At 58.1% G+C, this 139858-nt stretch overlaps 2 protein-coding genes across 3 annotated transcripts; one reads left to right on the top strand and one right to left on the bottom strand.

Annotated features, from left to right (window-relative positions):
- Nucleotides 1–14010: 14010 nt before the first annotated feature.
- On the bottom strand, nt 14011–16224 carry LOC126963663 (translation initiation factor IF-2-like). Its single transcript, XM_050806141.1, has 2 exons — nt 15903–16224; nt 14011–15484 (listed from the first exon to the last, which is right to left on the bottom strand). The coding sequence occupies exons 1-2, from the start codon at nt 16059–16061 to the stop codon at nt 15176–15178; spliced, it is 468 nt and encodes a 155-aa protein (XP_050662098.1). The 5' UTR covers nt 16062–16224; the 3' UTR covers nt 14011–15175.
- Nucleotides 16225–47839: 31615 nt separating this feature from the next.
- On the top strand, nt 47840–104711 carry WNT7B (Wnt family member 7B). 2 transcript variants are annotated; one of them, XM_050806002.1, is made up of 4 exons: nt 47840–48272; nt 74983–75209; nt 93954–94225; nt 101765–104711. In XM_050806002.1, exons 1-4 carry the CDS (start codon nt 48202–48204, stop codon nt 102242–102244), a joined length of 1050 nt encoding a protein of 349 aa, XP_050661959.1. In that variant the 5' UTR covers nt 47840–48201; the 3' UTR covers nt 102245–104711. The 2 variants fall into 2 exon arrangements, with proteins under 2 accessions (XP_050661959.1, XP_050661958.1); XM_050806001.1 differs by lacking the exon at nt 47840–48272 and adding an exon at nt 52903–53106.
- Nucleotides 104712–139858: the final 35147 nt, after the last annotated feature.

Raw genomic sequence — 139858 nt, forward strand, 5'->3', positions numbered from 1 at the left:
GAAGTCAGGGTTGCTTGGGCCCAGGAGGTTGAGGCTGCAGTGATCCATGAGTGCTGGAGCTGCAGACTGCCCCAGGGGCCTCCCCGTGGTGGGCACTCGTCACATTGGCCAGCTCGATACTCATCTGAGGTGACCTCTGAGAACCGCCAGGTTAGAGGGCCTGAGCGCAGCCAGGGGACCAGCCAGGAAACCCACCTGGTCTAGGGGGGTTCAGGAAACCTGTGGTCTGGGGCAGGAAGGGATGCCGAGAGGAGGCCCCACCCATATGGAGGCCCAGCCCTGATCACAGTTCCAACTGTTAGGCCGGATACCACCGCTAGCTGTTTTCCAACCATCAGATGTGAGGACCATGTGTCAAGTTTTCCAAAGGCTCTGTTTATCCAGCACAAAGGAAGGGCCTTTGTCCTGAGATTGTCTTCTTACCTTTTTTTTTTTTTTTTTTTGGTTTAAAGATATTCTCTCAAAAAGGGAAATTGTAATTATTTTTCTAAAGGCCCCAACATAGGAAAAATAGAAAGTTGGCAATCTTCCGTAGGTCTGCAATACTCCTTTGAAATTTGACCAGCCTGTGAATTCCGGATGTCTGAGCACCCCTGTCTGCATGCTGCCTGCAGAGGCCACCACAGAGAGTCGCTGGGTCACTGCTCCCTGTTTAGAGCCTGCAGTGGCTCCCTACTGCCCTAGGATCTGCAGCCAAATTCCTTATCATGGCATCAAAAACCTAGGCAGGTGGGAAAAGGAGGAGGAAAGGATCAGGGGCAGCTTCCTGGAGGAGGTGGTATCTGAACCAAGCCTTGCAGGATGAGCTCATTGGCAAGCAGCAGGCTGAGAGGGCGTTCCGTGGGCAGGAGAGTACCATGTACAGGACAAAGCTGGGGTGGCTGGAAAACAGCTGGGAGTGGTATCCAGCCAGCTAAGCAGGGACGGGGTTAGGGACGCATATGAAACTGATGCTAGCAACACAGTGCTAGGGAGGGTAACATCCAGGCTTCTAAGTGATTCTTTATTTTGAGACAGGGTCTTGTTCAGGCTGAGTGCAGTGGTGTGATCATGGCTCACGGCAGCCTTGACCTCTTGGGCCCAAGCAATCCTCCGTCCTCAGCCTCCTCAGTAGCTGGGACTATAGGCATGCACCACCACACCAGGCTAATTTTGTGTTTTTAGTAGAGATGGGATTTCACCATGTTGGCCAGGCTGGTCTCAAAATCCTGACCTCAAGTGATCTGCCCGCCTTGGCCTCCCAAAGTTCTGGGATTACAGGCATAAGTCACTGCACCCGGCCTTATTATTATTATTATTTTGTGGAGACAAGGTATCACACTAATGTTGCCCAGGCTGGTCTGGAAGTCCTGAGCTCAAGTGATCCGCCTACCGTAGTCTCCCAAAGTGCTGGGATTACGGACATGATCTACTGCATCTGGCCCTGAGTGATTCTTAGAGCAGCGAGGTACGTGTAATTATGTCTACTTCATATTTAAGGTTTGGAGGGAAATGGGAGAGGGCTGGGGAAAGGCTTCGAACCCCCAGGCTAGATTTTCTGCTGTCTGAGGGTCTGTCTGAGGTTGGCTTCCCTCCTCTGGTGCCCATTTCACCACCTCACCTTGTCCCTCTTTCTTGGGCCTGAGACTTGGCTGGGGCTGCTTGTCTACAGGGCCCAGGTTCTTGTGCTCTGGGGAAATGCATCCTGGAGCACGATGCCCCCAACACTGGGGGCTGTCTCTGGTATCCAGTGGGGCCGCTGGCTTCAAACGTGCCAGGAGGACAGATGCTACATGAAGCTGTGGGTCCTTGGCAGCCTCATGCCGGAGGCCCCAGGTCTGCAGCTCCAGTTTCTGGACCTCGTGATGGGCATCCTGGCCAGGCACTGTGTGTGCCTGCACACAGCTTTCTGCAGAAGGACAACTTCCTTGCTTCCCCAGAGGCTTGCAGGTGGGGACGTTCCTGTTGGACAATGGAGCCCAAACACCCAGTGGGGATCTCCCAGGAGAAGCTTGCTCCCGCCTCCCAAGAAAGGCTCTGAGCCTCTTTCCAAGTACTGGAAATGCCAAATGCGGTGGCCTGTCCCCATCCACCATTGCACAGAGTGACCCACACTGGGGGGCATTCACCTATCCAACTGTGAGGTCATTCAGTGCGTCCCGGGTGCCACTGTGCTGTGGGAATACAGAAGTTCCTGCCCACTCGAGGCTCCCAGTCTAGTGGGTGAATCATAATCTTGCCTGAGCAGGGCTACCTTGTGGGAAGATGATAAGGGCAGCACGCTCTGAGGGCCGTCCCAACGTGGAACGCTCAGCTCTGTTAGTCCTCAAGACGTCTCTGGAGACGGTGACCCAGACTCAGGGCTCAGGGTGACTGTCCACAGGCCAGCAGACTGGATAATGGCAGAGCAGGCGGGAGCTGGGGGCATGCCATCTTTACCACTACCTTACCTGCATCTGCTGGGAGACCCCAGCTCTGGACGTGCCTCTGGAGATCATGAAGGGCAACCTGCCTCATTGTTCAGGGGAAATTGAGGCTGAGAGAAGATGACCGCAGGCCCCACAGAGAGTCGTGTCAGAGTCCCAGAAGGGTCGTAGGCCCCAGGCTCCCCATCAGCCATTCCTGCAAGGTGCACCCGCGCTTCTGGCCGGGCAGAGGGCACTCAGGGCAGCTGGAGAGGGGGCCTTCTGGCGGGGGGGTGGAGGTGGAATCGGGTGGAGGCACCTGACAGCTAGGGTCGTGGGGAGCCCCTGGCAGAGTAAGTGGGGTCTCCTGGCAGCAGGGGAAGCTAGGGGAGGGGGCCTGGCAGGAGGGGACTCCCGGCAGGGAACGTGAGGGGCTCCCAGGCCGGACCGGGCCGCCCGCCCAGACGCGCTGCCAGGCTGATTAGCATGGGCGAGGGGCGCTGGCGCGGGGGCGCCGCCGGCCGAGCTGGCACGTCCCTCGCGGGCCCAGCTGGCCGGGCCGAGACACAAAGCGCCTCAGACGGTGGCGGTGCTCGGCCATTCACGCGCAGGGGCGTCCCGGGCGCGGGCGGCAAGGAATTCCCGCCGCCAGGGCGAAGAATAGCTCCTGGGCCGGGCGGGGCTGGGCCGCCCGGCGCTCCTGACCTTGAACCTTTGTGACTGGAGCGCATGCAAATCGCGGCGGGGCCGCGCCAAGCCCCGAGGGCGCTGCACCGCCCGGCGTGTCCGGGGAACAATGCGCCACTGTCCCCGCGCGGCGCCGCGGGCTGGGAACGGCGCGGAATGCCAATGCGGGCCCCGGCGCGGCGGGGCGCGGCCCACGGGCACGTGCGTGTGCGGGTGTGTGCGGGTGTGTCCGGGTGTGTGCATGTGTCTGCATGTTGGCCAGGGCTTAGCTGGATCCCGGGCCTAGCCCCGGACCCTGCGGCCCTGGCGACCCTCCTGGAGAGCGTCTCTTTGTGACCAGGTCCAAAAGATTTTAGACTCTTGTAGGTGACTGCCTCTTCCTCCTTCCTGCCCGTCTTATTTTTATTTTATTAGGTTGACTTTTAAAGATGCTATAAATGATCAGTAAGGAAATAAAGGCCGCCCCCAATAACCGTCCAAACCTAGGGACAGCCCTGCTACATGGAGAGGGGCTCTCTCGCCTCCTCTCTCCGCTTGGGGCAAATTCTTCCCCACAGCCCAGGGTGAACTTTCAATTCATCGTCTTGACTTTTTCCTGGAAAATAACATCTGTCATCAACCTTTTACCAATGTCCCTTGTAAAAACTGCATGGTCCTGTTTTCCTGGGCTGTGCCGCAGTCCCTGCCACTGGGGTTCCCTGTCACAGGGACAACAGCTTGTCTACAGGGTCTTCTGGGGCCGCAAGTGGATGTGCATAGAGAAAGGACAGGGACCTCACCAAGAGCTGCTAAACTACAATGTGCCTAAGTGAGCCCAGAAAGGCGCCAGGCCCACATGCGGGTCCTGTGGCACCTGTCCCCAACTGCTTAGACATGGTCTAAACAGACAAGACAGAAAAAGCACATGTGCCAGGTAGGCACCTGAAGCTGATTTTTATGCACCTGTGCTTGCCCAGGCGATTCCTGCACCTTCTGTAAATTTGGATTGGGCACATTTGTGATAGGCGACAGAACCAGAACCCAGAGTCTGATGTCCCAGCCCCGCAGCTGACTGTCGACCCGTCACTTGTCCTCCAGAGATTCGGTATTCTCACCTGATTAGGGGTCTGTGAGCGCTGCCTGCCTATGTTGCGGAGGCAGTGGCTGTGAGGGTCCCTGCGCATGTGCACACGCACACCAGTGTGGGGGGGGCACGCACACAGGTTCATTTCTGCTAAGGTGCTGGGGAGCTCAGCTCTGCCATGGCAAGGGCTCAGGACAGGAGGAAGAGGTTCAGAGAAGGTGATCTTGGGCAAGATGCTCCCTGTCTGGGCCTCGGTTTCCCCAGAGCTAAAAGAGGAGGTTGTAGAGACCTCTAAGCATGCTTCCGGGTTCCCCAGATATGCATGAATAAGATCAGTCTTTCAAGGATGGGGATGGCGTACAGGGCTGGATCCTTCCCAGCCAAGGTGCCTGGGATTATTGGCTTTCAGCAGCTGACTCACGGAGGCCTCCTTTGGGCTAAGCACTGGGACAGACCCCTGCCTCCCCAAAGGCTTGAGACACTGGTCTGCCATTTGGGGGCTGAGAGCCTGGCTAGAGGCAGGAGAGGTGGGGAGGGAAGATAAGGACACAGATGGTGAATGTGGTGAGAACGGAAGCATGAGGGGGTGGGCATGGTGCATGGGACAACAGAGGAGGCAATGGAGGAGTCCAGGAAGCCTTCCTGGGAGGTGGCCGCCTGAGTTGAGCCTCAAGGAAGATGAGCAGCTTCTCATCAGGAGAAGAATGTGGAGAGCGCTTTGGGCAGAAAGTTGCAGGCAGAGGGAGCACTACAGGGAGAAGATGCACTCAGGGAGCAGGAGCACTCAGAGAGAGAACACTCCAGGGAGAGGGAGCAAGAGGGTGCAGGGTGCACTGCAGGGAGAGGGAGCACTCAAGGGAGAGGGAGCACCCAAAGGAGAGGGAGCACCCAAAGGAGAGGGAGCACTGCAGGGAGAGGGTGCACTCAGGGAGAGGGAGTACTCAGGGAGAGAGAACACTCCAGGGAGAGGGAGCAAGAGGGTGCAGGGTGCACTGCAAGGAGAGGGAGCACTCAGGGAGAGGGAGCACTCAAAGGAGAGGGAGCACTGCAGGGAGAGGGTGCACTCAGGGAGCGGGAGTACTCAGGGAGAGAGAACACTACAGGGAGAGGGTTCAGGGTGCACTGCAGGGAGAGGACACCCTCAGGGAGAGGGAGCAGTGCAGAGAGAGGGAGCACTACAGGAAAAGGGAGCACTCCAGGAAGAGGGAGCACTCCAGAGAAAGGGAACACTCCAGGGAGAGGGAGCATTCCAGAGGAGGGAGCCCTTAGGGAGAAGGAACATTCCAAAAGAGGAAAGACACTCAGAATTCACTTTAAAGAAATCCCTTCCTCGGGCAAACTGTCCTATTTCTTTGCATTTATAGACATTCTGCCTCGTGGGTAGCCAGCAGGACTAGAAACACCAACATTCAAATAAAATATAGAAGAAGTCAGTCCAGCTAAAGGAAAAGTCAGGGTGGAAAAATGAGATTGTGGGAAGTGGGTGAGTTGAGGGAAAACAAAAACCAAAAAACAAAACAAACAAACAAAAAACAAACAGCCTGCCTTGAACTCTTGAAGAGTTGTAGGTTGGGAGGCCACAAATTTCTCAGTCCCAAGATTTGATCACCTTTAAGGAGCAGCTGGTTGCACAAGGAGTGGGCAGTTTGATTCTGGCCCCAAAAGTTGGAGGCCTGTGAGCTTCATGGCATCAGGTCCTTGCCATGGTCCCCTAACATCAGGGCAGGAGGCATATGGGGTGCACCTATCAGGGGCTGACTGAGTGGCAGCTGGGCCTACACGCCAGGGCTGCTGCTCTCAGAGTAGACAAAACCAGGAGGGGAGAGGAAGCCTCGATGTGGCAGGACATGCTGGATAGTGCACTTCAGGGTCTGGAGGACACCTGGGAAGGGGCTTGGCTCATACTTGGGAGTAAGGGATGGCTTCCTAGAGGAAGTAATGGTGAAGAGTTGGTCTAATGCTGGCAGGAAGGTAGAATCGCTGTAAAATGGGAATAAAAACAGTACCAACCTCCCAGGGTGGGTGGAGAGGAAGCAAGCCTGATATAGTCAGTTCTGGCGGCCACGGCACAGCTTCCAAGTCCTCATTTTGCGGGAAGTCTGGCTGCTCCAGGGGCAAGGCTGGGACATCCTGAGGGTGGCTGGGGAGGGAAATCCAGTTCTGAATTCTTGAGTCCTTTGTACTCCTACTAGTAAAATATAACTTCTGAAATGAAATTTATGTCACGATGGATGGATCTTCACTCCCAAAGACATGTTTGCAAAACAAACAAAAGCTTTAAAGGCTGCAGTCCCAGGGTGACTGCGGTGCTGTCAACCTCACTGACACATGGGCACCTTGGAGAGTCGGAGCTGGACAGGGCCCTGGTTTCTGGTGGACAGAAGGGGAGACTGAGGCTCTGGGGTTCTGGTCTAAAGTCAGGATGGGCCAGAGTGAGAACCAGTCTCCTGCCTTCTCGATCTTTCCACTACTTCACCGGATTCCTCGGATATTAGCAATGGAAAAGCCATCCCACGTTTGGGAAGGATCGAGTCATACTTTCCATCCTGGCTTCTTGCGAACACCTGGGTCTCGGTGAGTCCCCCACCCATCCCACCCAGAAAAGCTGGGCTGTGTCACCCAGGGGGCAGTTAATGAGGATGCTTTGGTGGTACTGACATCACGGACAGGGCTCCTGCATGGATCGGCCGCCTGGGCTCCAGCTGGCAGCACTGTGACCTGCCCCCTTGGCTGCCACCGCCCTAGGGTGGGGCCTTGGGCAGAGGGGCTGGCTCAGTGGGCAGCTGCCAGAGCTGGTGGGGGCTGGCCGGAGGGTATTGAAAAAGTCTTAGAGGTTTCTGGGCCCAGGAGAGAAGGAAGGGAGTGTGGACACTGGGCTCCTGTTTCACAGCATCCTCCCACCTTTGACCTCAGTGGTATGAGGGGAAGGAACCAACCCTGGAGCCGCCTGCCTGGCTTGACCCTGGCTCGCTACTCCTGGTCCTGTGTGCCTAGACAAGCTGATTCACCTCTCCGGCCTCAGTTTCCTTCTCTGTGAAATCAGATAACAACCGTAGGGTGTAAAGTGGAAACTGCAGGGAATTAGGAATTAGGATGGTGCCGGGCACATAGTAAGTGCTTAGTAAACACAAGGATCCTGGACTCTCCCTCCCTCCACACCCAGGCTGTTTTGACCTGTACTCTGTACTTCTGTTTGTCAGGCCTGAGGTCCCAAACTGCAAACTGCTCCGTGTGGATGGGCTGGGAGCTTCCTTTCTCCCTTATTCCCTCCCTCCTCCTTTTCTTCCTTTCTTTCCTTCCTTCCTTCCTTCCTTCCTTCCTTCCTCCCTCCCTCCCTCCCTCCCTCTTTCCCTTCCTTCCCTTCCCTTCCTCTCCCTCCTTCCTTCCCTTCCTCCTTTCTTCTCCTCCTTCTTCATCTCTCTTGTCTCTCTCTTCCTCTCTCTCTTCCTTCCTGCCTTCTTTCTGTAAACTTGATTACTGTCTGCTTCTGTGCTGGTCTCTATGCTACTTTCTAGAGACAGAAAGTAAAATTAGACAGATATCGACTCTATTATTCTGTGCTTACATTCTAGTACAAGGCAGCGGGCATTGGCCAAATCAGAGCAGCACTGTCCAACAGACCTTTCTGTGATGCTTGAAATGTTCCGCAACTGGACTTTCCAGTGAGGCAGCTGCCAGACACGTGGGACTGTTGAACACTTGAAAGGTGGCTCGTGTGACCCAGGAGCTGAATTTGGAATTTCATTTAATTTTAATTAATTTGCATTTATATTTATTTATTTTTGAGACAGGGTCTCACTCTGTTGCCCAGACTGGAGTGCAATGGCATGATCTTGGCTCACTGCAACCTCCGCCTCCCAGGCTCAAGTGATTCTCCTGCCTCAACTTCCCAACTGGCTGGGATTACAGGTGTGCACCACTACCGCTCAGCTAATTTTTGTATTTTTAGTAGAGATGAGGTTTCACCATGTTGGCCAGGCTGGTCTTGAACTCCTGACCTCAAATGATTCACCTACCTTGGCCTCCCAAAGTGTTGGGATTGCAGGTGTGAGCCACCGCCTCACTCGCAGCCTGCATTTATATTTAAATAGTAACACGTGGCTAGTGGCTACCATATTAGATGGCACAGATCCAGAGTTACACTCCCACCACATCACCCTGTATTATTTCTCCATAACACTTATTATACTTATAATAAGTGCTTGTTTGGGTACACATTTTTTTTTTTTTTAAATAAGGGATGGATGGAGCAACAGGCAACCATTGAGAAAGATGAAATGAAATTAGATCCATGTCTCTCTTCTTGTACCAAAATAAATTTGAGATGGGTTAAGAATCTTAAGGTAATAAAAAAAATTAAAAAAAAAAAATCTTAAGGTTAAAAAAAATGAAACCATAAATACACTAGGATGAAGTATACATACATATTTACCTAATTTTGAGGTTGAGCAATATCTTCCTAAGCAGGGAGACTCAGATCAGGGCCACAAAGAAAAGAATGGAGAACATATATACGGTTTTGTTTCCATGTTGGTAGGAAACAGTATAAGCAGAGTGCAAAGGCAAACAACAAACTGAGAAAAACTATGTGCTGGACAAAATACTTCTGACATAACTGTATTCGTCCGTTTCCACACTGCTATAAAGAAATACCCAAAACTATGTAATATATTCTTTATCTATTTATTTGTTTGAGATGGAGTCTCACTTTTTGCCCAGGCGGGAGTGCAGTGGTGTGATCTCGGCTCACTGCAAACTCCGCCTCCCAGGTTCAAGTGATTCTCCTGCCTCAGTCTCCCGAGTAGCTGGGATTACAGGCACATGCCACCACGCCCAGCTAATTTTTGCATTTTTTAAGTAGAGACAGGGTTTTGCCATGTTGGCCACGCTGGTCTCAAACTCTTGAACTCAACTGATCCACCCGCCTCGGCCTCCCAAAGTGCTGGGATTATAGGCGTGAGCCACTGAGACCGCCCAAGACTAGGTAATTTATAAAGGAAAGAGGTTTAATTGACTCAAGTTCCACATGACTGGGGAGGCCTCGGGAAACTTACAATCATAACTGAAGACAAACCGGAAGCAGAGACCTCCTTCATAACGCAGCGGGAGAGAGAAGTGCAGAGTGAAGGGAAAAGAGCCCTTTATAAAACCATCAGATCTCGTGAGAACTCACTCAGTATCATGAGAACAGCACAGGGGAACCACCCCCATGATCCAATCACCTCCCACCAGATTCCTCCCCCCACCACATGGGGATTATACTTCGGATTACAATTCAAGATGAGATCTGGGTGGGGACACAGCACCAGACCTTATCAGTAACATATGAAAGTCTCTTTGTAAGTAAATAGGACAAAATATTTGCAAAGGATATGGGAAGGAGATTTACAGAAGAGAAACTTCAAATTGCCAATATAACTGTGAAAAATGTTCAATTTCAAAGGATCCAAATTAGACTAAGATAAAATTTTCAGCTATTAGATTGGAAAAACTTATAAAAAGATCATTAAAAATACTTATAAAAAATTATAAGTACCAGTAAGTGTTCAGGGAATGAACATACTTATGTGTTGCTGGTGAGACAGCAAATTCTGAAAATGTAACATTCTTACATTTGCTGGTGAGACAGCAAATTCTGAAAATGTCCTCAAGGCAAAGTGGGCAACATTAATTCATTAAACAAATATTTATTGAGCTCCTCTGTGCCTCAGGCATGTGGTAACAACATACAGCCTGTCCTAGCTCTCATTTCCTTTCCAGTGTAGTGCAGGAGATAGACATTAAAGAAGAAACTATACAAACAAGTTCATAATTGATGCAGTTGTAGAAAGTACTTATAAATGTGTTTGATAAGGGGTCCTAACCTGGTCAGGGTCATTGGAAAGACTTCCCTAAGGGGGTGATTCTTAAGCCAAGTCTAGCACAATGAGACAAATTTGGGGAGGAGAATAGTGAGGGAAACTGTCTGGACAGGGAAAGTGGCAGGGTGAAAGCTCTGATGAACTCTGGGATGGTTCAGTTGTCTACCCTGCCATACCTGTCATTCCTGGAGTGCTCTGGCCCTGGCTGGTTTTCCCTGATTCCACTCCTGATTCCACAGCTGCTATGATATATTAGCTACAATACCCAGTTTTCAACGGAAAATTACTAGATGAAGAAACAGGAAAATGCGTTTCATAAAGAAGCTAACAGTTGTAATCTCTGGGCCCAGAATTTAGATTTAGCAGTTACAGACTTCAAAGTACCTGTTATAAATATGTTTGAAGAATTAAAGAAAAATAGGTTCATAGGAAAATATGTTCAAGGAATTAAATGAAAATATGATACCAATGAGTGAAGAGAGAATTTGCACAGACAAATGGACACATTAGTGAGAATTCTAGAGCTGAAAAGGACAATAACGAAATTTAAAAAATTCATTAGATGGGCTCCAGTTCTGGAGATGGCAGAAAAACAAAGGACCAGTAAACTTGAAGACACATCAGCAGAAAATATTTAACTCGAAGAAAAGAGGGAAATAGAATTGGAGTAAAAAGGCTGGGCATGGTGGCTCATGCCTCACTTTGGGAGGCCAAGGCGGGTGGGCCACCTGAAGTCAGGAGTTCGAGTCCAGCCTGGCCAATATGGTGAAACCCCATCTCTACTAAAAATATAAAAATTAGGCCAGGCGCGGTGGCTCAAGCCTGTAATCCCAGCACTTTGGGAGGCCGAGACGGGTGGATCACGAGGTCAGGAGATCGAGACCATCCTGGCTAACACGGTGAAACCCCGTCTTTACTAAAAAAAAATACAAAAAAATTAGCCCAGCGAGGTGGCGGGCGCCTGTAGTCCCAGCTACTCGGGAGGCTGAGGCAGGAGAATGGCGTGAACCCGGGAGGCGGAGCTTGCAGTGAGCCGAGATTGCGCCACTGCACTCCAGCCTGGGCGACAGAGCGAGACTCCGTCTCAAAAAAAAAAAAAAAAAAAAAAATATATATATATATATATATATATATATATAAATTAGCCAAGTGTGGTGGCAGGTGCCTGTAATCCCAGCTACTTGGGAGGCTGAGGCAGGAGAATTGCTTGAACTCAGGAGATGGAGGTTGCAGTGAGCCAAGATTATGCTACTGCACTTCAGTCTGGGTGACAGTGAGACTCTGTCTCGAAAAAAAAAAAAAGGAGAAAAAAGAAAAGAATGTCAGTGTCCTCTTGGACAGTACCAAGCACCACAAATACATGTAGTTGGAGTCCCAGAAGGAGAAGAGAGAGACATAGGGGCAGAATAAATTTGAGGAAATAATGGTTGAAAACTTCTCAGTATTAATGGAAAGCATTAACTTGCAGATCCAAAAAGCTCAACAAACCCCAAGCAGAGTAAACACAAGTAAAATCACTCCTAGGCCAATCACAGTCAAATTTCTTTTTTTTTTTTTTTTTTTTTTTGAGACGGAGTCTCGCTCTGTCGCCCAGGCTGGAGTGCGGTGGCCGGATCTCAGCTCACTGCAAGCTCTGCCTCCCAGGTTCACGCCATTCTCCTGCCTCAGCCTCCCGAGTAGCTGGGACTACAGGCGCCCACCACCTCGCCCGGCTATTTTTTTGTATTTTTTTAGTAGAGACGGGGTTTCACCGTGTTAGCCAGGATGGTCTCGATCTCCTGACCTCGTGATCCACCCGTCTCGGCCTCCCAAAGTGCTGGGATTACAGGCTTGAGCCACCGCGCCCGGCCCACAGTCAAATTTCTAAAAATCAAGGGCTAAGGAAAAATTTTGAAAGGTTTGGAAGATAAAAAAAAAATGACTTGTCCAATAAAGGGGAATTATGACATAACAGCAAGTAGCTTCCTAAAAAAGAGGGAGTGCAAATTCAGAGGCTGCCTCGTTTATCTAATCAGAGGCCCAAGAGTAGACATTAGTGAGAAGGAAAGATAATTAATATTTAGTGATATATTACACACGAATCCCCTAGAACTGAAGGAAGAGGTGAGTCCCTCAGATTGGAAGAGATCAGTGAATGCCAAGTAGGACAAATGAAAGAACAAAAATTAAAATCTCAACATTCCACTAGAAGGTACCTCATAATGGAATTTCAGAACATCTAGGAAAGAGAGAAAAGAAATCTAAAGCTACTAGTAAAAAAAAAAAAAATCATAAATCTACTAATAAATAAAAGCTACTGCTTCTAGAGAAAATTCATCAGATTGACATCAGATCCTCATCAGTCATAAGCAGTGTTCCTGTTTACCAGCAATTGCAAGTTAGAAGATGTAACAAAACTTAAATCTCCCATTTATGGTAATGCTAAAACATACAAGAAGCCTGACACGAAATCTCTCAAGGAATATGTTAAAAAAAAAAAAAAAAAAAAAAAAAAAGATGGGATTTCTGTGACAAGCTGATTCTGTAATTCATATGGGAATGGAAATGTCCAAGAATAGCCGGGGAAAGCAGAAGAAGAACTAGATGGTGAGAACTTGCCCTACTAGATTATAAGATGTACACAGGAATTAGGCCGGGTGCAGTGGCTCATGCCTGTAATGCCAGCACTTTAGGAGGCTGAGGCGGATCACCTGAGGTCTGGAGTTTGAGACCAGCCTTGCCAACACAGTGAAACTCTGTCTCTACTAAAAATACAAAAATTGGCCAGGTGTGGTGGCAGGCACCTGTAATCCCAGCTACTCAGGAGGCTGTGGCAGGAGAATCACTGGAACCTCGGAGGCAGAGGCTGCAGTGAGCCGAGACCATACCACTGCACTCCAGCCTAGTTGACTCCACTTCAAAACAAAACAAAACAAAACAAAACAAAAACATAAGAAAAGCAATACTTTTTTCTCTTTGTTTTTTTCCTTTTTTTTGACACGGAGTCACACTGTGTCGTCAGGCTGGAGTGCAGTGGTGCAATCTCAGCTCACTGCAACCTCTGCCTCCCGGGTTCCAGCAATTCTCCTAACTCAGCCTCCTGAGTAGTTGGGATTACAGGCGCCTACCACCATGCCTGGCTAAATTTTATATTTTTAGTAGAGACAGGGTTTCACCTTGTTGGCCAGGCTGGTCTCAAACTCCCGACTTCAGGTGATCCGCCTGCCTTAGCCTCCCAAAGTGCTGGGATTATAGGCATGAGCCACCGCACCCGTGCAAAAAGCAATACTTTAAGTCAACTTGCAAAAAATTGAGTGTGTTTCTATATGGGTTGCGAAGATGCCTTCAACAAGGTACAGAAAACACAAATCACAGATGAAACCATTGGTTAATGATAACATCACTTCATGACAAAATATAGCAAAGTGAAAAGGTAAGTGACATAGAGGAAAAAAATGTCATAGGCTTGGAAATGGGTTTACGGGGGGTGTCCTTTCAGTGGTGTGCTGAGTGGCTGAGTGGTATCTGTCTAGTGACCCCGCTGGGAATGATCTGATTCCATGGGGTCCTTCTTCAACTGCTGTGCTATGGACTAAGCTATTTTACAGCTCTGTCAGGGGAGAAGTTAACTTATAGAAAACCAATTATAAGGCCAATGATCCAGCCCATAGAATGCAAATGAATTTTGCTCCATAGAGATTGAATTGAATTCTGTCCCATGGAAAAGATAATCCCAAACAGTACACTTTATTGCCCTCTACGATATTAAGCACTTTGCACCAATAAGCAAATCTGTTTCGGCTTTCCTCGTTGCCTACACAGCTGTCTTTCCGATTCTCCTTTGAACTGGTTTTAACATCTTACTGGTTCCCTTATTAATGAGTTAAATAAAATCTTAGGTGTGTTCAATTTTTATTTTGTATGAGAACCATGATTTTGCCTCTAAACATTAATCTTTATCTACAAGAGTTTGAATTCATAATATATGTAAGAACAAAAGGAGGTCCTATACATTAACAAAAAGACAAAAATCCAATTAAACACGAATGAAGTTTTTATGCAGAGAAGAAATAACCTCATTAGTAATCAGAGAAAGTAAAATTAAAACAACAGCTTCTCATTTTTCACTCACAGCAGGTTTCAGCTGCTCTGAAGTGGTGGCCATTGTCAGGATAGGGCCTGGGAACTGGGGAGGGGCTGGCCAGGGCAGAGTTATCTGTGAGGTCTGAATATCTTTAAAAAGAAAGATCCCCTGGGCTCCTGGGGGCGGGGTGTAGGGCCGTAGGGGACATTGGCAGTCGCCCAGGTGAGAGGGTTCAGATCTGTGTACATTTTATTGTAGCAGAGATACTGCAAGGGGGAGGGGGGGTCCGGGTGGCTTGGGGCATCTGGGGCTCTGGCAGTGACATCCCTGGGGGCTGACATCTGCCTCTGCCCTGAGGCCTGCAGAAGGAGTCCAGTCTTCTCTTGCCAACCAGCGAGACAGAGGTCAGAAGTCATGAGGAGCCCCCATCCAGAAGTGGCGGGTGCCCTGGCTCAGCTCCAAGAAGCCCTCATGGGTTGGGACATTGGAGGAGGCATTCTTGATCTCAACAGGGTGACCCAGTGGAGATGTGGGGCTGCTGCAGGTGGCTGGGGGTTGGAGGTCTTTCCGCTGTGTGGACATAGAGAAGCCAGAGACCGCGGAGGTGTGTGCCTGTCTCCTGGCCCAGGCCTGCTGCTGCTGGCCCCGTCCTCTCCACCCAACCCCCCTTTGGGCAGGTGGCCTCAGAAATATTGGAGGGGATGGCCAGGCGCAGTGGCTCACGCCTGTAATCCCAGTACTTTGGGAGGCTAAGGCGGATGGTTCACTTGAGGTCAGGAGTTCGAGACCAGCCTGACCAACATGCTGAAACCCCGTAAAAAATACAAAATTAGCCAAGCGTGGTAGCACACGCCTGTAATCCCAGCTACTTGGGAGGCTGAGGCAGGAGAATCGCTTGAAGTGGGGAGACGGAGGTTGCGGTGAGCAGAGATCGCGCCACTGCACTCCAGCCTGGGCGACAAGAGCGAAACTCTCTCAAAAAAAAAAAAAAAAAAAAAAAAAAAAAAAAAAGAAAAGAAAAGAAAAGAAAGGAAAAAGAAATACTGGAGGGGACTTGGGGTCCAGGGCTGGGCAGGGCTGAAGGCGTAAACATGTGAGAGTCTGGAGCCGGGTGAGGTCACGATAAGACAGGCGGGACAGGAACAGCGCAGTGGGTACCACGCGAGACACAGGGTGGGCGGGGCCAGCCAGGCCCGGAGCTGGCTGCCACCGGCTGCGGCAGGAGGGAGCCGGCTGCCGCCATTTCAGTGCAGGGTGGCGACAACCCCAGTCTGGAGGGGGCTGAGACCCGTGCTGGGGGCCGCCCGGGGTAGATCCTGTCTTGAAGGTCCGGCGGTGGGAGGGAGGGAAGGTGGCCGCGGGTGGAGGTGGGCGTGGCGCCAAGGGCGGTGTTCGCTGAAGAGCGAGAGTCGGAGCCCGCTGGCTGCTGCAGGGAAGGGAGCGGCGGAAGATGCGGAGATAGAGGGAGGTTCCCAGGAAGGCAGAGGGAACGGGCAGGCCCGGAGGAGCAGGCGGGAATGTGGAGGGGGGTTGGAACCGCAGCACAGAGGGTTTGGGCTCACAAAGGTGAAGGATGTCCCCCGGGAAGCCAGCGGGCACGGCAGCGACTTGCCCGGGTTCCGGGCCTGACTTTCACACACCCCCACCCTGCACCTGGACGGTGACGATCTGCTGGGCCCGGTGGCGCCTGGGAAGGCAGCCGGGGGGAGGTCCGAGTTACTGGAAAGTGCAAGTTCCAACCCAGAGCTGCGCTGAGCAGGGCCGGGCTGCTGGGGCGCCCAGGGCTGCAGGTCCTGGCGGGGCCTCTGGGAACGCGGAGGGCGCTGACTCAGGCCCTGACTCACCAGGGGCTGCCCTGCGGGGGATCTGGGTCCGCCGGGTCCGCCGGGTCCGCGTAGCCACTCAGGTCTGCCCCCCAGCGACCTTTCTTGGGAATGTTCCAGAGCGGTTCTTACTCCTTTCTGGAGGGTGGCTTCCTTCCTCCTCCCAGAGTTCAAAGCCATTTTCTGCACTTCGCCCCATGGCCTCTGAGCTCAGAGTTCACCCCTCATGGAGCTGGAAGGGACGGTTTCTAGAGAGGCCTCCGTGCTTGGACCGGGATGAAAATCCTTCACCGTCTTCAATGCAACAAAGCTGTTCACGGACCCCCAGTGCCATTCTCTCATTCATGTGTTCATTCGTCCCTCATACAGTCACTCATTTATTCAGCCCATGTGTTCGCTGAGGGCCCCGTGCAGGGCTGGGGATGCTGCCATGGAGGGGGCGGAGGCACCCTTGCCCCGGAGGGAGCTCCTGTGAATTTCACTGCCAGCAGCCAGGAGGGTGGTGAAAGGCTATGGAGCCTGAGTCGGGCCAGGCTGGGGAAGGCCTCCTGGGTGATGAGGGCGGAGGTGGGTGCAGCGCGGCGGAGTCCAGGAAGCCCCGAGAGGAGGCCGCCAAGGTGTGGTGGGTCAGGACAGGTGAGGGCAAGGGAGTGGAGATGGGCACAAGGCCTGGCTGGCGCCGTGGAAGGTGCAGCCACCCAGACCCCCAGAAGGAGGCTGTGTGGGGCCGCAGGACACCTGGAGGCCATGGGACAGGAGGGAGACCCTGATGCAGTGCCTGCCTGTGGGTTCCCTGCCCCTACACACCCCCGTCTTGGAACTCCCTCCAGGGCACACAGTCCTCAGCTGTGGTCCCTTCAGGGTTGGCCCGAAGGTCCTGGCTTCCCTGGGTCAGCCCCATCGATCCTTAGCGTAAGGTCCAGCCCATTCTGCCCAACTCAGGCCAGCTCTGGTCCCTTCCAGCTGCAGAGCTTGCACAGGGTCAGGCACGCACAGGGTCCAAGTGCTGCCCCTGCCCACCCGTGTCCTTCCCCTCAGTCCCCAGTGTTGACTCCAGGGCGGCCCTGACTTCCTGCTGGTGCGAGCTTGCCTCGGAGGCAGCTTTCGGGGGCCCATGTGGCTGCCGGTCATCAGAGCATGCTGCTGCCTGCCCCTGGGCTCTGGGCTATGGGGCTGAGACCCCACGAGCTCCCCTGCGTGGTCGGGTGGTCCAGCCCCAAGTGGGGAAGTGGCACGGGGAGAGGGGCTGGGAATGCCACTGCCAGGGAGCCCACAGGGACACAGACAAGGGAGCTTCTGCAGGCCTGGGAGCTGCTCTGTAGACAGCACCCCTTGCCCTGGGCCCCATCCTTATCTCCTTTCTCCTTAAAATCAGAGCCTCTCTCCGGCAGGCCTGCCCAGTGTCCCTCAGCTCTGGGTCCTTCTAGCCTCAGTGCCCCTCGGCTTCCCACGCTGCTGAGTCACAATGATTGGGATGACAGGGTCCCGCCTCCTCTGCCTCTGAGTTCCAGGACCGCAGACGCCATTGTAACCCACGCACCCACAGAGGCCTCTCTGTGAGCTCCTGTCCTGCTCTGGGTCTCCCCAGAAGCCGGTCCTGAAGCAAAGATTCATGTGAGTGCCCCAGTCCAGGGCACTCTGCTAGTGGAGCCAGCACCGCCTGGCCCTGGGCTCTGTCTCAGGAGCCTGAGCTGGGAGGGCAGGCCTCCGAGTTGCCCCTGTGGAGGGCTTTTGTCCCCAGCTCCATTCCTCCCCCCGGGAGGGCCGCCTCCTGCACTGCACTCTGGCATTCTGGGTTTGCCTGGCTTGGGGCCAAAGACAGCATCTGCCCACAGCAGCAGCAAAAATATCCTTCACACGTGGGCCCAGGACTGGTCACTCTTTGGGGGTGCCCCTTGGGAGGGTGGAAGGCCTACGGGATATGATGCTGCTGAGCCCCAGTCACTGTGGCCGGACAGAGAAACCCTATTCCTTTATCCACTGAGATTCTGCTGTCTTCATTCTCCTGAATGGCTGGGCAAGGGAACTGCGTGCCCAGAGGGCAGAACTGGGGTAGTGCCTGCCCGGGCCCTCTCAGCCTCTCCCCTCAACTCCCTGTCCCCACCACCAGCCCCAGCTTGTTCCCCAAGACCCAAGGGACAGGCTGTGGGGCCTGGCAGCTCAGCCCTGACGGGCCTAGTCTAAACCGATGTTCCGCCAGGGAGGCCCATTTGGCCGCCCGGTTGCCTAAACAGCCCAGCCTTTGTCCGGGGCGGTCACAGGCGCTGTTTGCTCAGTGCCCGGCTTGTTTTTCCCAGGCCAGTGAGGCAGGCAGAGGCACCGGAACCATGGAAACAGCACAGACCACCTGTCCTGCCCCAGCTCCGCTCCCGCCCGGTTGCTTTCTCTGTCTCTGTGGACCTCCTGGTGCGCTGGCCCTACCCCAGCTGGGCCCTAGGCGGAGCAGGACTCGTTGCCTTGCCCCCGCCCGCCCTGGAACTTCAGCTGGGCCCAGCACAGAGAGAGCCAAGGGGTTTCTGGAGCTCTGGAGTCCCTCCACCTGCTCTCAGCACTCACCAAACACAAGCTCTGCGAACCCCGGGGACTGAAGGCTCCTTCCTCTGCCACCCCCTCACTCCTTCCCCCAGCCACTCTCCTGGGGAGGGGCCAGGGATGAGGTCAGCTCAGGGAAATACTCTCTGACCAGAGTTGCCCCAACAGGAAATAGGCTATATTGAAAGGTGGTGAGTTCCCCATCATGTGAGGCATGCAAGGGTAGACTCCTAGGGCTGCTATAAGGGAATCCTTATTGTATGGGGGGACATTAATGGATCAAGTAAGTATAGAAAGAGTTCTTTCTTTTGTTCATTCATTCACTCCATTTATTGACTGACTCATTGATTCATTCAGAAAACACCAGTGGTGTGGCATCCATCCTCCAGCCTAGAACATTCAACCGTGAGACTGTAGTCATGACTCCTGCTTTCATGGCAGGCAGAGTCATGTGGGTAAGAGGATGTGGGGGAGACACACATGAGAATGAACAAGGCCTTCAGGAAGGTGGGGTGGGAGCCGAGAGGGATCAGAGAGATTATGAGTTTTGTGCCGTATTCCATGGGTAGGGAAGCTGCGGTACAGAGGGATCCTCATGCCACACAGAACCTGGATAACTCCCCAGAGCTTCTGGGTCCACAGTCATCCAAGCTGCAAAGGCCTCTGAGAGGAGGGGAGGCTCCTTCCAGGTGCTGGGAGTGGCTCGGGAGTGCTCCAGCAACTCACATGCCCCAAGCACTGCTTATGGGCCAGGTTGGGCTGGGGAATGCAGAGAACACTGGGGAGAACCTGTTCTTGGGACTGACTTCCAGGTTAAGACAATCTTGCTTTGAGGGGTTGTGTGGCTGGCTTTAAGTACCAGGAAGTTCTGATCTTCTCACCTGTTCTAGTTAATTAGTGCTGCATAATTATCTCCTTTCTTATCCTTATCCTTAACAGACCCAAAACAGGAACTAAAACTACAGCCACTTTATTACGCTTAGGAATTCTGACCTGAAAGGGCACAGTAGGGACAACTCCACTCTACTCTGTGTGGTTCAGTGGCCCACCTGAGACAACTCAACTGGCTGGGGGCCGGGACACCTGCCGCTGGCAGATCCACTTCCAAGATGGCTTCTGCATTCGCATGGCTGGTGCCTGGGCTGGGCTGGCCAGAAGGCTGGAACTGTCAACCAGCGCACCCCCATGTGACTCCTCATGGTGCTTGGGCTTCCTCACAGCATGGGGGTCTCAGGCTTTTGAACTTCCTTCTTAGATGGCAACTTAGGACTCCAAGTTATAAGCCATATGGCCTTTTATGAGTGAGCCTTGGAAATTACCCAGCAATACTTCTGCCACATTGTCTTGGTTGAAGTAGTCACAAGCCCACCTGGATTCAAGAGGAGAGGCCATAGGGCCCACCCTTCAATGGGAGAAGGACCAAGGACTTTGCAGCCGTATTTAACACTGCCACACTAGCCTCCAATTTCCTCCTTTCCTCTATGAAAATTCTACCTTCTGCCAAGGTTGGGCTTAAGTTCCAGCCAGAAAAACTTCCTGCTAATTCCTATCCCCAGTAATACTTCCTGCCCACTGCTGCATTCTTGGTTAATGGTTGCTCTAATAAGTAATGGGGACAGTCATGAGTGTGATGCCCCACACTTGGCAACCATGCCCATGCGTTCACACATGTATGTTCTTCTTTGGTTCTTAGAGCAATCCTGTGAGGCATTTTAGATGGGAGAGTGGGCATCTCACATGGAGTTTTGCAGGGTGAGTAGGAGTTTTCCTGATGGACAGGGTTTGGGAAAGGGTATGATGAGCTTGGGCACATGTACAGTCGGGTGGGGCTGGAGGACAGTGTCACTGACTTGCGGCAAGGGGCTTCTCAGTGGAGAAGTGTTCCACACAGTCCTCTGTTTTAGGAAGACTCCTCTGGCCCAGACAATATGAAGACTGGAGGATGACCTGGGAGAGCTGGCACTGAGGCTCACTCATGGACCCCCACAAGTGCCTGTCTGCCTGTGCCTCCTATGTGGTTTCATGAGTCCTTTCAAGCATTATCTGGGGTGGGTATTATCAACCCATTTTATAGATGAGAAAGCTGGGCTGGGCGCAGTGGCTCACGCCTGTGATCCCAGCACTTTGGGAGGCTGAGGCAGGTGGATCGCTTGAGCTGAGGAATTTGAGACCAGTCTGGGCAACACAGGGAGATCCCGTCTCTACAAAAACGAACCAACAAACAAAAATTAGCCAGGCATGGTGGTGTGCACCTGTGGGCCCAGCTACTCGAGAGACTGAGCGGGGAGGATTGCTTGAGCCCAGGAGGTAGAGGTTGCAGTGAGCCATGATCTCACCACAGCACTCCAGCCTGGGTGACAGAGAAAGACCCTATCTACAAAACACACACACACACACACACACACACACACACACACACACACACACACTCTGCAGATGAGAAAACTGAGGCACCAAGAGGTGTTTCTGGAATCCAAACTGGGCAGAGCAGGGTTGGGAGCAGCCCTTGTCTCCTCCACAGGCAGGAAGCTCGTCCTCCCTCCCCAGCACCTCAGCTGCCCCTGCCGCCTCCACCCCTCTCAGCCCTGACCCTGTAATCCAGAAAGGCCTCTGGAGGCTGGCTGCAGGTGGCAGGGCCTCTGGCTTACACCAGTGGGCAGCAGGGAGTGTAGTCACCTGCTCACTCGTGTCTGGTGCTCTTTGTGGCTATAGGAGGCAGAGGACAGGTGCTGGGGCGAAGAGGGCTGGCCTGAGGGGAAACTGAGGCCTGGGACTGTGGGGTCAGGGCTTAGTCTCTGCCACTGAGTGTGCACCTGGCTCCCTTCATGCCTGGGTATTTGGTTCTGGCTCTTGAAACAGATCCTTTGCCCACCTGGTAGCTGGCCGGCCACGGGCCGTGCCACGCCACCTGCCTGCTGCAGCCTGGCCCGGTCACCCCGAAATGCTGACAAAAGCCAGCTGCTCTCCCAGCAGTCGCTCAGCAGGCAGACACCCGGAGGCGTGATGCCTGCCCTTGTCTGGCACCGAGGCTGCCAGGAGGGCGCTGACGCAGCTCTCCCCACTCCCACTCCCAGGGGCTCTGCAGCTCCTTTCTGGAATGGCTTCCCGATGAGGTAATGCAGCTCGGAGCGCAGGAGGAGGCCACTGGGAAGCGCTGCTGGCCAGGCCCCAGCTCCCCGGGAAGATGGCTGCCGCGGCCTCCCTGCCCTGCTGCCCGACGCCACCGCACAGGGGCCGGGCAGGCTGAGAGTGGGAGCCGGACTTCAGGCCGGATGCTTGGCAGCCTCACTCTGGCGTGGCTGGGGGACCCAGACATTTACTCATCTCCCGGCCAAGGGGGTGCAGGCCTCAGCCTGGGCCTGCGGCCTCGCTCTGTTCCTTAGAGGCCCCTGCCCTGAGAACACGCCGCCCCCCATGCACACGCGGAGAAACAGAGGCCGTGCCCGTGGTCATAGCAGGAATCAACGTCTGTTCTCGCCCGCGGCCCTGGGGGCAAGGGCAGGCCTCCCTCCACACGCCTCGCATCGGGTCTGGGAACAGCACCATGAGCTTGCTCCGACCTGCCAAGCAGCTTTTTCCTGGAACATGAGTCTTTTCCGGGCACAGAGCAGAGCACTCAGGCCACCGGCCCTCCTATGCTGGTACCAGGGGGAGATGCCAGGTGGCCGAGCAAGGAGGCCCCTGGGGCTGTCCACCCAGTGTCCCTCTCAGTGCCTCTCTTGGCCCCATGAAAAGGTGGCACTCCCACCCCTTGTCTCTCCTAGCGCTGCCGGGCCGCCCCTGCAGGTGTGACCTGCCTGGTAGAAGCTGCTGAGAGGCAGGAACTGAGTAGGGAAGTGTCTCAAAGGGTGAGTCACTTCCCTCACCCACGTTTCCCCCCTTCCCTGCCAGGCCCTGTGCTGGGTGGGCCCTAGGGCCACAGGAACCAGCATGGCCCGGCAGCCCTGGACCTCCCAGGTGAAAGGAAGGACCCGGAGAACTGGAAACATCCTTGCACAGCAGCCTCTGAGTCGGAGGCAGCCACTCGGCACCTGGCGCCCTGCCCAGGGGGGCCTCCTGCGGACTTACGTGGGCTCTGGGAGGTGGAGGAGGGTCACCTCCCCCAGGGGAGGGCGGAGGGGGCTGGCAGGACCCCACTGTGGGTGAGACTGGGACTGTGCTGGGGCCTGCGTTGGCCAGCAGTGTCCTGAGTGGGCCTCGGCGCCAGCAGGCCCAGCTGGGCCTATTTCTGACTCGAATTTGTTGCGAAACGTCGGCCAATCCCCTGCCCTGGCTGGGCCTCAATTTCCCCATCTGCAGACAGGAGGCGCGCAGGAGGGCCTCATGGACTCCAGGGCTGCAGCTGAATCTCCGGGTTGGAGATGGCTGGTCCGGGGCAGCACGCTCTGCGTGCACAGAGGGCCGCGCTGGCTGGCTCGAGGCATGCGGGAGGCAGCAGTGGAGCTGGGATCAGAGTCCGGACTCCTCTGCTGGCCTCGAGTGACCCCGTGGGCCTCCTTGTCCCCCCTCCTTGCAGGAAGCACAGGCTCCAGCTCCTGAGAGCGGAACGGCTCCCCTCTGCTGCCCCCTAGTGGCTGCACTGACACATGGCGGCCCAGTCCAGAGCCGAGGCAGCCCCAGGGCCACCCTCAAAGCCGTGAGCTCCCGGGGGCAATGGGTGTCGTAGGGCTGGGGCCACCCTTTCTGGGAGCCCTGGGTGAGAGTGTCACTTGTGATATTTCATTGAATCTTCACCCCTCCCACACACAAGAGAGGGATGGTCATGACTGCCACTTCATAGCTGGGTTGTCAGTTTCAGGGGGCAGGGTCTGAAGGAAGCAGGGGCTGGAGAGGTTTGAAGTCAGACTTCCAGTGGACAGTGTCCCCTCCCCTCCAGTCAACAGTCACCTGGGGCTTCAGGCTGTAGGAGGGGAGGAGTGGGTGGGGAAGGGCGAGGCGTATTATTCTTTGGGGTGTTGGGGGTGGTCACTAAAATGGGACCTGGCAGCTGGGCACGGTGGTTCACGCCTGAAATCCCACACTTTGGGAGGCCGAGGCAGGCAGATTACTTGAGGTCAGGAGTTCTAGACCAGCCTGGCCAACATGGTCAAACCCTGTCTCTACTAAATATACAAAAATTATCTGGGCGTGGTGGCACACATATGTAATCCCAGCTACTTGGGAGGCTGAGGCAGGAGAATTGCTTGAGCTCAGGGGATGGAGGTTGCAATGAGCTGAGATCGTGCCACTGCACTCCAGCCTGGCTGACAGAGCCAGACTCTGTCTCAAAAAAAAAAAAAAAAAAAAAGTTGGGACCTGGCTTCCTAACTGAGGGAAACTGAAGAGAAGGGCCCAGTTCACGGGAACGAGGTGCCAGTTTGGGATGCCCCTGCAGGGCCCTAGGTGCAGGGGACAGGGCTGAGGGGGCGGGGGGAGGCGCCAAGATGGCCAGACCCCCAGCCGTTCTCCTGGGGCAGAGGGCCAGTGCCCACGCCCACACCTTGGGTCCCCAGGGCAGCCAGGTGGAGCCATACCACCTCCTTGGGCTTCGCCTGCAGGCCTAGGCCCTGTGCTCACTGAGCCCCTATGCCCGGCAGGCCACTTCCAGAGGCCATGCATGCCCTCTGCCCGGATCTAGGAGAGGGGCTTTCACACAAGGAGGGAGAGGCTCAGAGCCCTGGCAACCTACCCAAGGCATAGCACATGGGGCTACACGGGTGGACTGGAAGCTGGGTTGGCCACCTGAACCCCTGGGGTCCTGGTATTTCCAATGTCACCATCAGAATGGAGGATGGGGGCCAGGCGTGGTGGCTCATGGCTATAATCCCAGCGTTTTGGGAGGCTGAGGTGGGTGGATCACCTGAGGTCAGGAGTTGGAGGCCAGCCTGGCCAATATGGTGAAATCCCGTCTCTCCTAAAAACACAAAAATTATCTGGGCATGGTGGCGGGCGCCTGTAATCCCAGCTACTTGGGAGAATGAGGTAGAAGAATCACTTGAACTCAGGAGGCAGAGGTTGCAGTGAGCCGAGATCATACCACTGTACTCCAACCTGGGCAACAGGGTGAGACTCTGTCTCAAAAATAAATAAATAAATAAATAAAAAGATAAAAGAATGGAGGATGGGAGGGCCGCACCATACAGGTGCTGGGGTCCTGGCATTTCATTTTCAATGTCACCATCAGAATGGAGGATGGGAGGCCACCCTGTGAATGGAGGGTGGGAGAGCCATGCCATGCCAGTGTTGCCTGCGTGGGTTCCCGTGCTGGGACTTCCTCTCTCATCTATCACCTCGCACCTCCATCGCTGTGACACCCTTCACCCGCCCGCTGGGCCTCCACAAAGCATGTTTGGGCTCTGCAGCCAGACTATCCTCCCCCACCCACTGTCCGACTCCTGGAGCCCTTTCCTGGACCCCCAGCGCAGTGCGTGCGTGACAGGACCCCGCAGAGCCACTTCCTGTTAGAATCAGAAGGGCCGTCAGCCACTAAACCCAAGTGTCAACTTTTGGTGATGGAGAAACAGATCCAGATAGAGGGAGGACTTGACCAGGCCAAGGGTGGCCAGAGACCCTTTGGACCGGGAGCGGAATCCCAGTGGCCTGTCGCCGGCCTAGCATCTGAGGTCCTGAATCCCTGGAAATCAAGGAAGGCAGGCAGGTGGGAGGCTGGAGGCCTCGCAGCCCACTGAACCCACATCCACCAACATCTCATGGAGCCTCCCCAACCTGGGAAGGGGAGTGAATGACCCCAGCACACTGGTCTGAGGGATGAGTGAGTGGCACCTGGGAGGCCGGAGGTGGGAGGCTTGGCCTGGCCAGCAGGGAGTGGGCGCCTTGGGCTGGGACCCGGTTTCCTGCTCCACTCTGTCTAGGCTTTTCCTGGGGGATTTGGCCTTGGAGGCCAGCGCCTGAGGGCCTGGCAAGGCAGTCAGTCTTGCTGTCACTCCCAATGCCATCTTGTGTCCCCTCTCCCCAGCCCCCTCTGCTGAATGACTCGAATGAACAAGAACCTGGTAAGTGAGCACCTCAGGAGGTGCATCCTGTGTGGGCAGGATTCCAACCATGGAAGGAAAGAATGCACACTCAGGCAATCTGGGTGTGACCACCTTGCTGTCCTGTGATCTAGGGGATGTGAAGAGGTGACAAGGCCCAAGGGGGTTGTGCTGCAGACATGCCCAGGCCCGGCCTGCGTGGTCAGCCGAGGGTCCGTTAGCTGCCGATCTAGTGTCCTCGGGTAGGATGCCTCGTGCCGGGAGCCCGGCCACCCAGCACCCCTCCAGCCTCTGCTGACTCCAGCTGTGTGTCGTCGGGCAGCTTACTCAACCTCTCTGTTTCTTGTCCTTCTGTGCCTAGGGTCATGACAGACCTTGCTTCCCAGCATGCATGGAAGAGGCTGCGAAGAACAGCTGGTGCCCAGGAAACTGGAAAGCACTGGTAGGTCTCAGTGCTGTGGCTGTTGGTGTTCACACCATTGGCCAAGGCGAGGGATTCACAGAGACATGGGATGGGGGCCCTGCTCCAGGGGCCTCCCAGTCTGAGGGCAGACATGTGGCTGATGTCAACTTTCCTGGGTGGCCTGGGGTGAGAGTGACTCATCCCTGGTGGTCTTGGGGACGGCAGCCCTAGGAGGGGACTCCCCTGGCCCTGAAGAGGTGCGTGGCATCCCAGGTAGAAGGGCTGGAGGGGTACAACCCACTGCCATGCTCCGAGCACGCTGACGGCTTGGTGTGGGGGTGTGGGGGCACCATGGGGGCCCAGGAGAAGGTCTGAGTTTACCCTGTGGGTGGCCTGAGGCCCGAGGACTAGGAAGGACCATTTATCTGTCCCTTGGCAGATGGCTATGGTGCCCAGGGCAACAACAGGGTGAGCTCTGCTCACATGGGTCCTGATGCAGATAGGGGGTGTCTGGGCCCCTGTCACCCCTGTGGAGTCTTCCTTGCCTTCCTCTGGGCCAGTCTTCTCAGGTCTAGTTCGGGGGCATCTGGGAGGGGAGGTGGCCTGAAAGCTCGGAGGCCCTACAAAGCTGGCTGCAGTTAGGAAAGCTACTAAGTCATTATTTTGGGGTTAAATCAGAACTAATCTACCCAAGCCAATGGCCGGGTCCCCTCAAGGGAGGACACCCATGACTCAGCTGCTTGAGCCTGGGGAAGTTGTATCCCTGAGGTCCAGGAATGTGAGGGAGGATGACACCATCCACCAGGCCTGGCCCTGCGGGAGCAGCTGGTGTGGCTGCCTCTCACTGTGCCCACCCCACCCTCAACATCCACCGCCGTCCACCTCTGGCCAAGGCCCACTCTGTTTGGGCTGCACTGTTGTCCCGAAGCCCTCCACGCCCCAGCGAGAGCCTCCCTCCCTGGCCTCTGTCCCTCCATTTCTCCATCAGCGGCCACCACGGCAGTTTTCTTTTTCTTTTCTTTTCTTTTCTTTTTTTTTTGTGAGACGGAGTCTCACTCGCCCAGGCTGGAGTGCGGTGGCACAATCTCGGCTCACTGCTACCTCCGCCTGCTGTGTTTAAGCAATTCTCCTGCCTCAGCCGCCCGAGTAGCTGGGACTACAGGCGAACGCCACCATGCCTGACTAACTTTTTGTACTTTTAGTATAGATAGGGTTTCACCATGCTGGTCAGGCTGGTCTCGAACTCCTAACCTTGTGCTCCGCCTGCCTCAGCCTCCCAAAGTGCTGGGATCATAGGCATGAGCCACTGTGCCCGACCCACCAGGGCAGTTTTCCTAAAAGGGGACCATGCCTGGTCATGGTAATGGCTCTCCTGCTGCCCCTGGGGGCGGTTCAAGCCTTCAGGGCAACTCTCAGGGCTCCCAAAGCGCACCCCCAACCCTCGTTTCTCCCCCCACTGCCCCTTCCCCTTTGACATTCCTTGCTGTGCTGGGCTGGGGATGTAGGATCTGAATGTGCCATCTGGACCTGCCAATCCCTCGCCCAGGCTGTGCACCCGAGAGGCCGCACTGTGGGACACAGGAGCCAGGGTGAGGAACGGGGTCGGGGGCTGCAGCCATCTCCACTGAGGAGTACGGCCCCACCCTTGGCCTTGAGCAGCCCCCAGTCCGGCGTGTGGGACAGCCAGGCTGCAGGGGGCCTGGACCCATGGCGGTGGCTGTTGATTCAGCTGTCTGGTTGGTGCCGGCTCCCCCGCTGGGGCCGAGTCTTTCTGGAGTTAGAGCCTGCAGCCCTGTCCCCACTGAGCCAGCGCAAGGGCAGTGACCGTCTCAGAGCAGCTCTTCTCTGTGGAAGTCTTACGCGGCCCCTTGGCCGGAGACCCACGAGTGACAGCTGGTGGCCCTCTCGGCTCCCGGGGAAGCAGACGGTGTGGCCCCTCAGTTTGGGCCACTTGAGGAGCGTTTAAAAACAGGACAAAGGCGTGGGCCCAGCTCAGGAAAAGCTAGGAGGGAAGGAGCCATTCTCCGGGGCTGGTGGCCAAACAGGGAGGGAGCTGCAGCCGCTGGTGGCAGGGACCCTTAGGCTTCCTACCAGTGCCTCGAACTGGCAGAGGCCATGGGCAAGTCCCAGCACAGGGAGCTGGCGAACGTGCCCACAGGGTCGGCCTCTGGGCCGGCTGGAGCAGGTGCAGTGAGGGTCTGGGAAGGCATAGAGAAAAGCGGCAGCGCGGCTCCGAAGATGCAAGCCTGGTGGCTGCAGCATGTTCCAGCGAGGGACAGGCAAAGTGGCCAGGGCAAAGGGCAGATTTCTTGTTACAGAAGGAGTGGAGGATGCTTCAGAAGTGCTGGCTCTCCCATCCGACGTGTCTCCTAGAGTCTCACCATGCCCCATCCAGGGCGGTGCTAATGCTTCTCCCCTGGGTCGGCTGGGCCTGGGACCACCCTGTGAGTGGGTGGTGGAGGTGCCATGTGAGCCCTGGACTGGGCTGGGAAAGCCCCTGCTTCTGCCTGGCTCTCCAGGGGTGCTGGCTGGTGGAGCCCAGCTGATACCAAGTGAGGAAATCTTGATTCTAGCCCAGCCCTGGGGCTTCCTCCAGCCGAGGCCCCCACTGGGGGGAACAGAAACCCCACTATGACACATGGAGCATAAGAAAGTGACTGTTGTCAGCGTCTATGTTTTGGGGTAACTGGAGCAAGCGCCAAGTCTTCTCTGGTCTCCCTGGATACTCTTGCACCTTCTGGCCCATGTGGCTCGGGGCTCTAGAGGCCACAGTAGGTCAAATGAATGCCACCATCTGTGCTCACTCCAGAGGACCCCGTGTCTTCGGCCTCGATCCACCTGCATCCAGGCTTGGCCTGTATGGAGCCATCATCTGCCCAGGAAGGGGCAGGGGACGTCGAGGGGTGGGGTGGGGTGGAGGAACTTTCTCTTACAGCCATGTGAGAGGCCTGGTCTGCCCAGTGGGTTCCTGAGCTATTGGTTCTCCAGGCACCTTCAGAGCCACTGGGCTGGGGGTTGACCAGACTGAAGCGACTGGATGCTCAGGACTGTGCTCCCTCCGCACCTGCCCGACCTGCAGGGAGGCAGGAGCCCCGCTGGCCAGTGGTCGGGTGAGGACAGAGGTGAGGGTGCTAGAAGCAGCCACCAGACACAAAACCAAGTCCCTCAGCACAGGCCCCTCATCCAGGAGGCACCTGGATGGGAGGACAGGTCTGGTCAAAGAGGCGCACACACGTGGGGCTGTGGAATGGGGTCCCCGCACAAAGCCAGCGTCTGCATCACAGGGGCAGACGGACCACCACATCCTCATGGAGGGCTGACTTCTTTCCTTCCACCTCCTTATTTATAGGGTTAGAAGAGTGACACCTGAGACCCCGACCTCAAGTGCCCAGCCTCTTGTGAGGAAGAAGCAGGGGCTGTCACAGGTACGGGCTGAGGGCCTGGCAAGTAGGGGCTGTTAGACCTGGAAGCCCCAGAGCCCAGGACAGTGCGATGCTCTGAATGTGTACAGGATGGGAAGGAATTCCACACGCTCTTTTCCTGTGGCATCCCCAGTCCACCATGGAAGGGAAGCGTCAGGAGTAGGATGTGGTGCCTTTAATTGTACCCATAGAATAGTAATTTGTGTAAACTGCCCCTTTCCCTTTCAGCCTCTGTTGCTGGGAAACTTGGAGCCAAAGCAGTAGGCCCATCTCTGGCTCCACTTAGACCTACCTTCTCTCTCCCTTCCCTTCATCTTTCACTTCTACTTTTAAATACATGTTCTCTGGCATCTTTGTTGCACCCCCAAATCCCTTCTGGACAAGATGACCCCTGGCTCCTTCCTTTGAGCTCCTTGGTTTCTACAACAAGATGATGCCCCCACCCCACAATGGAGAATTTCACTGTCTAGGAAGCGTGGCAGCAGGTGTCTGGGACGCGCCCACCCGAGCCTAGGCTTCGAATCCCTGCCCCCTACTCCACGCGGGGTCAATGTCGCCTGGCCGCCTGCACGTCTGTTTCCTTTGTGCTCAATGCATTTTCTAAGGCAGGTGCCAGGTGGTAGCTGTCCGTGTCGTTTCTATTTCTGCTGATGATTTGCTTGTCTGCTTCTCCGACTGCCTGGCCCCCAGGCTTCTGAGCTCAGCAGGCTGGAAGTGCATACAGAACATCCCCCGCCTCTGAGCTGTCCCCTCTCATTGGACAGTGCCCCTAGATGGCACCTCAGGCCTCTGTCCTGGGGGCTGTGGGAGTCTGGGGGCTGGTGGAGGCTGTCGGGAGAGGCTGCCCGGGGGAGACGGTGAGACCTGAAGGCTGAGTCGGGTTAGCCAAGGCAAGGAAGGCAGAGGAGAGCAGATGGAAAGGTGGCTGTGAGGAGCGGTTTGGCCAGGTGGGTGGATAGCCCCTCTGAAGCCAAAGAGTCTAGAAGGTCCTTTGAACCTGTCCCTGTGAGCCTGTGCTGATCAGGCAGAGGGGACCGCATGAGCAAAGGCACGAGGAAGGACTCCTATGTGTGCCTGAGAAAGGGGAACAGGGGAGAAATAAGACCCAGAGGCTCAAGTGTGCTGTGCTGAAGATCAAGGCCTGCAGGGAGGCGATGGGGAGCCACAGAAGGTTATGGGGGGAGGGTGCACAGCAGGCTTTCCGATGCTTACACTGAACACACAATTCCAACATGATTATTTACTTGAATCCAGTGACTCTTCTGGCAATGGGCTTGGCTGTCCTTGCCTGGTGCGGGGGATGTGACTTTCTCCCCAAGGTTGTACCTCCTCCAGCCCCAGGCAGCTGCATGGTCGAGGGCAGTACCCAGCAAGGGACGATGGAGATGCCGGCCAGGGTCTGAGGTTAAAGTATACTTTGAAAAGCGTGGCTAATGTTTGAAGGAAAACAGCAAAAGAAGATTCTAGAAACCAGATCCCTGGCCAACAGGAGTCTACGTTCCAGTGTCCCTGAGGAGACAAACAGCCAGGGCCCCTGGGTGGGTACTGCTGCCTGCCTTAGGGAAGGGACCAGGCTAAAAGGGCTCTCAGACCCTCAGGACAGGACAGGGTGGGCTCTGCGGGCTGGGCAGGGCTGGCCTGTGCCCACCACCTGGGGGAACTCAGCCCGTGGGAGCCGTGTACAGGTACACAGCTGGGCCCTGGTGAGGGGTGGGGACGAGAAGTGGCAGGTCCAGGAGTGGCCGCAGAAGCAGTGACCCAGGCATGGGTGACCCAGAGGGGCTTGGCCCATTAAAGGGCCTTGGCAGGCCTGCCAGCCTGGAACAAGAATCCCCAGAGGACACCTGCCTCGACAGATGGTGTCTAAGGTGGGCACCCGACAGGGATGCTGTGAACGTCAGTTGCCACTGAGCACTGAACTGACTCAGTTTTCACACCTGAGCAGGATCATACACATTCAGCTGTGGACAACGGAATCCGTTTCCCACCTTGAGGTTTCACCATCTTTCCTCAAAGGATGAGGGAAGTGTCTGGTGACCCTGGCCTCGTGGGTTGGGGTTGGGGAGGGGTAGGGGGTACAGGGTGGTGACTATAGAGTCAGGCTCAGGGCCCAGCCCAGGGAGGCTGCCGTGGGGACCAGGGGACACTTATGGGTTCCCAGGTCTGACCTCTGCATCCCCCCAGTCCCTGCACCTGAGGTCTGGGGTCCAGATTCCCACAGGGCTGGTGGTGGAATTCTTTTTCTTTGGGGAGGAGTAGGCAGCCAGGCATGGAGTCATTTCCCTTGTAAACTAGGCCTTGGCTTCTCTCTCCTCCCCTCCCTCTGGGCGGAGAGGTGGCCGACATCTAGTCAGGGCAACTGTGGGTCACACACTCACAAGCTGGATAACCAGATGGTCCTGCGAGTCTGCAGGGGACGGGGCTGAGTTGGGTGGGTGGAAGGACAGGGAGGGTTCTGGCCGGGGTTGGGGGACCCGTGCTGGAGGCAGGGTGGGTCTCCATGCCCAGCCTCTGCCCCCCAGGTTCCAGCGGTGGAGGGGGTGGGGCAAGTGGAGACTGGGCGAAGGGCGGGGGTTGGGGGGGCCCAGGCTTCCTCCAGCAGGCTCCGCCTGCCCCGGCAGCTGCTGCTTCCGCCGCTGGCCTGGCAGACAATGCGCTGGCGGGGAGCAGTGGCCCGGGGCCAGGGCCGTCCATCCCCCTAGCTACACAGGAAGACAGAACTCAGAAGACCAGTGTGTCCTGGAGTGAACCCGCTGCCCAGGCGCTGTGATTTAGGCCACAGATTCCCAGAGGAGGTGCCTCCAGTTTGAGTCAAACTGGTTTCTTTCAGCCTTAAAACGGCAGGGCCCTGGGACCCTGTGGCAGAGGGGTCGAGTTGGGAGGGATGGCCCTGGGAAAATCTCTGCCTCATCTCTCCCCTCTCCTGCAGCTCTTGCCTTCGGGCTGTGTGGGTGGCACCTCAGCCCTCCCACCGCAGGGCCTTTGCATGGCTGGGCCCCCGCCTGCAGTTCCATCTCTTGAGGTCCCTCAAGCCTGCTGCATCTGGGTCTCAGTCCAGGGGCCTCCCGTGTCCTGCCTGCCTCTCCATCCTTGCCTTAGAGCCTTTCCTGTCCCCTCTCCCCAGACATGGGCCCTGAACTGTGCTGTGATCTCCTGTCTGGGTCCTGAGGTCTCCTCAGTCATTCCTGCTCCTCCTCTCCTGCCTACTCCTGCTCCTGGCACTCTCCCCTGAACCCTCAGGGCTCAGCTCCTGTGGTCCCTAGGCACGCTTTCCCCCAGCCCCTGTCTGCTCACGTGGCTCATGCCCCTCCATTGCCTGCACACCACGTCGCAACGCGCCTGTGTGCTTGCCAGTCTCCCTGGCCCTGGAAACACCCTGGAGGGGCGGGGCCACTGCAGGAGCCCACCCCTCATGCCAGACCTGGGCCAAGAGAAGAGGAAGGCTCTGCAGAGAGGTCCTGGGCAGGCAGCATGGGACCCGGGCTTCCCCTTCCTCAGCACAGACCACAGTCAGCCACCAGGCCGTGGACCAGGAGCGCGGCCCCACTGAGCTCCACAAAGTGGAACTGGCCCTCTGAGTCAGTGCAGGGAGCAGAGTCCAGAGTCAAGCAGCCCTCCTTGGAGGGGGGCGGCCTGGAGCTCCCCTCCCTGGACTGGGATGGCCCGGAGGCCCCTCCCTGGGCCTGGGCACCCTGGAGGTCCTGGTGCCTGCCCTGGCCCCACTGCCACAGGCCAGGACTCAGCTCTGTCCCAGGCCTCAGGCCCAGCCCTGCCTGCTGCTGACCTCCTTTTGGCCCGAGTGTCACCCCCGGGGCCTTACATGGAACTTACCCTGTGCCTGCAGGTGGTTCCCAGGGCCCAGCTATCCCCTCCTCACCTCTCAGACTCAGCCAAGTGGCCCCGCTCCAGGAAAGCCCTCCCTGATCTGTCTTTGGCGCTCCCTGTCGCATCGGGCGCCTTCCAGCTCGGAGGAGGATGGTCTGTCTGTCTGTCTGGCCGACTGGTCTATCTCTCCTGCTAGACTCTGAGCTTGATTTAGCAATTCATGGACTGAGGGGAACTGCTACACTTTGGTGCTCATTTTGGTATCTTCAGAGCCTCTCAGCACAGGCCTGGCACATAAGGCCCGCAGGGAGCTGCTTGTTGGTTGACACTTGCAGAATGAGTGAGCTCTGGAACCTTCCTTGATGCACCAAGCTCGCCCCTGCCTGCCGACCCACCGCCCCCTCGCCCTGGCCACTCACAGTGCAGGGCTGGCTTCCAGAGCCCTCTCCTTCCTGAGCATGAGCTCCCAGTGGGGGAAGAGCACAGGGTGGGAATCAGCCATGAGAAGGATCACAGTGCAGTACCGATTCACTGTCCCTGATGCTGCAACAGCAACCGCAGTGAAGAATCATCCAACCGGAGGAAGCAGGGGAGGGCGTGGAGAGATTGGAGCCTGTGCACACGCTTGCGGGTGGGAAGGTGAAATGATGCAGCCACTGTGGACACCAGAGAGAAAGCCAGAGCTACCGTGGCATGAACAGGTTCCCTCCTGCGTGTAAGTCGGGAGAAGCAGCCACAGGGACTCACCAGACACTTGCACCTTGAGGTTCGCAGCCGCACCACTCACGGAAGCTGAGGAGAAACAGCCCCGGCGTGCTCCCAGGGGGATGGAGGAACAGAACGGGGCCTGTCCACACCTCCTCTCTTGCCACCTCAGGGCTGGGCCTGGCCCCTTTGGTGTGCTGTGTGTTCTGGGCGGCCAATGGGGTGCTTCTGGGACCTGCAGACCCCTCAGCCCCCTGGGGACTGCAGATTCAAAAACTCACCCGACTTCTCATGGGGACAGCAAGGGCCTCAGGTGTCATGTCCCCACCTGGTCTCAGTCTCCCAACATGGGATAGGGGTGCAGCCAAGTGTCCCCCGGTCCTACCGGGCCCTCCTTGAAGCCCCCCAGGCAGGCAGTACTACGGAGGGACTTGCCAGAATCATATGGCCCAGCGGCCTGGAAGCTGGATCTTTGGAAATCCAGACCCCGCACTCTCCGGCCCTGTGTCTCCCACGGGCGGGTGGGACAGCCTCCCCTTGTCCGCGGAGTCCCGGCTCCTGCGCCCAGGCCTGACGCCGACCAGGTCCTTTCCCTGCCCTTGAGTGCCCTCTGGTGGGCCTGCTGGGCATTGTCAGGAATGAGGCGGAGGAACCAGGGCCACACCAAAGTTAAGGACAGGGTGAAGGGTCAGAGGCCAGGGACTGGCTGGGGATGAAGAGCTGCATGAATCCTGGGGTCCTGGGGGAAAGACCTCCGCTTTCTCAGGAAGCGCTGGTGTCACTGCCCCATTGTGCAGATGGAGCCTGGGACCAGGAGGCCCCGCGTTCAGGCTCGATGTTCGGGGTCTGGTCAGGAGGTGGAAATGGGGTCGGTGGGGTCCCAGGAAGGAGCTTTCAGTGCCCTGAGGCGCTGGATATCACCAGTCTCACCTCAGAGCTGCCCCTGGGTCCTCGTCTTACAGGAAGCCAGGCCATCCTTTGCAGGGGACATGTGGACTCCAGCCCGGGACAGGCCACTTGCTGGCTTGCAGGCTCAGGCAGCCGTGAGAGCACAGGCTGACCTCCCCCACCTTTACTGCCCAGCTGTTGATCTGCAACCCTGGTCCTGACTCTACCCACTAAGGAGAGAATGACCTCTCCCCTCCCCCCACAGAAAAGAGAGCCTGGGACTCCAGGACTGAGAAGAGTGCCCTGAGGTCACCTAGCACCCCACTCCCCCACCCCATCACTTCCATGGAAAACTGATGGGCAAGAGGGCAGCTCATGTCCAGAGACTGTAACATGATGAGGGCACGTCCAGATTCCAAACTGGACCCAGTGGGTGGAGAAGAGATTTTCCTCTTTTTAATTCTCTAAAACAGCACCACTACCAACAAAACACCACCATTACTATCACTCTCTCCACCATCAGCCCCCCACTTCCATCACCACCTCCATCACAATCATAACCACCACCTCCACCACCACCACCACCATCACCTCCACCACCATCATTACTATCACCTCCACCATCACCTCCATCACCACCGTCATCACCATCACCACCACCATCATTACTATCACCTCCACCACCATCACCATCACCACAATCATCACCATCACCTCCACCGTCACCTCCACCACCACCATCATCACCATCACCACAATTATCACCGTCATCTCTGCCATCACCTCCACCACCATCATCACCACCACCATGACCACCACCACTACCAGTTCCTCCACCATTAACCCCCTTACCTCCATGACCACCTCCATCACAATCATAACCATCACAACCACCACCACCATCACCACCATCACCCCATCATCATAATCATTACATCACCTCTACCATCACCTCCACCACCACTACTACCACTTTCTCCACCATCAAGCCCCCTACCTCCATCACCACTTCCACCACAATCATAACCACCACTTATGCCATCTCCACCATCATCATTATCACCTCCATCACCTCCACCATCACCTCCACTACCACCACCGCCATCACCATCATCACCATCACCACCACCATTACCACTTCCTCCACCATCAACCCCCTTACCTCCATCACCACCTGCATTACAATCATAACCATCACCACCACCACCACCATCATCACCATCACAGCCACCACCATCATCACCACTACCATTATCACCTTCACCACCATCATTACCATCACCTCCACCCCTACCACTACCACTTCCTCCACCATTAACCCACTTACTACCATTATCACCACCACCATTATCACTATCACCTCCATCACCATCACCTCCACCACCACCAACATCATCACCATCACCCCCATCATTACCATCACCACCATCATTACCATCACCTCCACACCTACCACTACCACTTCCTCCATTAACCCACTTACTTTCAGCACCACCTCAATCATAACCACCACCTCCACCACCACTACCATCATCACCATCATTACCATCACCTCCACCATCACCTTCACTACCACCACCACCATCATCATTGCAACAAGAACAACATTTGCCAAAAAAGCCCTCTCAATGGTCATCACTGGGTAGCCCATGGCAGCCGTGGCCATGCTTGTGTGTCTCCCACACGTACCTCAGGCACCTCTCTGCACTCGAGGTGTTGGGGGAAGGTAGAGTGCAACAGCACTGGCCCAAGACCTTCCCGGAAGCTGTGCCTGAAGAGACAGAGACAGGCACTGTGCAGTGGGTCCAGGCTGAGATGGGAAGGCAGAGAGCATGTGGAGGCAAGGGAAGGGAGCATCTAAGGTTACCTTGAACAACCAGGAGGGCTCCTTGGAGGAGGTGTCAGCCACCTCAGTAGGCTGAAGAGGAGTCTCCTGGTGAGAAGGTTGGAGGAGGGTGCTCTAGGCACTATGCCCTAAAGAGAGCATGAGGGGTCACTAGGGACAAAGAGTGGTGGGAATCAGGGCTGGAGCTCAGTGCGGGTGGGTTTGATGAGGGTGGGTGCAGGGGCTGTGCTCCTGGGAGCCCCAGAGAAGTGCCTGTAGGGGCCCTATGGGGGCAAGGCAGGCCCTGTCACGCCATTTTAGAGCAAAAGACTGAAACTTCTGGGAGAAGGCCACTCACCCAATGCTGGTTTGAAGCCGATGCCTGTGTGGCCCCACGCGTGGCTCCGCAGGCTTTGCTCCGCTCACCTCAGTGCTATCCCTCAGCCAGGAAGATGGTTTCTTGGACTGTCTGCCTGGCTCACCCTTCAGGGCTCAGTAATGGCTGTCCTCCTCCAGGAAGCCCTCCCTGAAGACCCCTGTCTGCTGCATGTTTCCTTGGGGCTCTCATGGCACTGGGCTCTTGTTAGTGTCTATGGCATCTTCCTTCGAAGGCAGAGCCACCTCTGATTTCTCCCCAAGTCCCTGGGGCCCGGCCAGCGTGGCCTGCCCAGGGAACATAGTTGATGCCACCCCTCCCTCTCCTGCTGCCACCAGTCCTGTTGAATGAGCCCCTGGCCCAAATGAGTGAGGATTCTGCCTCGACAGGCTAGAAGCTTGCCCATGCTCTCCCCACTGGGATGGAACTGCAGGCCCCTCTGCGTGTCCCCCATCTGGCCTTTTCCATGCCTGCCTGGCCTGTGCCGCAGGTCCCGGTGGGAGTGGAGGAAATCTCAGCATCTCCTAAGTCTGCAGCTCTTTCTCTGGGCTTTTATTTTATCTTGTTTTTTAAAGACAGAGTCTCACTGTGTCACCCATGCTGGAGTGCAGTGGCATGATCTCGGCTCATGGCAACCTCTGCCTCCCGGATTCAAGCAATTCTCCTGCCTCAGCCTCTGCAGTAGTTGGGATTACAGGTGCCCGCCACCATGCCCGGCTAATTTTTGTATTTTTAGTAGAGATGGGGTTTCACCATATAGGCCAGGCTGGTCTCAAACTCCTGACCTCAGGTGATCCACATGCCTCGGCCTCCTAAAGTACTGGGGGTACAGGCATAAGCCACTGCTCCTGGCCCTGGTGGAACTTTTAAAAGCCCAGAGAAAGACTGGGTGTGGTGGCTCATGCCTGTAATCCCAGCACTTTGGGAGGCCAAGGCAGGTGGATCACCTGAAGTTAGGCGTTTGAGACCAGCTGGCCAACATGGTGAAACCCCGTCTCTACTAAAAATATAAAAATTAGCTGGGTATGATGGCATGTGCCTGTAATCCCAGCTAGTGAGGAGGCTGAGGCACTAGAATTGGTTGAACCTGGGAGGCGGAAGTTGCCATGAGCCGAGATCACGCCACTGCATTCCAGCCTAGACGACAGAGTGAGACTCAGTCTCAAAAAAAAGTTTCCATCACCAGAAACAGCCCTGCTGGATGGATCCTGTGCAGTAATATATCTGTTTTAATAACTCAGTGGTCCGTGGTGCCCTACGACTACAGCACCAACTGTAGGCAACGTCATTCAATTCAGTGCCCAGCCAGCGCCCTCTGAGCTTTCAGTTTGACTTGCACGTGTTTTAATCTCCTGGGATCTGGATCAATTTCCTCCTGGCCTGGCTCAATGAGAAGACCACATTTCAGCCACGTTAACCGGCGAGGAAATTAGTTTGATGTGTATGTTTGAGGCATGTTGATTTGTGTCAGGATTCCCACCCCTCGAAATCTTTGCCATATTGGCTCCAGTTCCTGAAAAGTGTTATAAAAGCCCCAACCCCTGCTTTTGCCAGGGACTTACATGTCCCCATTTCCCACCAGGCAGGGAGGGCAAAGGCACCTCGAGCGCTGAAGGGTGGCCCAAGATGCCGCACTCAGGGTGATGTGAAATGCAGCTCAGAGTGCGTGAAAAGTGGGGAGGGTTCGGGAGCTGCAGCTCTTTGTGGTCTCAGGGGGCCAGGAAATAGGGTGCATGGGCAGGACCCCACTGTCCCAGAGGCTAGGCCCTGTCCCTGGCCTTGGCCTGGACTTTCTTACTGCCCACTTCCACAGGGTGTCTCACCTATGCCCTCCACCCAGTGCCCCCCCAGGGACCCTGGGTGCCCACCTGAGGGGGGCGACGGCTGGGCTGCCTCCCCTATGTGCCATCTACTCCCTCCTTTGGCCACAGCAACTCTGAAGAGCAATCAGCCCCAGCCCAGGTGGGATCACTGCAAATGCGGCGTTCAAACTCCAATAACCCTGGCAATGCCCTGGTCTCTACAGTTAGTGTGACTCGCTGGTTTAGCTGAACACTCAGTGTGTGCCAGGCCCTCACTTAGGGCTTCATGTGCTCGAAGATCAAGGTGCCGGGTGCCCTTTCACAGATGGGGAAGCTGAGGCTTGGGATTACAGAGCCTGGTGCCCCACTGTCCCCGTCTCCAGACTCTGCCCCCAACACCCACTTTCTGTTCACCATGGACCCAGGATCAGCTGTCACAGCTCCCGAGGAGGACCCCAGCACCCTGCTGGGTAGATGGTGTTACCTCCTTAAACCTCCTGGTGATGTGGACATTCACACCTTTGGTTGAGGTGTCCTGGAGAGGAGTGACTTGCCCGAATCCCATGGCGTGTACACAGAGGGCCGGGGTTCGAATCGGACTCAGTCTGAGCGGTTGCCCGAAGCCTTCCGCAGCTGTATAGCCTTACAGCTATGAAGCCATTTTCTGGGCCTGGGTTGGAGCCCGCCCTCACACCCTGGCCACTGCCTGCTGATGGCCTGTGTGCATTCAGGCTGAACTGGGGACCCCTGTGGAGAGGGGCTAAGGAGTCCAGGTCTGTGTGCCAACCACCCTAGGCCCCTGCAGGGAAGGAAGATGGTGTGGTCCAGCCAGGGACCCCAGGTCATGGGTCTGCTTTTTCTAGCTGCATTGGCAGCCCATTGGATGGTATCCACCCACAGTGTGGGTGGGTCTTCCTGAGGGTGGGTGCTCCCCTCTGTCCACTGACTCAAATGTTAATCTCCTCTGGCAACACCCAGAAAGAATACTTTGCATCCTTCAATCCAATCAAGTTGACACTTAACCATCACAGCAACTGATCAGCAACCTTCATTACATCTTTTGTCACGGACCATAACAAAACCATGGGTGTGACGTCTGTTCATACTCATGGTCCTGGGACTAGGACATGACATCTTGGGATGGTTTAGGATTCTGTCCACCATACCTTGATTCCCTTCCAGGCCCCCTGCACCTGCCTTGGTCCCACTGGAGTGTGCCCAGTGACGTCATGGGCTCCTCATGGCCTCATGTCCTCTTGCCATAGGACTGGTGGTTTACCCCATAGTCCCCATTCCAGGAGGCGGGCCACGCAGTGGAAGGAGCTCAAGCTCTGAGCCTGACAAGCATGGGTTAAAATCCCAGCTCCACCAGCTGTGTGACTTCAAGCACTTCCTTCTCTACCTCAGTTTCCTCATCTGCACAATGAGTCCAGTAGCACTATTTCACAAGACTGTGCCAGGTCCAACAAACAAGCACCTGCTCTTTACCTAGAGGAACCAACATATGCCCAGTGTCACCTAAGCAGGAGTTGCTGGGGTTCAGGAAATGCCTGTCAGTCACACCAGTCATAAGATGCAAGAAGGTAGCTGGGGCAGGGCAGCAAGGATGGGGTGACACTGGTGATGCTGGGTTGGGCTCAAAGTGAAGTTCCAAAAAGTCCAGGTCAGGTCTCTGCCCTCTCCAGCTTATAACAATGCTGGTTATGTATGCCAGCTGCTTCCTAGAAAATCGTTCGTTCATTCATTCATTCATTCATTCATTCGTTCATTCATTCATTCATTGCTTCATTGAGTACTGACTATATGCCAGGTTCTGTCTTATGTCTTGGGGATAGAGCAGTAACCAAAGCAGGTGTTGCTATGCCCCCTGTGGAGCTCATGTACTGGTGGGAGACAGACAGGAAAAAATAATGACATAGTGTCCTCAGTGTCACAAAGGAAGCAGCAAGTGTTATGGTAGCAAATATCAGAGAGCGTGTTTGTAGGGAGGAGTGTGGGCCCCCTCTGACGTGGGACATTTAAGCTGAGGCCACATAAAACCAGGGGAAGAGCCCTGTGCTAGAAGGGAGAGCACATACAGAAGTCCTGGGGCAGGAACCACCCTGGACTCGTTCAAGTAACAGAAGAAACAACATGGAGAATGAGAGGAGAGAAGAAGCGGGCTCATTTACATGATGAGGCTGGGGGACAGGCGGGGGCCGGAAGATGCCAGGCTGCAGGCCAGAACAGGACTTTGATTTTATTCAGAGAGCAATGGGGAGCCATAGAAGGTTGAAGCAGGAGAAATGGCCTGATTTGGCTTGCATTTATGGAACACTCCTCCGGCTGCCGGCTGGAAGATGCGCTGCAGAAGGTCAGGAGAGGAAGCAGAGGAGCAGTTGGGGCCTATTTCATCTTCTGGGTGGACTCAGACCAGTAGGCAGCAGCGGTGGAGGTGGGAGGGTAGGAGCACGATCCGTTTTGGAATGAGGGTCAAAGGCCTTGTAAGTGGATTTGGTGTGGGTGGTGGAAAGGATGAGGAAGTGAGGGCAGCTCCTCGAATTCCATCTTGAGAAACTGGGATGAGGCTTTGGAGTGGAGGAATCAAGCTTCCAGCTCCGGTGACAGTGACACAAACGCACCCTGCAGGCAGCTCCTGGGGAGGAGGCTGGGCTACATATGCACTCACCGGTGTGAGTGTGGGCTCGGGTCCCAGGCCCTAGTGACCTCTGTGTCCTCACCTCCCCCTCCAGCCTGCCAGCCCCCAAAGGCAGGGACATGTTCTCTCCACATCCCAGGACCTCACTCCAGACTGGAACATCATGAGTGCTCAGGAATGCCTGTCCAGTGGGAGGACAAATGAACCCAGAGCACGAAGGTGTGGACGGGTCCTGCTTTGCAAGCTCACAAGGACTCAGGGGGATCCAGCAGCGGGGACAGGCCTGGCACAGCAGCTGTTCACTAAATCGGAGCTGTTATTATTATTTAAATCACTTTTAATTGTCCCGTTCCCACACAAAACACATCCCAGTGTGACCAGTCCAGAAGCCCCTTGCCAGGGCACCAGAGAAACTGTCTGTACCCAGGAAAATACTAAAGATGAAGTCATCTTTCCTTTTATAATCTTAGATCTAGGGTGCCCAACCATCCCTGTTCTCCCAGTACTGAGGGGTTCCTGAGATGCGGAACTTTCAATGCTAAAACTGTAAACATCTCAGGCAAACTACACCTAGACCTGATTCCATCATTACAGCCCACACTCGTCCACACCGAGCAGAGTGAGGGTAGGGGGGTGTGCTGTCTCCTCCCTACATCCATCCTGTATTAAACATCCATCCGTCCATCCATCCATCCATCCATCCTGTGTTATCCATCCATCCATCCATCCATCCATCCTGTATTAGATGTCCATCTGTCCATCCATCCATCCATCCTGTATTAGACGTCCATCTGTCCATCCATCCATCCATCCATCCATCCCTCCATCCATCCTGTATTAAACATCCATCCATCCATCCATCCTCCCAGTATTACACATATTCATCCATCCTTCCATCCATCTTTTTTTTTTTTTTTTTTTTTGAGACGGAGTCTCGCTTTGTGGCCCAGGCTGGAGTGCAGTGGCCGGATCTCAGCTCACTGCAAGCTCCGCCTCCTGGGTTTATGCCATTCTCCTGCCTCAGCCTCCCGAGTAGCTGGGACTACAGTTGCCCGCCACCTCGCCCGGCTAGTTTTTTGTATTTTTTAGTAGAGACGGGGTTTCACCGTGTTAGCCAAGATGGTCTCAATCTCCTGACCTCGTGATCTGCCCGTCTCGGCCTCCCAAAGTGCTGGGATTACAGGCTTGAGCCACCGCGCCCGGCCCCATCCATCTTTTACTCTCACCAAACCCTCACCTCTGTTCTAGATGCTGGGAACGTGGGGCTAAGTCAGATGTGGCACTGACCTTGAGACGTCCAGCCCGGAAAACACAGATGAGGGCCCTGGCCAAGGGCCAATGTGGTGTCATGGGCCTGACCCCGTTGCTCCCCTGTATGGAATCAGTTCATGGCTCACACCGTGCTCAAGGTCCAGCCCAGGATCCTTGGGTGGGCAATCAAGGCTCTGCCTCCACTCCAGCCACACGGAACTCGCCTCTCCCCACAGGGGCCATGCTCTTCCGGATCTCAGCTTCTTGCAAGTCACCTCCTCCAGAAACCCTCCATGTTCGGAGAAGGCAGACCCCATAGAGGCAGCTGCTTAAAAAGAGAGTCCGGAGCTGGGTGCTGTGGCTCACGCCTGTAATCCTAGCACTTTGGGAGGCTGAGACAGAAGGATCACGAGGTCAGGAGATCAAGACCATCCTGGTTAACACGGTGAAATCCCGTCTCTACTAAAAACACACAAAAAATTAGCCGGGCGTGGTGGCGGGCGCCTGTAGTCCCAGCTACTTGGGAGGCTGAGGCGGGAGAATGGCGTGAACCCGGGAGGCGGAGCTTGCAGTGAGCCGAGGTTGCACCACAGCACTCCAGCCTGGGCGACAGAGGGAGACTCTGTCAAAAAAAGAAAAAAAAAAAAAAAAAAAAGAAGAGAGAGAGAGAGAGAGAGTCCGGCTGGAGTCCTTGCTTCCCAGAGAAAAGAAAGAGGCCCCGGGGCGCCCGTGAGTCCACCATGGGCCTGGCAGAGGGAGGTGTGGTGGGCTCCTCCCCTACACTCTGTACTTCAAGGAGACCTGGGCAGGACACACAGATGCCTGCCCCAACGCCCCGTGCAATTAGGGACTGGTCCGGCTTACGGCCACCCCACAGTCGGCTCCTCTCAGCCCTCTCTGGGAACTGTGGGACTGGCGGAGGGAGGTGGTCTGGCAATGGGATCCAGCACCTGGCTTGCCCTGCTGGGCCAAACCCTACGCTCTGCCTGGCACAGGCCTGTAGGGTCAGGACATAGAACATTGATTGATTGCCCGTGTGCGCTGGGCACTGTACTCATTTTTAGGTTAATCGTTCGTTTTTTTTCTTTTTTTTTTGAGACGGAGTTTTGCTCTTGTTGCCCAGGCTGGAGCGCAGTGGTGCCATCTCAGCTCACTGCAACCTCTGCCTCCCAGGTTCAAGGGATTCTCCTGCCTCAGACTCCCAAGTAGCTGTGATTACAGGCATGTTCCACCATGCCCAGCTAATCTTGTATTTTTAGTAGAGACTGGTCTCTACTAAAGACCATGTTGGTCAGGCTGGTCTTGAACTCCCGACCTCAGGTGATCTGCCCGCCTGGGCTTCCCAAAGTGCTGGGATTACAGGCGTGAGCCACCGCACTCGGCCAGGTGAATCATTTCTGAGTTAATTCATTCCCCCATCGGAAGAACCCCATGGGGTGTGGACTCATGATTACTATGCCAGGGCTGGGGACATTGACACTTCTACCTGCGGTCACACACAAACATACATCACACACAACACACACCACACACAAACACACCCCCCACACATCACACACACGCACACACACTACACACAACACATACGCAGTACACAAACTTACAGCACACTCACACCACAAACACACCACACAAACACAACAAACAACACACAACACACACATACAACACACATATGCACACACACCCCACACACAAACATATAACACACAACACACAAACACATACACAACACACAAACACACCACACAAGCAACACACACCATGCACAACACCACACACAACACACACAACACAGAAACACACAGTACACACAGGTAAAAAGTAGCTGAGTTCCATGGAGCCCAAAGGTGACCATCCAGGGCCCCAGGCTGTCCTGACTTTGGAGACATCAGGCCTTGGTGGGTCTCGGTGCTGGCTGGGAACCAGAGAGGCTTACACTCCCAGCAGAAGCACAGGCTCCACCTCCCCTCACTCAATCACCCCCTACCCACAACAGGCGTTGGGGCCCTTGGGCCTGGATCCTGGCCACCCTCACGTTCGAGATGATCAGAGCTATGATCCCATATAGGGGGACAGTGGACCTGCCTGCCTGTGGTCACACAGACCTCAGAGGCCTGGGACCAGCCTTCAGAGCCCCAGCTGGATGGAGGCTCAGGCACAGCCGCCCTGTTGCCCTGGGGATTCCTGCTGCCTGTGTGTGGTGTGTGTGTGGTGTGGTATGGGTGCATGGTGTATGAATGTGGCATGTGTGTGTTGTGTTGTGTGTGTGGTGTTCATGTGTTGTGTATTGTGTGTGAGTTGCGTTGTGTGTGTATTTGTGTTGTGTATGTGTGGTGTGTCTGTATGGTGTGTGTGTGTTGTGTATGTGTTGTGTGTGGTGTGTTATGTGTGTTGTGTGTGTGGTGTGTGTGTGGTGTGTTTACATGTTATGTCTAATGTGTGTGTGATGTGTTATGTATGTTGTGTGAGTTGTGTGTTTTCTGTGTTTGTGATGTGTGTGGTGTGTGTGGTGTGTAGTGTGTGGTGTGTAGTGTGTGTGCATGGTGTGTTGTATGTATTGCACTGCATGTGTGTAGTGTGTGTGTGTATGGTGTATGGCGTGTTTTGTGTTGTGTGTGTGGTGTGTATTGTATTGTTTGTGTGTGCTGTGTGTGGTGTATGTGTTGTGTGGTGGCTGTGTGGTATGTGTTGTGTTGTTTGTGTGTTGTGTGTGTTGTGTGTTGGGTATGTATTGTGTTGTGTGCCTGTTGTGTGGTGGCTGTGTGGTGTGTGTTTGTGTGTGGTGTGGGGTGTGTGTGTGTGTCTAATGTGTGGTGTTTGTTGTGTGTGTGGCGTGGTATGTGTTGTGTTTTGTGTGTTGTGTGTTGTGTGCATGCGTGTGTGTGTTGTGTGTGCTGTTGTGCGTGTGCGTATGTGTGTTGTGTGTGGTGTATGTTGTGTTTGTGTGTGGTGTGTGTTTGTGTGGTGTGTGTGTGGTGTGTGTTTGTGTGTTGTGTGTGTGGTGTGGTGTATGTGTGTTGTGTGTGTGGTGTGGTGTATGTGTGCTGTGCGCACGTGGGCTGTGAGCGCCTCCCACCCCACATTTCCCCAACCTTGGAGTCATTCAAAGACCTTCGGAGACCACCCGGTGTTGGAAGCGACTCGCTGGGGTCGCGAGCCGCGGGGACCCCGCTCAGTCCCGCCCTTCTCCGCGCGCCGCCTCTCCCCGCGGCCGGCAGGGGGCAGCGCCACGCCGCGGTCCCTCTGCGCTCCAAGGCGCGGCTCCGCCTTCCGCTCTCCCGGGGAAACCGAGGCACTGAGACGCAGCCGAGGCGGCGAACGAACCCGGGCATCCCGCTCGCCCACCGTCACCCCCTCCTCTCCCGGATGAACCCCGCCCGGCCGGTCCCAGAGCCGTCCCCACCTCGGGCCGGAAGCAGATCCGGTGGGGGTCGGCGCGGCCGGGTCGGGGGTCGAGCGCCCAGACCCGCAGCGGGGAGGCCGCCGGTGCAGTTCTTGTGGTTCCAGCTCCGCCACAGCCCGACAGCTCCTGGCGATCCGCCCCATTAACGGGCGCCGAGACCGAGGCTGGCGGCAGTGGGGACAGGAGTCCCGGGCTCCGGGAGGGGATGGGGTTCCTGCCCGCCTCGTGGCCGGGGGCCCAGCGTGGCTTCGCCGCCCGCCACCTCCAGCCCCTGCGCGCCTGAGTCCGAGAGCCCTCAGTGCCGCCGCCGGGTGGCAGCATCCGCCCGCGCCCGAGCTGCGCCCGCGCCCGTCACTGCCTGCGAGAGCCAGGCCAGACTCTCCTGCTCCCCGCGTCCAGCTTCCAGGCCGTGAAATGGGGGTGGCTGCCCTACAGTGGGGCTCTGGGGAGCAGGGGTCACCCAGCGGGTGGAGCTGCTATTGCCATTTCACTTATTCCTGTGCCTCGGTTCCCCTGTCTGTGCTGATCGCCAACGTACGCCCTTTATCTGGGAACCCTCCCCATCGGCGCACGGGGCTCGGGGGCACCGGGGGCCTCAGATCCGGGGGCCCAGGAATGACCTGCAACGGGGTCGTGGCAAAGGTTCAGGGATTTGGAGGGATTAAGAAGGGATCAGAGGCAGGGGGTCTGGCGGGACTGCGGGAGGGGCAGGGGAGGCAGGCTCTGAGCTCGAGGTCCCTACCCAGGCTTGGCCAGGTGGGAGAGGGCAGCCGGATGCACACACAGACTCTCCCCTTGGTGGCCTCAGTCCCTGCTGGTCCTCGGGGACTGAGCTCTTCCCTGTCCCGTGTGCCTGCAGCACCGGGAGCCATCCAGGGTTAAGAAATCACAGAACAGGCGGGGAGCCTGGCCTGGACAGCGATCTGGTCATGGGTCTGGGTCCTGCCCCCTGAGGGAAGACCAGGCTTGGCGCAGCAGGGTCTGCGGGACTCTGGCGCTCGTTCGCCCCGGGCTAAATCAGGCTAGATGGGCTCTGGGTGTGCGAGGCACAGAGTCAATCTGACTTCGGGCTCTCCTCAGGGAATCTGAACACAACTAGGCGCTGCAGAGGAGGCCACGAAAACCGTGGCGCAGGGGCAGGGATTCTGGGGCCAGTAGCCTCCCAGTGCCCGGGAAGCCCCTCAGCCTCCTTCCACAGGCCTCCATCACGGTGCTTGGCCAATGGGTTCTGCAGGAGGTCACGCATGCCATCTCCCGGCATGTGGCCAGGCTAGCCTGTCTGTCATCGTTCAGGTCCCAAAGCTGGACTAGCGCAGGTGGCAGCAGTGCTGGGACCTGGGGTTGTGGGAATCTCCCATTGAGGTTTGCTGGAGTGGCAGCGTTGCCTGGACTAAGAGTATGGCCCCAGAGTATCCCATTGATGCGGATAATTTTTGGGGGTCTGGAAAGTGCACTCGGAGAGGCAATGGGAGTGGGTGGTCTCTCCTTCCCTCACCGGAAACTGGAAGCCAAGTGGCCACTGCGACCTGTACCGGTCGTTTCCCGCCCCCACCTGTACCCCCGCCCCTACCCCCGCGTGCGCGGAGGAGCGCAGGTGTCTCTTCCGAGCCGCACCCTCCCCACACCCCCACCACCCGTCACCCAAGCCCGCTTCCCCCGCCCAGTCCCCGGAGGGCAATCGGAAGGGAGCTGGCCTGGGGAGGGGGGGCCCAGGGGGTAGATGCGTTTGTGTGTCACGGGGGAGGGAGGAGAAAAGGGAGGGGAGAGCCAGGGAGCGAGGGAGAGAGAGCGCTGCGAGCGAGGAGGGCGGGCGGGAGGCGGATCCTCCTACCTGGGGCGCGCTCGCTCGCTCGCGGCTCGCTTGCCGGGGCCGCGAGTCACCTGGGGAGGCCGACAAGTGCGGACACATTGGCCGTCGCTGCGCTCGGCGAGGCGCGCACGGCCTCAGGCGGCTGCGCCCAGTGGAGGCTGCACCCGCCTGCCAGCCGCGCCCGGGCCCCCGGCCCGCGCTTGCAGAGGCCCACGGTCGCTCAACCGGGCTTCGAGGTCGCGGCCCCCAGCCTGGGTCATTTCCCCGGGTGCACGCGGCGGCGGCGGCATCCCGGGCTCACCATGGTGGCAGTGCGCGCCGAGTGCCCGCGCGTCGCCGGCCGCCCGAGCCGCAGCGCCGGCTGAGCGCGCTCTGCCCGCAGCCCCCTGGCCCCTGCCCGGCCCTGCCGGGCCCGCGCGTCCCCTCCGGCCGCCGCTGTCTATGGCGCAGCCCCCCTCCCTGGATCATGCACAGAAACTTTCGCAAGTGGATTTTCTACGTGTTTCTCTGCTTTGGCGTCCTGTACGTGAAGCTCGGGTGAGTATCCCGTGGGCGGGGGCGGCAGCCGGGGGCCAAGACAGCACGAAGGGGCTGCCTCCAGGGCGTCCCCACGGGGACGTGGGGACGGGAGGGGGCCACGGCAGTTCTCTGGGCTCCGGCGCTGGCCCGTGTGTCAGACCCTCGCCCCACGCCAGCAGAGACGCAGCCCAGCCCCCTGAGCTCCCGAGGGGCGCTGAGCCCAGCGCGGGAGGAGAGAGAGCGGGGCGCGCGGGCGGCCCGGCCGGGCTCGCGGGTAGCGGCGAGCGTGCCCGGCGCGTACTTTCACCTGTTTGGGCTCCAGGCCCCGGGGGTGGGACGCGCCTTCCCTCCCCCGGGCTGCGCTGGGCGCCGAGCCCGGGCCGAGCGCTCGCCGCCTGGAGGGTGCGCCGGGGCGGGGTCGGGGGGCGTCCGGCGCCTGGGGAGGCCCGGGAGGGCGGGGGGGCGCGCACCCGGCCGCGAGCGCGCAGGCCGGGGCACCCGCCGCGGCCCTTCGTCTCTATCCATCACCCAGACGTGTTGAAATTACCTTGACAACTCGTCCGGCTGGCTCGGGATGGGCCGTGGGGCCTGCCGGGCCGCCTCGGGCTCGGTCCGGGGCCTGCGCCCCGCCCGCCCGGGGCCCTGGGCCCTGGGCCCGGCCCCCTCTCGCCGCGCTCCCCCTGGCGCGGCCCGGCGGGCGGGCGCCCGGCGAGCCGCGCTAGCTGCTCTCTGCGGTAGCTGCTCCGAGTCGTATTTCCACATTCCTGAACCCAGCCGAGTCCTTACCTGTTGAGCCGCGATCTCCTTTAGACAGAATCTGTCTCGGCCTCGCTCGAAGTGGGGGTGGAGAAACGGCATGACGGAGAGGGGGTGCGGTGCACCTCGCCGGGGGCGCCCACCGCCAGTTGCCTGCCCCGCGCTTATCGCACCTGCGGGGACCCGCGCCCCGCCGCGCCCTGCACGCCTACTGTGCGCCGCCCGCTGCCCCGAGGCAAGCCCCGTCCAGGCCACGGGCAAGGCTGTGAACAGACCCGCGGGAAGTGCAGGTCCCGGTACCACTGCGGGGAGACTCGGGCTACCAGGCGGAGAGGTGGAAGAAGGCGCTGGAAATCGTCTCTCCATCACCCTCCATCCCATCTCTACTCCGCCATTTCACAGGTGGAGAAAGTGAGGCCCAAGGCCTGCAGAGACTAAAGCCAGTGGCCTCAGAGGCAGGAATGGAAGCCCCCGTCCTAGCCTGAGCCCTGCGGGTCTGGGCGGGCGTGCCTGCGGCTGCCGGTAGCCAGTAGCCCCGGTTATCATAGGTCTGTGGGTAGGCTGTGTCCCAGGGTGTTTGTTTATGGAGGTGAGGGGTGCGGGGCATTGAGCCTGCTGGGCTGGGGGTGGAGTGGGCAGGCTGCTCTTTTCCTGCATCTCCAGCAGTCCTGCAATGACTCCCGCTGGGCCCCTCAAAGTGATGGCAACCCTTAATGAGGCTTTGTCCCTGCAGCCTGATTCTCAGCGCTGAGGCCTTTCCCCTCCTGGCACCCCTAGGGTTAGGCGCTTTTACTGTCTCGGCTTCAAGGATTAGGAAACTGGGCACAGGACCTAAGTCACTGTCCTCAGGATTCAGTGACAGAGCTGGAACTGCAGTTGGTTGTGGCCCCCGCCCCTCCCCCCTCCCGCCGCAGGCCGCTTTTCCTAGTGTCCATTCTTCTGAATCAGTCATCAGAAAGCAGCCCTAACTCCCACGAGTGAGCCGGTGGGAAGAGCTCTAGGAACCCCCTTAGGCAGCAGCAGGAGCCGAGGGTCCACCCCAGCTCTGCTCCCGGGGCTGCTTCCAGGGCTTGAGGTTTGTGTGCTCTTCCCAAGCCTCCTGGTCCCTTCTGTAAACAGGGATTGCAGCTCTGGCCATCCTGAACAGGATGGTGGCCAGTGTCTGAGAGGGGTCTGAGTGAGCAAGACCCCACCAGGCCTCCCTGTAGCCCAGCCTGAGCCCCAGGCACCTGTGTCAGCCTCCCTCTGGGGGCGGGGGTAAGAGCCAGGCAGTGGCTGAGCTTCCTTCTGTGTGGCCCTGGCTCTGCCCTCAGGTCCCACCCAGGACCCCTGGAGGGGAAACTCCTCCCCCTGGTGTGCCAATCTAAAACACACGCTCCTCACCTCCAGGATTTCCACAATGTGACCTCCCAACACCCTGTGGAATGGCAAGCAGGAAAGCCAGAGATCTACCCTGGGATCTGCTAAGGGAAGGAGAGCCAATCCCTCCCTCAAGGCTCAGCCCCTGCTCCCAGGCTTGGAGAGAAGGGCCCTGCTTTCTTGGCGAGCCATCTTGGCTACATGCAGAGGTCGAAGGGGGAAGCTGGGCCCAGGTGTATCCTAAGGGGTTAAATGACCTGGAAGCCCATTACATTAAGGAGGAGGTTTGGGAGTCTGGGACCAATGGGCTGTGTGTTCTGTCCTCTTGTCACTCCTAGCCTGTGGCCTTGAGTGAGCCCTTTAACCTCAGCCTCCCTTTCTTCATCCAAAATATGGGGTCACAACACCCCCTTCACTTCATGCTGCCTGTGTTAGTCCTGGGGGCCTTTGCCCTGCGGGTGGTGGAGATATGTGTCCCAATGAACACCTGTAGACACCAGGAGAATCTTTCTTATTGTTAATGACTATGATGTCACCGGGACTGACACCCTGGGGACTTCTCCAGATGGTGTATTCCAGGGCGTCTGCATCTCAGGAGTTGGGATTTTCAGGGTCATAAAGTTCTGACCAAAGATCAGAGGTTGTATATGCATGGGGGGGATATTCCAGGATCACTCCCCTGCCTGCTGCCTGTGTTTCATTACACAGGGGGCCACCTGGGCACGTGCGGCCATCACACACATGTGCCCCTAAGCCTGGTGCAACTCACAGGTACAACCTCTGGAGGAATCCAGTACCAGCAGGAACCAGAACTCAGCCCTCACAATCCCCTTAGGGGTCACGGCCCTAAGAACAGATGCACCTGGGATTTGGAGCAATTTGAAAACCTGATGGCTTCAGGGAGTCACAGTTCCTCACCCAGGGCCCTTTTTGGACTGAGCGGCCTTCACCTCCAGCCCCGGAGGAGGCCAAAGCAGAGCTCAGAGGAGCCCGTCTGAAGTCTGGACACCCTCTGCTCACTGGAACTGGAGTCACTGCAGTTCTAGGACAAGCCCCGTTGCAAGCCTATCCCTGCCTTTGGGGCCAGAAGCAGAGGGGCCTGAGAGCCCTGGACTGGGAGGGATGAAGATGGAGGAAGTGGCTGCTTTCTCCTGGGTGATGAGCCTCCATACCAGGTCTAGAAGTTAGAAAATCCTCTTCCTGGCTGGGCGCGGTGGCTTAAGCCTGTAATCCCAGCACTTTGGGAGGCCGAGGCGGGCGGATCACAAGGTCAGGAGATCGAGACCACAGTGAAACCCCGTCTCTACTAAAAATACAAAAAATTGGCCGGGCGCCGTGGCGGGCACCTGTAGTCCCAGCTACTCAGGAGGCTGAGGCAGGAGAATGGCGGGAACCTGGGAGGCGGAGCTTGCAGTGAGCCGAGATCGCGCCACTGCACTCCAGCCTGGGCAACAGCGTGAGACTCCGTCTCAAAAAAAAAAAAAAAAAAAAAAAAAAAGAAAATCCTCTTCCTCAGGACAACGGGCCAGACCACCCAGCCCTCGCTTGTCTTGCCTTCTTCCTGCTTTGCACTGCGATTCAGATGTAGAGGGATGGTCAAGTGGAACCAGGACTGGCTAACAACAGGAGGTGGGACACTAGACCTATGTTTCCGGGCTTAAAAATAAATAAATAAAACGAACTCTAAGAGGGAGAATGTCCTTGTAGGTCTACTTCTCCCCAAACCCATCCCCGCCAACCGGGGTGGGGAAGCCAGAGTGGGGACGCCTCTGTGTGAGGAGAGCAGCACCTGCCGGCGATGCCTTCCCACTGGCGGCCTCTCCAAAGAGGTGCCCAGGCAGGGTCCTGCAGTCTCAGCATCAGCTCAAGGCTGGGCTTGGTTAACCATGGCAGTGCCTGTGTGCGACCCACAGCCAGCCTCACTAGACCCAGGGCACACGGGGGCAGAGGCTCAGGACACTCAGTGCATCTATGCACACACACCTGTCCTCACAGACCGCCCATGCTCCTGCAGGCACACGCAGGCACATGCAGGTACATGCATGCACACACGCGCATACGTTGCTGAGCACAGCCCCCAAGCACACACCTCCGCGCAGTTCCCCCGCGGAGCCGCCCCCAGGTGCACCTTCCGGAGCCAGGCCAGAGCTGTGTGGCTCCCTAAAGATGGGGGTGCGGGTGTCCCGGCCAAGGCAACTTGGGCAAGCCCTGGAGGCGGCTCCCACCGCACGCTCCGGTCAGCCTCCCCTTTAAAAAAACCCGCCGGGGGAGGAGGCGGATGTAGGGACTGCCCGTCCAATGGCAGCTGCGCGCCTCGGGAGACTTGGAGACGTGAGCCAGTGCGAGCGACAGAGCCGGTTTGCACCGACAGACGGACGGAGGTCCAGACCGCAGCCAAGGCGCGCCCGCTGCCCTCGGCCGGGTCCCCGCCCCGCACTCCAGCCCCAGCTCCCGCCGCTGCCCCAGATCCAGCGCCATGCACGGCCCTGGCGGCGGGGCACGGGCGACAACTGCGCCCGGGTCCACGAGACCCAGCCCCTAGCGCCTGGCGCCGCCGCCCTGCATCGGGGAGCTCTGCGGGGACCCCGGCCTCAGCTGGCCCAGGCGCCCTGCCCGTGGAGCCTGCCCAGCCCCGCCAGGCGCGCCGGCCCACCATGCTCCTACTGTCGCCGCGCAGCGCGCTCGTCTCCGTCTATTGCCCGCAGATCTTTCTCCTCCTGTCCAGCGGCAGCTACCTGTGAGTGCCGCGGGCGGCGTGCGGGGTGGGCGGGTGGGCTCCCCTCGGGCCTCCAGCGCTGGAACAGGGTGGGCAGGGAACGCGGCAGCGAGGCCCCTGGGCGGGGCACCGGGTGACCATCGCGCGCGGGAGCCGGGACTTTAGGTCGCCTCGCTAGCGTAAGCTGCCGAGGTGGAGCACTTGGCGGCCAGCGACGTCAGTGAGAAGTCCTGGCTCTGGGGTCAAAGAAAGGATGGCCTGAGAGCAGCTCGACTGCCGGAGTAGAGCAGGCTGTGCACGCCCAGCGCGAGGGCTCGCGGGCAGCAGGCGGTGCCGCGAATCCCTGCGCGTCCCAGCAGAGTCCTGGACCAGTGGAGGACCCCTCCCCATATTAGCCCACGCGGCGCGCAAGACCATGCCACACTTGGGATAGCCGCACGCACACACCGGCTCCCTCGTGCAAACACCGGCACGCACGTGCACGCCACGCTCCACCGGACAGCGACCGCACTGCACCCCGAAGTCGCTGCGGCTTCTTGCGCCTTCCTGCAGCACTGGGTGAGTGTCCTCACCTAGGGGCGAGGTGGACGCGCTTTGCGCGCTGGCGACCGCGTTCGCCCAGGTGTCTCGGCCGAGGGAGAGCACGGAGCGTGGGTCCTCCTGTGTGCGTCCAGCAGGGCAGAGCCCACTGGGCTCTGAGAAGCTCCGGGCAGGGCCGAGTCCAGCCCAGTGAGCCCAGGGGGGGCGCAGTGGTGGCTTCGCTCGATTCCTAATGGGACTCATATGCTCTGGCCTCTGACTCAAAAAGAAGTTTGATTTATGGAACCGCCGTTTGGGGGAATTTAAGCTGGATGCTACTGATTAAACCTCAGCGCCTGCTCTCCCTCTCCTTCTCTTCCCTTCCCCCTCCCCGTCCTTTACACGCGGGCCACGTCCGGGGTCGCCTGACGCGGCCAGAGGGGGCAGCCGCTGCCTTCCCGCTCCCTGCGCCACCCCCTCCCCCCATGCGGTCGCAGTCCTAATACAGCGCCGCGCCCCCACCCCCATTTAATAAAGACGCAGCCAATTTCTCCTCTTGCTCCTAGGAAATTACTATCCTACCAGTTTTCCTTCTATAAATAGTCGCGCATCTTGAAACAAAAGTTCGCAACCGCAGCCAGATGCTGCGAGGCCCGCGGTTTCCCGGGCTGTGGGACATAATTACAAGGTCCGGGCACAGAGAGCGCTCCAGGCCCGGCGGGCAGCCCCGGCTGCGGAGGCATCGCCTGAGGGGGGCGGGGTAGCAGGGCGCATGCGGGTGGGGACCGCCTGAGCAGTGGGGACCCAGGCTATCAAAGTGCCAGGGTCCCTGGGTCCTGCTTCTGGTGTCCTTCCCAGGAACTGCATCAACAGGGGGCCTTGGAATTTCAGCCTCTGGCGGTTGGAGGTCAGGAAGCCTCCTCCTCCCCAGAATCCTGGCATTTCAGCCTTAAGCCTTGCTAGAGAATTGGCAGCTCTGGTGCTTGGGAAATCATTTTTGGAGCTGGCTGGCTAAGGTTCGGTGTTCATGGAGAGGTGTCCGGGGTGGGAAACCAGGAGTCCTGCGGAGGTGGGGGCGAGGGAAGGGGGGATTGGAGGGTTGGCGTAAGGGTCTGAGAGAGGGAGGTGCACAGGGGCCCCAGAAGCCTGGTGGGAGTTGATGCCAAGGCAGCAGTGAGGGGCCTCTGGGGCAAGGTGGTGCCCAGTGTACCTCTGCAGACCCCAGGTTTATCTCAGGGCTGTCCTCCTCATCTGGGCCTGCAATGACTACAGCCGCCAGGCTTGTTCCTGGAGTGTGCACTGCCAGCTGTGTTGGCAGAAATTCTCCTAAGGAAACAGCTTTTCCAGACATCCCTGGGCCAGTGCTGGGGTCCGGCCTGGGTCGTGGGGGACAGGAAGGCAGGCTGCATCGCTGACTTGCCCTCAGCAGCTCCTGCGCCACAGGGAGGAAAACGCTGACGCCAGCCTTCCCCAAGCAGAGAGGAACCCAGACACGTTCCAGGAGCGAGGGGGGGCGGGTCTCAGGTTTCCCCTGCCCCGTTTGTTTGGTGGGCACAAGGCTGACCCTAGGTGGGAGTAGGGCCTGCGCAGTTCAATTTGAATGAAAGCATGCAAAGGGAGAAGACCTTGGTTTCGGTGTTTCCGACCCAATGGCTGCACTTGGGGGAGGCAGCCAGGATGCAAGTCCTTGGAGAGCTGTGAGAGGTGGGGGTCAGTGTCAGCCCACCCTCAGCACTGCAGGCACACTTGATGGCATTGGCCTTTGGATCTGAGGATGCCTGGGCTAGGAGGGTCGCTGGGTGGAGGCTTCATTCTGCTCCAGAGAACTTTCAGGAACTTTCCAGATCCCATTGGTGGGATCTCAGACACTGGCCGACAGCTGATCCTCCTCCTTTCATCTGGGCTGCTCCCCTAGCTCCCCGTCCTGGGCTGTGGTCTGTGCACACCAAATCCCAGACGCATGCCTGGGCCCCTGCCGCTGATCAGGTTGGACGGGTGTGTTGGCCTGGAAGCGCCCTGCGCCCCTGCTACAATGCTGACTTGCAGCGGTGCTAGGCGGCTCTGGCCAGCCCTCACCTTCTCTGTGCAGAGCTCTGTTGTCAGTGCAGGAGCTCCCAGGGCCAGCGGGGATCAGTCAGGGCCCAAGGGAGGGCAGGTGGGGGACCGCAGGCCAAGAGGAAGGCTTGTGGTGTTGGGTCAGCTGGAACGGGGGCCTGGCTGAGGCCTTGACCAGGACCAGGCTCAGCTTCTGTCCCAGGCAGGTCTCTTCCGGTCTCAGCCTTCCTCTCCCAGATGTGGGGGTTGGCTCTGACGACCCCCCCAGGTCTTCCGGTAGGAGCCTCTCATGGTGACCGCCTGCTCTGGGGAGCCAAGTGAGTCATGGGTGACGGGGCGGTTACTCACCGACCACCTGGCTGTGGTAGGATGGGGGGGCGCTTACCGCTGCCCTGCCAGGCCAGGCCTCTTCCCGGCTTTGTCAGCGGTGCCAGCCACAGTCCCAGAAGTGCTGTGGCCATGACCCTCGGTGGGGAGGAGATGAACCAGGCCCAGTCCCATGGTACCATGGCCTGTGTGGGGACAGGATGCGCCCCTTGGCTCAGGCGTGTTAAGGTTGCCCTTGGGGGAAGGGCAACTCTCAGCCTGGAGGGTCTGCGTCTATCCAAGTCTGGGAGGGGCTCTGCTGTGTGCCCTGAGCAGGTCCATGGACTTCTCTGGGCCTCAGTCTCCTCATGGGTCACTTGGGATGGTGATCCCTCCCCCAAGGCTCAGACCAGGCCATGTGTAGTTGGAACTTGAAAGTGTAGAACGTTCCAGAGAGGGAGTACATGTGGAATTCGAGCTGGGAAATCTGGTGAGATCTCATCTGGGGACCCTCCACTGGAGTGGACAAGTGGAGACCCCCTAATCACAAGAAACTCCCCAGAACTCATCATCATGTGGACGAGACCCACCAACCATTGGCTAAAGGGGAGAATGTGCATCGTGGACTGTCTGTCTGCGGAGGGAGGACAGGAGGTGCTGGGATGGCACTGGGTGCCACAGTTGTGTGCAGAGGCCTGTAGGATAATGTGCCATTTTCTAATACGGTTTCCCTTGAGTCTTCGTGAAGGCAAGGGGCATGATAGTGACTCAGATCTGGGTCCTCATCCTGACTCCACAGGGCCCTCACTGCCTGGCTGTGTCCCCAGGCCCAGCTCTTCCCTCTCCAGTGCAGATGATGGGAGCACAAACCTCACTGGGTGGCTGTGGGAAGCTCTAGCTTGATGTCTGGTGCGGTCAGTGCACGGGAGACTGGCCATTCTCAGCTATCAGGAATAGGGAGGTTGGCCACAGGCAGCACAGAGGGAGGCCCAGTGGCTGTGTTCATTCAGGAAGGAGTGATGGACCCCCTAGGGCATCTCAGAGGGCTTCCAGAGGAGATGACTCTCAGACAGGGTTTTGAAGGATGGATAGGAGTTGGCCAGACGAAACAGGCACGTGAAAGAGACCCCTAGACGAGGGAACAATACTGTCAAACACATTCACCAGGGGTTCCACTCCAGGGAGCCTCAGAGCATCTTGCTGAGGTGGATCAATGGGATGCCAGGATCCAGAGAAGACGCTGTTTCCCAAGGTCACCTTGGAGCCCAGGGGTTCAGCCTTCCTAGTTCCAGCTCCTCACGTGGTGCCAGCACTGCTTCTGAAGGGAAGTTCCGCCTATGCAGTCCCACAGGGAGAGGAATCGGGGTCTCCCAGGGCCTCAGGCTCCAGCCAGTGGTTGGAGGTGCTGATGGGAGGCGAGGTGATGATCATGAAGTTGGTGATTTTTGAGGCGCCAACAGCACATTATCGTTCCCTCATTCACACACTTCCGTGAGCTCCTCTGGGGACAATGGCCAAGCAAGTCACACTCCCGTCCCTTCCCCTCCCACCCACCTGGAGCCTTGAGTCACCCTGGCAGGGCAGGTGGATGCCTGTGGGGAACCCAGGGACCCTGCTTGGGTGTGGACCAAGGCTCTGTTCTCGGAGCACCCTGACAGACTCTGGGGTGTGGCGGTGTTGGTTGAGGTAGAGGGCTCAGTTGTGGGCATCCAGGCCATCAGCCCAGGGCCAGGGTGCAGAGCCCCTGGAACTGAGAGCCACATGCAGCAGAAGCTCGAGCCCTCACTGCTCACACCGCTCCCTGTCATCCCGGGCAGATGGAGCGGCTATAGCAGGCTCCTAAGGCTGCCGCCCTACACGGCCCTGGGTCCAGCTCAGATGGGGCTCAGCTCCCCTCCCAAAGGGACAGGAGGCCAGGCGCCCTCCCTTGTCAGATGAAACCCCGGCCCAGGGCTCCTTCAGCCTGATGAAAGGGTCATTGTGTGGTGCGGGCCGCCCGCTGGCCAAGGACAAAACCACCGTTTGTCCTCCGTCCCTGGCGCGGGGCTGGGGGCCTCACCTCAGGCTGGCCGGCAGGGTGGGGGTGGGTACAGGTGCGCTCCCTCCTCCCTTCCTTGTCTTCCCACTCAGCCCTCCTGGGGCCCCTCCCCCATCCCTGCTCCTCACCCAGGGCATTCTCATCCTCTGAAGGTGGGTCCTGAGGCTTGGGTCAGTTCCGCTGTTGGCAGAGAGGCAGTGAGTTCTCCAGCCCCAGAGGCATACAAGCAGATGCAGTAGGAGTGAGGGCCGGGGATGCTGGGGAGGGTCCCTGCCTGGGCAGAGAAGCCGCGCTCACAGTTTCTCTGTGCAAGCAGCCAGTGGAGTGGTTGGCCTTTCCACTGAGGCCATCCCACAGTCTCAGTGGTAGAGTGGCAGGTGAGGCTTGGCACAGGGCCATCAACACTTCCTCCATCCCCAGGCTGGAGCAGGTGGCAGCTGAGGTGCTGGGGCTGCTACGAGGCTGGGTCTGAGGCTGTGTGCAGACGACACTAATGTCCTACTCCCCCAAGTGGCCTTTGCAGATTTAGTATGTGAAGCCTGCAGGTGCCGGGAGATGGGCCTGGGAGGAAGTCACCCACCCGCAGAGCAGCTCACTGGGTGTCAGCAGTAACGGAGAAGAGCCTGAGTGAGCATGCCCTGGAGTCCCACCCCATGACCCCTGCGGGCCTCCATCGCTTTCTGGAACCCTCCCGCACTGTGATCCCTGCTCCAAGCCTTCCGTACCCAGTTGGAGCTTTGAATGGACCAGGCCCCCTGGAGGGAGCGAGCCCGGCCACAAGGACTGGTGGTGTCTCAGCCGGCCTCCGCGCAGTGGGTATTGCTGTGGCCAGGGTGAGGAGGTGTCCAGAGCTGAGACTTAGGCCTGTGCAGTCCCAAGCGGTGAGACAGATGGCAAAGCCCCTTCCAATGGGAAGTCCTCCAGAGTGCACTGCCTGCCCCGCAGACCCCCGCTTAGGGAACACAGGATGAGGCATTCCCACTTCTGGAGGACTTGGGTTCCCCGAGAAGGCCCTCCCTGGCAGGACTGACGTGTGCACAGTGCCCAGGGTCTGCTTGGGGATCTGTGTCCCCCTCGGGCTCCCAGAGAAGGGGAGCTAGGAGAGGCCTGTCTGCCGTGCTAGGTGGTGGAGTGAGGAAGACAAGGTCAGGGTGCAGAGTCACTCACCCAGGTCAAGCAGCTGAGCCCAGATTTGAGCCTGGGGCCTCCTGGCTGTCGGGTCCATGCCACTTGTCATGGTGTCTTACCAAGGCGAGTTTTCAGCCTTGGGTGAGCCCTGTTGCCTGTCCCGTTTCCCGCCTGTCCTCTCCAGGCAGAAACCAATGCCTCCAGTTGCTTAGAACTGTGTATTGACCAGGAGTCCCCGGGGCCCTGAGCGAGGGTCTCAAGGTTGCAGGGGCTGCCTCCAAGGTTAGCTTTGGGACCAGAGGTGCAGCTCTCCTGTGGGTACGGGAAGCCCAGAGACCTTCTGTTCTGGGCCTTGTCCTGCTTCGGTCCCTGAGCCGGGAGCTCTGAGACCAGCCTGGCCAGCGTTGTTGGGTCAGCGTGAGTGTGGTCCCAGATGCCCAGGCCCTGTTGCTGCCTCAGCTATGGGCTTGCGGCAACCTTGAGGCATCCCTCCACTTCTTTGGGTCTCAGTTTCCCCATCTGGGTGGTAGGTCTGGATGCTTCCCCAGATCCTCCTCCTCCCTCCTCCCCTTCCTGCTGGCCCCACCACCACCCTGAACTTTCCCTTCATGCCCACAGAGTGATGGCAGCCCCCATGGGTGGGTGATCAGGGCTGGCCGGGTGTGCAGGTGTGGCTGGAAAGGAAAGCCCCTGCCTCCCTCCCTTCCAGTGTCGTTTACGCAAAGCCCTGTGGGACCCACAGCAGGAGCTCTAAGCTCCTGGTCGAGGGCGGTCTGGGGAAGACATCTCAAGGAAGGCAGCCTCTGACCTTGGCCCTGAAGGACCTGCTGGAGGGAAGGAAGGTGGGTTCCTGGGAAAGGGACAGACGTGGGCAAAGGCCTGGAGGTGTGAAGAGGATGTGGCGACTGGGCATCAGAAGTGGGGAGCAGCAGGTTAGAGTGGGCTGGGGCAGGGGAAGATGAGGTGGGGGCGGTGCCAGAGGCAGTGATCTCAGGTCTGGGGACCCCAGGGCAGGGAGGAGTGGCTTCAGCAGAGCTTTACAAAGACCCTTCTGGGCAATGAGGTGGAAGATGGGGAAGCAGGGAGGAGGCTGGTCCTGCCCACCAGCCGCAGATGCAGGACCCGGGCCACTCCGGGGCTGAGGAGAGGGGATGACTGAGTCTGCAGGACTGTCTGGTGGCAGGCGTGCCAGGGGAGTGTGCTTGGCCAGGTCTGGGGTTGCAGGGTCGCCTGCCTCCTCCCCAGCACTCAGGGCAGTACCAGGCACTCACTCAGTCTGTACCCAGCACATCTGTCAGAGGGTCTGATGGCTGCTTCTGGGTCTGGGGCCCCACGAACTCCCAGGTCAGGGCCCATCGCCCAGGGGTGGCAGAGCCTGTGGTGGCCCCAGGTGTGCTTGGCCCCCAGCGGCACAGGTGGGAAGGGGGATTGGGTGACCGGGGGCTGGATGACTTCCCGGCTCCCCTGACTCAGGTCTTCCCAGGATGACTTCACCGCTGGTGGGGAAGTGCTGGGAATTTCCAGGTATGGCCGACACTGCCCCCCCAAGGAAGGCAGATCCATCCTGGGACTCCTCCTGTGTGCCCCATGGTTCCCCTCAGCCTGGGGAGGGTTGGCCCTCAGAGGCCACACTCCTGTGGGCTGAAGCGCTTGCTCAGCCCCATCACTGCCCCAGCAGGGTTGTCACCTGCCTTGGTGGCACTGCCCTGGGGATGGAGTCGCACGTCGGGCATGCCTTCCTGAGCCTCAGGGTGTTCAGGGAGTGTTCCTGGGGGTGACAGGCCCAGGATCCCTGGATGCCAGGGAGGCTGGTGTTGTGGACAGAGCACTGGATGGGGAGTCAGTGACTCTGGACTCCAGTCACTCCATGTCTGCAGTAGTCCAGAGTGCACAGGGACGTAGGGCCTGAAGACCTGCGGGACATAGCCCCTGAAGTGGCCAGCCTGGGATGCTGTGGACCTGCACCTGGGGAGGGGCACTGGGCTGAGGGCTGCCGACTGCACATCCCCATCTGCTCTCTCTCAAAACTTGCCTTCCCAGCGTGTGGCCTGGGGGCTCCCCTCCAGGCTGTAGCTCCTGGAGGTATGGGGGATCACCTGGTACCCCATCGTGCTCTTGTATTTCCTTCTGGCATCTTTAGGAGTCAGGCAGTGTGTGCGGTGTGATGCTTCCCTCTCCTGCAGGAGACCTCCTGTGGTCTATCGCTGCTTTGGAGCAGCCTCGAAGAGGTGGCTGGGGCTGGTCCCCTACCTTCAGAGGCTGGGGAGAGCCCGGCTTTGCAGTCAGCTCTGACTGTGAGCCCAGAGCCCAGCCCGGCTTCCCCTTACCGCCTTCCTCGGTGGAGATTCCTGTGGCACGCAGGACGGGAGGGTGGGAAGAGGCAGAGCTCAAAGGTGGGGGAAAAGCCACGGGGTCTGGTCTTGCTCTTGTCTCTGATACCAGATCACTGCCACATTGCTGTGTGGCCTGGCCCGAGATGCTGCTCCTCTCTAAGCCGCCTCTGTAAAATGGGAATGACGAACTCCAACTGCGGGCTCACCGTGGGGAAGGCAGGGATGGCGCTCAGGACCTCGGGCCACTTCAGTCAAGGGCCCTGGAGTTCTGAAGGCTCCATAAACACTCACTCAGCCAGGCTGATGAGAGGTGGAGGAGGCCGCCCCTGGGGAAATGGGCACTCTGGGCCACGAAGCATCCAAGCTGCGCAGTTGGCTAGGAGGCCGTGGCAGCCTAGGAATTCTTGGAGGGAGCATTCCAGAAAAGTGGGCTGCTTGAAAGGTGAGGGGGATGTGGAATTATGCAGAGGGGGCTTGTGGCCCAGAATGGGTCCCCTGCTTTGGAGAATGCAGATGGCCTATGCGGGGCTGGCCTGGCTCGGGCTCACCCTCTGTCTGAGACGCTGTGTGGCCCAGGCATGGACTGGGTGTGGCTCCCATCTGTTCCTAGAAGGAGGACCCTTCAGGACTATGGCCTGAGGCTCAGTCTCAGGGCCGGGAGCTCAGTCCTATCTTGCAGTCTGCAGAGAAGTGATGGCTCGGCCCCCAGACTTGCCATTCAGCCAAGTTCAGAGCGGCCAGGAAGGCCAAGGTGCTGGCCCAGCCACAAAGTGTCCAGACTCCTATCCTGGCCATGGGCCAATGGGGCCTGCCAGCTCCCTCCAACTTGTTCCACTTGTCTGTCCACCCACCCATCTGTCCTGAGGTTTCAGGTTGGCATCCTGGTCACCCAGGCCTGCAAGGCGCCCCTGCGTCCAACAGATCTGTGGCATCAGGGCCAGGGCTGGGGCTGGGAGTCCCATCCTTGCTAGGATCTTAGCTAGCTGTGTGGTCTCAGTTGCTGTGGCATCTCTGGGTGTTTCTGTCCCCATCTGTACTGTGGGAAGCAAAGAGAAAGGCCAGGATAAGACCTAGGGAAGGGTATAGCTGAATTTCAGTCCCAACGGCTTCCTCAGGAGCCCAGTACAGATGTGATCCTGTAGGGAGTGGAGAGGGGAGAATGGAGAGAGATGCTAGTGGACTTCTTGGAGGAGGAGGCACTAAGCTGGGTCTGGAATCTTGCCTGGCTGCTGGAGGGGGCAAGCTGCCTGCCCCTGGATGGGGAGGAGCTAGCCCAGTGTGGCCAGCACCTGGTGCATCGTGATGGGCCCTGGGTGCCGGTACAGATCTGGAAGGTTCTGAAGTCAGAGGTCAGTGTCCTGTGGTTTGGGGATCACAGTGAGTGGGTGAGGCTCTCATTTCACAGATTTAGCAGATATGGTGGCTGGGAGTGTCTGCCCTTGACCTCATTAGCTGTGGGCTCCTTGTGTTGGCCAGGGGTGCAATGGATCCCCTGGCTGTGGCTCATCCACCTGCAGCAGCCTCAGCCCTGCCTGGGGCCCCCAGCTCTTCCCAGGCGGTCTGGTTCTTCTCCAGGGTGGGGTCCCAGGCTGCCAGGCCAGGAATGCCAGCTATGTGGGGAGGGTGGGGGGGCAGCCGCCCGCCGGGGGCGTGAGGGAGCAAGTGGACGCTCTGATCCCTTCCCTGGGAACACTGTGAGCTGAGAGCTGAGCAGAGCAGTGGCGTGGAAAGAGTGGCAGGTGGGACCGCAGTGGAGGCAGCCTGCAGGATGCCCCACCCACCAGCAGGGCGTTTCTCCCCATTGGACAGACAGGCAAACTGAGGCTCAGGGAGGCCAGCGAGAGCCAGCAGCTGAGCAGAACTCGAACACAGGACCCCAAACCCAAGCAAACGAGCAAACCTCTTTAGTACACAGCTGCAGGTACCCAGATTGTCACCTCAGCCCCTCACTACACAGATGGGAAACTGAGGCCAGGAAGGGCAGGGAGGGGCAGAGGGATGGCCTCATTCCTGAGCTGGGCCCTGGGGGTGTCAGCCCTCTGCTCTCCCCAGCCCCTTCCTTGCCCACCCCCCACCCGCCCAGCTCCCTTTGCCTCCTCTAAGGATGCACTGTCCCAGCCCCCACCCACACTGCTTTCTTCTGGCTATTGTCTCTCAGCCTCAGTTTCCTCATCTGTAAGGTCAGGCTGGCAAGGACCAGCCAGGGGAACCAGAGTGGGGAGAGGGTGGGAAAGGGTGGGAAGCGGTTCCAGGGCCCCACATACCATGAACCCTGCTTGGAAAGGGGAGCGCTTTGGGCCTGCCCCTTCCCCACAGGTGTAAGGCCCCTTCCAGGCCTCACCTGCCACTTGCCAAAGGAGGGCTGATTGTCCCTTGCTCTCAGATGAGAAAACTGAGACTCAGAACAGCCTTGGGATGGCTGGGAAAACCCCTGACCCAAGCCCCCCGACCCCCATCCCACGGAGCGGGGCCCTCCTCCAGGAAGGATGGGGCACCAGCTGTTGAGCCCAGACCTGTCCTATTCATTCTCTCTGGCTCCTTCCCACCGGCACGCCCAGCTCTGGGCTGCAATGCATCCCCTCCAGCTTCCTCTGAGGGCAGCGCTGGAGCTGCTGTGGGGTCCAGGCATTACGGGGCAGGTGCAGGTGGAGCTGTGTTCTAGGTGAGTGGGGGTGTCTGACCAGTCTGCAGCCTGTGGTTCATGGGGTCTGCTGAATGACCCCAGACCTGGCCCACATTCTTATCCCCATTTGACAGGCGGGAACACTGAGGCCACCACCAGCCCCTGCCCCATACTCAGCCCCAAGGAACCCTGCTGGGCTCCAAAGCCATAGACGAGCCCCTATATGGATGGAAAGTTCCGGGCCAACCCTCTGCCCACCTGAGGAAGAGGCTGGCGAGGACTCGGCCCTGGGTGGGCACAGGGGCCAGGCGCTGTCCTTCTGGGTATCTGCTGAGTTACTTCCTGGATGGGTGGATCCAGGCCCGCCTCCCTGGCTGATCACAGATAATTGGAGCATTCTTCAAATATTTTTGCCAGAAGATGCCTGAGAAGGAAGAATTACAAAGCGCCCCGGGCCAGGAGCGTGGGCTGTAGGAGCCCGGGGCAGCCCAGCAGCCAGGGCCAGGGGCCGGGAGGGAGGCCGGAGATCAGGCCCAGGCTCAGCCGGCCTGTCCCTGCCACCCAGAGAGCTGGGGAGGGGGCTGCCCATGCTCCCTCAGCTGGGGGGGTGGGGTGGCTCATGCCCATGTTGAGCTTAGGGCCTGGCCAGGTGCTGGGCAATGCTGGGGACCCCTGCCCTGGGGAGTCTGCCGCTGACACAGTGGCTTTAGGACAGCCTGAGAGGTCAAGCATAGAGTCTGGGCGCTCCCAGAGGGGGCTGGTGGGTGGGAATGACTCCCCAAGGAGGGGTCTCTGCAGTGGAGAGCTCAGCAGGTCAGGCGCCAGCATGCTAGGAAGGAGTGTGGGCAAGAGTGAGGACTGAGGGGGCAGGCCTGGGGCCACCTGGCCAAAGCGGCCAAGGAGGAGCAGCCTGGGCTGGGGCCGGGAGGTGGCTCAGGCAGGCCCTAAGGCCACGATCCTGCTGGTGTCAAGGTGGGGCGTGGACCCATGCCAGGGGTAGGATGGTGGGTGCCCTGGGGGCAGAGCAGGGCGTGCTGGGGAAAGGCTTTCTGACCTCCATGAGCTGTTTGAAAGAGGTGCATGTTATCTGCGGGGGAGGGCAGGCAGCCCCAGCGTCCGCTTCTGGTTCCTGTAGCTCTGGGGGGTCTGGGATGCTGAGTCCCGGGCGGGCTCCAGCTGGGTTCCAGGAAGAAGTCAGATCTCGTGTCTCCCCGACGGAGCGCTGCCCCGTCCTTCCCGGGGATGCTTTCAGCGGCGGGGTGGGGGCTGCTTCCACCCTGAAACTGGGTGGGATGGGCAGCACTAGGACTGCTTGGGTGCCGTGCTGGGAGCTGGTGTCCAGTCCAGAGCGAGGTGGGAGAGCAGGGGTCCAGCCAGGCTGCTGTGGGGCCATTTGCGCCCCCCCACCCACTGGCAAAATGGAGCTGGGCTGTGGTTTGTGGGGTTGGTTTTTGGGAATTTGGAGGAGAAATGGGATACTGAGGTGGAGGTGCCTGGCTCCCAGGCCTCCTCAGGACACGAGCCCACATCTGTGTCATAGCATAGCCGATTTCTCCCAGGCCTCATCACCAGAAAGACACAGCTTGTCCTGTTGCTGGCGGGGAGCTGTGCCCTCTCGAGGGGTACTTTGGGTGGTTTCACCCCCATACTCCTCACCACCCCATCCCCCAGTTTTAAACGCTGGGCCCTGACATGGACTGTGGGCATTTTCTCAACCCTATGTGAAGTGGGGGTACAAGCTGGTTTCAACTGACCTGTAACACAGTCTGAGTGACAAGGGGACGCCCCACGGCAGCCTTGCTGCCCACCCAGACTGCAGCCCTAGCCCCTGCCTGCACAGGCAGGGCCTGCTGTCGGGGAAGAGTGTCTCCTGCAAGTGTCTATCAGCCACTCGTCACCCACCATTCATTCACTCATTCTGCGGTGACAGCTGAGGCTCTGCCATGCCTGGCCTTGCACCAGGCCCAGCATATCGTGGGGAGTAAGACAGGGTTCTGCCATCCTGGACCCAGCTACGGGGGCTCAGACCTGTTTGGGGAGGGCCCATGACTCAGTCTGGAGCCTGAGAGAATACTTGCAGCTTGGTGCATGTCGGGGGGCTTCCTTCTCCCAGAGCTCCTCGGGGAAGGCCCAACCCCACACAGCCTGCCCCCAGATGCAGCCTCCTGCCCCTAGAGACTTGCATGGGAGGGTGGCTCTCCAGGAGGACAAGTGACCACACTCTGCCCATCCTGCCCCTGCTGTCTTTGAGGGTCAGGGATGGGGTATGTCCCAGGGGAAGGGTTGATGACAGGGCACTGGGATGGGAGGGGTGGGTTCCAGCCCTGCTCGCTCCCAGCCTTCCTCAGCTACCAGGAAGGCTGCTGAAGCTTTCTGGACCTCCGATTCCTGTTCTGAGGGAAGAGTAATCATGATTATTGTCACCATTCTAGCCCTTGGCCCCCCGAACTTTGAAATAGCAGCCCTGAGGGGACTCTGAGGCCAGTCAGGCACGCAGTGGGTGTTCACTCCGCCTCAACCACTGAAAACCCTGACAGCACGCGGGATTTAGGTTAGACGCCTACCTGCTGGGGGAGGCGTGGAAGCAGGGGTTACTCCTGAACACAGCAGGGGTGTCAGGGAGAGGACAGCGTGGCTCGAATTCCGGGCACAGGTGAGATGCTGCCCACCCCCTGCCACCTGGGCTCAGGGTACCCAAGAGTGAGATGATAGGTTACCCCAAAGCTCCTAAGAATGTTGGAGGAGGGAGCCCCCAGGCTGGGCCTTGGCAGAGATGGCGCCGCCCAAATGAGGGTCTTGGCCAGAGGGGCCACGTCCCACAACCCTGTTCCTCCCCATCACTGCTGATGGCCCTGCTCCTTTGGGAGGAAGGATGGTCGCTATGTGGCAGCTCTGTCTACTGCCTGAGTGCCAGGCTGGGCATAGGCAGAGCAGGAGGGCACTCCACCAAGGGCTATGAGCCCCCACAACTCCCTGGGGTCTCCTGCACTTAACCTTCTCACTGCCTGGGAGCTGCTGCGGTGGGCTGTTGCCCGCATTCAGGGTCCATAGAGGCTGAGGGCCTGGTGGGGACAGGCTGGCTGATGGGCACAGGCTGAGGCAGAGGAGCCCTGGCAGGGCATTCTGGCTCAGCCCAGCTCTGCCTTAGGTCGGTGGCTGGCCCAGCCCAGCGGCCCCATGGAGCATGTGTGCAGGAAACGCTAGCACCCGCAAGGCGGGCCAGGCACACACAAAGCACACGGGCATGATTTTTGATGTTGGCATTTGAATTTTGAAGTGTGTTTTCTGGTTTTTTTTTGTTTGTTTTTTTGAGATGGAGTCTTGCTCCCTCACGCAGGCTGGAGTGTAGTGACGTGATCTCGGTTGACTGCAACTTCCGCCTCCTGGTTCAAGCAATTTCCTTCTTCAGCCTCCCAAGTAGCTGGGATCACAGGCGTGTGCCACCATGCCTGGCTAATCCTTGTATTTTTAGTAGAGATAGGGTTTCACCATGTTGGCAAGGCCAGTCTCAAACTCCTGACCTTAGGTGATCCACTCGCCTCGGCCTCCCAAAGTGCTGGGATTACAGGTGTGAACCACCGTGCCCGGCCTGTTTTCTGTATTTTAATTATTGTAAGAAGCCTGGAGTTTCCATTCCTGCTTTGTTATTGCCCTATTTCAATAAAGTCACATACTGTAATACTTTACTTTTATGCTGAGATATAATTTACGTAAAATGCGGAAATCTCTAGTGCACACCTTGATGCATTTTTACATATGCGTGCACTCATGCGACCACCACCCAGCTGGGGACAAAGAACATTCTGGTATATCAGCAGACTCCCTCTGCTCACTCCCAGTTGGTGCCACCCACCCAAGGGTAACTATTCTGACTTCTCTCTCCAAGATGAGGTGGGCTTGTTCTGGGTATTTTTTTTTTGAGATGGAGTCTCACTCTGTCACCAGGCTGGGGTGCAGTGGTGCGAACTTGGCTCACTGCAACCTCCAACTCCCTGGTTCAAGCGATTCTCCTGCCTCAGCTTCCTGAGTAGCTGGGATTACAGCCTCACGCCACCACACCCAGCTAATTTTTGTATTTTTAGTAGAGATGGGATTTCACCATGTTGGCCAGGATGGTCTCGATCTCCTGCCTTCGTGATCCACCCACCTCAGCCTCCCAAAGTGCTGGGATTACAGGCGTGAGCCATGGCGCCCGGCCGGAGATTCTTAGAAGTGGTGGAATCCACACACCCTCTTTCCTGGCTTCTTTCACGCACCGTGATGTCTGTGAGGCCCATCCGTGTTGACGCGGGTCGGCAGTTTCTTCGCCGTGTAGTCACGCTGCATGAATGGACCACACTTAATTTCTCCATCCTCCTGTTGACAGATGCCTGGGTTGTTCCCCATTTATGCGATAGACCCATGTGCATATCCTTGGGTGATCACAAGCACAGGTTTGTCCTGGGTACAGGAGAGAGATTGCTGGGCCACAGGGAAGGGCTGATCTGGGCATGGACCCACTGGTGGTAGGTGCAGTGGCTGATGTGGATACCCAGTGGCTTCACAGTTGCTGGTCTCGGGCTTGGGGCCCCATAGACGCTGGTCCCTGATCTCCAGAGGGAGGCTAGATCCTGGGGGTCAGACATTGTGCGTCCAGTGAATGAGTCAGTAATGAACTTTGCAGTCTCAAGCTTCAAGGGTTAATGATGAGGGCTCTCACTGCAGACCAGCGGCCCGTGCTGTGGACGTCACAGGATGGGCCCTCCCAGCGGCCCTGAGATGGATATGGGCTGTTATCACTCCCATTTTACAGAGGAGAAAACGGAGGCACAGTTAAGAAACTTGCCTGAGTCTCACAGCTAGGAATTTGCAGACTCAGGCGCCCCAGGGTTGTGGGGCTGGCCTGGCACCTGGCTAACACTGCCGCCAAGGACCCGTCTTCTGTCCAATTCTGCTCTCATCTGTCACCTGGCAGTGGTTGAAGGGGCTGGAGTGTCCTTACCTTCCCCTCACCCCCACTGCAGCCACCTCCTCCTGAAGGCAGCCCCACTCCCTTGGGGAGACTCTGCCAAAGAGCAAGGTCGTCCCGCTACCCGGCGGCAGCCCCTCCTTGTACACGGGGCTGGCTCAAAACCTGCACCGGGATGCATCTCAGGAAGCTCCTGAGCCTCTGCTGGCCCCTGGCCTGAGACTGCAGGGCCTTGTCCACAGTCCCTGGGGAATGAGGAGGAGGCTTCTCGTCTGCAGGGCTAAACTCTTCTCCCATAAGCGCCTTCCCTGCAGCGGGCTGGCCCAGGCTGGGGTAAGGAAACTTTCCCAACTTGCAACCTGCCCATCCCACCTGGCATCTCGCCTGTGTCCCGAGGCCCCATTCAGTGCAGGGGGATGAGCCGGGGGCAGAATTTTTCCATGGAAAAGGTCAGCGACTGAAACATGAACGCCCCCGCTCCCAGCATCTCTGCACTCACAGCCACTCAGAGCTTCCCTGGCCAACCTTCCCTGGGCACCCAGGAGAGCAGCCGAGGACGAGGGAGCCACCCCTGAGAGTTTTCACACTTGGAGCGAAGCTGGGTCTGCTCCACAGGGTTTGCTGAGGGTGCCCATGGCCAGCCCACGCTTCCCAGTGGCCCCATACCCCGCAGTGATCCTGTGCTTCCCAGTGGCCCCATGCTCCCCAGTGCCCCCACGCTCCCCAGTGACCCCATGCTCCCCAGTGGCCCCATGCTCCCCAGTGCCCCCACGCTCCCCAGTGACCCCATGCTCCCCAGTGGCCCCAGGCTCCCCAGTGCCCCCATGCTCCTCAGTGATCCTGTGCTTCCCAGTGCCCCCACGCTCCCCAGTGGCCCTGGGGAGAGCACGCTACCCGCATGGCTCTCTGGCCTCCTCTAAATCGCTGGCTATTTAGTTGGTAGATATTTTTCCCCCACTTCCCACGCCAACCATTCTCTAAGGAGGGCCAGTCCCAGTCACCCCTCTCCCCAACCCCTCCCCTCCAGGTGGAAGGAATGGCATGGGCCAGGTCTGGGGTGTGGCAGGGCCAGGCCAGCTCCGGGAGGGCAGGGGTCAAACTGGACAGTGCCTGGGGCAGCAGTGGGAGGGCAGGGATGGCAGCTGCATGGGAGCCGCCTGTGCACCTGGAGTGAATTGCTGTACGGCCTGAAGGATTTTAAGCAAAGGAAGAACTCAAGCTGTTTTGAGAGTGAAAAGCCGACCCAGTGCCTGCTCCAGGCCACATTCTAGCGTATGTCCCACACTTACTACATGGCACTCCTTCTTCTACCTGAGTTCTGGACTCAGAGACTGGGCTCCAAGCCTGGCTGTGCAGCCCCAGGCAGGTCCCCTAGCCTCTCTGAGCTCCAGTCTGCACACCTGCAAAATGAGGATGGCACCACTCACCTAGCAAGGTGAGGATTAAGTGATACACCGGTGAGGTCTGAGGTCCCAACGGCCCAGAGTCGACCCTCAGAATGGGAGCACCTGGTATTGTTAGTGGAAACACAGACACCCCCACTTAGTAAGGGGGACAATTTTGAAATTATTTCTGAATTATCAACCACATCTAATTATTTATGCTCCTGGCACAAAATACAGTGCAGGAGCCTGTATTCTATTCCCCGATGGCTTTACTTCCCCTTTCACCTGTGCATGGGCACACAGGGGGCTACAGGGGGCTCTAGTCCCCCTGCTCCATCAGCCCCACACACCCCGGGTAAGTGTGCAAGGCAGCAAGCAGGGCGTCGGCTGGGTGGGCCTCTCACTTCCCCTTCAATTGGGACCTAATCTTCACTGGGGTGCAGAAGTCCTGTGTAAAGATAGAGTTTTTTAAATCGTGGTTAAAATACGTAAAATAAAATTTACCACTTTAACCATTTTAAAATGAACAATTCTGTGGCATTTAGTCCATTCACAATGTGGTGCAATCACTACCCCCAGTTCCAGGACTTTCCATCACCCCAGATGGAAATTCCATACCCCTTAGGCAGCCACTCCCCATTCCCCGTTTCTCTACCCAGCCCTGGCAATCACCTTTCTACTTTCTGTCTCAATGGATTTGCCTATTCTGGACATTTCATATCCCTGGAACCACACAATATGTGGTTTTGGAGTCTAGCTTCCTTTATGTAGCATTGTATTGTTGAGGTTCCTCCACACTGTGGCATAACCCAGTGCTTCGCTTGTTTTTATGGCCACATAATGTTCCACTGTATAGATAGATCCCATTTGATTTATGCACTCAGCTGTTGACAGGCATTTGAATTTGTTTCCACTGTTTGGCTATTGTGAGTAGTGCTACTGTGATAATTTGTGTACAAGCTTTAGTCTAAACACCTGTCTTCAGTTCATTTGAATATATACCAAGGGGTGGAATCACTGGGTAACTCCAGGTTGAACTTATTGAGGAACTGCCAAACCATTCTCTACAGTGGCGATACCATTGCATGCTCCTATCGCCAATGTATGAGGGTTTCAATTTCTCCACATCCTTGGCAACGCTTCTTTCTTTCTTTCTTTCTTTCTTTCTTTCTTTCTTTCTTTCTTTCTTTCTTTCTTTCTTTCTTTCTTTCTTTCTTTCTTTCTTTCTTTCTTTCTTTCTTATCATAGTCATCCTAGTGGGTGTGAGGTGGCATCTCATTTTGGTTTTGGTTTGCACTTCCCCAGTGATTACCGAGGCTGAGCATCTTCTCCAGCTTGTTGGCCATGTGTATATCTTCTTTGGAGAAATGTCTACAAGTGCTTTGCTCACTGTCACACTGGGTTATTTGTCTTTTTGTTATTGAGTTGTAGGAGTTCTTTCAGATGTGGTTCTTAAGTATTGACTTGTTCATGTATTCATTTATCTATATCACAAACACTCGAGATGGCTACACCTGGCAGCCCCGAGACCTGACTGAGCAGACTTGACACTGTCCTGGAGGGGCCCACCGTCTGGTGGGGAAGCCGGGCATGGACACAGTGACTGTGAGACTGGAGAATGGGCTCTACACCTACAAAACCAGCGCCCACTGTGCTCCCCCTCAGTGCCAGGGAATAAGGAGCTTGAGCACAGTGGGGCTTTCACTTGGGCCCTGAAAGGGAAATGGAATATGTCAGACAGGAAAAACAGAGAAGGAGCAGCACCCAGGGGAGGGACCAGCAGACACAGCTGGGAGGCGGGGTCACCCGAGGCCAGACCCCAAGAGGCCTCTAGTTCCAGGCACAGAGGCTTGGATAGTCCCCTGGGCAACGGGGACCTAGGGACGGGCTTTGAGCAGAGGATTGACATGGTCAGATCTGGGTGCTGGCAGGGCCGGTGGTGGACAGCTGCCTGGAGGTGGGAGGCCAGGGCTTTGGCCATCGCAATGATCCATTGCTGCCCCAGGGTCCACACTAAGTCCTATCAGGGTCCCCCCAGCAAGGGCATCTACTGCAGATAATGGGGGTTTCTCAGCCCTGAGGCTGCGGGGAGAATTTGGGACTGGAGAGTGTCCCTCAGGCCAGGACTGAGGCGGGCTCTGTCCCCCGGCAAGCAGGGTGCCCGGCAGGGTTCCCATCCATCTCATTTCCCCAGCTCGGTTTTCCGAGGATCTACAATTACTTTGGGCTGAATTCCCCGGATTCCAGCCCGCTCCCAGCCCCACCCATCCAGATGCTCTTCCTCCATGCCAGCCTGGGGCTTTTCTGCCCATTGTGCCCGTGGGAGACCCAGGAAGGTCTTGGCCAGATTAGTGGGCGGGCCGGGCGGGCCTCGGGGATTGAGTGTCGCCCTGGCGGCCCGGCTGCAGCACGTGCTGTGGGCTCAGGCCACACGGGGACTTTCCAGCTGGCTGTGGGTGCTCGGCTGCCCTGGAAAATCACTGACTTGTTTCCCTCAAGAAAAGGGCGGGCGGGCAGTAGGTAGAAGGGTCCTCAGCACACTAGGAGCCCAGGGCCATGGGCATCAGCTTCGGGGGCCCCTGGCGGTCCCCCCAACTCCCACATCTTTCCCCCTCATTAAACAGGCCCGATCTGTTGTTTTGAAGCCAAGCACTGTGCTGAAACCCGCTGTTGCCTGAAGGTCGGCCTGAATCCAGCCGCCCCACTCCTTCCGGCTTACTGCCCCTTCCATGGGTGCTTCAAGCCAGATGACTGGGGCAGCCGCTGTGGAAGGCGGTCCGGCAAGTCCTCAGAAAGCGAAGGGACCACCTGACCCAGCAACTCCTAGGTCCGTGCCCCAGAGACTGAAAACAGAGGTTCAAACACAAACCTTACCCGCACGTTCATGGCGGCATTACTCACAGTAGTCCAAAGATGGAAACAGCCCAAAGGTCCACCAGCCATGAACAGATACACAAAATGTGGTCTATCCACACAATGGAATGTCATCAGCCTTACAAAGGTATGAAGCACTGACCTGTGACCACGCAAATGACCCTTGAAAACATGACGCTAAGTGAAAGAAGTCAGACACCAAAGGTCACGTGATGAATGATTCCATCCGTAGGAAACGTTCAGAATGGGCAGATCCATGGGAACAGAAAGCAGACTGGTGGTTGCCGGGGTCGGGGAGGGGAGGACGGGGAGTGACTGATGGGTGTGGTTTCCTTTTGGGGTGGTGGAAATATCTGGGAACCTGATGGTGCTGGAGGTTGCACAACATTGAATGTATTAGATGCCACAGAACTGTACACTTCAAAGTGGTTCATTTTATATTATGGGAATTTCACCTCATTAAAAACACACACAAGGCCAGGTGCGGTGGCTCACACCTGTAATCCCAGCACTTTGGGAGCCCGAGGCAGGTGGATCACCTGAGGTCAGGAGTTCGAGACCAGCCTGGCCAACACGGTGACATCCCGTCTCTACGAAAAATACAAAAATTAGCCTGGTGTGGTGGTGGGCACCTGTAGTACAGCTACTCGGGAGGCTAAGGCAAAAGGATGGCTTGAATGCGGAATGTGGAGGTTGCAGTGAGCTGAGATCATACCACTGCATTCCAGCCTGGGCAACAGAGTAAGATTCTGAAACTCTGTCTCAAAACAAACAAACAAACAACGACAATCCCTCTTATAACACTTGAAGTAGAGTGAGTGGGACCTGCAGATTCCTGTCTAGGGCTTCAGGTCCTGAGAGTTGCTAGGAGATTAGTGACAAAGGACCCCTGGGGGACCACTGCGAAGCTGCAATATTGCAATAAGGCCCCTGCTGAGCCCAGTACACAGTAAGTGCTCAATTTGCTGCAGGCCTAATTTCTTCCTCTGCATGTACCCAGTCACCCCAACAGGAGAGAAAACAGCCACAGCTGCCATTCCCGGTGCAGCCTTTCTCCCTGTGGTCGTCTGAGCCTGGGGATGGGTGGTTTATACCCCCATTTCATGGGTGTGGAAACTGAGGCTCAGACAGGGAGTGCCTTCTCAAAGGTACACACAGGTCAGAGCTGGAGTCAGTACTGGGTGGGCTTGGCTGCTGTTCTGCTCAGCAGCCCACCTGGCCCAGGTGCCACGGAGGGGCCATCAGGGAATTTATAAATGAGGGGGAAGCCCCGTTGGTCGGGGAGTTGGGGTCTGCCGCTTGGAGACAGCTGCAGACAGTCCCGAGTTGGCGGCTGCCACATCCCAAGCATGATCCTGTCTAATCTGAAGGGGCTGTGTATCTGATTCAGCGGCCTGGAGAGCTGTAGGACTTGCGGTTACGTGATTCTTGTATTCTGAGGCTCAGAGGCCTGGGTGTATGTGGCTGGGGTTGCGCGTGTGAGTTGGGGTGACACGTGTGGTCACCTGGGGTCATGCGTGTGAGTTGATGGGAAATGGCCCCTCTGATGGCAGGGATCTGCTTGTGCCCTGGTGGGCGGAGCTAGTGCAGGGCTTGTGACTGAGAGGCCGAGTGGGGGAAAGGTGGTGGGGGTGAGGAGGGGCGCTGGCCGCCGCTGTCTCACAGCCTCTGTCTCCTCCCCTCTGCAGAGCACTGTCATCAGTGGTGGCCCTGGGAGCCAACATCATCTGCAACAAGATTCCTGGCCTAGCCCCGCGGCAGCGTGCCATCTGCCAGAGCCGGCCCGATGCCATCATTGTGATCGGGGAGGGGGCGCAGATGGGCATCAACGAGTGCCAGTACCAGTTCCGCTTTGGACGCTGGAACTGCTCTGCCCTCGGCGAGAAGACTGTCTTTGGGCAAGAGCTCCGAGTAGGTAAGGGCGCCTCTGGGCTCAAGGGGCCCAGCCATCGCGGCCGGGGCAGTGGGCCAGGCCACCCACTGAAGGCCAGCCCAGGCCACTGTTCTGCACACGCCTCCCAGGGGGTCGATTTCTTTGCCTTCCTGTGAGCCCTTCCGCGTGCCTGGCCTGGCCCTAGGGGGCGCTGCCGCGTCTGAGGCCTCGATGGGAGCCAGGCTGTGTGCAGATGAGGGTCCTTGCTCAGGGCTGGAGGACACTGTCGTGACGTGGCCGTGGGCCCATAGGCTGGCGGCGTGGCGGTGCTGGCGGTGCTGTGCAGTGGTTGGGACGCACTGTGATGCTGCCTAGCAGCTGTGTAGAGGGAAGGCACATTGCCTCTTCTGGCAGCACCTCCATTCCTCTTATCTGGAGAGTAGCGAATAGTAATGCTTACTGCAGGGGGTAGCTGGGGCACAGGAAGTGCTGCGTGAATGCCGTGGATTCTGAGAGTGGAGGGGCTTCCAGGTAGAGGGAGCCAAGTGAACTGTGCAGGATGATGCTCCAGCATGACACATGGAGCACGGAGAATCCGATGGCCGGAGGGCAGGGCGGGTGGGCGGATGTGCGGAGTGCGTGGGCCTCTGGTTTGATGGACACCAAGAGATCACTGAAACCTGCCAGGTGGGCTGGCAAGAACCCTGCCGACTATGCACAGCCCCTGAGGCCACAACCCCTCCCTTTCCTCACAGCCTTGGGGATAAGGCTTCATCATACCCATTTTACAGATAAGGAGACTGAGGCCCGGAGAGAGGCTTTAAAAAGTGACTTTTGGACTGGACCTGGTGGCTCATGCCTGTAATCCCAGCACTTTGGGAGGCCGAAGTGGGTGGATCACCTGAGGTCAAGAGATTGAGACCATCCTGGCCAACGTGGTGAAACCCCACCTCTACTAAAAATACAAAAATTAGCCAGACATGGTGGCATATGCCTGTAATCCCAGCTACTTGGGAGGCTGAGGCAGGAGAATTGCTTGAACCCGGGAGGCGGAGGGAGGTGGCAGTGAGCCGAGATCGCACCATTGCACTCCAGTCTGGGTGAAAGAACAAGACTCTGTCTCAGAAAAAAAAAGGAAAAGGGATCTTTGGAGCCTGACCTGGGTTTGAATCCAGCTGTGTGACCTTGAGCACGTCACTCGGGGCTGCTCAGGGCCTCAACTTCCCCACGGGTGACTTGAGCTCCAAGCCAGTAGGCCCTTGTGTGGGTCCCCGTGGCTCTCCCAGGTGCTCAATAAATTGCTGTTCTGTGCATGAGAGTGGGGCTAGTGATGTGCCCTGCCCTCCAGGCTGTGGCGAGAGGCAGAGGAGGGGGGATAACTCGGGCACAGTGCCAGGCTTGCAGGGATGCCCAGCCCATGGGCATAACATGTCCTTCTGATGCTGGAGCTGAGCAGAGCCGCAGCTGCCGGGACACAGGCCAGAGCTAGGTTCTGCAGGGCTTGGAACGCTGGTGTGGGGCTGGGGGTGGCGCAGGGGAAAAGCCCCTAGGGGCCCCTTTGTGGTGAGCAGCCTGTGGGTGGCGCCTGGCACAGAGAGGAGGGTGGCACCGCCCGCTCCCTGGGGCCCCACCACCCAAGTGCAGTTCCCTCCTTCCAGGTGCCAGCTGTGGCAGGCAGGGCTGCCCATCCACCCCGGTGGGGAGGGTGTCGGCACGAGTACTCACTCATGCTAGGGCCCATCTGCCTGCCTGGCCCCTCAGCGCTGAGCTGGCGGGCTCGGAGGCAGCTGTGGGTGCCCCTGCCTCCCGGCCGAGCCCCCGGGGAGTTATGGTGGAGCTGAGCGTGGATCAGGTGTCCCTCACCGCTCCTGCTAATCCTCGCTGCCTCACCGCGCCAGGAGAGGGGCAGACGTGGAAATTGTCCTGCTGCTCGACAGAGGGCTGGGAGCTTGAACTTTATTTGGGACCGTGAGACATGGGGTGAGGGACATGTGGGCCGCCCTGGGCATCTCTGTGGGATCCCTGAGCTCGCCTGGGAATCAGGCTGTGTGGCCATGCGGCTGTGTGTGCTGTCCTGTTCCTCGATCCTGGAAGTGCTGCATCCCGTCACAGTCTCTTCTGCTGGGGAACTCACCTAGGACACCCCCCTTGCTTTCCCAAGTGTTTCAGAAGCAAACTTTTTGGCAGAGCTGTCCACACCCACCATCCTCATTTCACACCCTTGATCGGGGGCCCCCACTGCTCTCGGTCTGGACCTCTCGTGGCCTTCCTGGTATCAACTGTTCCCCCTTCTTCCCTGGCTTCTGGGCCCTGGCTTGTAGCCTGGACTTCTCTGCCCAGTCCCAGCTGGGAAGTGCCGGCTCTTCCAGGTGCCCCTTGGCCCCCTTGCCCTGCTCTGCCCTGTCAACTGCAGGCTCACTCCTGCCCACGGCTTCCGTTCCCCGAGACCCATGCGAACATCTGGCCCCAAACACTCAGCACCCTGTTACTTAAATCTCCTGTCCCCAGCTTCCCCCAGGCCATTTGTCTCAGCAGAAAGCTGGTATCATTTCCCCCCACACCTCAGGGCTCTGCCCCATGGCCACAGCACGGTCTGCTTTTCTGGCCCTCCTCTGGCAGCTGTCACTGCCTCCTGCCCACACCAGCCCTAGTTGTTGAGTTAAACAGAAGCCCTTCCTCCAAAACCTGCAGTAGCTCCCTATGGCCTCAGGATAAAGTGAACTTCTTAGCCTGGAATCTGAGTAGCTGCCTCTCATATTCACCCTGGTTCCCCACATCCCTTCTGAAAACCAGAGCTTCAGGCATATCTGGCTCCTCTCTCCTCCCCAAGCACGCCAGGCCCTGTTCCCCTTCCAGGGCTCAGCTGCGGGGAGTCATGAGCAGGAAGAGAGGCCGACCAGGGAGACTAGCCATGTCCGCGGCCAGCTGGGTGCCCTGGCATGGGCTGGGAGCTGGGCCATCGGTTGGCAGGCTGCTGGGACACTTGTGGGAACAGCCACTCAAGCAGTGCCAATTAATGATTGGCCCTGAGAAGGGGCTTGGCCTGTGTGGGTGGGACAGCCCCTTTCAGGCCTTGACCTCAGGCTGTGCCTAAATCTTGAGGGCTAAAAGGGTACCCCTTAAAAGGGCAAATCAACCCCCTGTGCAAAGTTCCAATCCCTTTTCCATCACCCGGTGTGGATGCTTGTATGCCTCTGGGGATGGAGCGCTCCCTTCTCCCCATTAGACAGGTGTTTCTTCTAATGACCCTGTGCCGGCTTTGCCCTGGGCCCCTGGGTTCCAGTTGCTCTGCTCCCCTCAGAGGGTCAAGGCTCACACTAGGCCCCCCTCCACTGCTGTGGTCCCCCTCATGCCTGGAGGCCTCCTGAGCCCATCCCGGGCCTATTCCTCATGCGTCGAGAGAGGCTTGTCTCTTGTCTCTTCTGTTGACTAGAAATGAGCTTAGAGGTGACTGTCCCCAGCTGAGCAGTCTTCTGCCACGGTTGGGGGAGGAGAATAAAGGGGCGGCGTGAGCATCAGGAGAACCTCGTATCCCAGGAAAGTCTGTTGGAAACCTGGGGCCCCCCAGTAAGGCAGGGAGTTTCAGACCCGCACTATCATCAAATCAGGGTTGTCAGCAAGGGCTTCCCGGAGGAGGTGACCCAGGCCAGCCTGGAGGTGAGCGCAGGGAAGGGGGCGCCAGGTGGATGGAACAGCATCTGCTGAGGCTCCAGGACCAGAAAGCCGAAAGCACTTTTCCAGGAATGACAGGAGCTTCCAGGGCCAACAGGAGAGGCTGGAGGGTGAGGGCAGGGCTGGAGCACCAGTGAAGCTCTGGAGGGCCCAGAAGGCATAGGAGATTCTGAGCAGGGGAGGGCCTTCCCTCTGTGGGCCGCTTCCTTCCAACTACGGCGCCGCCCCCACACCCCCGGAGCCCGGAGTCCCCTAGGACCACAGGCCTGGGCCTGGGGCAGCGGCTGAGTGCTCTCGGGCCCCTAGCCCCACCCTTGAGCTGCCAGGGAATGCGGAGTCCTGCCCATCATGTGCTGGCTTCAGACATGACCAGGCATAGGGACTGCCCCTAATCCACGCTCACATGAGCGGCCGGGGACACCAGCACAGCTGTCGCCTGCTCGTGTTTGCTTTGGGGGCGAGCTCTGCATGGGGAGTGTCTTCCTGGGCTGCACATAGCGGGGGCTCAGCAAGGGCTGTCGGCTGCTGGACAGTCTGAGGGGCCAAGAGACCCATCTCGGGGTATCTGAGAGGCCGGGGTCGTGGGGTGAGAGGGTGACTTCCAGGCCAGGTGCATCTACTGCCCTGCAGGGCTTTGCAGGCCAGGCCCAGTGACCCCCAGCAGGGACGAGGTCTCGAGGGCTGGACTCTTCACCTGTTCACTCTGATGGCCCCAGGCCACCTCTGGCAGGGAAGCGTTCATAATATGGTATGGGCCAACTGAAATGTGCTGTAAGTGTAAGATACACATGGATTTTGAAGACTCAAACCCCAAAAGCAAATACAGTATCTCTTGAATAACTCTTCTACTGATTACATATTGAGACGGTAAGATTTTGGATATATTGGCTAAATAAAATATACTATCAAAATTAAGTTCACCAGCCAGTCACAGTGGCTCACACCTGTAATTCCAGCACTTTGGGAGGCTGAGGTGGGTGGTTCACTTGAGGTCAGGAGTTTGAGACCAGCCTGAGCAACATGGTGAAACCCCATCTCTACTAAAAACACAAAATTAGCTGAGTGTGGTGGCACATGCCTGTAATCCCAGGTACTCGGGAGGCTGAGGCAGGAGAATCACTTGAACCTCGGAGGAGATTTCAGTGAGCCAAGATCATGCCACCGCACTCCAGCCTGGGCAACAAGAGTGAAACTCCATCTCAAAAAAAAAAAAAAAATAAGTTCACCAAAATTATTTTCACTTTTCTTAATGTGGCTACTAGAAAATTTCAGCTGACACCTACAGCTTGCCTGAGACTTCCATTGAGTGGTGCTGCACCCATAGGGGACAGGAGGGAGTGGCCCCAAGTCATCTTGTCAGAGACAGACGGGACATTTGAACCTGGATCTGTCACTCCCGGGACATTGTCCTCCAGCGTGGGGTGGGGCAGTCTGAGGGCAGAGGGTCACTGAGTAGCCGTTTTTGGAGGAGAGTCAGCTTGAGGGCAGGAGGGCAGCCCCCTTTATCAGGCCTGGTTGTTCTTCAGCCTGCATTCATTGAGTGCCTGCTGTATGCCAGGCCAGGGCTTGCACCCAGGACACAATGGGTGAGCACAGGCCAATGGGGCCAGGCCGGGAGGCAATGCTTGCTGGGCCCAGTCTCATGCTGGCTGCACCTTGGTGGTCTGCAGGCCTCAGGCTGACAACCCCGGTCACTCCCACCTCCACCCTCATCCGGGGGGCCCAGCCCAAGGCAGCTCAGTGGACGTTTCTGAGGCTCAGGGGCCGGGCAGCCAGGACTGTAGGGGCTACTGGGGCCTTGACGGTCAGGGTCAGAAAGACTTTCCCGGAGGCGAGGCTGCCCGAGCCCACTCCTGGCTCGGGGTGGGATGAGGCCGGGGCTGCCCCACCCCAGGAAGGCAGCTCACAGGCACCTGGGAGGATAGAGCCCGAGGGGCTGTGGCAGTGGTGGGGCTGTGGCCTTTCCTGGGGGTGGCATGGAGGCCCTGTGAGCTGGGTGGTGGCTGGTCCTCCGGTCCCAATCCTTCCACACAGCCCCTCCAAGGCCACCTGGAACTCATCCAAGTTGGGAATTTTCCATCCTCCCGGGCAGGGCCCTGACAGACAGGACAAGAGTGGAGTGGGGATGGGGTCTGGCTGTGGAGAGGCCACTGCCAAGGACACAGGCCCTACCTGCCCGGGTCCCGCTGTGTGACCCTGGGTGCAGCCCGGTGCCCTGGGGGCCTTGGTGCCCCACCTGCCTCAGGAGGGGCCGAGGCGGGGGCTGGGACTCTGCCAGGATTTGGGGTCTCTCCTCAGAATAAGGACATGGAGGTCCCCACAGAGCTTCCCACATGAGTTCCATGGGCAAAGCCTCCAGAGCCCCGGGCCACTGAAGCAGGACGCAGACCCCAGGGTGGGTAGGGCCCCTCCCTCAGCTTCATAGGGGCACAGCAGCCTGGCCCTCAGCCATCACTCAGCCCAACTCCTGCCACCTTTTTAGGAGGGTCATTTCTTTCATGATTGCAGCCCCCGCCTGGGCTGGGCCCTGTCACATGACCACCTCAGGTCCTGTCGTCCACACGTCACAGATGGGGAGACTGAGGCTCACAAGGAGACCGTGTGACTCACCCAAGGCCACGTGGCCCCCAAGGGCCAGAGAAGCCCGCAGGCTCTCAGGGAACCACCCGCCAGGATCCAGGTGCTGAGAGGCCCTGGGGCAGCCCCGGGGAGGAAGGGGTGTCTGTGCCACCTCACACAGGCGGTTGCTGGCTTTGCCAGAGCGCTCCCGAGGGCAGGCCACCTGGGCTGGATGCAGGAGGGGCCTCCTGGGCATCCCTGGCACCTCAGGGCTGGGGAAAAGCTCCCGGAAGGCCGGGTCCTTCCCACTCGGAGCCTGCTGTCCCCACCTGGGGGGCTGCCGCTTGGCGTGTGAGGGCCTCCGCTGGGTCGGAACAAAGGCCTCAGGCGCATGGGCGCCAGCGTGTTTGGTCCTGGCATGACTTTTTCCAATGATCTGTTTATGACAACGGCAGGGAAGAGCTTAGTGTGGAGACGCTGACTCAGCCCGAGCCTGGGCGGGGGCCGGGCGGGGCTGGAGAGAGAGAGAGGGACAGAGAGGGACAGAGAGGGACAGAGGGACCCAGAGGGAGAGGGAGAAACAGAGAGGGAAGGACAGAGACGTGTGGAGAGACATACAGCAGTACACCTGGCACACACACACGTACACACATAAACACATGCACACACGTGCACACACGTGCACATTGCACACACGTGCACATTGCACACACGCACACACACACATGCACACATACATGCACACACATGCAGCACCCACTCAGGCTGCACCCAGGCCAGGACCATCGGGCCTAGGGTCCAGGCCTGCTCAGAGATGGGTAATATTAATCAAAGCGGCCCACACGCATCTGGCACTTTTATGTTCCTACCCGTCCTGAGCCCTCCACTGCCTCACCTCTCCCACGTGGGACCCCACAAGGTGTGTGCTGCTATCACCTTCGTTTAAGGTGCAGAATTAGGAGCAGGGTGTGAGGCAGCCTGCCCAGCCCTCCCTGGCCAGAGCGTGCCTCGGCCCCGGGTGGTCCAGGCCAGGACTGCAGCACGGCCAGGCAGGCCAGGGCTCTGGGCTTCTGATCCTTCAACTGCACAAGCAGGGATTGGGGCCAAGCTGTGGCCTGGAGGCCTCTCTGCCCATGCCTTGGTCCCTGCCTCCACCCCGATGTCCCCAGCCTGAGCTCTGTGTGTGTCAGGGATGCAGATCCCAGACTAGCTCAAGCGGTGACTTGTCCCCCTGTGACTGAGCCCCGGCTGGGGTCAAAGGGCAGGCTGGGGCGTGGACAGCCACAGGGGGCCATTGTGGGGCCCCACCTGGGGCCTGAGCTTCTCTTCCAGCTTCTGTGCCCAACAGCCACTTTGAGCCCTGTCTAGACCAAGACCCCCAGCCTGGACACGGGCACCACACCAGCTGGGCCGAGTAACACCAGGAGCTGTGGGTGTGGCCCAGGGGTGTCTCCTCACCTCCCTCAGTGTCAATCTCTACACCAGTAAACTGGGGAGGAGGGACAGTACTCCACCGTGCAGCTCAGGGCTGTGAAGAGCCTGGGAATCAGGTGGGGTAGGGGGCAGACGGGGGCTCAGATGACCAAAGAGCTCGCCAGCCAGCTATGTCCCAGGGACCCCTCCCCAGCCCGGCCTCAGGGACCCCACCCCACCCTGCATCCCTAGTCTACCTCAGCCCCAGCAGCCCTCCCCTGACCCATTCTTCAGGAAAGTCTATCTCACAAAAGCTCCCCTGCTAAAGGAATTTTAAAGAATGCACAACACCAGGCCTCATCCCATGGTAATGGGGAAGCTGAGGCTCGAGGAGTGAGGGCCTTGGCCAGGGTCACGGAGCCCAAGCCCCAGTTCCATGGGGGGGTTGGCCCCAGGAAGTAGGGGCTGGGCAATGCTGGGACATCTTCTCAGTGCCAGGCTTGAGTTCCCACCTGCCCCTCGCCTCCCTCCTGCCATCCCTGGGCACCTTAAACCACCCGTGGCCGAGGCAACTCCTTCCGCCTGATCCTGTCCTGCTTCCTAGTAAGCAGCACCCACCAGCTGCCCTCACTTGCACTGGGGCCCCTTCGGCGCCCTTTTTTTTTTTTTGAGACAAAGGCTGGAGTGTCGCCCAGGCTGGAGTGCAGTGGCGCGATCTCAGCTCACTGCAACCTTCACCTCCCAGGTTCGAGTGATTCTCCTGGCTCAGCTTCCCAAGTGGCTGAGATTACAGGCCCCCGCCACCACACCAGACTAATTTTTGTATTTTTAGTACAGACAGGGTTTTGCCATGTTGGCCAGACTGGTCTCAAACCCCTGATCTCAGGTGATCCGCCTGCCTTGGCCTCCCAAGGTGCTGGGATTACAGGCGTGAGCCACCGTGCCTGACCCTTCTGCACTCCTTTCTCTCTAAACCGCCTCACCCGGTCCACTTGCTAATCCCGTTAGCTCTACCCCGAGACTCTGTCCCATTAGCTGGACCCTGAGACTCTGAGCCCTGGCTACTTTTCACCTCCTCTGCCTGGCGGGTCATCAGCATTTCTTACCCAAACCCTTGCACAGGCCTCCCAGTGGGTGGGGTGGACGGTCCCTTTCAATGTAAGTCAAAGTGACACCTTCCACGGCCTTCCATCTTTTCAGAACAAAGTCCAAAGTCTTCTCCGAGGGCCACATGGTACAGCCCCCAAGGGCCGTCCCCCACTTCATCCTCACTGATCTCTGCTGGGACAAACCGCTCGTGCTCAGCTCATTCTCACCTCGGGGTCTTAGCATTGCTGTTCCCTCTGCCTGGAACACTGTTCCCTGCACCTCTGTGTTCCTCACCTCTCCCATCCTTTGGGACCCACCTTCAGCATCCCTTCCTGAGAGAAGCCCTCACTGGCCACTCTGCACCCCAGTCCCTCCAGCCACTCTGCCCTGCCGGCTCCTCTGTGGCTGTGATCCCTGGTCTCTGGCTGCACTGTCTGTGAGCAGCTCCCGGCCTGTCTGCCCCCCAGGTTCGGTGTGTTGGTCCTGCCCTGCTGTGTGCTAGGCCTTGCACTTGACCTTGGGCAAGTACTTGATGGATGGGAGGCTGAGAGCCTCACCCCTGGGATTCTGGGAGGTCCAGCCAGGAGGGAGGCTGTCCTTGGTGCCGGGGACACACAGGTGGCAACAATGTGAGTGTTACAGGCAGTGTCGCACGTGTGTAGAGTGTCAGAGGCTGGCACAGGTGAGTGTGGTGTCCAGGTCAGTGAGGTGCAAAGCAGACTTTGCAGGTTTCCCTGTCCTGGTAGGTGGGGAGTGGGCTGAGCACGAACTCTGGGGTCCCATCAGATCTCAGCTCAGTGTCTCACTTGCTGTGCCACCTTGGGCCAGTCGCCTGCCTCTCCTGAGCCCAGTGTCCTAATTGTGAGGTGGGGGGATCTTAGTTCATACCCATGGGGCCTCAGGGAGGGTTTAAATTGAGTAGGACATGGGTCTGAAGCCCTCTGAAAGCCACCCAGTGTCCTATGTGTCCATCACAGCTTCACTGAGATCTAATTCACATACTTTACAATTCATCCATTTAATGTGTACAAGCCCATGGTTTTTAGTATATCCTGAGTTGTGTAGCTATCCCTGCAGTTGATTTTAGAACATTTTCATCACCCCAGAAAGAAACCCTGTGGCTTAATCAGTCCCAGTCCTCTTGCCCCTGGCAGTACTGAGGTACTGTCTGTCTCTCCAAGTCCACCTCCTCTGGGCATTTAATAGAAATGGAATCACACTATATGTGGCCTTTGGTATCTGGCTTCTTTCACTTAGCATGATGTTTTGGGGTTTTTGAGGTGGGGGTTGAGATAGGGTCTCACTTTGTTGCCCAGGCTGGAGTGCAGTGGTGTGAACATGGCTCACTGCAGCCTTGACCTCTTGGGCACAAGTGGCCCTCCTACCTCAGCCTCTTGAGGAGCTGGGACCACAGGCATGTGCACCACCACACCTAGCTATTTGTGTGTGTGTGTGCGTGTGTATTTTTTTTTTTTTTTCTTTTTGTAGAGACAGGGTTTTGCCATGTTGCCCGGACTGGTCTCAAATTCCTGGGCTTAAGGGATCCACCCGTCTCGGCTTCCCAAAGCGTTGGGACTACAGGCGTGAGCCACCGTGCCCAGCCGATATGTTCAAGTTTTATCCACACTGGAGCATGTAGCAATACTTCATTCCTTTTTAAGGCTGAATGATATTCTGTCGCATGGATAGAACACATTTTCCTTATCCTTTCGTCCATGGATGGACACCTGGGCTGTTTCTACCTTGGGCTGTTACAAATAAGGCTACTATGAGTACTTCTGCACAAGTTTGTAAGTGGGCGCCTGTTTCATTTCTCTGAAGTGCATGCATAGGAGTGGCGATGCTGGGTCTCATGGTGACCCTACATTTAAGTTTTTGAGGAGCTGCCCAACTTTGCCACAGAGGCTACAGTGTCTCACACTGCCACCCGCACACCGGGGTTCCCATTTCTCTGCATCCTCACCAGCACTTGTTATTGTCAGTCTTTTTTACCTTTTATTCCTAGTGCGTGTGAAATGGCATCTCATTGTGGGTTGGATCTGCATTTCCTTGACAGCCAATAATGCTGAGAAGCTTTTTGTCTGCTTATTGGATGTTTTTATACCTTCTTTGGACAAATGTCTGTTCAGGTCCTTGGCCTATTATTTTTTAGCTTTTATTTTTTGATTGGAAATTAATACATAATATTACACATATTTATGGGGTCCATGTGATATGTGGATATATGTACACAATGTGTAACAATCAAGTCAGGGTATTTAAGATTTCCTTCCTTTAGAATATTTATCGTTTCTGTGTGTTAGGAACATTTCCAGTTCTCTCTTCTAGCTGTTCTGAATACACAATATATTGTTGTTAACTCTAGTCACCCCACTGTGCTGTCAGGCACTACACCTCACTCCTTCCACCTGTGTGTATTTGTACCTCTGTTTTTTGTTTTTTTTTTCAAGATGGATTCTTGCTTTGTCACCCAGGTTGGAGTACAGTGGTTTGACCTTGGCTCACTGCAACCTCCACCTCCCAGGTTCAAGCAATTCTCCTGCCTCAGCCTCCCGAGTAGCTGGTATTACAGGTTCCCACCACCACGCCTGGCTAATTTTTGTATTTTTAGTAGAGACGGGGTTTCACCATGTTGGTCAGGCTGGTCTTGAACTCCTGACCTCAGGTGGTCTACCCGCCTCAGCCTCCCAACATGCGGGGATTACAGGTGTGAGCCACTGCGCCCGGCCATCTTTGTACCTCTTAACCCACCTCTCTTCATGCTCCGACACCCTCCCCAGCCGTTGGCATCTGTCATTCCATTCCCTACCTCAATAACATCAACTTTTTTAGCTCCTCCATGTGAGTGAGAATACGCGATATTTGTCTCTCTGTGCCTGGCTTCTTTCACTTAACACGATGACCCGCGTGCCACTGCAGCAATGACAGGGTTTCATTCTTTTTTATGGCTGAGTAATATTGCATTGTGTATCTATACCACCTTTTCTTTACCCATTCATCCGTTGGTCTTTGTCCTTTTTAATCGAGTTGTTAACCATTTTATTATTGAGTTGTAGAAAATGTCATTTTTTTTAAGACGGATTCTTGCTCTATTGCCCAGAATGAAGTGCAATGGTATGATCTCGGCTCACTGCAACCTCTACCTCCCAAGGTTCAAGTGATTCTCCTGCCTCAACCTCTCAAGTAGCTGGGATTACAGGTGCCTGCCACCATGCCTGACTAATTTTGTATTTTTAGTAGAGATGGGGTTTCACCATGTTGGCCAGGCTGGACTCAAACTCCTGACCTCAGGTGATCCGCCTGCTTCAGCCTCCCAAAGTGCTGCTGGGATTACAGGCGTGAGCCACCATGCCTGGCCCAAAACGTCCCTTTTTTTTTTTTTTTTTTTTTTTTTTTTTTTTTTTGAGACGGAGTCTTGCTCTGTGCCCCAGGCTGGAGTGCAGTGGCGCGATCTCGGCTCACTGCAAGCTCCGCCTCCCCGGGTTCACGCCATTCTCCTGCCTCAGCCTCCCGAGTAGCTGGGACTACAGGCGCCCGCCACCTCGCCCAGCTAATTTTCTTGTATTTTTAGTAGAGACGGGGTTTCACCGTGTTAGCCAGGATGGTCTCGATCTCCTGACCTCGTGATCCGCCCGTCTCGGCCTCCCAAAGTGCTGGGATTACAGGCGTGAGCCACCATGCCTGGCCCAAAACGTCCCTTTTTTTTAAAAAAAAGAGGGACAAGTACAGGTTGTCAGGGAGGAGGAGAATTGAACCGTGTGGGCCGGAAGCACAGATCCATGAGCACAGGTTCACACGGCCGCTCCCAGGCACTGCCTCCAAGGGTCAGCCCAGGTGTACGCCCAGGGACACGTGCAGAGGTGCACACCTGCTGCCCAGAGATGCCCAAATGTGTGTCCGCCCACGAAGATCCCAAATGTGTCGTATGTCACACCTGTAGGCATGAAGCTTAGGTCAACCTGCCCCCAGGACTGTATGTGCCCTTCTGACTGGATTGGAGCAGTTCTCTCATTTTGCAGGTTAGGGAGGCGGGGACACAGAAAGGCCCCTTCACCGGTCTGAGGTCACTCAGCTGGCAAATTTCAGAGTCTAGACTTGAAGGCAGGGTGTCAGACTCTGAGCCGCCCCCTTGCTTCCAGAAAGCTCCGGGACCATGTGTGGCCCCCAGACCTTTGCCTTCACCTCATTCACTTGAGAACCTCAGATCCCGGATCCCCCATTTCCTGAGCTGCTGTGTGACTTTGGGGAGCATGCTGCCCGTCTCTGGGCCTCAGGCTCCTTGCTGGGATGGAGCCGCACTGGATGGTCCCCGAGGGCCTTCTCAGCACTGAGGCTGCAGACTCCTGGCTCTCCTCCTAAGAGGGCACCAAGCACCTCTCCCACCTCTGCCTCCATGCAGTTAATCAGGTCACTAGGAGCTCAGCCACGGCTTGCTAGTAAAAGCGCCCTGGCCCCTGTGGACGCTAGGAAGTGGCAGGGAGCGTGAGTGGATGGTGAGGAGTGGCAGCTGTGGCTGGGAGGGTGGACTCAGCCCTCAGCTCTGCCCTGAGGAGGGGAGTGGGAAGCCCCGTCCTGCCCAAGCCCCAGCTTTGTTCAGGAGACACGTCTGTTCTTTCTAGAAGCTACTCACAAAGATCTGCCAGGGTCCCCAGCGTCCTCCTCATGGTCAGAGTGAGATGACTGTGGATGAGGGCCCGGCTCTGCCCTAGCACACCCCCTTTCCCTGGACATCAGGGTCTGGCTGGCACCGCAGGGGCAGGGCAGGGGGCTGCGTCTCCTCCCTCTCAGGCTGTCCTGGGCCCAGCCAGGGGGTCTAGTGAGGGCTCGAGTTCAAATAACTTATGGAAAAGAGAGCAGAGCTGGATGGCCCTTGTGTAGCCAGACCATTCCTGCCCCAGCAGCCTCCGTTTACCCACATGCCTCTGAGGACTCTGCTGCTCTGATACTCTGGATTTGAGGGGACAGCTGGGCAGGGCTGAGGGGGCTGGCCCTGGGGAGGAGGCTGTTTCCAGCCCAGTCTGCATGGAGCACAGAGAGACACCTGGGCCTGTCCTGGAGTCCTTTGCTGCATCTGGTCCACCCTCAGCCGGCCCTGGACTGCCCACCATCTTGGTGATGTGGGTACCGTGCCCTCTTGTCCTGTTTGCTCTGAGCTGGCAACTAGGGCTGTGCAGCAAGGTGAGGACTTTGAGTTCCATGTGGCAAATGGGAACACAGGCTCAGAGAGGGTTGGTGACTTGCCGAGGCACCAGAGATAGATTGCACTGGAAACAGTGAATCCTGCAGCGGGGCTGGAAGCTTCGGGACCATTACTCAGAAACCCGCCCAGTGCTCTTGAGGGCTGTGGGATGAGGGGTGGCCAGAATATAGCCTGCTCTGGCATTTTCTAGGGATACGGCTGGCTGCTGCTGCTGGCTCTAGAGTTTGAGGGTACAGACCTGTGCTTGGATAAGCTGTGGGTCTTCAGAGAGGCCCCTAGGCCTCCCAAGCCCCAAGTGTATCAGCAGGACAGCTGCCGGCCCCAAACAGAGCATCCATGCTGCCCTCATCCAGCTTCCCCATCACCACACACATCTAGGGCAGCTGCTGAGCTCAGATGACTGTGGTCCCTGCCATGGGTCTATTGCAAATCACTTCCTGCTTTGAAGGCTCAGTTTTCCCATCTGTGAAATGGGTCTGATCAGAACGGGGCTGTCTTGGAGACAAGGTGGTGGTAAGGAGGTGACCAGCCCAGACCTGCTCATGCATGGGATTTGGGAAACAGCAGTGGGTGGGTGGGGGGTACACAAAAGAATCTGACGTGGATCCTGCCCACCATCCCTGCAGCCTGAGGAGCACCTAGTGAGAGCCCAGAGGAGGGCGTGCCCACCACAGTGGGAATTCGGGGAGCAGGGAGCAGCCCTGCCTGCGTCCAGAGCCTGAGTAGTGCATGGATATGTGGGAGAGCGGGCAGGTATTCCAGGAAGAGAAGGGGCTGCTGTCCCCAGGGCAGGCGGCAGGAAGCCAGCAGGTCCTTTATTCAGAAGTAGTTACTGTGCGCCGGAGGTGGCTGCCCAACCTGCAGGCGGGCCACACTGGGCTGCTGACAGTGGTGGGCGAGGACTGGTGGGATCAGGCCTCTGGGACCTTGGGGGCCAGGCCAAGTCACTGGAAGTCATCTCAGAGGTCTTGGGGGCTACTAACAGCTGCTGAGCAAGGCGCATGGGTCCAGTCTGTCTGCGCCCGCTCAGAGGACCGGCTTCTAAGTCTAAGCGCTAGCTCGCTGTCAGCCTGGAGGAAGCATGGTGTGTGCATGGACTGGCAAGGTGCCCCAGTCACGGCTCCAGGGGTGACTTGGGGAGAGACACGGGGGAAGCCTGCAGCCCTTCTGCCCTTCTCACTACACACCCAGGCACTCCATGACAAAGCCCTTGGAGTGGGCGTCTAGGTCAGTAACATCGGGTAACGGGCCCTCCCCCGTGGGCTGCTGCGAGAATTTAACCGGACAACACAGGCAACGTGCCAGGCGCACGGGAGCGACTCTTGCTGGACCTAACGTCATTCTTATTGATTCTCCCAAAACTACGACTCTCTGCAGCTCATCTCCTGCTTGTCTCCATGGGAGACCAGAGAGTTTGGCTCATTAAAAGCAAATAAAAAAGGAATTAGCGGGAGCGGCAGGCGATGAGTAACTGGTGAGTAACTGAGTCTAAGCCTGGGGCGGGCATAGCCGGGTGAGAGCAGGCGCTTGCGGGAGGCTGGAAGGGAGGCTTGTAGGAAGCGTCCTCCAAGTGTGCAAACTCCACTGTGGACCTGCCAGCCTGCTCAGGCACTTCAGGACAGTGGCATCCTCTGACCCGCTCTGCAGCCTTGCCATGGGGGAGGAAGAGGAGGATCACAGGCTGTTGTTCCAGGACCTCTGAGGGGACATCTACATCTGTCCTCAAACTCCACCGGCTGGGCCCACACAATCGTTTGGGGTTCCTAGACCCCCTCCGTCAGGTGACACGTGCCCACTCCGAAGCCAGCTCAGGCTCCCTAGAGCTTCCCACCCAGAGCCTGCCTGCAGCTGCCCCTGCCCCCCAGGTCCACAGACTGTTCACAGGCAGCATCTTCCCTGGGGGCTGCACAGCCCACATTCACCCTCTCCTGCTGCCCCAGGTCACCTTAGACTCAGACAGGCCAAGGTGGGGGCAGAAGAGCTTCCAGCGCCCCCGACCCTAGGCGCTTTGCTCCTCCGTCAGCCTTCCTGGTCTTTGAATTCATTCCCTGGGTCTGAATCTTGCTCCAGCCACTCTCTGTGCCTTTGCTTCCTCCTCTGTAAACTGGGACTCATGGCTGGACGCACCTCACCCTAACATCCAGGTGAAATGGGAGCACGTGTGAGGGCTGGGTGCGCACCCCGTGCACGGGGAGAGCCCTGAGGATGGGCTACACTGGTGCTGTTGTCAACCGGCCTCTGAGTGTTCCAGAATCCACACCTGTGTGGCCAGGCAAGCGCCCTGACATCCAGCCCTCCCTAGCAGCTGGCCCTGGCACCTGGACAGAAAGTGCCACCTGCTTGCAAGACATTCTCCCCCTCCTCTATGGCCACTCATGACCTCACCATACCCTTCCACAGCTCAGCATCTTTGCCTCTGTGTGACCATGCTGGGAGTACATGCCTACCACAGCCACACATACACATCACACACACACACACACACACACACACACACACACACACACACACACGTGAATCCATGCTTCTTGTTAAGACTGTACCTACTTAAAATGTCACCTCCTCCAGGAAGCCTTCCTTGACTCCACTCCACAGAGGCAGGCAGTGAATCCTTTGAGGTGCCGTGACCCTTCTGTGGCCCTTCTCGACCCTTTACTGGGATCCTCCTCTTGGTTTATTGCCCCCTACCCCTACCCCCATGAGATATTTCCGAGGCTTTCTTGCCAGCAGGCCCTGCTGTGCTTGGGTAATGCAGACAGGATGGGGCGTTTAATACCCCACTTCACACATCATGCAAGGGCTTCCCTTTGGGTCATCTTGACCTAATTTAGACTCGGGGAGGTGAATTCCTAAATCTTCCTGGCCCTGGCCCAGGCAGAGAGTGGGCAGTGTGGGTGGACAGCGGCCAGAGGAGGAGAGGCTGGCAGGATGAGGCCCTTCGAAGGCAGGGGCCGTGCTGCCTGCAGCTCAGAGGAGGCTGATCATTGCAGTCTCGAACCTTGCTGGGGAGGGAGGGATGCTGGACACTACCCTCCCCTTAGTTCTTCTCAGGAAGGAAGTTCCTAGGAAGCCGTGGCTCCCTCCACGACAGCAGACAGACAGCCCACCAAGGTCTTCTCCTAACGCTGGTGGGCCCCACCCCAGTTCTCACCCTGATGGAAGATACCCTAGGGAAGAGGGACCCCACCTGGCTGAGCCCCCAGCTGGCTGCGGGCAACGAAGTGGCCCCAGAGCACACACATAGCCCCTAGCACAAGGCTGGGCATGCCGTTGGTGCTCAATGGTTGTTCATAGAACAGACCTGACTTGACTGTGTCTCAATCTGTGGGCTGTCACCTCAGCCCCAATAACAGGCACAGCAGTGGGCAACTGAGGGCTGTGTGGGTGCTCGCGGGTGCTGGGCAGGGGACTGTGCCATGCCAGCAGTGTGAGTCTCCAGCTGCCCTCTCCTGGGCTGAGCACCGGCCCTGTTCTGCCTGTTGCTGAGATGGGCAGGGAGGTTCCCGCTCGCTGGAGTTTGGGTCTTGGTCCTCCAGCTGGCGCAGTTGAGCCTGCTCGGTGTCCACATGGGCCAGGTGCTGGGGACATAGGAATGACACAGACCCAGGCAGGGGCAGGTTGAGAGGGACCCAAGAGTCCAGGGTCGGGATGGAAGGATGCACAGGGCCTGGTCTGGGGCTGGGGAAAACAAAGAGGAAATGAGAGCTGAACCTGCCCACCTCAGGGGCCTTCGGACGCATATGGAAGTCCCCACCTGTAAGACTCAGCAGGGAGAGGGTGTCCGGATCTGGGTCAGATTTGGAACTGAGGGGTCAGGCACCAAGTGCTCCCTTCTGTCCGGGGGTCTGGGAAGGCTGCCTGGACGGGGAGGCCTCAGACCTGGGCCTTGGAAGGTCCTTGGTATTTGGGTATGAAGCAGGAGGGAATTCCACCAAAAGACCACATAATCCCCAGGGGATGTGGGCAGCGCCTGGAAAGACTGAGTCATTGTTCTGGGCAGAGGATGGGGAGAGAGGGCTGGGGCAGCCAGCGGGCATTGACCTGGGACCCTCCCTTCCCAGCTCAGCCGTGGGCTTGGCTCTACCAGCAGAGGGAATCAGCGAAGGTGCCAGCGAGGGCCCTGGCCAGACAGCCCTTGGAGTGAACCAGCTGGTGGCTGGGGGGATGAGGGAGGCAGGGAGGACTGTTGCCCAGGTCCAGGCAGTTCTGGGGCCCCTGGGTCAGGCAGGAGTATTAGGAGGAGGTGAGGAAAAGGGGCCCAGGATCTGGAGATGGACTGAAGGTGGGTGGACCAAGAAGGGAGATGGCAACAAAGGGCTTCTGAGCTGTGTGACTTCTACCTGGGTTCCTGGCTTGGGGTGGGGGTGAGGCCCCCCATGCTCCCCGTGGCCCCAGCTTCCATTGGCCATGCATAGCTGGTCCCTACGGGGTCAGTGCAAATGCCCGTTCATGAGAAGGGGCTCCTGGGAGGCTGGCAGAGGGGAGGGGCAGAGGCAGGGATACCCATCCCCTCCACGGGTCCCCACCGCTCACTCTCAGGGCTGGGGAAACTAGGCCTCTCCCGCCCAGTCCTGGGAACAGGGAGAGAAGCTGTCGGCAGTGCTGCATGCTGGAGGGCGGGTCTCAGGGTGCACTGGGGCCTGCTGTATTCCAGGCACTGCCCTCACCATAGCCCTGAGAGGTGGCTCCCATCAGCCCTGCTTTGGTGAGTCAGAGGTTCAGAGGGGCAAGCAATGAGCCCAGGGTCACACAACTGGCCAACAGCAGGTGGATCGAGGCCCGGCACTTCACCCCCTGAGCCCACCTGGCCCAGGGCCTGGGGCCTCACCTTGTGCACCTGTCTGTCCCCGCAGGGAGCCGTGAGGCTGCCTTCACGTACGCCATCACCGCGGCTGGCGTAGCACACGCCGTCACTGCTGCCTGCAGCCAAGGCAACCTGAGCAACTGCGGCTGTGACCGAGAGAAGCAGGGCTACTACAACCAGGCCGAGGGCTGGAAGTGGGGTGGCTGCTCGGCCGACGTGCGTTACGGCATCGACTTCTCCCGGCGCTTCGTGGACGCTCGGGAGATCAAGAAGAACGCGCGGCGCCTCATGAACCTGCACAACAATGAGGCCGGCAGGAAGGTAGGGTGCGGGTGCGGCTGGTGGGGGCATTAGCTGGGACTGGTATGTCACCCGCTGACCTCTCGGAGCCTCAGGCTCCTCTTCTAGCAGAAGCAGTTGAGTCTCCATAGGTGTGCAGCAGGTGGGGCCGTCTGGGTCCTCCACGTGCATGGCTCTGAGCCTCCTAATACCTGGAGGAGGCTGTCCCCATCCAGAGACGTGAGAGCTGAGGCTCTGAGTGCTGACGTGATGCTCACAGCCCCCAGCTAAGACGGGGACCCTATTTCCATGCAGGGTGTGAGCTGGGCTTGGCTGGGGACCTGGTGAGGGGAGGTCCCAGGCCACAGCCCCTGTCCCTGCCCTTGGCGTTCCTGGTCCCAGAGGTCACATCAGCACACCAGGAAAGAATTCCTGACAGAGGCAGCCTTTTTACTCAGCAAGGAAGGGATGCCCCCAGGAGGCAGGAGCAGCCTGAGGAAGGTGGACGCTGTGAGCCGGGGTCTGCTGGGGAGCAGGCTGCTCCTGCACAGGGCGGGACGGAGTGTGGTGGGTGGCAATGGAGGAAATTCAGGCAGGGACACACTGGGGAAGAAGTCAGAGCAAGCCGGGCTCCGCCCGCTGGAGATGAGGGCCCCAGATACTGGGCTGGGAGGAGCAGCCGCACGGCGGCAAGATGGCCTGAGATAGGGTGGCCAGCCAAGTGGAACACCCAGCCGGCTCTGGCTCTGAGGCCTGGGGGCTGCACCCAGGGCAGCAGAGCCTAGGGGGCTCCTCAGGTGTGGGACAGACTTGCCATTCCAGGCAAAGAGGAGTTGAAGAATCCCTCGGGCCCAGGGACTATAGCTGAGACCACTGGTCACTCACTGCCCTTTTCTGTGCCAGGTGCTAGGCTGGGCACAGGGCAGAGAGGAATCAGACAAGGCCTTGGCTATGGGAACCGCGTCCACAAGAGGGGTGCAGGGGTCACACCCAGGATGGTGAGGGCCTGGTTGTGTAGGAGAGTGTCAGAGTGAAGGCTTGATGGCCACAGGACTTGGGAAGCAAGTAGGGCCTGGCACAAGAAGTAGGGCCTGTTCAAGAAGAGATCTTGAACACCAGGCCAACGACTTGACTTTCTCTTGTAGATGTGGAGGTTATTATACAGGTGGTTATTAAGTTATTGTTAGATGGATGGATGGGTGGATGGATGAATGGCAGGGTGGATGGGTGAATGGATAGGTGGGTGGATGGATGAGCGGATTGATGGGTGAATGGATGGATGAATGGATGGATGGGTAGATGGGTGGATTGATAGATGGATGGGTGGATAGATGGGTGGATGGATGGGTGAGTAGATGGATGACTGGATGCATGGATGGATGAAAGGATGGATGGGTGGATGTATGAGTGGATGAATGGGTGGGTGGATGTATGAGTGGATGGATGGATGGAAGAATGGGTATATGGGTGGGTGGATGGATGGATGGAAGGAAGGATGGATGGATGAGTGGATGAATGAGTGGATGCATGAATGGATGGAAGTATGGATGAATGAGGGGATGGATGGATGGAAGGATGGGTGGGTGTGTGGAAGGATGGATGGAAGGATGAGTGGGTGGGTGGAAGGATGGATGGAAGTATTGGTGGGTGGGTGGATGGATAGATGAGTGGATGGGAGGATAGATGGATGGGTAGATAGATGGGTGGATGAGTGGGTAGATGGTTGAGTGGATGTGTGGATGGGATGCATGGGCGGATGGAATGATGGATGGATAAGTAGATGGATGGATGAAAGGATGGATCGGTGGGTGGATGGTTGGGTGGATGGATGGGTGGATGGATGAATGGATGGATGAGTGGATGGATGAGTGGATGGATGGATGGATGGAAGGATGGGTAGATGAATGGATGGATGGATGGGGATGGATGGATGGATGGATGGATGGATGGATGGAAAGATGGGTGGAAGGATGGGTGGATGGGTAGGTGGATGGATGGGTGGATGAATGGGTGGATGGATGGGGATGGATAGATGGAAGGATGGGTGGGTGGATGGGTGGATGGATGGGAGGATGGAGGGATGGGTGGATAGATGGATGGATGAAGGAATCAGTGACACAGCCTTTGCCTCCAAGGAACTCACAGACAGCATGTGAACACTAGTCTCCAGCTACAGGCAGATCACAGTCCATGCCATAAATGGAGGTTCATGAACCTTGAGAGGCCAGAGGAAAGTGTGGGTCACTTACCTGGACTCCCTGGGGGAGTCCCTGGAGGAGGAGGAGAAGTAGGAGGAGAAGGCGAGGCTGAACCCTCATGGGAACCACCACCACCCTTGAGCCTGTGCAGCTGCTTAGGTTCTGAGCAGAGCCTTTCTCACACCCCCGGGGAAGAAGTTCTCACTGTCCCCATTTTAAAGATAAGGAGAATGAGGCCCAGAGTGCGCAGCAGACCTGACTGAGTGGCTCAGGTCCCTGCTCGTGGGGAAGTGTACACAGCAGAGAAGCGGGGAAGGACGCTCCCGGCAGAGGGAATAGCACAGGTAGAGGCATGGGGGACCCAGGTCGTGGTATGCAGTGTGGTGAGACCAGGGCGGGGATGGCCGGGTAGGGTGTTGTTGGTCTCTGGGCTACAGGTGTCATTGCAGGGCAGTGACACTGACCAACTCAAGGGCCAGAGTTGTGTCTGATTTAGCTCTAGGGTGCCGTGTGAACCCCAGGGCTGACTTGGTATGGGACTTGGAGGTGTCTGGGGACTCACAAGTGATGGAAAGGCAGAAGGGAAATGGAGGCAGGTAGGACTGGCCCCTGGGGAGACAGGAGGTGGGAAAACAAGAAGGCTGGTGATGGTCCCCACAGGTGGGCAGGGGACAAAGAGGACAGCCACAGGAAAGGGCTCTGACAATGCCACCAGTGGCCAACTCTCCTACCAGCCTTGTCTCGGATAGTCGGTGAGGCCCTGGTTGACCCATGCTTCTGCGGAGCCTTGGCCTTCTTATCTGCACAGCAGGTGCAATGCACTTTGTCCCCCCGACTCCTCACTGCCCCTCCAACAGCCCCCACCCTGTGCACCTGTGGGGCACAAGTGTGGCCTGAGCCCTTGGAAAAGGCCAAGGGTGGTGGTGTCACGGTGACCCTCAGGACAGGGTCCTTTTAAAAGAGCACGGTGCTCATCACGGCGGTGGGGGGGTGAGTGTAGGGTAGGGCTTCTGGAAATTTCCATAAGCACTGAGTCCAGCCCTTCCTGGGTTGGTGCTAGGACCCTGGCACCATCACAGAGTACCAGGCCCACCTCTGCCCCCCCACTTCCTCAGGACCCCACTGCGCAGTGAGGTGGGTGGAGAGCAGCTGACTTGCCGCCACAGACAAGTGGCGCAAGTGGGGCCTTACGGCAAAGGACATCTGTTCTCTCTCAGCGCTGGAGCCCCAAGTCCAAAATCGAGGTGCTGGTTGGCAGGGCTGCACTCCCTCTAGGCACCAGGGGAGGATGCTTCCTGGCTCTCCCAGCATTCCTCAGCTCCCAGTGTTCCTCCGCTGTGGCCACCTCCCTCCAGCCCCTGCCTCTGTCTTCACCAGGTCTCCTCTGAGTCTGAGTCTTCTTCTCTTCCATCTCTTTTTTGTTTGTTTGTTTGTTTGTTTTGAGACGGAGTCTTGCTTGGAGGCTGGAATGCAGTGGCCTGACCTCTGCTCACTGCAACCTGTGCCTTCCAGGTTCAAGCAATCCTCCTGCCTCAGCTTCCCGAGTAGCTGGGATTACAGGTGTGTGCCACTGTGCCCAGCTAATTTTTGTATTTTTAGTAGAGATGGGGCTTCACCATGTTGGCCAGGCTGGTCTTGGACCTCCTGACCTCAGGTGATCCGCCCCCTTGGCCTCCCAAGGTGCCAGGATTACAGGCGTGAGCCACTGCGCCTGGCCCTCTCCATCTCTTGTATAGACCCTCTCATTGGATTTAGGGCCCACTTGGACAACCCAGGGTGACCTCCTCTCCATCCTTTCCTTAATCATATCTGTAAAGACCTCACTTCCAAATAAAGTCACTTGCCAAGGCTCTGAGCAAACGTGAATTTGGGGGGTTACTGTGCCATTCCCCAAGCTGGCATGTGGCCCAGGCTGGTGTCCCTGGTGGGCAAGAGTGAGATGGGCAGAGTCTGAAGGCCCGCCCCCGCCCTGCCCCCACTTCTACCAGACCAAGGCCCTGACTGCCCTTCCCCAAGCTCCCTGGTGGGCTGGAGTGGCCTTTAATGGGCTGCCACAGGGTGCCTGTGCAGAAAGCTCTGAGCAGCCCCTGAGGTTTTGGAGACCTGAGTGCCCAGTGCCCGGCGCTGGCTCTGCCCCTGGTGCATGGTCCCCACTGCTGTGTGGGGCAGGTCAGCAGGGCAGACAGAGGCCATGCCCCCAAGACCAACCCAGTGAAGGCAGGAGATTGTCCATCTGCAGAGGCCTGGGGGCTGGTGTCAGGACAGCTGAGGGCACCTCTCTTGGTGACATGAGGTTAGAAGCCATCGCTGTGGAGTGCCACTAGCTCCTGGAACTGGGGACTGGGAACCCCATTAGCTGGCCATGTCCCACATCTTGGCACAGCTCTTCCCTGACTGAGGGTCCACAGCGTCCTGCTGGGTGGGCATATCATTCACACCATCCTAATGGGAGTGCCGGATCCTGGGAGGGGCACACCCTCCACACTCTCTCCTCGGCCAGTGGCTCACGACATAACTTCACTTGAGGCCACACTCAATCCACTCTGTGGGCTCGTGGTCAGAGGGTGAAGCAGACATGGGCTGTGTCCCTGAGGGGCTCACAGGTCAGGGCCACACTTAGGGGCAGGGACCAGCAGGCATGGGAGGTGCTGTGGAAGAGAGTGTGAGGCACCTCGTTCCACAGCCCCAGGCCATCGCCAGGATCCGGGGTGAGATGCCTTTTGTCGGCCCCAGTGGCTGGAATATTGGACGCCAGGCTCCTGGGCTGGTCAGCCTCCCCCTAGAAGGGCTTTAGTCCACCAACCCCATGACCCCCCTGCCTGGCTATACCTGAGCACTGCTTCCAGGCTACACCCTTATTCAGGAAAGAACATTGAATCAGCCCTTTCCTGGAGCCCCTTCAGTCCACCACCCCACCACCCAACCAGGCCCCCAGGGTCGAGGAGGAACCAAGGCCTGGAGGAGCGGCCCCTGCTGCAGCCTGCAGCTCCTCTGAGCAAGATGAGCTCACTCTGTGCCCTGCCAGGTGGTCTCCTGGGGCAGGGGGCAGGTCTCAGCGCTGGCGCCACCGTTGCTGTGGCTCGAATAGCCAGGGCACTGGTGAAGGAAATGGCACATTCTTGAACCCTGTGATCACTTCCTGGGAGAGGCTCTGACCCAAGGGACCCAGCCAAGCGAGGATGTGGCCCCTCGCTCTGCAAAAAGCGGCCCATTAGGCTTTATCTGCGGATGGTCACCGGCCTGGCCCTGCAGGGGCCGATTGTCCCCAGGCGGGCAGTAGCATACAACTGGGCTCCCTGGCCTTGATGAAGACTGGGAGACAGGGGTAGGCGAGGGAGGAGGGGGAGGGATGCCGAGCACAGTACCAGGGGCAGCCATCCTGGGCCACAGCGGGAGCACTAGAGGGCAGCTTGAGCCTGGACCACGTGGCCTGCACACCCTCTAGTCTGGACAGGCCTGCCAGGTCTCCGGCCATCCAGGCCCATCTGAGGAGGGTGAACAGCCAGGGGTGGGGTGAACTTCTCCCAGCTGGGAACTCCGAGAGGGGCCACCATCAGGGCAGCTCCTGGGGTGGCGCCCGGCCTGGGGAGCATCCGGGCAGGCCGTGTGGCCAGGGCCAGCAATGCTTCCAGGCTTGAGGGGCAGGTTAGTGGAGGGAGTGGCTTTTCCGGGAGGGGACAGATCCCAGCAGAGATGAACAGGGAGCTGGGGTGATGGACATGATGGGAGAGGGGCAGGAGACAGGGAGGAGGTCCCAATATACTCTCTGGGGGTTGTCCAGACACCCAGTCCAGGCTCTGGCCCACGACCTTGGCCCAGACGCCCCTCAGCCCAGCCTCTGAGCCCTGCAATTCCCCAAAGCTGCCCCACCCTCTTCTCAGGACTCCTGGACTCCTCCCACCCTCAGCCATCCTGGGGGGGCATCAGCCTCGCTCTGCCACCTCTCCCCAGTCTCCCCAGTTTCCCCAGTCTCCCCAGTCTTTGCCCAAGGGCATCACTGATGCAGAGCAGAGGACACCCCAGCTCCAGGCTGCCAGCCTAGGCCCCACCCAGCACCCACCTGCTGAGCCTTTGGGCCCAGTCTTTTCCTTCATGCTTGGTGATCTCCAGACCTTTGCTCATGTTGAACCCCTTCTGGAATGCTGTCCCCTTTTCTAATGAGCTCTGACACATCCATCAATACCCACATCTCCTCCAGGAAGCCCCTACCTCGAGCACCCTGACTCCAGCGGGATTAGACTCTCCTGGGTTCCTGCAGCACCTTCGCTGTGTCCCATGCTGAACTGCGAGCCCCAGAGGACCTCATACAGCCAGGCCAGGGAAGCTGCTCGGGGCAGTAGCCATCTCTGTGGAGCTGTTTCTCTCCCTCTTTTTCTTGTACTCATTCATTCATTCGTTTCCTGGGGGACTTCTCCACTGAGGAGAGCTGGGGGCCAACAGCAGGTGCCCCATGACTGTGAGTTCTGGCCCGAGGGACAGACGGTGGCCAAGCCCCGGCAGGGCTGGGCTGCCGAGCGAGGCCAGCAGAGCTCTGACAGCTGACAAATGGCCCCTCTGCAGCCGCGGGGCGCCAGCTAATAATTCCCCATCTTCAATCAGGCCCGGCTGGCAGGGCCCTTTCGATCCGGGTAAATGAGTACCTGGGGTCAGGGCTGGCTCTGGGAATCAGCCTTCTGGGGCCATGGAGGGAGGCCCAAGGAAAACACTGCACCCGTGGAGGGCCCTTGTGGAGCTGAGGAGGAAGAACAACAGCGGGTGGGCCGGGGCTGTCGGCTTCTCAGCACGCCCGGGCCTCACTGACCTGTGTACTCGCCTCCCCTGCTCACCCTCCGGCCTTGGGCACATGTGCACCGAGGGCCACCGGCACTTCAGGCTTCCATTAAACAGCCATTTGTTAAGCACCAACTGCATGCCAGACCCTACGCCAAGCCCGAGGGTGGGGAGCAGGAGAGATGGCAGGGTGGGGTAATGAGCATTTATTAAGTACCTACTGTTGCTGGGCGAACCCCACCTGTGACCTGCAGCAGGTCCCACAGCCCCAAGCCTCAGTTTCCTCACCAGTGCATGACCAGGACATAGCATCTCCTTGAAGGGCTGTGAGAGTCTAACAAAATACCTTCGATAAATGTACAGCAGGCTCTGCCAAGTCCCAAATATTCTCACTGCACCCTTACACCCTCCTATGCAGTGGAGACCTATTGTTAGCAGCTCCAAGTAATGGGTGAGGAGGCTGAGGCTCAGAGAGGGAGAGACACTTACCCGTGGTCACACAGCTGCAAGTGAAGGAGCGGGCTCCAGGGGTGGGCTGGAGGCAGGGGTAGGGGAACTTGGAGGGGCCCAGCTTGGGCCGTGCCGTGCCAAGCAGCTTCCCTGTCGCCCTCAGGTTCTGGAGGACCGAATGCAGCTGGAGTGCAAGTGTCACGGCGTGTCTGGCTCCTGCACCACCAAGACCTGCTGGACCACGCTGCCCAAGTTCCGAGAGGTGGGCCACCTGCTGAAGGAGAAATACAACGCGGCCGTGCAGGTGGAGGTGGTGCGGGCCAGCCGCCTGCGGCAGCCCACCTTCCTGCGCATCAAACAGCTGCGCAGCTATCAGAAGCCCATGGAGACGGACCTGGTGTACATCGAGAAGTCACCCAACTACTGCGAGGAGGACGCGGCCACGGGCAGCGTGGGCACGCAGGGCCGCCTCTGCAACCGCACGTCGCCCGGTGCGGACGGCTGTGACACCATGTGCTGTGGCCGAGGCTACAACACCCACCAGTACACCAAGGTGTGGCAGTGCAACTGCAAATTCCACTGGTGCTGCTTCGTCAAGTGCAACACCTGCAGCGAGCGCACCGAGGTCTTCACCTGCAAGTGAGGCCGGGCCCAGAGGCGGCCGCGGGCACCCCAGACACCCAGCGGCATTTTGCACATCCATCCTCGCCTTCCCTGCCTTGGTGCTGCCAGCGGCAGGCAGAGGCGGGTGCAGAAGCGGGGAGCTCCACGTGCAGGAGGACACCGGCCGGGGCCCACGCCCTCTACCCACCTCCCTGGGGCTCCTTCCTGCCACCTCCTCCCATCACCTCCTGCGGCAGAACAGCCCCCGTGACCCACCGAGAGAGCAAGGCCAGGGGCCTTGTGCTCCCCGACACGGCCCAGCAAGTTCCCTTTCTTCTCTCTGGGAAAATGAACCTCCAGGACACACGTGTATCCCAGAGAGCAAAGTGACGACGAGACTGAGCGTCCCCTGCCCCACCTGGCAACATGGACACAGAAAAGCTATGCTGGCTGGCCCCTCAAGACCGATTCCCAGGCCGGGTCTGCTGCTGGGCCCTGGGGCGGTGGGGACAGATGTTGACACAAATTATTTATGTTTTCTTAGTATCAGAAGAGGATTCTCAGCACTAATGCGTAGCCAGTCGTAACTCCGTACTTTGTGTCAGCCCATCCCCTCAACACCCTTTCTGTTTCCTTTCCCAGCCCCACCTGGCTGGCCCTCTGCCCCTGCAGAGCGGAGGCAGCCTGGGGTTGATGGGGACCACGCAGTGCCTGCGGGTTCTAGAAGTAAGCTGTGCAGGGGCGCGTCGGACCACACAGCCCTGACCAGGCCTTGGAGGAGAGCCATGGACAGGCTCCTCCAGGCCATCTTTCCTTCTTTTGAAAATCCTATCAATGGCTGGGCGCAGTGGCTCATGCCTGTAATCCCAGCACTTTGGGAGACCGAGGCGGGTGGATCACCTGATGTCAGGAGTTTGAGACCAGCCTGGCCAACATGGTGAAACCCTGTCTCTGCTAAAAATACAAAAATATGCTGGGCATTGTGGCGCGCACCTGTAATCCCAGCTACTTGGGAGGCTGAGGCAGGAAAATTGTTTGAACCCAGGAGGTGGAGGTTGCAGTGAGCTGAGATTGTGCCACTGCACTCAAGCCTGGGTGACAGAGCGAGACTGTCTCAAAAACAAACAAACAAACAAAAAAATGAAAAAAGAAAAGAATATCGAGCAAATCAAAATGTCACCCACATCAGGTTCCAGGAGTGTGTCGTTCCCTCCCTCATCCTGTCGCCCTCCCGGCCTGGCACCTCCAGTTTACAGAGCCCCCCTTCCCCCTGGAGCCAGCCTGACCCCTGGGACAGTGCCGCTGCGGGGTGGGCAGGCAAGTGGTGAGTGGTCAGGGATGTTTGTCCCATTTGACAGATGGGGACTCTGAGGCCCAGAGTGGCACAAGGACCTGCCAGAGACCCTGCAGCTGTGAGTGGAGGCTTACACCTTTCTCCTGCCCAGCCTGGGGCTCTGGACCCAGGAGAACACATCAGGATGCCCAGGGTGGCAAGAGGTGGCTCCCATGCCTTGAGGCACTCGGCTGCTCCCTCCCCGCCATGACAGCCTCACTGGGGCTTGCACTCCCCTCGGTGCCTTTGAGGGTTTGTCTGGCCCTGTCCTAGTCCTTTCACCTTGACTGCAATGTTGAGAAAATCTGTATCCAGAGCTGGACGTGTCCTTTCTGGACGCTCCCACCCCTGTCTCTGAGGAGCGTGAGTGACAGAGGGAGGAACTCATCCGAGGCCAGAGGGGATGGTCTGCCGCTGGCTCCTGGTGCACCCTCCACTGCCCACGGCCTGGCCCCCATTTAGGGTGTGTTCTCTTGGAAGCCTGTGGGAATGTGTTCTTGAGCAGCCGACAAGCCAAGGGCCTGGGCCCAGCCTGGGGCAAGTGAGTCCCTCCTGGGCTCTGACCCTGTGGTCCAGCCCATGTGCCCCTAACCATGCCTGGATGCTGTGAGTCTCTGGGCCACCATGAATACCCCACCCTCAGCCTGGCGCCATCCCCTCACCTTCCCCAAGTCCCAGAACACCCCTGAGTCCATAGGCCCGGCAGCCTCTGCAAGGAACCTGGTTAACTTATGATGTTATATAGCGTCGAAATGTCTATAGTGTCTTTAAATTATTGTGACCTACACTGGGTACTGGAGTGGGGGATGGCTGCGGCCCCATCCCCCATCCCCCATCCCATCCCCCATCCCTATCCCCCATCCCTATTTCCCATCCCTATTCCCCATCCCATCCCCCATCCCATCCCCCATCTCCCGAACCAGGCTCCTCCTTCTGCTTGAACAGACCCTCGGGGCCCCTGATGCCACCGAGCCACTCGCACTGTCCCTTGGCTGCTGGGCACCCCACTGAGCCCCTGCCCACCCCGAAGTCTGTCAGCAACAGGCCCTTTGCCTGGGTGAGACGGGGTCAGGGTGGCCCAGATGGGGGTGATGGCGACCAAGGTGCTGCGTCCTGCCCTTCTGACGGCAGCCTCCCCTGGAGGGGAGCGCTCAGCCCAATAAAAGCTGGAATCAGAAAAGTGAGTGTGTGTGGAGTCCCCATGCGATGCACCTGCAGCTGCGGCCCCACCAGTGGGGACACATGCTCTGCCCACCGAGGACGAGCCCCTGAGGCCCTCATGTGCCCCCAGCTATCTGGCTTCCCCGTGCCCCTCTGTGGGCCATCCTTCCCATCCTCACACCAGAGAACCTTGCCCAGAGCCCACCCTGGAGCTCGAGTCATGCCTACCTGCCTCCAGGCACCTTTGGGCTGGCCCCACCCAGCCAGGGGCACTGGGGCACTGGACACAGACCCTGAGGCCTTGCTGGACAGCACCAGGCTCAGGCTGCAGGGACAGGAGGGCTGTGGGCCTGGCACCTGGTTACCGGGGGCTGGGCCGGAGCTACTGTAAGAAGAAGGGACAGCAGGCCCCATAGGCCCCTGTGCCTCTGCTCCACTCTGACCAGGGTGGCGTCTGGCTTTCAGGGTCCCTGTAGGTCCATCCAGCTGGGTCTGGTGGATTTTGGCTCTACAGCCCTGGGGCCTGCCTTGATCTCACCAGGCCTGGGAAGGTGACATGAGGCCCCCAGAAACTCAACAGCCTGCGGCTGGCCACAGGCTCCACTGCTCCTCCCCAGAGCCCAGCTGTGGCAGGGCCTCCCAGCCTGCAGCCTGCGAGAGCCGTGCACACGGCAATGCACAGTGCTCCCCCGAGGGGTGGAGGCATGTGGCAGGGCCGGTCTGGCCACTGCCTGCTGTCCCAGCAGCCTGGCATCTGGCGAAACTGCTGATCAAACAGACCCCATCCTTGCTGTGCCCAGCCTGGGCACCCACGGAACTGGCCCCAGACCCAGATCCCAGTGGAGGGGCTTCTCAAGGGGAATGGATCCCTCCAGGGTGCGGAGAAGGGGCGACAGCCAGAAGAGCGTTGGACTCACAGCCCCAGCCCTGTTCCTTCCTGATGCATGGGCAGCCTCTGGGGCGACCCTCCTGGATGTACAGCCTCAGTCTCCCCATCTAAGAGCAGGGGGTAGCCTGGGGCCAGGACTTGGTGGTCAGTAGGGCCCATGGGGCTGGCGTGCATGGGGCCTGGGCTGGGCAGTTTGGCAGGAGGCCCTGGTTCCCCGTGAGACAGTAAGTGAATCGGCGGCGGCAGCGGCACGCTGGGGTCCGGCTACTCCCACAGGGCCAGGAATGAGGAAGCCTCTGAGATGCCCGGCCCTGGTGCCCAGACTGTACTGATTTCTTGGCTCTGGTTCAATCCCCGCCCAGTCCCCTCGGGCTGCCCTGCACATCCTCCCAGGGGGCCCGCTGGAGGCCTCGCCCTTGCCGCTAGCCTGGCCTGGGGGCCCACCTGACCCCAGCCCCAGGCTCCCCCCCTAAGGCTTATATTTTGGGAGCATTTCCCCCTGGCCAGCCCCTCGCACCCCCACTCAGTGGCTCACTGCAACATGGGGTGGTGACCCCACGTGCTTAGCCCTGGCCAGCCCTGCCCTGCAGGTGTCGCCCACACCAGGCCTGCCACCCGGCTGCTCCCACACATAGGCCATTCCTGTGGGCTTTGCTGGGTAAGGTGTGGGGACCGATGGCTAGAAGGGCCAGAGTTCTGGCAGCCCACCTCTACCCAGGCTCGCTGGCCAGTTCCTTTGCAACTTCAGTGCTGCCCTGGGCTGGCCCCAACTTCTGACCCCTCACCCTTCTCCCCACTTCCCCTGCGGTGCCTGTGCCCACAGCTGCCAGTGAGGCTGGCGGCCCATCTCAGGGTATGCAACAGCTGACGACCGAGGCAGCAGCCTCTGGGAGCGAGGAAAGGACTTTCTCTGCACTCACACCTCCGGGCCTCTGAGCCTGGGCTTCCCGCTCTGTAGAATGGACGTAAGGGAACAGAGCCTCTGCCCTGCTGCCACCTGGTCCCCTCCGTCCCCTCCTCCTCTCTTGGAGGATCCACGTCCCTCCCTGGCTCACAGCTGAGCTGCCGCCCTGGCTCCCACCCTGCCCTGCCCCACAGGGCTGCCTGCACCCTTCACTCGGCACTGTCTGGTGGCCAGAGCACACAGGGGCCCTTTGGCCCTGGAGGGCAGAGGATGTCTCACTGGTGTACCCTTAGAGTCCTTCCTGACCCACTGTGGTGCCCACAGCACATTCCCTCCCTGCCCCCCTGCAGAGTGAGCCCCAGTCCTGCCTTTGCTCCCACTGGCTCTTCCCAGGATGCACCTCACACCCTTCCTTCCCTGATGCCGGCTTGCACCAAGCTGGCTATAGTCTAACTCTCTCCTCCGCTGCCTCAGCTCCCACCCTTAGGGGCAGGAGTCCTGTTTCTGTGATGGCCCCTGTCTCCCAAGCTGGCTGAGGACCAGCACACCCCTGTGCCAGACTTTGGGCCTATTCCACACGTGTCCACAACCTTCACAACACCCCTTCCCCAAATAGGTCAGCGCTAGTTCCATTTTACAGATGGTGAAACTGAGGCACAGAGAGTAAGGGGACCTGTCCAAGCTCAACAGCCAGTGAAAGGCAGAATCAAGATTTGAACCCAGGCCCTCTGGTGTCTTCCTTCTACCCAACTCATATGCCTCCGCCCACGAGGGGACACAGAGGCCCAGGGACCTTGTCCAAGTTCACAGAGAGATGAAGGAGAAAAGAACGGCTACGGCTGGTCTCAGAGAGATGACAAGCAACACTGTATCTTCACCAACAGAACAAGAAAGACCCAGTTAAAAAAGCAGCAGGCAAGATCTGAGTTAGATATCTGGGTGAACTTCACAACTCCCAGAACTGGGAGGTAAAGGAGGGGGATCAGGAAGGAGGGGCCGTGGGCCACCTTCTCCCCGAGCTGGGCTAGTCCTGCTGGCCCCTTGGGAGGGGCCACGGTCTGGCGGGTAGAGGGGCAGAGCGGTGCACAGGGAGGGGTGCCTGGTTCAGCGTGTGCCAGACACACAGGACAGCCTGAGCTCCCCCAGCAGAGCCGCCAGCTTGCTCCTGGGAGAGTCCGAAGCTGGAGTAGGTGCTGCAGACTCCTTCCGCCACGGGAACTGGGGAATCCAACTGGCAGTCCCCCGGGCCTCGTCCTCGCCTGTTTCCCTCTGAGTCTGAGCTTGCACTTGCCTTCCTTCCCTGGGGTTCTCCCTGTCTGTTCATCAGGTCTTTGCACTTGATGGACCTGGGGACTCAGAGCCGCTTGGCCTGGGTGCCCTAGGACCCTTGGGAATCAGAACCTGTGAGTTTTGGGGATCCAGGGAGTTGCGTGTTGATGCCCACAGCAGTGCCCCATAGACAGACAGTGCCCAGTGGGCAGGCGGCCAGCAAAATGCAAAGGAGAGGGGATCCCAGGACCCAGAGCTCACCTACAGCCTGCCCTGGGCAGGTGCTCCTGCTGGGACCCTGGGGTGAGCAGTGCCTCCAGTCAGAACTGGAGACCCAGCTCTTTTTTGAGTCCTCTGCTGACCCCACCTTGGGACACATGGAGGTTGGGCCAGGGGAGGCAGCCTGGGCCTCCAGGCCACTGTCCTGTCCTCTTGTGGTCTGGGCCACGTACCTCTCACAGTTGGAGTCCTGTAGCCACAGAAGGAAAAACCCTCCCAGCCTCACTCGGAAGCAGCGGGGAGGAGATGCGGGCAGAGGCTCATGAGTCCTCTTACTCCACCTGCAGACAAAGTCCTGGGGCCATCAGGGCAAGGCCTGGAAACCTTCTGGGTCCAGACCCAGCTGTCCTACTAAGGCCACACTGGTCTCCCTGGGTGGCAGCCCACCCAGCCTGAGGCCTAAGGGTGGCCTCACAAGCACAGTGCCAGGACAAGCCCAGTGTAAGGTCTTGGACAGGACCCCTGGAGAGGCCCCTGTGGTGTCTGCAGCTCTAGAAGCCCCCGTCCGAGCTGCTGGGGCCAAGCCACAGCTGGGGCCACTTGCCAGCTGGGTCTGTCTGTGCACACCATTCCACTTTTCCAGATGGGTGGGGGGCCTGCCCATAGTTCCTCCCTGGCCCCTGGCTCCAGCCCTCCCTCTGGTTCCCACCAAGCACAGCCCATGGCATCCACCCAGTCACACACTCGTTTCTTCACTCATGTCTTCGCGTGCCCATCACTGCTGGGCACTTGAGTACCTGGAGTGTGGTCGGGTGTTGTGGGGTCTCAGAGCTGAGTCTCAAGTGGGGTCCTCTCCCAGTTAGCCCCAGGACGAGGGACAGAATAACAAATGAACAGTTCCCCTCAGCCTCCATGACCAAGTCTACCATGGAGGGAAGTAGGGGCCAGCAGCGCAGCCCAGCCTGGGCACTCAGGGACGGCTTCCTAGAGGAGCCGTGTGGAGGCTGAGACCAGAAGCAAAAGTAGGAAAGGAAACGGGGGAGACAGTGGGAGGCAGAGGGAAAGGAAGCGGTGAGCCTGGGGTAACTGAAGGGACAGTGGAGATGGAGTTAGTGGGAGCTGGGGCAGGGGCCAGTGGAGCTTGGAGACAAGGTTTGAGAAGATTCTGGAGGGACAGAGGGGACTCTTGCTCTCGAGCCCCATGGTTTCTAGCATTCAGCAGGAATTCTCACCCCCCATCCTGCCCACCTGTGACCCTGCAGCCTGGTGCCCTCTGGACAAGGCCTGGGTGCCAGCTGCTGCCTAGCCACCCCCAGCTGCCTGCCAAGCTCCCAGGTCCCAGGATGAAAGTGTTCCATGCTGTCATGGGGCTGTAGGGGAGCGGGGAGTGAGGGCTGGGCACTGGGGACCCTCTTGGTGCTATTCCTAGCCCCTTCCCACCTTCTTGGTGCTATTCCTAGGCCTGGTGGGCTAGGGCAGTTGGCCTCAGGTTGCCCTGGGAAGGAGGCTGTTTCCCCAGGTCAGTCTAGCCCAGCAAAAGCCCTCCAAGAGAGGCCTCCACATTCCTCCTCTGGACCTCAGTTGCCCTATTTGGACAGGCTGATCCCTGGGGTTCATATTGGACCCCAGGAAAGGCTGAGCTTGGGTGGGCACAGAGCAGGATGCCCCTCCAGGCTTGTCATACCTGCCTGCATTGCACCAACAAGCCAATGCCAAGGGCTTTGAGCTCCTTGTCAAGTAGCCCTGCAAGGGGGGCACCTTGCCTGCTAAGGGGGGAGACAGGCTGGCCTGTCACAGACAGGGTGACTAACATCCACTTCCCCTCCTGGTTCCCAGGGAAGAGGGATTGATTAAATCTCAACCACAGACACTCTGGGAGGGGGAGAGCAGGCAGTGACAGATCTGAGTCACCAGGACTATCTCAGGGAGACAGGGAGTGTACTCTGCAGGGAGGGGCGCTCCTCTATCTCAAAGGGCTCTGCTCTGTGGCAAGGGTTACTGCTATGTGGATCCACCAGCACCTCTCATTCTAGACACTGCAGGGGGCAACCCTAGGAGGCCTAGCAGGGACAGGCCTCTGGCTGCATTAGAAAGGCCTTTTTCAGTCTAGCCAAGCCACTAGGAAGAGGAAATTCCCCACCACTAGAGGAATTCAAGCATGGTTTGATCTCCGTGATGGAGAGGGAGGTGTGCAGCCCCCAATGTTCTGATTCCACAATTCTGAGATGCTGAGAGGCTGTATGTTTAGTTGTAGGTACCAGGAGACTTTGTTCTGTGGTTGGAAGGGGTTGCAGTTCTGGGCCAAGGGTCTGGGGGAATCCTCTCCTCCTGTGCCTGACACTGGGAGTTCCCTTCAGAGATGAGAAGCTCTGTCTCGCCCTTGTTCATTGGTTCCACAGACGTTCTTGCTACTGCCATGTGTCTGGCAAAAGTCCTGCCCACAGGGAGGTGACAGTCTGGAGGGGGATGTGAGACCATAAACACCTACTGTGAAGGCAGCAGGAGTGATAAATCATCAAGCACTTAGCAGGGAAGGAGGTCATCATGGTTCAGGAAGAGCCAGAGGCAGAACAGGCCACACAGAGACAGCAGCACAGGAGAGGAGGGAGTGGGGTGTGGAGGGTGTGGATGGAGTTCCAGGCCCAAGGCTGGGAGGCGTGAGAATGACTGATGGCCAAGAGCTGTAAGGAGGCTGGTGGCTGGGACAGAGCCGGGGCAGCAGGGGGCGGGGTGGGGGGAGAGAATGCAGAGGTGTGGCTGGGTAGAGAGCAGGGTCCTTTTGACCCACCAAGAGGATGTGGCCTTTCCTTTCAGTGACTCAATGGGCACTGCAGGGCTGGTGGCAGACAAGGACATGGTCTGCCTTCATTTCTAAGACGGTCCCCAAGCTGCAGGGCAGGGAAAAGCCCACAGGGGCAGGGGAGGAGGCAGGGAGATGGCAAGGAGGCCACTTTCAGGTCAGGGCAAGAGGGGCACGGGAGAAGCATGGGGTTCCGGAGGCATTTTGCAGGGAGACCAGGGGCGTCCCTGCACAGAGGTTAGGCAGGCCCTGGACAGGGACCCCAGGATGGGGAAGGCCAGAGGAGGCAAGGGTGTGCCCGGCCCAGGGTGAGCACCCCAGCTATCCTTCAGGTGTGGGGGGACTTGCTCCAGGGCCCCCTAGGGATAGGGAAAGGAACCAGGACACAAGCTCAGTGGGGAACTTGGGGTGGGAGGCACCTACCCCTCACTGACCTGGCGTGGTCTGTGGTGGAAGGACTGGCCAGCCCGGCCCAGGAGCAGGCTGAGAGCAGGGGTTCTGGGCTGGACAGCCACTCTCTGGTGGGGTCTACCTGTGTGACCTTGGCCTCGTGCTACCTCAGTTTCCCCTGTAAGCTGGGTTGAGAGTGCCTGGGTAGCAGCGGGGAGGCGCACTCTGCAGAAGCCCCTCCCCCGGCCCGCCTTGGGGGCCGAGAGACCAGCAGAGAGCAGCTGTATCCCTCAAGCTGGCAGCCAAGCCAGGAGCCCTGGGAGGTCTCTTAGCCACCCGCCCTGCTCAGGGCCCAGCAAAGGTCCCTCCCCTCCCCTAGGCAGACCCACGGGTGGAGGGGACATGGAGGTGTGGGTGCTGTAGGGGTAGGCAGGGTTGTGTCCCCGGGAGCTCTGCAGACCTGGGGGGCAGCACAGGGCTGGCTTCTGGGAAGTCGGGGCTCTGGACAGGGATTTTCATGGCAGCTGGATCGCTTCCTGGTGAAGATTCAAAGAGCCCCTTGCCCTTGTGTCGACAGCACTGTACAGTTTATGAATTGCCCCTGTGACCATTATCTGGCTCAGCCTTCAGGCCCAGAAGCCCCGTGCCCCAGCCTCTCTGCTGGTTTTCAAGGGCCCCTCAGCTGGTGTCTCTCACCTCTCTTCAGTTCCTCCCCAGGGCCCTCTCTCCCTTCACTGGCCCCTGGGTCCCCTCCTGTCCCCAGCCAGCCAGAGGGCTCCTCCCTGATCCCTCCATCCCCTCTGTACTTACCGTGATCTCATAAGAGCTGCGCCTTCCCTGAACTGCCCCTCCCTTCTGGGGATCGCCTGGGGCCACGTGCCCTGGTCTCCCCCTGCACCCTACAGGCCCCTTTCCTGGGGGTGCCTATGTTCATGCCAAGTTGCACCCCCACGCTGTTCTGCCCGTCGCAGGCACTCAGGGCTGCAGTGTCCCTGTCCTTCCCAAACCCTGTGAAGTGGCTGACCATCATTTCCCCATGTCTACCCTTCACCCCACACCCCACATCCTCCACAGGCCCTGCAGACTTCCCATCCTCCGGTGGTCCCTGGCTCCCTCACTAGCCCCCTCGGTCTTCACACCAGCCCAGCCGGGGCCAGTAAGTCCAGGACTGTCCCAGCCTGACCTTGTCTCTGCAGTTCCCTCAGGCAGAGACACAGCCCCTTCACCCGGTCCCGGTCACCCTTCAGGCCTCAGTGGGCACGATGCCTCTTCCAGGACAGGGTCGATGCCACCCGCCTGGGAGTGGCCCGCCTAACCTTCATCTCATAATCATTTTCTGCCACCTTTCCTACACCCATCGCTGGCGGTGAAGTCAAAACTTGGCACAAGACCCGGAGCGCCAGACCCGGACTTGCACAATTCTGGGTGGGGCGGGAGGAATCCCTGCGGGGACAAGGAGATGCACCTATTTTTAGCCTTAAGAAGAAAACTCAACCCCAACACACACACTATGCAACACAAGTATTTGTTTTTACTCCTAAAAGGGCTCGAATGGAGGGTTTGGGGCCTGAAGCACACGCTTGGTTGAGTCACCCCACAGGCCCCACCCCGCACAGCCTCCTGCTCCAGAGAGCCTCCCAGGGTCCCCACCCTCCCTGAGCTCCCCAGCCCTTCCTGAACTCGCCTGGCAACTTCCCCCTCTCGCCCTTGTTCCGGCGCACCTCCTCTCGGTGTGCTGTGCAGTGATGCTCTGCATCGTAAGATTGGCTGGAGCCCTCCCTGCTTCCCAGGGGATGCCCTTCCCTGCCCAGGACTCCCTGCAGCCATTTGCGGGGCCTCCATGAGCCATGTGGGGGCCGACGTCCTCCTACTGGTGGTGCTGCTCTGATGGCCCCATTTTGGCCCCTGGGCTGTGCCCCAAGAAAGCAAGATGCTCCCCAGGAGCTCCCAGGCTTGGAGAGGCCCGGGAAGGCTGGCTGAGCCACCAGTGGGGACAGCAAAGAGGCCTCCATGCTGGGGAACTTGGGGTGGGAGGGCACGGTTTCCTGGGGCTGCTGGAATGAATGACACAAACGGGACTTGAAATGACATTTATTCTCTCACAGTTCTGTAGGCCAGAAGTCTGAAATTGGCATCCCTGGGTCCAAATCCAGGGGTGGGTGGGGCCCCACTACCTCCAGGCTCCAAGGGAGGGCCCAGCCTCTGATGGCTGCTGGCGCCCTCGGCTTGCCGCGGCATCACCCGGTCTTGCAGGGCAGCATCTTCAAATCTCCCTGCTCTCCTCTTCCCACGGCCTCGGGGCCGAAGCTCCCTCTGCCTCCCTCTTGAAAGGATGCCTGTGATTGCATTAGGGCCCACCCGGATCATCCGGGATAATCCCCCCATTTCAAAATCCTCAACTCAACCCCATCTGCCCTGCAGGGCAACCTCTCCAGAATCCAGGGACCAGGGGCTGGACATCTTTGCAGGCCATCATTCAGCCTCCCGCAGGCGGCCCAGGTAGAGAGGCTCAGAGAAGACCCCAGGGACAGCTCCTCTGGAGCAGGGGACAGAAGAGGGTCCATCGGGGCTGGCTGCAGCTGGGCTTCCAGAACTGGGGTTTGGGGAGAAAAGCAAGGGTCCTGGTTCATCACAGCCCACAGGCATGATGGCTGGTCGGGTGGGTGATGGTGTGCACCAGGCCTGGGTGAGGGGCGACTCTGACACTTGGAGCTCTGAGTGCAGAAAATCACCTGGCCCTGAGCCTGGCCCAGGTCATCCTGGCCCCTGCTCGAGGGCTCTCGTGGGCATCAGGAATGAGGTGTTGTGCAGAGTGGATGTCCAGTGACCAGTGGCTCTTACCTTTCCCATGCCCTGCCCCAGGCCTTCCTGCCAGGGATCATCTGACCCTCCCAGCCCGGCTGTGCTCAGGTCGCTAAGAGAACACGAGCTCAGGTGCACCTTCGTCCATTGAATGTATTTATTGAGCACCCCTGAATACCAAGACTGCCCTGGGAAGAATGTACTGAGTGCCAGACCCAGGAACACTCTGGGGCTAGGGGACCCCGATGCAGCCCTCAACCCATGCACCCATCCTTAGGGTCTGGAGATCTTTCTGGAGAAGAACGGAAGGCTGGACATCTTTCTGGAGTGCCCTGGAGCCTGCAAACAGCAGGGCTCAGTGAATACGTTTTGAACCAAATCACACAGGACAATTGGCCCCAACAGATTAAGAGGACATATCTGCCCTCACACTGGGTGGGGCTTTGGGGGAGCAGCCAGGCGGCAGAAGCTACAGGGGGGCAGTCAAGTGGCAGAAGCTGCAGGGGGGCGGCCAGGCGGCAGAAGCTGCAAAGCCTCTTCCATCTCATCCTGCATGTGTTGGAGGGAGAGGGGCTTGGGGCCTGGATTGCTGGCATGGTTGACTCAGAGGCCACCAAGTCACACGTCACTTCGGGGTGCAGAGTGTGGGAGGACTTTGGGGCATTGGGGGGACTTTGGGGCGTGTCTGATGCGGTCTAGGGCTCGGGGGGCGGGTGTCCAGGGCCGGCTCAGGCAGGGTCTGTGGCCCTCAGACCCTCCTCCACAGGGCACTTCACCTTGATGGTTTTACAAGTCAGGGTCCCACAAAAGAGTTGGTTTGACAAAGGGGCTCTGCTGCTAAAAACCTTTGAAAACCATGAAGTGAGTCCAGCCCTGAAGTTTGACTCAAGGCTCTGGAGCCTCCTGGGTACTGGTTGACCCCTGGCCATACAGGCTGCACTGCTCTCCTGGCCACATTTGCCCAAACCCAGGGGCTCAACTCCAAACAAGGGCTCCCTGAGGCTGGGCTGCTGGCTCCTGCAGACCCGAGGGGGTGGCGCAGTTACCCACACTCAGCCCTGGCGAAAGCCAACCCCAGGAGACTGTGCTAGAATGCTCCTAATGAGACCACCACAGGAAAGAGAAGTTCCAGAAATTCTCTGAGAGCTTTTGGGCATGCTAGTTACAGTCGCCGAGGTCCCAGGTCAGGGTGGGCGGCACAGGGAGCCTTGTCACCAGGCTCAGGTTGGCTCACCTGGGGTTAGGAAGGACTGATCCACCTGCCACATCCCAGGAGGCCTGGTTGCTGCTGTGCCTGTGGGTGCTGCTTTGTGGGGAACAAGACGAGTGGGCAGAGTACGCCTGTGCCCCGAGGGCGTTCAGAGGCCCCGTGTGACCCATCTTATGAGACCGACCTCACACCACCCAGCCCCGGGCCTCCCAGGTAGACCCTGCGAGGTGAGAAAGGTGTGGACCCTTCCAGAAGGAGCTTCCTGACAAGGAGACCAGACAAGGAGCCCGGGCAGGTCCAGGGCTCAGTGAGAGGCACGGAGGTTAGTGGGCCACAGAGAAGACAGTGCTGCCCCCGCTGCCCAGGGCAGAATCGGACCTTCCCGGCCTGACTGGTGGTGACACGGGAAGGACCCCAGAGAGCTGGGGCCGGCTGGCTTCTGTCCTGGATGCCTGCAGGGGAGGGGGGCTCTGGGAGGCCTGAGGGTCCCCAGCAGCAGGGACTGGGTCCAGAGTGTGCAGGGCCAGGAACACCATACCTGGACCACTGCCTGCCCCACCCCAGGGCCAGGGAACTACCTGGGCAGGTCCCACCCGCTGGGTGCTCTAAAACCCCTCACACAGGCCTCAGAGCTGCCGTCTGCCACTGCTCATCACCTCCTTTGTGGAAAGGTCCCCCCTCGTGAGCCCCACACCGGCAACTGCCAAAGCCTCCCAAACAGTAAAATAATGGACTGAACCCAGGAATGAAATGCAAGTGGAAGAGTGAGTGAGTGAATGAATGGAGAGAGTGGGGTGAAGGAGAAACCACGAGGGAATGAAGAAATGAATGAGCAAGTGAATGAATAAGTGAATGAGTGAACACACGAACAAGAACAAATGAAGGTAGAATAGACAAACAGAAGAACAAGTGAATGGATACGTGAGTGAATGAATGAATTCATGAAGCTCCAATTCTGCCTCAGAAGTGAACGGGAGCATTCTCCAAAGAGCAGCCCGCCCCACTCCCCTTTCCACGCCATGCAGGACCACACAGCGGTCAGTCCGGGTCCTCCTCAGGGCTCCGTGGCTACTGGGAGCCCAAACATCCCCCAAGGTTCCCTGTGAATTGGGCCAGAGAGGCCCATGCTCAGACCCACAAGATCTCAGGGCCCTTTCTTGGGGCCACTGCTCCCAGCCGGGTCTGCCGGCTCACTACCTCTTGCCCAAGGTGACCATCCAGCCTTCTCTGCCAGCTAAACTGTACATCCTTCAAGACCTGCTCACATGTCACCTCCTCCAGGAAGCCCCAGCACTGCACAGACGAGCTCAGGGGCAGGGGTTCCAGGGCCCAGTCCCTGCTGACCTGCTTCAAGGCCTGTGAGGGGCCGTGCCGTGCAACCGCCCAGCCCAGTTCCACGACCCCACCCCTCTCCCGGCCCAGAGCTGAGCCTAAACTCCTGAGGGGCTGGTGGGACTCCGCACCGAACGGGGCTGGCCAGAATTTGGGGCCTGGCATGGCCTTGATGTCAGTGCCCAGCTCCCTTGCTCCCGCGTGGACCCAGATCTGGGTGTCCTAACATCTCCGAGCCTCAGTTTCCTCATCTGCAAAATGGGGCTCTCTCCCTTACAGCTCCATCATGACCACGTAGCCTGTGTGGCGTGTGCAGGGCACAGAGGCCAGCCGGGTGTCTGCTGCTGGCAGTGGCAGCGTGGGCAGTACAAAGCCCGGACACGGATGGGGCTGAGCGTGGGCCTGTGCCTCTGTGGATGCGGAGGCTAACTCCCCCTCACCTCGGGGAGAGCCTGGCTTGGGCATATCCATGGCTACAGCTGGGGTCGGTCCCACAGGAGGGCATCTTCCTCCACCAGCCCACCAGTCTCAGCTGGGCCCTGAGGCTCTGGGGGCAGAACAGGGATCCCGTCAGCCTAGGGCACTCACACACCCACGGGGGAAGCCACCAGTGACACGGACCTGACAAGGCTGACCCTGGGCAAGTTCCTTCACCCCAGGATCCTCTGTTTCTTCCTCAGTAAAACAGGGCTTGGGCCACCCTGGGGAAGACCTCAGGGCTGGAGGAGGCCCTGAGAGCTCAGCAGTCAGTGCGGCTGGCACGCAGTGGACAGCAGCCGTGCTTCGCTCGTGTTAACAGCCAGCAATTTGACTCCTGTGATCTCACGGCATTCCTTTGGCAGCAGTGAACATTCACTGCCCTCCTGGGAGCTCCGTGGGGCTGGGCACGGGTGTGGGGAGCTCACAGGCTGGACCAGGTCCTTAAACACTTGTGGACCTCACTCAGCATGACTGTTCGGCAATGGCTGCCCCCCAAAGGTCCGGTGGGGACCAGGAAGTGGCCTGTGGTCAGGGCTCCAGGAGAGGCCCCGGGGCCTCACTGTGGATCTCAGAGCCCTTGTCAGTGCAGCTGTCAGCTCCTGCCTGAGGGGCTGGGAGAGCCAGCACTGGGGGCCTCCTGCCTCGGGGCAGGAGCTCCCTCTCCCTCCATGACCTTAGCGGCAGCCCTCACCGCGTTGTCAGGGGCACCGGGGAAGATTCCCCAGCTGGCCCAGGGGTCAGATAAAGAAGATCCCCAAACCATCAGCTTGAGCTGGGGAGGGCAACCCTGGGGTTTTCACCGGTTGCCCCGCCCTTGGGGTAATTGAGAAAGCGGCTTCCTTTTAATTAAAGTTCTGCAAAGGGTCTGAGCTCCCCGAGGAAAGGAAAAGTGTCCAAGCAGAATAATTAGCCGGACAAAAGGCAAATCCTCTTAGCATCTCCCTGGGCGATTACAGGTTAATTGGTTGACACTCCTGCCCGCCAGGGCCAGACGCCCGGCTTTCCCGTGCCTCCCGCCGCTTGCTGACCCCAAGGCCACACCTGCCCCACTGTCCGGCGTGGGAACCCAGCAGGACTCCGTCGCCCTCTGATCTGCCCTGCCCCGCCAGGCCCTCTGCTCAGCCTCCAGCTCCTCCCTTGTTCCCCCAGAGTCCATGAGCCTTCGGAGCTCCTGTGCAGGGACAAGTGTCTCAGCACTGCCCCAAAGGCACACTTGTCTGTGCCCCACGTTCCAGCCACAGCCACCTCTCCACCTTCGCCCAGCTGCCTCTCCGTCCTCACCCACACCCACCCCAGGATAACCCCTCTGCCGGGCACAGGAAGGCCTCATTGTCCCAGGGAGCCTCCATCTTCCACCCACGTGGCTCTTATGATGGTCACCATGCCGCTGCCCCTGCTTGAGCAGCAAATCACATTTCTTCAAAAGGAACACTTGTGCGCCGCTGGTGGGAGCATAGATTGACACAGCTCGTGGGAGTGTAGATTAACACTCATGCACTGTTGGTGGGAGCGTAGATTAACACAGCTGATGGGAGTGTAGATTAACCCTCGTGCGCCACTGGTGGGAATGTAGATTAACCCTTATGCACTGTTGGTGGGAGTATAGATTAACACAGCTGATGGGAGTGTAGATTAACCCTCGTGCGCCACTGGAGGGAACGTAGATTAACCCTTGTGCGCTGTTGGTGGGAGTGTAGATTAACACAGCTGGTGGGAGTGTAGATTAACCCTCGTGCGCTGTTGGTGGGAGTGTAGATTAACACAGCTGGTGGGAGTGTAGATTAACACTCGTGCACTGTTGGTGGGAGCTAGATTAACACAGCTGATGGGAGTGTAGATTAACCCTCGTGCGCTGTTGGTGGGCGCGTAGATTAACACAGCTGATGGGAGTGTAGATTAACACTCGTGCGCTGTTGGTGGGAGCGTAGATTAACACAGCTGGTGGGAGTGTAGATTAACCCTCGTGCACTGTTGGTGGGAGCGTAGATTAACACAGCTGATGGGAGTGTAGATTAACACTCGTGCGCTGTTGGTGGGAGCGTAGATTAACACAGCTGGTGGGAGCATAGATTAACCCTTGTGTGCTGTTGGTGGGAGCGTAAATTAACACTTGTGCACAGCTGGTGCGAGTGTAGATTATCTCAACCCTTGTGGACAATGGTGTGGCGATTCCTCAAAGACCTAAAAACAGAAATACCATTCAACCTGTCAATCCCATTCCTGGGTATACACCCAAAGGACTGGAGATCATTCTATTATAGAGACACACGCATGTGTGTGTGTTCACTGCAGCACTATTCACAATAGCAAAGACATGGAATCAACCTAAATGCCCGTCAATGGTAGACTGGATAAAGAAAATGTGGTCCATATACACCATAGGACGCTATGCAGCCGTGAAAAAGAACGAGATCACCTCCTTTGCAGGAACATGGATGGAGCTGGAGGCCATTTTATTATCCTTAGCAAATTCATGCAGGAACAGAAAACCAAATACCGCATGTTCTCACATATAAGTGGGAGCCGAATGATGAGAACTCATGGATACATAGAGGGGAGCCACACACACTGGGGCCTACTTGAGGGTGGAGGGTTAGGGGAGGGAGAGGATCGGGAGAAATAACTAATGGGCACTAGGCTTAATTCCCGGGTGAGGAAATAATCTGTACAACAAACTCCCATGACACAAGTTTACCTATTTAACAAACCCGTACAGGTACTTTAAAAACCTGAACTTAAAAAGTTAAATTTAAAAAAGGTTGCATATCTCCAATTCATCCCTGCCCTTACCTGTTCCCTTCACGCGACCAGGCTGAGTTTGAGTCATCTCCAAGGACAAGGGGCTCAGCCTGGCACACAGAGGTGCTCTTCATTAAGGCCTGGCAGGCGCCTGGTAAGCTGCAGTGCAAGGCTGGCTGTAAGGCTCTGAGAAGCGGCCTGGAGCTTCAACCAAGGGTCTCGGAGAAAAGGGACTGCCCCCTACCCATGGCCTCCACCCACAGGAGGGAGCTGGCCTGGGGACACTGGAACGTATCCGTGGAAAAGAAAGAAGGCTTGAAGGATGAGTGCGGGAGGCATGGGAGACTGATGGGATCAGTCAGATTCCCGAATGATCAAGGCGCCCAGGGATGCAGGTTTCCATTTCCACCCTGCTCTACTACACGAGGCCTGGCTGCGGCCCCAGGGTGGACCCCTGACCTCAGCCACCGTGCTCCTCCCTGTTCACAACCGTGGACAGAGCAAGAGATGCTCCAGCCTGCGTTTGGGCCGATGAGGCCCCTGGGGCCAGGAGAGGTCAAGGCCCTGCTGACAAAGGTCACACAGCGTCCAGAGGAAGAGCAGGGTGATGTGGCCGAGCTTAGGAGCCCTGAGATGGACATGTCCTCCCGTACCCCTGGCACAGTGGACAGAAGGGTCACCACAGGGCTCCTCAGGGCAGCCCCGGCCCCTTCTCTCTGCCCCCGCCCAGGGCGGGCAGTGAGTCAGCCCCACGGCTGGGCCGAGGCTGCGGCTGCGGTGGTGTTTCCAGTCTCAGAGAGCCGGGACAGCTGTTTGTTTTTCTTGCAGTAGAGGAGGGGCCGGGGCAGGGGCGGGGGCGGGACCTCAGGAGCTGACCCTGCTGGTTCTCACACTTGGCCCAGGCTCCCTGGGAGCCCCCGAAGGGAAGGGGGGCCTCAGGGCTGGGGGGATGGGGGCCCAGGGCCTCCCTGCCACACTCCTGGGGCGCCCAGCCAAAGCCGACGCCGCAGGCCAGTTCCTGGAGCGGGATGTTGGGGTTTCCGAGGTCGGGAAAGAACTGGCACAGCTCAATCCATGATGTCACCACCCAGCCCCGGCCCCGGCTCCGCCACCACCTCTGGGAGGACTCAGGGTACCCTGGGGTAGCTCAGAGATGCTGAGATGGGGCAACCAGAGGGGACGTAGGTGTCTGTCCCAGCACGGGCTCCGGGCATCCCTGCCCCTCCATGCCTTCCCAAGGCTGGGCCACCAACCTGGGACCCCCTCAGAGGCGGGAACTGAGTCCCCCTGGCTTCTGGGCCTGGCTGCAGTGGCATCGAGGGGGTGCTTCCTGAGCCAAGAAAATATCCTTCCAAGACGCCATGATTCACACATTTTGGGAGGCTCTCCCGAGGGCCACTGACCCTCCTCCCGGCTGGCCCTGTGCTCAGCTGTCCCCAGTGAGGAGGGAGTCCCCCAGCCTGGTCCAGGACCAGGGTCATCTGCAGCCAGACACCCCCTTCGGCACTGAGTAGCTGAGGGGAGGCATCTGCCTTCTCCTTTTCTGGGATTTCCAGTTTTCTACCACAAACACTATTTTTTCTGGAACTCCTCAGTGAAGTGTAACCCACAGGAAAGCGGACGCAGTAGAAGTATACAACCCAGCAGATTTTCAGAAACCGAACCCTCCATGTCACAGGCACCCAGGCCAGAGGCAGGACGTGGACGGTGGCCACGGTCCCACCAGGGACCTCGCTCCTGACCGTGGCACCGTGGGTCCCCGTCACCTGTTTTCACACCACACAGGAATGCCTCATCCCAGGAATGGCTCAAACAGCCCATCTTCTTTTCTGTCTGGCTTCTTTGTTCAACATTGTGTTTATAAGACTCACCCATACTACTGGGTTTTTTTTTCCCCCTTTTTTCTTATTCTTTTTTGAAACAGGGTCTCACTCTCTCGCCCACGCTAGAGTGCAGTGGCACAATCACGGCTCGTTGCAGCCTTGACCTCCTGGGCTCAAACCATCCTCGTACCTCAGCCTCCTGAGTAGCTGGGACCACAGGCGTGAGACACTGTGCAGTGTCTGCCCATGCTATTGTGTGTTTGTAACTCACGTATTACTTTTAAAACAAAATAGAGCTGGGCCAGTGGCTCATGCCTGTAATCTCAACACTGTGAGATGCCAAGGTGGGAGGATCACCTGACGTCAGGCATTTGAGACCAGCCTGGCCACCATGATGAAACTCCATCTCTACTAAAAATACAAAAATTAGCAGAGCATGGTGGCACGTGCCTGTAATCCCAGCTACTGGGGAGGCTGAGGCAGGGGAATCGCTTGAACCTGGAAGGTGGAGGTTGCAGAGAGCCGAGATTGCACCATTGCAATCCAGCCTGGGTGACTAGACCGTATCAAAAAAAAAAAAAAAAAAAAAAAGACTTTAGTTTTTTAGAGCAGTTTTAGAGTTACAGAGAAATTAAAGGGAACGTACAAATCATTCCCTCATGTTCCCCTACAGTTTCCCCTATTATTAACATCCTGCGTTTGTGTGGTGTATTCCTTGCACCTGAAGAGCTAACAGGATCCATTACTAACTCAAGCCCATGGTTTACATTGGGGTCCCTCTTGGTGCTGGGCATTCTGTGGGTCTGGACAGATGAATAACGACACAGTTCCTCCGTCACAGAGTCACACAGAACTGCTTCCGCGCCTGAGCACCCTCTCTGCCGGTCCACGCATCCCTCCCGCCCCAGCCCCTGGTGGCCACTGATCCTTTCACTGTCTCCAGAGTTTTGCCTTTACCCGAATGTCATCTATTTGGAATCACGCTGTAGCCTTTTCAGACTGACTTCTTTCACTCAGTGAGATGCATTTACATTTTCTCTGTGTCAGGCTTGGCGTGGCGGCTCATGCCTGTGATCCCAGCAGTTTGGGAGGCTGAGGCCGATGGACTGCTTAAGCCCAGGAGTTTAAGACCAGCCTGGGCAACATAGTGAGACCCTGACTCTATGAAACATTTTTAAAAATGAGCCAGACTTGGTGGTGCACACCTGTAGTCCCAGGTACTCGGGAGGCTGAGGTGGGAGGATTGCCTGAGCCCAGGAAGTCGAGGCTGCAGTGAGCTGTGATCACATCACAGTGTAAGGTCTGTGCCTAGGTTTGTTTTTAATGCACGTGGATGTCCACCTGTTCTTGCACCACTGGTTAAAAGACTGTCTTTGCTCCTTTGTCAAAGAACAGCTGAGGCCAGGCACGGCGGCTCACACCTGTCATCCCAGCACTTTGGGAGGCCGAGGTGGGCAGATCACTTGAGGTCAGGAATCGAGACCAGCCTGGACAACATGGTGAAACTCCGTCTCTACCAAAAACACAAAAATTAGCTGGGTGTGCTAGCACACGCCTGCAATCCCAGCTTCTTGAGAGGCTGAGGCAGGAGAATTGCTTGAACCAGGAAGCAGAGGCTGCAGTGAGTTGAGATCGGACTACTGCACTCCAGCTTGGGCGACAGAGAGAGACCCGGTCTCCAAAAACAAAAAGCAAAAACTAAAAAATAAACAAAGGCAATTGACCTCATATAGGTGGGTCTATTTACTTCTGGGTTCTCTATTTTGTTCCATTGATCTGTCTATTGTTTTACTGTCTCGATGACTGCAGCTTTCCAGCAAGTCTATGTATTACTATATTACTCTTTTTAATTAAGCAAAACAGCGTCTGCCGTTTTTGAGAGATGCCATGGTTAGAAGGACTTTACCTGTCGCTGTCCCGCTGCTTGCCGTGTCTTCTCTGCTGGGCCCGTGGTCTCCAGGGTGCCTTCTCGCCCAGGAAGGCCACTGCCTCTGGGTGGCAGGCAAGTGGGCAGAGAGGCCCCATCCTTACCTCCCCATCATGGGCGAGCTTGTTTTTCAGGTACTCAGTGAGTCTATCTACATGGGGCGGGGGCGTGTGGAAAGGTAGGAATTCCTGGCTGTGGTTTGAACACTAACCGTTTCACCAGCCAGACCAACCTGGATGGCAGCCTGGGCATGGTTCCCAGTGCCACGAGGTGGACATCTCCCACCACTGGGTCCCCAGAGCCATCCTGGCAAGAGGTCCCCATCGATGCTCTGGGGCAGACGGGAGGGGAGCTGGGGTCCCCGTGGTACCTTGGGCAAGTCACCTCTCTTGTCAGGGTTCGTTTCTTTGCCTGAACATTAGGGGCAAGGACCACAGCCCTGCTCAAAGAGGGTCAGGTCAGACAACAGGCAGAAAGCTCTTTGCAGACTGCGAAGTGTTAGGCAGACATGTGAGTGGAAAGTTCAGCCGGGCTTGAGCTGGGCTGCCTGGCCTCCTGGGGTGGCCCCTGCAGGAGGAAGGGGCCAGAGGGAGGTTTACCAGGCACTTCTGACCAGACTTTACAGATGAAAAGAACAAGGACCCCAAGGGATGCAGACGTAAGTCCCCAGGTACACAGGTGTATTTTGTGTGTGTCTATGTGTTTTCCCCTCATATAGTAACGTTTTGACATATTAAACCTTTATGCCAGCCTGGACAACATAGTGAGACCCCATCTCTTAAAAAAAAAAGCCGGGCACAGTCGTGCAAGCCTGTGGTCCCAGCTACTTGAGAGGCTGAGGTGGGAACATTGCTTGAGCCCAGGAGGTTGAGGCTGTAGTGAGCTGTGATTGCATCGTTGCATTCCAGCCTGGGTGACAGAGCAAGACCCTGTTGTTTTTTGTCTAAAAACAAAATCAAAAACAAAAAAACCCACAAAACCTTTCTGGTTGGGGGGAGAGTGACCCTTCCCAGGCTAGCCAATCCTTAGAGACCACAAAGGGCCCAGCTGGATCAGGCCTTGGGTACGCAGACCCCCAGTCCACAGCCCGTCCTCCTCTGCCTGGCACGTAGCCCCTGGGGGGCGATGTTCCTCGGCCATGATCGCCCCTGGGCCAGGGACCAGGCAACTGGACACCACCCCTATGTTTAGAGCCCACAGAAATCATTCAAAGTGGTCAGTCCTCAACTGCTGGCCCTGCCCTACCTGCCACTAACTCAGACTCCTCGAGGCCCTGCGTAGAGGGTTCTAGAGTTACCCCCAGTGCAGGTGTAGACAGGAAGCCTGAGGCTACCTGGAGCCAGGTGCCAGTGAGGCCACCTGCTCCCACTCTCTGTGACCTTGATCCAGGCCAGTGGGGAGCGTGGCCTTGATAGCCCCTGGGCAGCTTGGTCTCTGGATAGATTGGAAAACCACTTCTTGTCACCTCCCACCCATTTTTTTGTTCCTTTATTCATTTGCCTTTTAAGAACATTTGATGGGCCCTGTGTGAAGGACCATCTTCTCCACAGCCCTGTAGGGTATGTATTGGGGAATAATCCTATGTCTGGATGGGGAAACTGAGGCACTGAGGCTTTAGTGGCCTGGCCAAGTCCACAAGGCCAGAAAGGGATGGTGGGGGCCACGCAGACCCCCACTTCAGGGCTTAAGCTCTGACACCTGGGCTGCTGGTGCCTCTGCCCAAGGCCAAAGTCTCCACTTGGGGCCAGGCCCCTCCCATCAGCCTCTGAGCCCCCTAGACCTTCCTGCCCAATCTCTGGATAATCATCCACTCCCAGCAGACACACCAGGCCTTCACCCCCACCCTGGAGTGGGCACTCCCAGAATTAAGGACTCCCCTCCTCCGAGAGTGGGATCCCAGGCAGCCCAGGGCTCCATTAGGCCAATTTATAGGGAATAAGATTGGAGCAGGAGGAAGAGCTGTGTCCCAAGACATCTGAAACTCCAGGCCTGGCCGTTTGGACTCTGGCCAACGGAGGGTCATGGAGTGTTCCTGGGCGGGGCTGGGGTGGGTGCAGGAAGATGACTCCGGTGGGCTGCTCTGGTTCTCTATCACTTACGAGCCCCTCTTGGGACATACGCTCCCTTGACTGGGAGACACTTTCCCCCATCAGGGGCTGGTTCTCTGTCACTTACGAGCCCCTCTTGGGACATACGCTCCCTTGACTGGGAGACACCTTCTCCCATCAGGGGCTGGGGTGAGGCAAAACCAAACCTGGAGGACGCAAGATCCCTGCCGGGTGCGGGACAGGCGGCCAGCGAGGGGTCAACATCGTGCTCCTTCTCCAGGGCCCAGCGCCAGGCCGAGTCCGGGATGTTAGGACCACAGGGGCTCTCAGCGACTGCCGACAAGTCCTCCTGCTACAGGCCTGGGAACGAAGCCCGCGGGGGAGGCCCCTCCCCACTGTAAGGCCCGGCCAGCGCATAGCGCACAGTAGGCCTGGGAGAATGGCTCAGCCACAGTGAGCCTGAACCCAGGTTCTCAGGGAGGATGTTAAGAACTGGTCAAACCGGTTGCAGATGAGTTTCCTGGCAGCTTTTCTTAGGTTTTTACAAGAAGCTGCATGGTCAGACAGGGCTTGCCTTCCTCCCCTCCTGCCTCCTCCCTCTACTCTCCTCCATAAGAAGGAGCCACCACCAGGTTCCCTCCTGAGAAGGGCTCTGCCCAAAGGCCCCTCTCCAGCCCCAGGGACCTGGCATCTGGGGAGGCAGCTGCCCTCCTTGTGGTCTCTGGCCAGCCAGCTGCATCTCTCTAGACCTCAGTTTCCATCTGTGTAGAACAGAGCTGGGAGGAGCCAGCTCTTCCCAGCACCCACTTCTGCATCCCCAGGGCCTCCACCTTGGTCAACTATGGGTCCCCTGTGGGACGACAGGAGCAGCTTGGCCCTTGATGGCTGAGGATGCAGTTCTCGGTGTGAAGGGCAGAGCCCTGGAGGATGGGGGCTCAGGACCCCTAGCTCAGTGCTCTGTCTCCAATCAGCTGCTACTTGAGCCATGCACCTTGACCTCCATGGCTCCATCTGTAAGACAGGGGCACGCAGTCACGTTTTTCTCTACCCAACGCTGCCCTGACGGCTGTGTGGCCCCACTCCCTCCCTGGGCTAATGAAGTTTCATCCACAGCCAGAGTCTGCACAGGCTCTGCTCCCAGCACTCCCACTGCCAGATCTGCAGCATGGAAGCCTCCCTGGGCTCTGGGGACAGAGCTCAGCATCCTGGGGAAGACGCATGGAGGCAGGACCACGGCCGGCAGGATGGCTGGGGTCAGAGCCTGGCTCTGGTACCAGCTGGCTTCTCCCTGTGGCCTTCAGAGGCCTGTCCTTCCCAGGCCTGCTGCAAGGACAGGGGCCACCAGCCTCAGTGCTGCTGAGACCACAGCCCTCTCTCCCCAACCATGTCCTCCACCCTCCAGCTTCCCGGCCTGACCTCAGACCCCACCTGGATCCTCATCTGCCTTCTCTGCCAGGCAGACTCCTGCTTACCTCCAAGACAAAGCTCCAGGCCTCCTCGTCCAGAAACATTCACTGCCTCCTAGCAGGGCAAGGCCCTGATGAGGGAGGTCGGGGGCCATGGAACCCTGCCTGGGTCCTGGGAAGGCTTCCTGGAGGAGGTGATGATGGACAAAAGTTTGTCAAAAGGAGGCAGGAAGGAGCTATCGAGGAAGGCAGGTTGGAGTCTGTCAAGGGCCCTTGCCACTCCGAGGTGTTGACCACTTTATACTGTGGCCCCTGCAGGGGCTAGGCCAAGTCCCCTCCAAGAGCCTGGCATGCACATGGTGAGTGCCAATAAATTGACTATCTGACCTTTGAAAAATAACATGTGGAATATTGAGTCTTGGTCAGCCCCACATTTTTGAGCCTATCTGTCTCTGTGTCCACGGTATTTCACAGTACAGTGTATTTTTAAAATATGGCCTTACTATTTTTAAAGTTTCCATCAATTTTCCTACAATCTTCAAAGTTTGAATTAATCTTTTTCTTTTTTTTTTTTTTTTTTTTTTTGAGAGGGAGTCTTGCTCTGTTGCCCAGGCTGGAGTGCAGTGGCGCAATCTTGGCTCACTGCAACCTCTGCCTCCTGGGTTCAAGCGATTCTCATGCCTCAGCCTCCTGAGTAGCTGGGATTAAAGGCACCCGCCACCGTGCCCGGCTAATTTTTTGTATTTTTAGTAGAGACAGTTTTACGATGTTGGCCAGGCTGGACTCGAACTCCTGACCTCAAGTGACATGCCCACCACGGCCTCCCAAAGTGTTGGGATTACAGGCATGAGCCACCTCGCCCAGCCTGGATTAATCTTCATTAATCCAAAGGTCATGATCTACCCAGAAGTGTCCACTGCTAGCTCACATTCACATTTTAAGACCCCAGAGTGTGAAGCTGTGCTGTCAATGGACACTTCTGGGTAGATCGTGACATTTGGATTAGGAAAATCGTTTCTCTCTGCAGGGCTGGGGTACCTTGTGAGCACACGGCAGGTTCTCAGTTCCGATATTTTACGTTGATATGTGTAAATATTTCAGCCCAAAGGTTGCCACAGGTGCTGTCTTTTGGCCTCTGTTCGGAGCACAAATATTTAACAAATATTTGTACAAGACAAATCTCGTCAAATAGATTGTTTCTATGATGATTTTTAATGATTCTTCAAACGTAGGTGCTGCAAAACCATAGGCTTACTTCATTCCATTCCATTTCAATCCAGAATATAAATTTATTCAATTAATAGTAGGAACTCCACGAGCTGATGCTTTCCAAGGGTAAGGATATTCCTAAGGACACGGGTACGATTTCCAAATGAAATCTTGTCGCTTTCTGAGCCTTCACTAGTGAATGTGATCAATTCCTGTCTGGCTTCTGTAGGGATGACTGAATTTTAATGTCTTTTGGTTTGCAAGCCGTGTTTCCCATCACTGCAATTCTACATTTCAAAGCTGAAGCGTTTTGGTGCTTCATTTGTTGAAGCCTTTGATTATACTCCGTTTTTTTCTTTATTTCTTTTTTTTTTTTTTTTTAACGAACCATAAGCAAAATTTAGAGAACCTGCTTCCAAAGACATGCATGAGCATGGCAGGCCTCCTGGGCTTGTCATCGAAGCAGCGCTCTGGAGGCTTCTGTGCTCGGGAGACAGAGGCCGGCAAGGCTGGAGTCTCTGAACCAGAGCAGCTCTTTGAAGCTGACGCCGCATCATCTCAGATGCGTTGCTGTGCAGCTCCTGTGACTGGGCACATGGGAAGACAGTGGCAAAGGTGAATAACCACAGCCCCTGCTTTGCCACTTGGTCAGCCGCAGTTATGAATTCTGTGAGTGTTACCACCAAGCTCGTCTCTACCCCATTTGGTGTCTGACTTTAATGAGAACATCACTTTTACCACAGAATTTCTATGTCTATCATCACTGCAAAAACAAACAATTTTGCTTGCCTTCATGCTGAACTTTTAAACTGAATTTGCAAGAGCATTCACGATCATGTCTAATGAGTCACTCTAGACAGAATTGACTTCTAAAAGCTTTACCTTGATTGCACAGATCGGGTGAAAAATCTAGCTGCCATTGGAATTTGCAATTTGCTGGTGATGTCTCAGGAGTAGGGGTGGTCCCAGCTGTCCCCAGCCAGGGTGGCTGCAGTTCCAACCCAGGGTTCGCCTCAAGCTGCCCTGCCCAGCTTCTGGAAGCACAGGCTGCTACGGCCCAGGAATCCAGGTACCTGCCCAGGTGCAACCAGCCCCTGGGAAGCCAGGGTCTGAGAGGTAGGCCCCATGAGGACATGTGGGCTTTTTCACTGGCCATGTACAGTCTCTGGTGGTGGGTGGGACTTAATCCCCTGAGACACAAGTGGGGAAACAGAGGCTCCGGGCCAGCAGGTGCCTCACCCAGGTCGAGCCAGGGTGGAACGGAGACTGAACCCATGTCTAGCCATGCCTGCCTGGTGGGCAAGGCCGGGGGCATGAGGGTGTGCGGGTGCTGTATGTGGGGAAGGGGCCACAGGGCCCTGGCTGGAGGTGGCTCCCCAAGATATCTGGTTCCAACGCCACTTCTCTCACCAGCCTGAAATGCCACTGTTTGGCTCCATGCCATGGCTTGATGCCTCACATGGCATCTCCTGTCCTCCCTGGCCCCTGAGCCCTTCTGTGGTCAGGCATGTCCTATCTCGTGGAGTTCCACGGGACACTGTTTGGGAATCGCTTGGTGATCCGTGCATTAAAAGCAGTCGCACTGAGAGGGCTTCCAGGGGCTGGCGTAGCCTGGCCCAGCAGAGAGGGCCTGGTCTATGGGTAGTTGCCATGTTTCTCAGCCTCACAGTGCTGCTTCCTTCCTGTTCAGCCCCAGCAGGTCCCCTCCTCCACCTCAGTTTCCCCACTTGTAAAATGGGGTGACTGACCTGCAGGATGCTCTTCCTCATGTTGTCAGGAGCTGATTCCCCAGGGCCTTGAGCACATGAGGCAGGAAGGGACCTGCCAGGCCAGAGGCTGCTCATACGTCCCAGCCAGGCCCCAGTGGGGCCCCAGCCTTCTCACCACAGACCACAGCTGCCAAGGCCTCCTGAGGCGGCCCCCGCAGCCCAGGGTCCTGCCCAGACAGGGAAGCCCGGGAGCAGGGGACAGAATCGGTTCCACATGGCTTAGGTGTTCCCAGGAAAGGCAGCTCCGGGCAGCCACTGCCAAGAGGCCAGAGGGCCACCTGAAGAGGGATGCGCCGGGCTGGGCGGGAGCTCTCTCCAGAGGCTGCTGTGTGTGGGCGAGGAGTCTCTGGGCTGTTCAGGTCTGGGGCTCTGGGCCGGCCCTTCTCCTTCCAGAGAAGGTCCCTGCAAATGGCTGTCTGCACGGGCCTCGGCACGGTGTGACCACACACAGGGGTGCGGGGGCTTGAGAGTGTCCGGGGCCCAGGTGTGGCCGAGGAGGCGGAGGGGTCATTACCCACTTCAGTCCAGAGAGTCAGGGCAAGCCTGGAGGCACCCCGGTCGGCACACCCCTTGGGGGGCTGTCCGGTGAGGCGGCTGAGGCTGGAACTCTGCTGGTTCTGGTTGCTACAGGCACTGACCCCCCAGGGCACAGGCTCAGCCTGCTCATTTGTTCATTCCACGCCCACAGACCACATCTGAAGGTAGCCCTTGGGGTGTCGGGCCTGGCGTGGGGGCCACAGGGGCTCACAGCTTGGAGGGGAAGAGAGGCAGAGGGAGGCAGGCAGGGGGCTGCTGGGTGGGGAAGGGGCGCTGTGCACACAGGTGTGGCCGATCCCGGGGGTGGGGTGCTAGGTGTCCACTCTCACTCCCAACAGTACTTAGCTACTTTCCATGGGGCGTGGGCTTGTGTGGGCACTGGGCCACCAGAGTGAACCAGACAGACCAAAGCCTGCCTCCCTGGCCGGCTGCTCCAGCGCAGACACAGAAAACGAAAGAGGAAGGGAAGTACTGGGCTGTGATGAAGATCCTGCAGGGCCACTGGGCTGGCACAGGGCGGGGCCCTGAGGGATGGGGTGGAAGCGGGGCTTCACCAAGAAGGGGCCCCACAGCCAAGACCTGAAGGCCGGGAGGGAGTGGGCCCCAAGGTGTGGGGGGCATGGGAAGAGCAGCAGAGGCTGAGGGGGACTGAGGCTTAGCAAACATCTGTGGCTGGGGTGGATGAGGCCAGGTGTGAGGGTGCGGGGACGCAGGGGTGAGCACTGCCCCTAGCAGAGGCTGTGGGAGGCTGGGGGGACGTGGGGCAGGTGCTGCTGCAGCTACCAGGAGAGGGAGGGAGGTGCTGGGACCCGGGATGGAGACGTCTGGTTCTGAACACGCCACGGAGGTGGGGCCAGCCGGGTTTATTGAAGGACAGACGGTGGGCTGGGAGAACGCTGGTGTGGGAGATCCCAGGGCTGCGGCCTGAGCTCCTGGGAGGAAGGAGGCGAGGGTATGTGGGAAACTGGGAAGGGGTCAGAGCAGGGAGGAAGACGGTTTCTCAGACAAGGACCGCTGGAGAAATGAGGCTGCTCTTGGGCTGAAAGTTGGTTTTAGGTCTGACGGGACATGGAGGACCCTTGCTCGTGGGGTCTCTCAGTGCCTTCCTTTCTCAGTCTGGCAGCCTGATTACTGCACACATCCCAACGCACCTCCCCTGCCCCTCACACACATGCCCCCCCCACACCACACACACACACCCCCCACACACACACCTCATACACACACCTCACACACACCCCCCCACACCACTCACACATGCCCCTCACACACACGCCCCTCACACACACCTCACACACTCCCCCACACACCACTCACACATGCCCCTCACACACACCTCACACACTCCCCCACACACCACTCACACACGCCACTCACACACACACCTCACACACCCCACACACACCCCCACACCACTCACACATGCCCCTCACACACACGCCCCTCACACACACCTCACATACACACCCCACACCCCCCCCACACACCACTCACACACACCACTCACACACACACACCCCCCCCACACACACCTCACACACACACGCCCCTCACACACACGCCCCTCACACACATGCCCCACACACACGCCACTCACACACACGCCCCTCACACACGCCACTCACACACACGCCACTCACACACACACGCCCCTCACACACCTCACACACATGCCACTCACACACACACCTCACACACACACCACTCACACACGCACCTCACACACACGCCCCTCACACACACGCCCCACACACACGCCACTCACACACACGCCACTCACACACACACGCCCCTCACACACGCCACTCACACACCTCATACACACACGCCCCCCCACACCTCACACACATGCCACTCACACACACACCTCACACACACACACCTCACACACACACACGCCCCCCCACACCTCACACACATGCCACTCACACACACACCTCACACACACACCACTCACACACACACCACTCACACACACACCTCACACACACACGCCCCTCACACACACGCCCCGTACCCTGTGCAGCCCGTGGGGCACAGAGCACCCCCGTGGGTGTGGGAGGAAGGGCTGACGGTTCTCCAATTCTTACCATGTGCCAAGCTCTGGGACTGGTGGTCCCACCCAGGCCTCGTGACCCCCTGGGACGCTAACATGATTTATCCCCAATTTTTGCAGCTCTAGAAACTGAGTTGAGGCCAGAGGGAGGCAGTGACTTGCCCAGAGCCTGGCGCTGGTTCCCGGGGAGAGGGGAAGGGCAGAGCTCATGAGGGTCGCAGGACCCTGCCTCTGGGGTGGGCCCCTTGTCCTGGTTTCCGATGGAGAATCGGTCCCTCGCCCGGGCCACAGAGCCAGCACCGGGGTTTGGACAGGAGCCGCTGGAGGCCAAAGCCGCTGTTTTTCCAGGGCTCTTGCTGCCTCTGGGACCTGTGGGAATTTTCTCTCCTGAGAGCCCTGAAAGGCCATGGGGGCGGGGTGCTGAGTCCCGCTGATGGAGGCGAAAGGGCCACACGCTTTTTGTGGTCGAATTATCCAAACAGTGAATGGCTGCATCCGCCCGGGCGGCTGTGAACCGGGCGGCTTTGTCCGGCCCTGAGAACAGCGGCGCGGAGGGGCCAGACAAAGCCGGCGCTGACGCCGCCTTTTCCATGGTCCGGCAGAGAAAGAAAGGCCGCGCGCTCAAAGCCAGGCCCAGTCACCGGGGCGGGCGGGCGGGCGGGGGCGCGGGCTTTAGTCACGGCCCGCCGGGAGGGCGAGGGGCCCCACCGGAGCTTCCCATCAGGATGGGAACAAAATGCGGCCGGCGGACTCGCTGAGGGTCCCCTCCATCCTTGAAAGGCTCCCCAGCCCCCGAGGAGGCCTGAGACGGACAGCAAGAGACACTCAGGTCCCTGCTGCCACCAGCACCCACCCAGCCTGGCCCCAAGGCTGGATGTCATCTGCCAGATGGTGCCCAGCTACTCACATGGACCTCAGACCCCTGGCTCTCCATGCCTGAGTGGGCAAGACCCCTTTAGCCCGATGGCCAGTGACCCCCAGAGGAGTCCAGCCAGCAACGCTAAAACCAATGTCTCCTGAGTCCATGTGCTTCAGGGGAGAGGGGACAGCAGGATGGCGAGGTGGGGTGGCAGGTAGTCCTTGGGGCCACGGCTGGGAGCCCCTCAACCTCACCACTCTGTTCAGGGACGGCCTGTCCTGGGGGCTCAGTGCTGCCCCTGGCATAGGTGACCAAGGAGTGACCACAGGCCAGAAGCCAAGCCAGGCTCCCGCCAGGCCACCTTCTGCTCCAGATGGCAAAGTGTCCCTCTGCCAGGGGTCAGAGTGAGGCCTGAGATGCGGGGAAGGGTGAGGTGGAGGGCGGCCCAGAGGAGGAGCCTGCAGTGGGCAGCAAGGACCTGGAGCCCACCCTGGCTTGGACACCTGGAGCTGGGCCGTACCCGGAGGCCTCTGGCTGCCCCAGGCTTAGCCTGTCTGAGGGTTTTTTGAAGATCAGAGACTGAGCCCTGGGCCTGTCAGCAAGCAGGCGACCCCATACTTGTGCCCAGGGTCCACAGCCGACCTGGGCAAAGAGGGACTGCGGGTAGCCTCGGGCCAGCAGCAGGTGTGGGGCTGTGAGGGGCCAGGCAGGGAGAGGGAAGGAGGGAAGTCTTGGAGGGCACATCCGAGTGGGCATGGGGTGGGTGGGGGCCCTGCCATGAGAGCAACCAGGGGGCTTGGAGAGAGCCTGGGCAGAGGGCACGGGCTCATTTCTGCATTTAGAAAACTCTTCCCAAGCTATCCAGAGAGCTGGAATGGAAGTGCTTGGTGGGCCTGCGAGGGCCGCTGCAGCTGTTCTAAGAGCTGGTGTCTATTCAAGAGGAGAGACGGTGGGGAGCTGGGGTGCCCAGGTGAGCTGGCACAGGGTGCGGGGCACGTGTGTGAGGGGCAGGGAAGGTGTGTTGGGATGTGTGCAGTAATCAGGAAGGAGGCCTCCTCTGGGAGCTGGGGTGCCTGCGTGAGCTGGAAGAAGGGTCAGGTCTAGGGCTGAGCAAGGGGACTGTGCCGGGGAGGGGCATGTTCCGGAGACCAGAAGAGCAAGCCCTAGGAACTTGGGTAGCCCCGCCGTCTGCCAGCCTCTCACATGCCATGATTACATCGCCAAGCCCACAAAACTGCCCCTGTGGGTGCCGCGTCACTTACATCCAGGGAAACTGAGGCACAAAGGGACTCACCAGAGCCAGAGCTAGGACCAAGGTGGGTCCCACTTCCGCTGGGACTGACCCCACAGCTCATCCTGAGACCTCATGCCATCCTAAGGGAAGCTCACACTGTCCCCACGGGGACTCCTGGCCCTGTCCCACACGGGACCCGGGTGCAGAGCCTGTGGGGGAAGTGCCCGGGCCTTGGCCAGGACTGGGTCATCTTCTCTTAGCCAAAGTGGGGCACCCCCCAGGCAGAAGCTGGAGCCTGCAGTATCACTCGGCCCTGCCGCCCTTCGACGCCTGCTCCAACTCCCATCTGGGGCCCATCAGCAATGCTCATGGCCAAGAGCCTGTGGCAGCCGTGGGGGCAGGGAGGACAGCTCTGGCTTCACCCCAGTGAGGAAGGCAGGTTCTGATAAAGAAGCAACTGGGTGGATCCAGCTGCCATCAAGTGGTGCCAGGGGAGGCTGTCCAGGCACCTGCCTGGCCTGGCCACCAGGCTCCGGCCACAATCTTCCACCAGGATGTGACTAAAGGCCTGGCTGAGGTCTGCGGGCCGCCTGGAGGGCGCTTGGAGGGCCAGGAGTGTGTGTGCGTGTGTGAGCGTGTGAGTACGTGCGAGAATGTATGAGTGTGCATGTGTGTATGTATGAGTGTATGAGCGTGTGTGTGAGAATGCATGTGTGTGAGTACGTGTGCGTGAAAAAGTGTGAATGCATGAGTACATGAGTGTGAATGTGTGTGAGTGCATGTGTGAGACTGTGAATGTGTGTGTGTGCGAATATGCATGTGTGAGTGCGTGCATGAGAGTCAATGTGCATGTGCGTGCGTGAGTGCATGTGTGTCAGTGTGTGTGAGTGTATGTGTGCGACTGTGTGTGAATGTGTGTGAGTGCATGTGTGCGTGAGAGTGTGAATATGTGTGTGCGTGTGTGCGTGAGAGTGTGAATGTGTGTGTGAATGTGTGCGTGTCTAGCCTGCCTGGGCTCCGGCCCCATGGGGACCCTATGGTCAGGTGTCTGCTCCCTCAGTCTCTGCTCCTGGCCTTCTCTCTGAGCCTCCATCTCCCTGGCTCTCCAGTGGGGGTGAAAATGCTCACAAAACCATTATGAGCAACAGGAAATGAGGTGATTTGTACAAATCAGCACTGCCCTTGGCCCATAGCAGTTGCTCAAAAAATGGTAACTTGCCCTTTGCATGACCCGGAACCTTTAGGGGCCTGGCCACGTTGTCACAGAGAAGCAGCTGCTGTCTGCACCATTGCAGGCTCCAGATACTCCTGGTTCTCAGCAAACATTTCCCGAGGTCCTACAACAGGCCCTGGGTCCGGCTGGGGCCAAGGATCCCACAGTGATCAGAATATGGTCCCTACTGTCAGTGAACTCTGGTCAGCGCGGGAGATGGGAAACTTCGCCTCCCACCATATGGTGGCTGTGGGAGGGGAAGTGAGTGTGTGCACGTGTGAGCATGTGAGTACGTGTGTGTGCATGTGTTAAGTGTGTGAGTATGTGTGTATGCATGTGTGAGCATGTGAGTACGTGTGTGAGTATGTGAGATTTGAAGCATGGCCAGCCCCTAGGCTTGCTGGGCTGGGGTGCAGTCAGGGAGGGCTTCCTGGAGAAGGGAGCATCCGACCGATATTTGTAGAAAGAATATGCATGGGCCTGGGTGACAGACAGAGGGAAGAATTGGCGGGAGCAGGGCGGGAAGGAGGGTGGTGTGGTGGGTGGGGCCAGGGGTTGTACCTGAACAAGACACCCTGAGTCAGGCAGGCTCTGAGTCCTTCCAGGCCCTCCCTTCCAAGAACCTGATGTGGAGGGCCTGGGAGCACATGGCCCCCTGAGGCCCTCCTTGGGTGGCACCAGAAGATGCATCAGGCCCTAGTGTTGGGGGCAGGCCCGGTGCAGGGTGCCCTGGAGGGCAACCCAGTGCTCGTCAGTGCCCTGGGCCCTCTCTGCCCCCTTCCAGATGCAGATGGCAGCACCGGGCTTGCATTGGGCAGAGACCGCCGAGGTCTGGGGCTGGGACCTGCCTCAGCGGGCGTTCAAGCAAAGCACGTCTGGCCCGAAGCCACCTGGGAATGGCATTTGTATCGTGAATGATGAGGGTGGGGGGGACCATGTGTCTCTGGCAAGCCCACTAATGTGTTTGGAGAGAGCCAGCGAGTAGCCCTGGATGCCCGGGCACTGCTGCTCACCCGGTCGGCCGCCTTTGTTCTCCCGGGCCCCTGGGCACTGGAGTCGCTGTCACGTGATGTTGTCCCAGTCAGCAGAATCTGATTCTGCTTCCGAGGCAGGTCCTGTTCAGACTGAAGTGGGGGATGCACCACAGGCCCAGGACCCCATGGCCCCTGCCGGCCCCTCCTGGCCTCGCTGCCAGGCTCCTCCCTCCACACCTGACGCCCCCAGCTCCCCAGCACAGGGAGAAGGCACACGCCCACTCCTCCACCCACCCCAGCACCCCGAGTTCACACCTGGCAGGGAGACCCCCAGGCGGTGGGAGTGGTGAGCTGAGATGGATGAGGCAGGCTGTGGTGGCGAGGGGACAGTCAGGGACAGAGGGGGTACCCCGAAGATGAGCGTGAAGAGCAGGGGAGGCATGGGGGCTGGGGGCCAGTGCGAGGCCGAGAGGGTGTGGTGGGAGGGGCTGTGGCGCCGGCCCCCTCCTGCCTGCCACTGCCCTGGGCTGTGTCTCCTGGACCCACAAGTCCCCGTCCCTGGGGAGTGGGGCCCTGCTCAGCCCCTGTGGGAAGGGAGCCATCTTGGCCAACTCTGTGGGCCCCATGGGGTAGTGGGAGGCAGTCACCCTAGGCAGGGCTCCCCACCTTTGCACCGGGGGTGCAGAGGAAGTCCCCCGTCCAGCTCCACTGACGCCCACGAGGCCCCCGAGCAGGCTCCTGTGAGGGGCAGAGGCCGCTGGCTGGGGCCAGGAAGGCTGTGGGGCGGTGCTCAGACCCAGCCTCAAATGAAGCATGGGAGCAGGTGGGTGGGGAAACAGACAAATTCGCTGAGGGGCGGCCACATGCAGGCTGCTGGGAGTGAGGCTGAGCAGAGAGCCCAGGCTTCGGGAGGGGAGCCCCTGTCAGCACAGCTTGGTCCAGGCCGTGTGTCCCAGCTCCCAGGCAAGGGTTTGCGGCACCGAATCACCCTTCCAGAAATTGCTGACATCTCTACTGTCCAAACCTATCACCACCTTAATCAGAGAAAACATACAGCCCATCAACACACCAGGGAAGCCAGCAGCTGCTTCTCCTGCCCACCACCTCCTGCCCAGCCCCCTTCCCGCACTGCCCTGCCCACAGCCTGGGCGTCCTCTCCAGCTGTCAGTGACAGGGACAATGACAGCCACGTCCTGGTGGCCTCTCGGGGACAGCCACGTGCTGAGGGAGACCATCCTCTTCTGGCTCATCTCGCTGTCACACCCTCACTGACTGGACCGAGCGCTCGGGGCAGGCACCACTGCTACCCAGTTGCACAGCAAACCCAAGCGAGACCATTGCAATCCCCAGGCTGGGCCTGGCCCTTGCCCCCGTCCCCACGTGAGGGACAGCCTGGCTCAGCGCCTTTGACCGCACCATGCAGCCTCCAATGAGATAAGGGTGGGGAACTCCCTGCCAGCTGCCAGGGGGTTCTAGGCTGGTTTACTCCTGAAACATGTCTGCCTTCCTCGAACACACCCCCTAGCTCCCCACGGCCCACGAAGTGCAGCTAGTGTGAGCGGGGGCCCTTCTCAAGCTGTCCCTGCAGCCAGCGGCCTTGCATCACTCCTGGTCAGGACCCTGGGCTCCCTCTAAGGCTTTGTTTGCTTGGGGACCTGAGGTGTCCACAGCCTTCCCAGTCACCAGCCCTCACCAGCCCTCATCTGTGCCTTCAGTGGCGTGGGCCGCCGGGCATCTCATCCCTCTATGATCACTGAGGTCAGAGGCAGCGCTTCCCCACTACCCAGTCTCGGGTGGAGACAGGCGCTTCTCTCGACTCAGGCTTCCGGAGCCCCGCTGCACGCTGCCATGCAGAGGTGTGGGCTGGACGGGCGTTGGTGTCAGGAGTTCACCTCCCGACTGGACACAGACACTTTTAAACCCAAGGCCGCGGAGGAATCGGGTTAGCGGTCACGATGCCACACTCCCCATTGCATTGAGGGAGGCCTGCAAGCTTGGAATTATGGTTCTCAAATATGTACTTACTTGGGTTTGCTTTTGAAAAGGTTAGGATTTAAGTATCACCCAATAACACACACATGCCAGCTACATCTGAAATTACAGGGCCGCTGGGCTCAGGGTCTGGCCTGTGCCCATGGCTGGGTGAGGAAGTGCCCACCGCAGCTGGGCCACTCCACCCAGGGTGGGGCGGGTCTGAGGGGTGCCACATACCTGAGCTGCCACAGCAGGGGCTCTAGTGTGTCACTCACCAGGCAAAGGAGGGTCTTCAGGACACTCTGAGGACAGGAGGGAGTTACCTCTCCTCCGCGTGGCTCAGTTTATCATCTGTAAAATGGGGACAAGGCTGTTGCAAGGAGTAGAGAAAATACATGCAAAGAACCTACCCAAATTCTGCTTGCAGCAAACACACACAGGGACCTTGAGGGTATGAACAGCACAGGAGCAGGGCGGGAGGTGGCGAGCCCGGGCTATGTGCGTCTGGGGTTCAGGGCTCAGCATGTGAAACGTGCTCGATAATGGTGGTGATGATTATCAGCCACATCATCACTCTTGGCCATGTGAAGGCTGGCCCAGCAAGGAAGGTGGGGTGGCACGGGGGATGCCAGGGGTCCCACTCCAGACGGTAAAGTAAATCCTTGGAGAGTGCAGTGTTGGTCCTGGGAGGAGCCCCTGTGCTGGGCACCCATGGAGAAGGCTGGTGCCTCCTGAGTCAGGACCACTGAGGCCAAACCTACCCCTGGAGCCCAGAGGCACCGCTGCAGCCACAGGTCTCCCAGCTGCCCGTGGCTCTGTCTCACGTGGCTCTCCGCCGATGGCCCCCCCGGGCTGGCTCCTCTCCCGGGCCTCAGGGCTTTGGATGGTGCATGCAGTGCCCAAGCTGGCCGGACCATGGTTGTCCCCATCACCAGCCTCCACATTCTCCCCCACATCTTCACATCTGCCGTCTCCCCAGCCCTGCGGCCACTGGGTGTGGCTCAGGCCCAGGAAAGCAGCACCCTTGCTGGGACCTGCCTGCCCACGCTCCACCTGTGGGGTAGGAGTGGGGTGAGGTGTCCTGGAGAGGGAGCCAC

This window comes from Macaca thibetana, chromosome 10 (assembly GCF_024542745.1).
Source record: "Macaca thibetana thibetana isolate TM-01 chromosome 10, ASM2454274v1, whole genome shotgun sequence".
NCBI lineage: Eukaryota > Metazoa > Chordata > Mammalia > Primates > Cercopithecidae > Macaca > Macaca thibetana.

What these genes read in the sequence shown, in the direction of transcription:
- LOC126963663 (XM_050806141.1), bottom strand. Translation starts at nt 16,061, where the DNA reads ATGGCTTTGAACTCTGGGAGGAGGAAGGAAGCCACCCTCCAGAAAGGA. An exon ending in CCCCCGCAGGGCAGCCCCTG is followed by an intron (nt 15,485 to 15,902) that starts GTGAGTCAGGGC and finishes CCTTCCCTGCAG; the next exon opens with CAGCCAGCGGGCTCCGACTC.
- WNT7B (XM_050806001.1), top strand. Translation starts at nt 53,024, where the DNA reads ATGCTCCTACTGTCGCCGCGCAGCGCGCTCGTCTCCGTCTATTGCCCG. An exon ending in TGGGCAAGAGCTCCGAGTAG is followed by an intron (nt 75,210 to 93,953) that starts GTAAGGGCGCCT and finishes CTGTCCCCGCAG; the next exon opens with GGAGCCGTGAGGCTGCCTTC. An exon ending in ACAATGAGGCCGGCAGGAAG is followed by an intron (nt 94,226 to 101,764) that starts GTAGGGTGCGGG and finishes TGTCGCCCTCAG; the next exon opens with GTTCTGGAGGACCGAATGCA.